Source organism: Haliotis cracherodii, unplaced genomic scaffold, assembly GCF_022045235.1.
Source record: "Haliotis cracherodii isolate W230 unplaced genomic scaffold, xgHalCrac1.p SCAF_18, whole genome shotgun sequence".
NCBI classification, from domain to species: Eukaryota; Metazoa; Mollusca; class Gastropoda; order Lepetellida; family Haliotidae; genus Haliotis; species Haliotis cracherodii.
In genome coordinates this window covers 12,792,608-12,912,578 of record NW_027266273.1, presented here as the reverse complement: position 1 = coordinate 12,912,578, position 119,971 = coordinate 12,792,608, and the positions used below count along the sequence as shown (strand labels likewise).

At 41.9% G+C, this 119,971-nt stretch overlaps 5 protein-coding genes across 7 annotated transcripts; 2 read left to right on the top strand and 3 right to left on the bottom strand.

Annotated features, from left to right (window-relative positions):
* Positions 1–6,387: 6,387 nt before the first annotated feature.
* On the top strand, positions 6,388–20,990 carry LOC139465279 (uncharacterized). Its single transcript, XM_071246957.1, has 4 exons — positions 6,388–6,455; positions 17,803–19,052; positions 19,981–20,011; positions 20,749–20,990. Exons 1-4 carry the CDS (start codon positions 6,404–6,406, stop codon positions 20,988–20,990), a joined length of 1,575 nt encoding a protein of 524 aa, XP_071103058.1. The 5' UTR covers positions 6,388–6,403.
* Positions 20,991–26,336: 5,346 nt separating this feature from the next.
* Positions 26,337–35,961, bottom strand: LOC139465278 (peroxisomal trans-2-enoyl-CoA reductase-like). 2 transcript variants are annotated; one of them, XM_071246955.1, is made up of 8 exons: positions 35,835–35,961; positions 34,387–34,526; positions 32,683–32,848; positions 31,285–31,366; positions 30,467–30,563; positions 29,716–29,823; positions 28,845–28,959; positions 26,337–27,532 (listed from the first exon to the last, which is right to left on the bottom strand). In XM_071246955.1, exons 1-8 carry the CDS (start codon positions 35,959–35,961, stop codon positions 27,447–27,449), a joined length of 921 nt encoding a protein of 306 aa, XP_071103056.1. In that variant the 3' UTR covers positions 26,337–27,446. The 2 variants fall into 2 exon arrangements, with proteins under 2 accessions (XP_071103056.1, XP_071103057.1); XM_071246956.1 differs by lacking the exon at positions 35,835–35,961 and adding an exon at positions 35,418–35,473.
* Positions 35,962–44,940: 8,979 nt separating this feature from the next.
* On the top strand, positions 44,941–63,101 carry LOC139465276 (glycerophosphocholine cholinephosphodiesterase ENPP6-like). 2 transcript variants are annotated; one of them, XM_071246953.1, is made up of 7 exons: positions 44,941–45,200; positions 57,806–57,954; positions 58,937–59,105; positions 59,740–60,035; positions 61,327–61,467; positions 61,829–61,943; positions 62,833–63,101. In XM_071246953.1, the coding sequence occupies exons 1-7, from the start codon at positions 44,966–44,968 to the stop codon at positions 63,039–63,041; spliced, it is 1,314 nt and encodes a 437-aa protein (XP_071103054.1). In that variant the 5' UTR covers positions 44,941–44,965; the 3' UTR covers positions 63,042–63,101. The 2 variants fall into 2 exon arrangements, with proteins under 2 accessions (XP_071103054.1, XP_071103055.1); XM_071246954.1 differs by lacking the exon at positions 44,941–45,200 and adding an exon at positions 54,330–54,370.
* A 494-nt stretch (positions 63,102–63,595) lies between these two features.
* On the bottom strand, positions 63,596–71,138 carry LOC139465275 (glycerophosphocholine cholinephosphodiesterase ENPP6-like). Its single transcript, XM_071246952.1, has 8 exons — positions 70,300–71,138; positions 69,912–70,060; positions 68,678–68,858; positions 67,939–68,004; positions 66,489–66,718; positions 65,643–65,783; positions 65,014–65,122; positions 63,596–64,517 (listed from the first exon to the last, which is right to left on the bottom strand). The coding sequence occupies exons 1-8, from the start codon at positions 70,526–70,528 to the stop codon at positions 64,255–64,257; spliced, it is 1,368 nt and encodes a 455-aa protein (XP_071103053.1). The 5' UTR covers positions 70,529–71,138; the 3' UTR covers positions 63,596–64,254.
* Positions 71,139–80,462: 9,324 nt separating this feature from the next.
* LOC139465274 (zinc transporter ZIP4-like) lies at positions 80,463–117,708 on the bottom strand. Its single transcript, XM_071246951.1, has 14 exons — positions 117,466–117,708; positions 104,750–105,097; positions 104,064–104,172; positions 102,747–102,851; positions 101,697–101,869; positions 101,143–101,323; positions 99,116–99,285; positions 98,868–98,967; positions 97,171–97,229; positions 95,848–95,901; positions 94,986–95,037; positions 92,935–93,087; positions 81,472–81,659; positions 80,463–80,591 (listed from the first exon to the last, which is right to left on the bottom strand). Exons 1-14 carry the CDS (start codon positions 117,706–117,708, stop codon positions 80,463–80,465), a joined length of 2,064 nt encoding a protein of 687 aa, XP_071103052.1.
* Positions 117,709–119,971: the final 2,263 nt, after the last annotated feature.

The window sequence follows — 119,971 nt, the reverse complement described above, 5'->3', positions numbered from 1 at the left end:
ATAAACTGGGTAGTAATTATCACACGGTTGCCCAGGACTTTAAGGATAATTAAGTTCGCCAAACAAGAACAGAGATAACCATCCCCGTGTGACGTGTATATATATATAATCCTACCCGCAGTGCTCCCGCTCAACAAGAGAAACCAGTCAATAAATTGATGGCCTATTTGAAAGAGAACCGGACAACCAGTGCATGTTCATTGTTTTCGGACAAGTGTCTTGGCAGAGACAAAAAACATTAAGTACTTAGGAACAATTAATAAAACACGCCCGTCACAGAACATGTCTTCTCATTAATGGTTTTATTTTAATGGTTTGAACGGTGTCCCTCTGCCACTTAACAGCAATGCCAGCAATTAACGACAAATGCTATATTCATATTAGGTTTTCAATCAGATTATAAACAGATGCCCCATTAGAATCAGTCCAGCCAAATTGGTTACAGCCTTGTAATTGTTACAGAGACAAAGAGACCTGGTGGTGGTGTTATGATATATGTAAATAAGCTGTTATCTTTTAAAAGAAGACACGAATTAGAAAACATGCAAGACGAATCGATATGGATTCAAATATGCTTACCTCAAAGCTCAATTTTATTGTGCTCTGTCTACAGACCTGAACATAATTCAGTGAACTTTTGGACTCGCTTAGATGATAGCATTGAAAATGCCCTGGATATTTCGTGCAAGATTACTGTTGTTGGTGACATAAATGAAAACATGTTATTGTCTAGGAGCTTAAACGTAAATGAATTAATAAATAGGAAAAATCTACAAAATATCATAACCGAGCCTACCAGAATTACGAACCATACCAGTAGTTTATTGGATCCTATTATTATCAGTGAAGATATAAAAGTCATCGACAGTGGTGTAATTGATTTTGATAGTAAAATTAGCGACCATAGGGGAACTTACATTGAAATAGACACTGGTTTGCGAACAAAATTAGCATATAAAAGAGAAATTTCATGTTTCAAAAACGGTGACTATGATAAGCTCAATTCGCTCATTGACAATACTTGCTGGAATGAATTATTTAGTCAAAATTCAAATGTTGATGAAGCATGTAATCTGTTCTATAAATACTTGAATAAATATGTTAAAATATGCATTCCAACCAAAGTAGTAACCATTCGTCCAAATGACAAACCTTGGTATGACTTCAGTTTAAGACGAGAATCCAGGAAAAGAGATAGATTAAAAAAGAAGGCTAGAAAAAGTAAAAAGGAAAAAGACATTCGGGCCTATAAAAATCAGAGGAACAAAGTAAATAACATGAAATGTCACGCTAAAGAACATTTTTACTCAAACCTCGATGAATTGCTATCAGAATTGCATGCAGAAAACAAACCCTCTTACTGGAAAGTTTTACGTTATGTTGTGAAGAACTCTGGCTCAGCTAACAACATAGCCGCTCTTAAAATGTATGATACGGACGAACACCCGACAATTTTTACTGATATTGAAAAGGCAGAGAAACTGAATAAATATTTTCAATCTATATCTGATGTCCACGATACAAGAACAACTATGCCCGACTTCACATTTCGTACAGAGACAGAGATAAACAACATAATCATATCTAAAAAGGAAATTGAAGACATAATACAATGTTTGCCTCTTAATAAAGCCTCCGGACCGGATAAAATTTGTCATAAATTATTAAAGAAAACTGTATATTCTATAAGCGAAGCATTGTGTTTACTGTTCAATATGTCACTACAATCAAGTATATTTCCATCAGTGTGGAAAAAAGCAAACGTTATGCCATTATTTAAGAAAGGTGATCACACTATCGTTTCTAATTATAGACCGATATCACTCATTAGTTGTTTAGGAAAATTGTTTGAGAGAGTAGTGTTCAAACATTTATATAATTATTTTCATGAGAACAAATTGTTGTATAAGTACCAATCTGGGTTTCAGGCTGGTCACTCAACTGTCCATCAACTAATAGAACTTTACCACCAAATTTGTACAGCGTTAGATAACAAAGAAAACTATTGTATTGTATTCTGTGATGTATCAAAAGCCTTTGATCGTGTATGGCACAGTGGGCTTGTGTATAAATTAGAGAGGTATGGTATAAAAGGCCAATTGTTAAAATGGATCACCAGTTACATAAGTAATCGTAGCCAAAGCGTATTTGTGAATGGGGAAATATCCAAACCAAGATACATGAAGGCTGGTGTGCCACAGGGGTCCGTGCTTGGTCCTTTACTCTTTATTGTTTATGTTAATGACATTGCTGATAAATTAGACTGTATGACAAGACTGTTTGCCGACGATACATCGATTGGCATGTCATCCAATGAAAACAGTGTACTGGAACGTTCCTTAAGCACAAATTTAGCAATCTTAAGTGAATGGGCGAAACTTTGGCTCATAACTTACAATCCCGATAAGACCAAATCGGTTCTATTCTCTCGCAAAGACAACAACGAAGGTCTAAAACTATATTTCAACGGAAAAGAAATCAGCTCTGCAAACAGTCATAAGCACTTGGGTGTTATACTTGAAGCCAGTGGCAAATGGTCTTGTCATATAGATACCATAATTAAAACAACTTCCAAGATGATTTACTCAATGAGAAAACTCAAACATCTACTTCACAGAAATACTATTAACAATATATATAAAATGTTCATAAGACCACACTTTGAATACGCATGTGAGGTTTGGGATGGTTGCACCGAAGGACAAAGTGAGAAATTGGAACAATTACAATTAGAAGCTGCACGCATTGTAACTGGTCTACCTAAATATGCCCCCAGGCATTCATTATATTACGAAACCGGTTGGGAACCCTTAGTTGAGCGTAGAAAGAAACGTAAACTTTGTCTTTTCTTCAAAATTAATCATAACATGGCCCCTTCCTATCTAACAGATATTCTACCCAAAACGGTTGCAGCAAAAAACTCATACAGTCTCAGAAACTCTGAAAACATCAGTGTTCCTGTCACAAGACTAAGACATTCGTGTGAATCCTTTTACCCATCGTCTATCCGATTGTGGAACTCTATTCCGTTATCAGATCGAAATTCTACGATTTCTTGTTTTAAAAATTCGCTACAAAAGCACCACCCCACGTCACCTGCGTACTTCGCTTATGGAAAAAGAAAATATAATATCTTACACACAAAACTGAGATACATGTGCAGTCAATTGAATTATGATTTATATAGAATTGGTATAAAAGATCACCCGAACTGTATATGTTCGAATACATGTGAAAATGCATATCATTATCTCATGGAATGTCCATTCTTTAGTCATCAGCGTGAAATTATGTTAAACAGCCTTAAACATATTGTTCATAACATACCTATTGATGTACACTTACTGTTACACGGCAATGCAGATCACGTTGTTACAGAAAATGAAGCTATATTTAAGGCAGTACAACATTATATATGTACAACTAAAAGATTTGTGTAAAGAACTGTTCATTCAACAATGTCTGTCTGTCTGTCTGTCTCTCTCTCTCTCTCTCTCTCTCTCATCTATAGTGTTTTATGTTTTATGCATATATATTGAATTTGAAATTGTGAATATTTTGTAAATACCAGGGAGAGGGCATTCTAAGTTGGAAGAACTTGTCCCCCAATCCCGTTCACTCCTTGTGAATAAATATGTTTAAATCAAAAAAAGAGACCTACATCCCCATCTAAGTCATTAACGACCAGTTAATTACACGCGAAAAATCCCTTTCCATGTTCTAAAGAAATCTCTGCATAAAGCAGAGTCGATTGTAGGATTCCGACCATATCATGGGCATGTGTTTCTGAATCACAATCAAATACTAGTAGTCATGATACCAGGTGTTCGCGGAAAGGTGAACGTATCCTATCCCACTGGTGGCATCCGTCACAAACACATGCAAAGGCAAGTAAATTGTTTACCTGGAAAAACACTGGAACATGTCTACGAGATAGTCAACTTTCCTTTCATGTCGAGCAATATTCCAGCACATACAGCTTTTGGGGTTTACATTTCATAACTTTTTACATACAATCGAACATGCTCTTTCTACCAAGATTTCAAAGAGCGTCATACGACTCTCGCTCAGAAGTTGTTTGATCAAGGTTACAACATTCAAGCCCTCAGTAAAGCTTTAAAAACGTTTTATCGTAGACATGTTGAGGACATTTCCAAATTTGACGCATCAGTGACATATTCATGATATAGTTGGAATCGTCAATCGACTCTGCTTTATGCAGATATTTCTATTGGATATGGAAAGGGTTGTGTCGCCTTATTTACATATATGTCTGACAGGATGACAGAATATAGTCTTAGCTCACCTGACTGAAATTCAAGAGCTTACGTCGTAAACATCTTTACGACCAATGACGACACTCTATTTTTATCCGATTTTCAAGATGTCCGTATTTGCAGCCATATTGAAAGAGATCATTATCGCCATATAATTAGGTGCGTGTGTAGTTTATATTTTGACCTTTGAACTTCGACCATACTGAAAGATGAAAAACATTGCTTTCAAAATGAAATGATATTTGTTCTGTGTGTTGCTAGCGTGGAGCTAACTGCATTTGTTTGCTCTTTCGTGATATGTTAATTTTTTAACTATATTTGATCATTACACTTTGACTGTGTTCCTAAATTCTCTAAAAAAGCATTTCCTCGCATTGTAAACATTATGTCCCCAGAAACCACTAGACAAATAAGGCAGAATTTCAAACTTGGTTTTCAATATGGCCAACACGCCAGCCACAATGAAATAGATATATACAATGTATGGCTTAATATACTCATACCCGTACAAAAAGTAATCAAATGTGGTATTTGTTTAGTTTAGTGTTGGATTCAACAGATATGTCTGAATATTTGGATGTCAATACCCACAGCAATTCTTGTTGAGTGGCTACATGTTTATATCTTTCTTACACCTTTAAATAATTCATTAATTAACCTCAATAGGTTCTGAAGGTGACATGCGTTTGGATTGACACAAACAAATTTACCAATAGCTTTCCAAATAGTCAAATCTGTATAAGGACATCTGAGAGAGGAGAGTTAAAAAAGTTCACATTCTTCTTTCCATTATTCCAACGGCCGGTTTCAACTGATACATTATGATTATATTTTCTGAATTTTAAGATTGGAATACAATATTTTTATCTATAAAAGGTTGTTGTTTTCAAAATGTGGCGTCTCTTTCAAACATTGATAATTATAACCTTCAGAAGTCTCATAACTCCTCCATTCTTGTACAAATTGATCCTTTAATGACAGTAGATTTCATGTCCCCATGGTAATACCGAGTTTAGGGATGTTTTTAGGACAATGTGACCAATGACATTATTTTCAATTCTACCAAGTGAAATATCAAAATATCGAATATCAGAATATTAGGTTTGATATAATCCTTCATAAATAAGTATCCTCTTCGGACGCATTTGAAATATACCATTTGTGGCCTTCTATGTACTATACTATAGTGGTACAATATATTATTTCGTGAAGATTAACATGCTACCATGCAGACACGAAAACTGAAAAAGTCTGATAATTATCCTCAATGATCTGGCATGTCCTATCATTGTCTGAACGCAGCCGTATACGTTTGTAACAAGAGTCCTACGGATCAGTAGAGGCCCAGAGAGCACTCACATGAGAGACAGTATGGTGCGACCCGTAACATTCGGGAAACTCAGCCGATTTTGTCTAGACGGATTACAATCGTGACTATGTTGTGACAGATTCTGCTGTATCGGATCAAAATCGTAACAATGTCCTATGTTGTCTGGACGGTGTCCTGTGGATCGGGACGCTGGCGTGATGAACGGGCATGAATTGCACATTGACGTTTCTTGTCGGCAAGTCAAGATTGCGTCCAGATCTTGCCGAGTCCGAGCCGTCTTTGTCGGTTCACGGTCCAGTCACTGTCTGATCTCTGTCGGATCGCATTCGTGAGAATCGGGACGTTGTCGGGACAGATTCGATCGTTTTTTACCATGCGGAAGAAACAAATCGGATCAGATTCGGAGTGAGAACGGAAGAATCGGGACGAATTCTGATTGTTTGTGAATTTCCCGACACGAATCACAGGATTTTGATCAGACTTTTGACAAATGTTAATCGGGAATGGTCCTGTCAAGGACGGCAGTAAAAATCCTGAATGTGTGACAGATACCTAAAGGGGATCAAACAAGGACATAATTTTGGACTTAATTTCATTTCACCAATAGAATGATGTCCCCACACAAGACCAGGGTACTGGTTAAGCCGTTATGGATTATATATATTCATGTATATTAACACACTGATATGAGACGAACAGTGTGTGGTGTTCAATGAAGAAATCAAGAAAAGATAAATCGATCAGCCCCAGAGCGGAGTATCACTGTGTAGCAGAGTCATCAGCTGAACAGGACATTATGGCGATTCTTCTCTGTCTGTTAATGGTTGGAGCTGTACATGGACTTCAAGGTAGGGCCTTAATAGATGATAAAATGTGTTTTCAGTAATGATGAAATGTTTGATTTCAGTAATGGTCAATCAATTTTGTGGAGGCCCACGCTATCTCTCAGAAACATCCAGCATATCCAGATAACCATTTCTGTACTTTTGTATTTCTGTACCTGATGAAATTAAAATGGTCGGCCTCTTATAGCTATCGTATGATGTATGATGTACAGATGTGTTGGATATATTTCGCTCTAAGTTAGTGTACTGTATGTATATTCTGCTTTCAAAGTAAACAATAAATGCGTATCGGATGAAAGATGTTTTTATCATTCAGTACCATGCTGGACCATGTCCAGTGGTTCCTTGGCTCGGTCTTGGCACCACCCGCATGTAGAACACGAGTAATGTACCTTCAAACTTCAATCTTCAACTTCAAAATTGTGACTTGAAATGTTTGCTTTTTGCAATATCAGAAAATAACCTAGTTCAATTCTGTCAAGACGCTTGATTTTTCAACTTTCTACATCACTATTCCACTGATCAATGGGCCTTGTTACAAACCATGGTGACAATAGAAACAGTTGAAATATCTATCCTCAGATGTTCAGGACAATTTGTCAAACATGAAAGTAAATGTCATCTTAAGTTTACTGTGAAAACATTATGTGAAACGCTGAACTTCCTAATTGATAACATCCATGTTAAAGACATTGAAGTAAGACATTTAGGCAAGATGAGCTGTGAGCACCAAATGTGCTTGCTGGTCTATCTTTTAATGCAAGTAAATTGAAGTTTCTGCTGCTGGCAAAACCAAAACAAGGTCATTTGGCCAAGACGTTTAACTTGAGGTTCAGGTATATCCATGATCTCATATCGTTCAATAACCATCAAATCATATTTGATGTATGTATAAAGATTGAGAGTGACAAAACATTCTCCACAAGACTGTATTACAAGAGAGATGACTTCACCTTTCCAATATGATCTTTCCTTTATGTCGAGCAATATTTCTTTAGCTCCAACCCTTGGTGTCTAAAGTTGACAACTTGTGAAGTACAATCGAGCAGGCTCATTCCATGAGATTTCAAAGAGCGTCATACGACTCTTGCTCAGAAGTTGTTTGATGAACGTTACCATATTCAAGACCTCAATAAAGGTTTCGAAAAGTTGTATGGTGGACACGTGGAGGGCATTTTCAAAATCTTCTTATTCTTATTCTTAAAGGATCAATTTGTACGCTAATGGAGTTCGAAAGGTTATATCTATCAATGTTTGAAAGAGACGCCACAATTTGGAAAATACCTTTTATTGATAAATAATATTATATCCCAATCTTAAAATTCAGAAAATGGCACCAAAATTTATCAGTTGAAACCGGCCGTGGGAATAATGTAAAGAAGATCGTGTATATGCGAATTTAAACTCTCCTCTCTCAGATGTCAACCGCTGTCACATTATATACCTGATACCAATTTACGAATAGCTTACCGGCCCTGACAAATAGTCTAATCTTTATACGGTTAAGCTGTTTTTGTCCATCCAAACACATGTCACCTTTAGAACCTATTGAGGTTCATTTATGAATTATTTAAAGCTGTAGCGGCGGTCGGGTGGCCTAGTGGTTAAAGCATTCGCTCGTCATGCCGAAGACCCGGGTTCGATTACCGACATGGGTACAATGTGTGAAGCAAATTTCTGGTGTCCACCTGCCGTGAAATTTCTGGAATATTGCTATTTAAAGGCGTAAGGAAGATATAAACAGAGTGTATAAGATAATGCCACTGCACTGTAGCTCACCTGGATATGAAGCCAACTGTCTAACATGCCAAAACAGGCAGAGACTTAACAAGTATAGCTGTCTGTTGAATCCCACCACAAACTCTTACTTTTTGCAAGATATGACAGAGTAAATTAGGTCATATATCTCTTTTCATTGTGGTTGACGTGTTGGCCATATTAAAAAAAAAACAGTTTGAAACTCTGCTTCATTTGTCCAGTGGTTTCTGAGGACCGAATGTTTACAATGCGAGGAAATGCATTTTTAGAGAATTTAGGAACACAGTCAAAGTGTAAATATAGTTCTATTTTAAAAATATCACGAAACAGCAAACATATGTGGTTAGCTTCACGCTAACAACACGTAGACCAAATATCATTACATTTGGAAAGAAACGAGCTGAGTAATGCCTGAAAGAAGTTCATCTTTCAGTATGGTCAAAGCGCAAAGTCAAAATATAAACGTACCAAATCATATGGCCATAAATAATCTTTTTCATTATGGCTGCAAAGGCAGACATCTTGAAAATCGGATCAAAATAGAGTGTCATCACTGGTCGTAAAGATACTTACATTATTCACGTTTGATTTGAATTCCATCATTCCAAGAATGCTTGTTTGAGATGCTGAGAGAAACATTGCTCGGGAATAATCGTTGTGATTGGAAAGTTAATGATTTATCGTCGAAATGCTGTGGGACAATCATTCAAACCCCCTCAAATAGCCAGTCCCCTTCCATCGATTTACCCACCTGAACAAGAAATAATAGGACCAGCTAGACCGCTTCTTCAATTTCATATTTAGATTTATGCATAGAGCTAAATGTGACAAAACTCCCTGACAAGAGGGATGACGTCAACTTTTCAGTAGTCACCTTTACCTTCATGTCGAGCAATATTCCAACACCTCCATGGTTTGGTGTCTACACTTCACAACTTTAGACGTAAAATCGAGCATGCTCTTTCTACCAAGATTTTTAATCGGATTTTTCTGGTCAGATTGGCAAAGCCAAAACAAGGTTATTTGGCCAACAGGTATAACTCAAGCTTCAGGTACGTCGACGATCTGATATTGTTTATTAACCATCCAATAGCCAATTTCCTTCAAGGAGCGTATTACGACCCTTGCTTAAAAGTTGTTCGATCAGGGTCACAACATCCATGGTCCCGGTAAGCTTTCAAAAGTTCTATCGTGACATGTGGTGGACTTGACCAAATTGGACTCATCAGTTAGACGATGTCCGATGCAGTTCCATATTTTGACTTGTACCATATGTTCCTTCAAGAGAAAAAAGGTTGAACTCAATAAAAGTGAAAACTTCAATGAAAAAGTGTACATCAATGTTGAACCACAGCGCTAGAAAATAATCAGTCTCGATTAACTGCTGAAGCTGATTCTTCTGGGTAAAAATGCAAAACACTAATGAAAAGTGGAGCGCTGAAAATCAGTGTTGACACCAGGTGTTCGTGAAAAGGGTAAGCATGACCCGCTCTACCAGAAGAACCTGCCACTCTATTAAACATAGCAAAAGAGCATAAAAGTACATGCTACCATTATACATATATAGCTAGCAAAACTGCTTTTGAGTACTGATCCAATCAACTCCAAACATTGCATCTAAAATGACATTGTCTGCAGTCTATGTATGACTGGTCTCAAGATTTAACTCTTGCAAAGATAAACTCCATCTCTATCTCCGATTTGTCTCCTTAGTCTTATGACTTGTTTGTTTGTTTGTTGTTCGGGGTGGTCGGTAGCCTAGCGGTTAAAGCGTTCGCTCGTCATGCCGAAGACCCGGGTTCGATTCCCGACAATACAATGTGTGAAGCCCATTCTGGTGTCCCCCTGCCGTGATATTGCTGGAACATTACTAAAAGCGGCGTAAAACCATACTCACTCACTCAATTGTTTGTTGTTGAACGCCATACTCAGACATAATCCAGCTATACATAAATGACGATGGTCTTAACATAATCTAGTCTGTACCAGACAATCCACCATATGACATCATGAGCATTGATCGACGCAATGGGGATGACATCAACCAAGTCAGCGAGTCTGACCACCCGATCCCGTTAGTCGCCTCTTACGACAAGCATAGTCGCGTTTTACGGCAAGCATGGGTTGTTGAGATCTTCACGGCTCTTCGTCTTAAGACAATATGTCTGCGGATTATGATTGGTGAATACTTCAATGAGCTCCGCAAAAAAACTCAAAATATTGCAATGACAACTTCTTGGCAAGGGTTACATTCTCATTCGTAGATAATTTTTTCTGTGTTTTGTTAAATGCTTTGAAAAGTAAAAAACAGGGTGATTCATGCCATTTGCATCTTCCTGTAACAATATACCAATTGCATCACTTGCAAGCTTAAAAGTTTTCACAAAAGCCAGTGCTTTCAAGATTGGAACATTGAAGAGTATAGTTTTTACTCTTTCAACAGCTGCCTGGCAGCGGTTACCCCAAAGAATTATTTCTTTTGTCCAAGAAAAAGGTTTGGAGTGACCAGCCACACCCAGAAATTTCATACCTTTTTATTTGTTGAAACTGAGAATTTGCAATACTTTTGCGTTGACCGATCACATGAACCACGGACACAACATTTACCATTTTGCAAGATATTCTGTTGATTATAGTCTCTCGAAGCAGGCACAGATCTTCCCCAAAATGACAGCCCCACTGGCTGATAAAGTCGTTAATGGAATTCTCTGTACCTTCTATGTCTGAAGCGACGTAATTCATGAGGCGTTGAAAGGTAGTTAGTGCATTTTCAAACCCAGATGGCATTACTTAGTACTGATAAATTCCATCTGGCGAAGATAAAAAAACAGATATCTTCTTTGCATGCTCAGTCAGTCGGACCTGATTATACACCTTTGAAAGGTATAACTTACTTACAAACTTTGTCAATACAGTCATCAATTTTTGGTATTGGGATCGTGTCAGTTTCAGATAACGAGTTCAACCGTGTCAGGTGTGTACAACATATTCCCCGTGGGTACCCGGGGACGATAAATAAGAATGTGTCCTCAGCACCCCATTGCTGGTCGTAAAAGGCGACCGAATTAGGCCATCCGTTTGCCGTGGGTTGCGCCCCTGTGTCGATTGAGGAGGGGAGTCTGGTAGTTGAGGGCACTGGTTCCTGGAACTGTGTTCCTTTGCCCAACACACTGTTTGGACCCTAACTTCAACTAGACGGATGGTAGAATGGGCCCGGTTCTATCAATTGGCTGGTCACGCCAAACCCTGTGTGTATTACTTCTTATTCTTATTTTTGCACATGTATGTACTATATTTATCACAAAAGTATTGCTTGGTCTTTTTTCACATTGATTGAAATAACTATACTGAGTCAAATTAAAAACTTCACATTTTTAAAAGTAATCCCATATATGATATACAACGGACAAATGTATCAGAGAAGGTAAATTTTAATCACCAATGTCCAAAGAAGGATTATAATTAACTGTGGTAACCACAATTTGTTCCAAGCACCTGCGGTATTCGGTAATAACATCAACAGTTTAAATCATAAGTCCCAAGCACGAGAATCTAATGGGACACAAGTTCAGTAGCGTGTATGGCCACCATGTGCCTTGTGATGCTTGTGAACTCATGATTGGGAAGACGACGCCATTGTTTCTGCAAAATGATGCCAAGATCTTGCAAATTCTGTGGTTGGTTCTGGAGAGTGCGCAGACTTCTGCCAAGAGCATTCCCGACGTGTTCGATGGGATTGAGGTCGGGAGACCTTGACGGCCAGTCCATGACGTTGACTCCCGCATTCTGAAGGAAATTCCTTGTCAAAAAGGCTGTGTGGGGTCTGGCATTGTCGTGTTGGAAGATCAAACCGGGTCCATGTGCTGCCATAAAAGGCAGAAGTTCTGGTGCCAGTACCTGGTCGCGGTAAGCAGCAGCGTTGAGGTTGCCACGGATGACAAGAAGCCTGGAACGTGCATTGCCACAGAAAGCACCCCACACCATGACACTTCCGCCTCGAAATCTGTCAACTTCCTGTACACAACACTGGGCGTAACGTTCATGACGGCGCCTCCATACCCTCGCCCTACCATCAGCAAATCGAAGATTAAATCGGGATTCATCACTGAAGACAACTTGATTCCAATTCCTCTGAGTCCATTGTAAGTGTCGCTGTGCCCACAATTGAAGTTGACGTCTGTGTAATTGAGTCAGAATCGGCCCACCGTATGGACGCCGTGCTTGAAGGTGAGCAGTTCTCAGACGGTTTCGAACAGTTTGCGCACTCAGCCTACCCCTAAACAGTTCATTTCTGGTTGATGTAGCCGTCAAAAATCGGTTACGGAGGTGACGTAAGACAATCTGACGATCCTCTGCATGTGACGTCACACGTGGTCGACCTGGCCGAGGGCGATCAGCGGTGGTACCCGTTTTTGTTAATGACTGCTAACAAGTATGGCTGAAAACACGTGTGGTATTATGGCCACGTGACCAGTTGCACGTGAAAAACAACTTTTGTCATTATAGTGCTGTGGACATGATTTTGATCGATTCACCTGCTCAAAAACGGGTGTTATCTGAAGACTATACGTGGCCATTACTGTTTAAATACACAATAAGAGCCCACAATGATAACTGGTCAAAACGTTAAAATTTTAGGATTGTGAAGTTTTTAATTTGGTTCAGTATATATTGCCTAGACTCCTATGCCAGAAGGCGGTGGCAGCGGTGACAGCTGAATTCTATATTCTGAATGTCTCTAAATTGTTGTTTTTGGCAGAACCAGCTTAGCAATAAATTTAGTAGACAAATTCATGTCATATTTGTCTACAGGAAACGTACTTAAAAAAAACCAAATCAGCTCAACATTAGCCAATACGATTCTTATCATTGCTTTTCACCTCAAGGGGCTAAGGCAACTGGAGGATTTTCAATCGTGGTGAGGCAGGGTGTTATTCATAGCCCTGTATCTCTCAATGCCCCCCTATAAAGCTATCGCAGTTGCTATCACCATGCACATTGTTTTCACTCTGTGCTCTCTTTACATTACTCCACCAACTGCATCCTCAAGCTCTCTATGACCAGCTTCCTAGGCCCTGTATCATAATGGGCGATATGAACGGACATAATCCACTTTGGGGTAGTGATCATACAAGCAGGAAAGGCAAGCTCCTAGAAGATTTTATCTCCAACAATACTCTATACCTTTTATTGATAATTCATAAACATACTTACATCCTGGTACAGACACATACTCTTCTCTTGATTTGACTGTTACAGATTTCCAACCTTAATGAATTTGAGTGGTCAGTCCACGATGACGTCTGTGGGAGTGACCACTTTCCCTCCATTCTTAACACTATTACCCCATCTGATGTTCCTCCATCATCTCGATGGAACTTTACCAAAGTTAACTGGCCTCTATATGACATTCTCTGTACAGCCAAACTAACACCTGATCATTTTACTGACGTTCCTGACCCAATACAATGCTTTTCTGATGAACTTATCAAAACAGCTGAAGAATGTGTTCCAAAGTCCTCTTTACGTAAACCATGGTTTACCGATGACTGCAAGCGAGCTAGGAAGGCGAAGAAAAAGGCGGAGCGTTATTTCCGCCGCCATCCTATGGTCCATAATTTAAATAAATTTTAAATTTTAAACGCAAAAGCATGGCGTACATTTAAACAAAGTAAAAGCCAATCTTGGCGAAATTATGTTTCAAAAATAGGTTCAAGAACGCCAATGTCCACGTTGTGGAACATGATCCAAAAAATCAAAGGGCACTAAATCTAGTTTCCATCATCTTAAAAATGGGGACCATTTAATAACTCATAAATCAGATATTACAAATAGTCTTGGTGAAACTTTGGCTAAACACTCTTCCTCATCTGACTATGTACCTCAATTCCAAAATTATCAAAAACAGCAAAAAAAGAAACCTTTATATTTTCATTCAGATAACAGGGAAGATCGTAATGAACTATTCTCAATTTATGAACTCAATACTGCCCTTGGACAAGCTCACTACTGCTACAGGAGCTGAATACATTCATTATCAACTCCTGAAGCAATTACCAGAATCATCTTTAGAAACATTATTGACTACCTTTGATAAAATTTGGACGACAGGGAAATTTCCTCTTTCATGGCGTGATGCTATATTTATACGAATACCTAAACCCGGTCGAGATCATACAGACCTTTCAAATTAACGACCAATATCATTGACCATGAATGATGGTCCATAAAACCATGGAACGCATGATAAATAATCGACTAGTTTGGTACATAGAAATCAATAATCTCGTAACTAACATACAATGTGGTTTCCAGAAAAATACAGAAGTAATAACAAATAAACAACATGCAGTGTCTATCTTTTCAGTCTATCTCGAAAAAGCATATGACACTGCATGGGGAACATGGTATTTTCATACGAACTAATTTTAGATAACACTCCTATTAAAGTTGTAAAAGTTCCTGGGAATAATTTTCGATCACCATTTGAGTTTTCTGCCTCAAATTAAATATTTGAAGAATAAAAGGCTGAAGGCCCTGGACTTACTGAAAGTTGTCTCAAACTCTAACTGGGGAGGAGATCAGAAAACCCTCCTTCAACTATACAGAGTACTTATCCGCTCCAAACTAGATAATGTCTGCATCATTTATGGTGGAGCTTGTAAAAGCAGTTTAAAAACTCTAGATCCTATTTACCATCAAGGTCTGAGGCATGTTTTGCGGGACTGTATTGATTTTGCCAATACAAGGGATAAGTATTTCTTATCATCATCTCTCAAGGATCTTTTTGTAAATGTTATATGTTTTTTAAAAGAAATTGAATTGTGTCAAAAGTTTTGATGACTAAGTCCTGTATAATTTTTTTTTTTAAATTACCTTTTGATATTGGCAGAATACATTTGATAACCAAGACTGTCAGAGGCTGTACACTCGAAGGGGGTTGAAGTAGTGTAAAACGATTGTCCCCCAGAGATGATACGTGTGACCACGTCATTTCAAGTATATTTATTACTGCTACAGTTTTAATTGTCGAATAAGTGTTCTTTAATTCGGCTACATTTGTCACTATTCGCCAGCACCTGAAGGGATAATGTAAATCCTGCTAGGGTCCATGCAGATAACAAAAGAACTGTAAGTCCCCATGGTCCTTTAATGAGGTGATCTACCTTCAGTTGCTGGCGATCTATAGCCTTTTTTATATTGTATCGTTACATATATTGAAATCTTTTTATGGTTGTATACTAGTTTTAAATAATAATCTGTGATATTCTAATCATTTTACAGTCCTTCGTTGACAGGTTTTTATTGTTTAAATGTATATATTTTGTAGTACTTTTGTTGGTCGCGATATGGCTGAAATACTGCCGATGTGACTATAAATCTTACCTCCCTCACTGTACAACATCTGCAGGTGTTGTCAGGCTTGGATACCAGGTTCCATGGTGAACTCCACTAAATGTCACTTGGTACGATGATGTCACTCTCCAACATGTAATTGTATCTTTCGGAGGACGCTCCAACTTAGGTGTGTTCATGCAGTATTCATGCGATACATGCAGTGTTCATGAGGTAGATGCGGTACATATAGTGTTCATATGGTACATACAGTGTTCATGAGGTACATGCGGTACATGCAGTGTTTATATGGTACATGCAGTGTTTATGCAGTACATAGAGTGTTCATGAAGTACATGCAGTACATGGAGTGTTTATGTAGTGTTCATGTGGTACATGTAGTGTCAACGCGGTACATGCAGTGTTCATGCGGTACATGCAGTGTTCATGTGGTACATGCAGTGTTCGTGCAGTACATGGAGTGTAAATGTAGTGTATATGCGGTACATGCAGTGTTCATGCGGTACATGCAGTGTTCATGTGGTACATGCAGTGTTCATGTGGTACATGCAGTGTTCATGCAGTACATGGAGTGTTCATGTGGTACATGGAGTGTTCATGTGGTACATGCAGTGTTCATGAAGTACATGGAGTGTTCAAGTGGTACATGCAGTGTTCATGAAGTACATGCAGTGTTCATGTGGTACATGCAGTGTTCATGAAGTACATGCAGTGTTCATGTGGTACATGCAGTGTTCATGAAGTACATGGAGTGTTCATGTGGTACATGCAGTGTTCATGAAGTACATGGAGTGTTCATGTGGTACATGGAGTGTTCATGTGGTACATGGAGTGTTCATGTGGTACATGCAGTGTTCATGTGGTACATGGAGTGTTCATGTTGTACATGCAGTGTTCATGAAGTACATGCAGTGTTCATGTGGTACATGCAGTGTTCATGAAGTACATGGAGTGTTCATGTGGTACATGCAGTGTTCATGCAGTACATTGAGTGTTCATGTGGTACATGCAGTGTTCATGAAGTACATGCAGTGTTCATGTGGTACATGCAGTGTTCATGTGGTACATGCAGTATTCATGCAGTACATGCAGTGTCCATGTGGTACATGCAGTGTTCATGCAGTACATGGAGCGTTTATGTAGTGTTCATGCGATAGATGCAGTATTCACTTATTACATGCAGTGTTCATGTCGTACATAAAGTGTTTATGTAGTGTTCATGCAGTACTAAGGAAACATGTGGGTAGATCCTCAGCGACATCTGGCGATGAAACGAACCGTTGGCCGCTTTCTCGATTTGACAAGGGTGAGGTCGTACTACGTGTCCAGAGTGGAGGAAGGAGACATTGGTGTATCAATGTGAAAAGAGGTATTTTGTGTCAACCTCCCACCCTCCCCTTGTGAGTGATGTCATTCGGGAATATCTGTCTCTAATCTGCATTCTTTATTACCCAGTACTCAATTTATTAGAGGGAAGTGCAACTGATGGACGTCACTGAGGGAAAAGGTACAGTATGGAAGTAGTCCGTCAGTGTTTATATCATTTCAAGAATACAGCTTCGTATGAACGAGGTCATGTGACCGGAATCTCGTCCAATGCAAAGGCTCTATACCGTGTAAACTTCACACTAAAAATAATTTGAAGTAATCCACTCAGTAGGTTCAACTTCTATATTGATCATTGTTTTTGCATACACTTTGACAGTATCTATAACGATCTTAAACTTGTAATTGCCCTTGGTAGAGGCTGTTCACGAAAGTTTGGTCGATATTTAGTTGGTTGGTTGGTTTGTTGTTTAACGCCGCACTCAGTAATATTCCAGCTATATGGCGGCGGTCGGTAAATAATCGAGTCTGGAGCAGACAATACAGTGATTAATATCATGAGCAAGCAGAGTCGCCTTTTTCGGCAAGCATGGGTTGCTGAAGACCTATTCTACCCCGGAATCTTCACGGGTCGGTCTATATTTAAATAACTGACGAATGTTGATGTTATCAACAATAGAGTAGATGATATGTCCAGTAGGTTGGAAGTAACATGATGAACCCTGGCAGTCACAAGGACTGGACTTTACACCACACTGAAAAAAAGGGAATTAGACCAAAAGTTTAACGTAAGCTTCAGGTATATTGATGAGCTGATGAATGTTCCAAGCTGCAGAACCAAGTACATTCATGTTCGGCATTGATTATTCGTCTGCTTTGAAACTGATCACTTTATCATTCTCAATTTCAGAAAGAACATACGTGACGGTTTTTACACAGAACGTGGATAGCCTGGCCCAAAATATGTACCTGTACATAACCTCATCGCGCCCTCAACCAGTTGCAGTTCAAGTGATTGTTCCGTATCTCAACAACACAGCTCCTTTCCAAAACCTCACGCTTGACCCAGGACAAAGAACCAAGGTCACATTGTCCCATGATGTACAGATGCCGACAGGAACTACGACGTCATACAGGATAATCCGCGTCGTGGCCTCCGACGATGTTACAGTGCTGGCACTGAACGCTGAAGGGTCGAACATTGATATGTATCAAGTGATGGAGACGAGCCAACTAGGAAAGGAGTATGTGGTCGTGGCGCCTGACTCCTACAGTTCATTCGGAGCAGCAACGGTGGGAGTAGTCTCCCCTTTCCCAAACACTCAGGTGAAGGTCACCCTTCCAGAGTCACATGCTAACATTTCTGCAGTAATAAATGGACTCCCGGAGATATTATCTAGGGAATTTTCAGTCACATTGCAGGAGAACCAAACGTTTCAGATGCAATCCGTCGATGAACTTTCTGGAACGTACATCACATCCAACAAACCTATTGCCGTTTTGACTGGAGTAAATAGGACCTCATCTTCCACGGACCTTTGTGCGGACGGGCAAATAACTCAACTTCTTAGTTTAGATAAAATAGGTACTAAATACATTGCTTTTGGATTACCTTTGTCTGATGTCCAGGACTACATAAACATCGTCTCCACACAAGCCGACACAGAGATCTCGTTTGATGGAACAACGTCAATACTCGCCAATGCAAGGGAGATAACTAGGCTACGTATTCAGCGAAATCAGTTCAAATTGATTGAAATGTCGAAACCAGTAGTCGTATCCATGACAACCGGATCAGGTCGTTCTAGCAGTATCCAGGGTGATGTGTCCACGTACATGCTTCATCCCCTTCCACTGAGGGGCCTGCTTTACACAATCACAGTGCCGGATGACACAGCGTTCTCTGACCCTCATAGATACCTTGTCATCATGGTCGAGAACGACGGCGTGGACGACATTCTGTTGGACGACGTTGCCATCTCAGGAGCAGCATGGATGCCAGTCACGAACACCAATATCTCAGCCTGCTTCTATCTGGTGACAGATAATATGGAGGCCAGAGTCCTGAGACACAGACGTGGGAAGCCGTTGGCTGTGTATATACTGGGCTTCGACTATTGTCAAGCATATGCAATTGCATTTGAAGCCAATGAAAGAGATGTAAGTAATATTTATTGAATTACACAGTGAAAAGCATAAATACAAAGGATATATTCAGTAATAAGATGGCAGGACTTGCACACTCTTTTCGCTTGTCACTGATTATGAGTGATTTATTCACACAATTTTCACTGCAGTTTTGCCTTTTATGCACAACGCAATCTGTTTCAGCAGATAATTGAGACTGATTATTATCTAGAATAAATGTATTTAAGAAATTATTGAGTATTTAATATTGAAAATCACTAGACATAAATTGATTTATTCTATTTGAGGTGTCTCGATCCGTTACAACTCAATTACTACGACTATCCCCTGCATATATATATATATGGGGCGCATCAAAATATACAGATGGTGTCGCGGTAAAACCTTGTATATATTTGAAACATCTGCATGAACGGCTGCTTTGTTGAATTATTGTGGACGTATCGGTTTATTCTATTGGTGTATTGTCTGGAGTGCTGAAAGCGTGCAGTGAACCTTAACCCAAACTCCACATCTCAGTATATCGTTTAAGATGGGCAGTATCGGGAGATTAATCCCCGTTCAAAAATGCATACACTGTTAAAGAGCTGGCAAGCTTAGTTTTATTCACTGCGGGGCTTTATCGTTGTATATTTACAAACCACATCGATGTTTCGTATGGCCTCGCTTTAAGTGTACAGCAGCTGAATTCCAATTATGTTTTGGTTGTTGTGTTAAAGTCTTTGAGGCTGACAGACTGGGTTGTATGAGTGTGCGCTTGAATAGTTTCTTCTGTTAAAATCAAAGTTGTCAACCGGAACTCAAAACATGATTTTCCTGTAACTTATCTTGTGAATAAAATATAATATCGCTTATCTCGAACTTCAGATGACCTCTTCAATGTAGCATTATTATCTGTGCAAGTGTAATGAATTGATGTCAATAATTTGTTTCATTTCAGGAAGTGATCCCTGAATGCAGCCAATCCCAAGGTTTGTATGAGACATGAGCTTATTTACGTCCACGAGCGAAAGACATCAACTGTGCTTCGTTATAAGTGCTGTAAATGTTATGTTACTAAATGTCAGTGATATCATCAGGTGTCCACGAAAAGGGTAGACATGTCCTGTCCTACAAGCACCTGCTACAGTTTGTTGTTGGCTGACGCCGCACTGCACTACTCCTGCCTCGCAGAAAAAACGTAGTTTTGGGTTAAGTAAGTGCGCTACCTTGGAGTTGGACTTTCTGGGCCATAACTCCATTATGTGGTTTGTTAACAGGCTGCCGTCGCGTGGCAGGAGTAGTGCAGTGCACGTGTATGTGTGTGTGTGGCTGCTTGTACTAGTCTGGACTGATGCCGATTTATAGTGCTAGCTCACTGAGATGCCATGCCGCAGTTTAACATGAATACCCCAACTCAGACACAGTATACTGACTCCGAGCCGACCGGTCCTTGTTTTAGCCCCTTAATGCCGAGCGCCAGACAGGGTAACAACAAGTACCATCTTTTAACGTCTTTTTGTATGACGCAGCCGGGGATCGAACCCCGGACCTTCCGCTCTCCGGGCGGACGCTCTACCACAAGACCACGGAGGCGGTCCCTTGTCACAAGAGAAACCTATTTGTATTATTTCTACTGCATAATGGTAGGAATGATAAACATAAAGGATCCACGAGAATTATTATAATTATTTTCAAACAACGTTCACAGTGCAGTTATCTGTTACAGTTCAGTCCCGAGATCAGCTCGCAAATGTAGGAAAAAGAATGACGTCACAGCGGATGACGTTACTCACTGTACCGTCCCTACAAGCTTGTTTCTCCTTCTGCTTCAACTACGCGGAATGTGAAGGTGTGAACTTCCTCCTGAACGCGTCGCCAATGGACATCAACTGTGAGCTGCTGTTCACCGAGACTGACGGAGAACAAGACGGCGCAGACTGGACGTACTATCAACTCGTACCCAACTAATTCTGGTGTTGCGTTCATTGATGGCAGAGTGTGTCCCGTTCTTTGGGTCGTTCTATCGTACCCAACTACAGTCCGTTTGACTCCAAATGAGAACGATGAATTATAAAATAACTCGAAATCCAGAAAAGTGTATGAAACATCAATACGGTACTTAACCATGAATACCCTGTACCCAACAAAATCTGAATTTTGTTTATTTCAAGACCCATGACGGATGAAGTTCTTTAAGACTGTAATTCTGGTATTGCGTTCATTGATTGCAGGGTGTGTCCCGTTCTATCAACTCGTACCCAACTATACTAAATATTGGTTGAATGTCCATGATATAATAACACTGATTACTGGTCATTACAGTCAATGAGTGAATATTGTCACCCGTCGCAATCAGCACCAGATCGAGGTCTACGCCATTTGAGGAAAAACTAGTTATATACAACAAAAAATAAGAAATTAGTTTCACTTTGTGTCAATTCATTGGAGTATGAACCTTCATAAAAGGAGGTCCAAACTGTATGAACATCGGAGCTTGCGACTCACTCTGTGAAGGTTCATATTCCAATGAATTCACACAGAGTAAAAGTCAATTCTTATTTAAAAAAATATATAACTAGTTTTACCTCAAAGGACGTAGACCTTGATCTATACACAATCATAGTTAGTACGTGTGACTTCCTGTTTACACTGACAGCCATACAACAACCAGCTGTATCGCGGAATAAAATAGCTCCTCAAAGCGAGAGGTGACGGGAGCTTATGTATGCTCGACATGCTCAACAGGGACAACTTTTGTAGTTTCTTTAGAAGAAATGTACTCAAATAATATCCTCATAATGACATTAGATGAGAAAGGTCTGTTAAGAACTACCTCAGTAAGTCAGTCACAATGACAGCGCGTCGTAATACATTTACATCAAGTACAAGACGTCAAAATGGCCGACACGATAAAGGTGACGGGAGAGATTTCCGAAGTTGTTAATGAACCTGTGGTGGTTACATGTGTTAGTCATCATTGATCAACTCGTCGATCATTGAAAGGTGATTAAAGACGTTTCAAACAGTGAGTGAGTATGGTTTAACGCCGCTTTTAGCAATATTCCAGCAATATCACGGCGGGGGACACCAGAAATGGGCTTCACACATTCGTTTCAAACAGACACTAAGGTAAATTCATAGATTGAAGTAGACTGTCACTGTCAGCCTAGACACGGATCGAGTAGATACTTCGATTGTTTTCGATGTGCATTTCTTCGTTTTGTTCATTAGTCTGGGCCAATAGGATGATATTCGTGAACAATCATGCAGTCAAACTCTCTGACGTTTCTCAATGTATACTGAAACTAGGGGCAGCCATTCGGTAAAAAAATACCAAGGGAATTCCCAGGGGTGGTCCGTCAGTGTTTACGTCATTTCAAGAACACGGCCTCGTAAAAAACGTATGAACGTCAAATTGTGTCGTTCATACAGTTGTGAACGTCAATTTCACGGTTGTGTGAAAATAAATTATCATAAAATGACTGCAAAATGTCTCTTTATAATGGAGGCAGATAATGTTATACATTGTTTCATCTCGACGGCGAGGGCTTGCTAAGAATTGTAACATATTCATATATATGTATATCCATTGCCTATAATCTATATCTACATGTGTATCCATTCCCTTTAATCTATCCGTTTTTCGTTTTTCAAACGTTTATCAGATTTATGCTGAATGTGATGTCCTCAATGACGTGAAGATGAAAGTATATTTGTTTTGGGTGTGAGTGAGTTACGTTTAACGCCGCTTTTAACAATATTCCAGTTATATCACTGCGTGTCAGCTGAATGTGGGAGGAAAGCCTGAAGTGATGCAGGTCTCAGACGTTTACCACTTCGGTGAAACCCACGAGCACGGGTATGGTGCTGACAAATCTAGAAACATAATCGGGGCGAACCGGGATTCGAACCCACAAACATAGGTTTCTGGCGTGCCCAAGGGACGCAACTCTGCACGGCGAATCGTGACGCCTTAGACGACTGGGCCATCCGTACCCCCGTTTATTTAAGAGGTTCTTGCAATTAGCGGTGATGTATTGATCTGAGTATAGCTGTGTTCAGGTTCATCTGTATCAATACAATTTATTATATTACAAATTACAGACATGTGTAGGTCGTCTTATTACACATGTTCATTGTTGGACCTCAAACGCACGAGCGCTGGTACGGGTAGCTCGGTACTCGAATGGGTCCTGAGTAGGACCCCGGTACCGACAGGACAACCTGGACCTATGGTTCATCACATCTCAGTTTGATAACAATAACGATGAGACTCCATGGTTACACTATAAGTCGCTAGTGTTCGAATTATTTTCTGACTATGCATATATACTTTTATAAGTTTGAGCCACGATAAAACTTCAGTGTGTCATTCTGCATGACCACGTCGTTTTATAAGTGAATGGAAACAGTTTTTACCATGACCAGTAAAACAATTCCCAATCGGATATTTTGCTTCTAACACTTGCAACCTGCAGTCTGTACCCAGGATTTGGTACCAGGTAGGTGTGGGCAATATGGGACAATATGGGTCTGGTACCGGGGTAGTAAACGCAGCACTAAAATGCCCCCCATAAGTGAGAATGAGTGTGTAACCCTAATCACATGGAAATGGCTTGACATAGCTAACCCTAATCACATGGAGATGACTTGACATAGCTAACCCTAATCACATGGAGATGACTTGACATAGCTAACCCTAATCACATGGAGATGACTTGATATGGCTCACCCTAATCACATGGAGATGATTTGACATAGCTAACCCTAATCACATGGATATGACTTGACATAGCTAACCCTAATCACATGGAGATGACTTGACATAGCAAACCCTAATCACATGGAGATGACTTGACATGGCTAACCCTAATCATGTGGAGATGACTTGACATGGCTAACCCTAATCATATGGAGATGATTTGACATAGCTAACCCTAATCACAGGGAGATTACTTGACATATAGCTAACCCTAATCAAATGGAGATGACTTGACATAGCTAACCCTAATCACAGGGAGATTACTTGACATATAGCTAACCCTAATCACATGGAGATGACTTGACAGAGCTAACTCTAATCACATGGAGATGATTTGACATAGCTAACCCTAATCACAGGGAGATTACTTGACATATAGCTAACCCTAATCACATGGAGATGACTTGACATAGCTAACCCTAATCATATGGAGATGATTTGACATGGCTAACCCTAATTACAGGGAGATTACTTGACATATAGCTAACCCTAATCACATGGAGATGACTTGACATAGCTAACCCTAATCAAATGGAGACGACTTGACATGGCTTCAAATTCTGTTCAAACTGTCACATAATCAAACACATTCACTTTGAGACAAAATCATTATTTATTCATTTTAACAACTTGAATAACAATGTCTGTACAGATCAATATGTAACAAAATGAACTCAGTTTATTGACCGAGTTGGGTACTACTCCCCTATGACCGAGTTGGGTACTACTCCCCTCTGACCGAGTTGGGCACTACTCCACTCCGATTGAGTTGGGTACTACTCCACTCCGACTGAGTTGGGTACTACTCCACTCCGATTGAGTTGGGTACTACTCCACTCTAACAGAGTTGGGTACTACTCCACTCTAACCGAGTTGGGTACTACTCCACTCTAACCGAGTTGGGTACTACTCCACTCTGACCGAGTTGGGTACTACTCCACTCTGATTGAGTTGGGTACTACTCCCCTCTGACCGAGTTGGGTACTACTCCACTCTGACCGAGTTGGGTACTACTCCACTCTGACCGAGTTGGGTACTACTCCGCTCTGACCGAGATGGGTACTACTCCGCTCTGACCGAGTTGGGTACTACTCCGCTCTGACCGAGTTGGGTACTTCTCCACTCTGACCGAGTTGGGTACTTCTCCACTCTGACCGAGTTGGGTACTACTCCCCTCTGACCGAGTTGGGTACTTCTCCACTCTGACCGAGTTGGGTACTACTCCCCTCTGACCGAGTTGGGTACTACTCCACTCTGACCGAGTTGGGTACTACTCCACTCTGATTGAGTTGGGTACTACTCCCCTCTGACCGAGTTGGGTACTACTCCACTCTGACCGAGTTGGGTACTACTCCACTCTGACCGAGTTGGGTACTACTCCACTCTGACCGAGTTGGGTACTACTCCACTCTGACCGAGTTGGGTACTACTCCCCTCTGACCGAGTTGGGTACTACTCCACTGTGACCGAGTTGGGAACTTCTCCACTCTGACCGAGTTGGGTACTTCTCCACTCTGACCGAGTTGGGTACTTCTCCACTCTGACCGAGTTGGGTACTACTCCACTCTGACCGAGTTGGGTACTACTCCACTCTGACCGAGTTGGGTACTACTCCACTCTGACCGAGTTGGGTACTACTCCACTCTGACCGAGTTGGGTACTACTCCACTCTGACCGAGTTGGGCACTACTCCCCTCTGACCGAGTTGGGTACTACTCCACTCTGACCGAGTTGGGTACTACTCTACTCTGACCGAGTTGGGTACTACTCCACTCTGACCGAGTTGGGTACTACTCCACTCTGACCGAGTTGGGTACTACTCCACTCTGACCGAGTTGGGTACTACTCCACTCTGACCGAGTTGGGTACTACTCCACTCTGACCGAGTTGGGTACTACTCTACTCTGACCGAGTTGGGTACTACTCCACTCTGACCGAGTTGGGTACTACTCCACTCTGACCGAGTTGGGTACTACTCCACTCTGACCGAGTTGGGCACTACTCCACTCTGACTAGTATACCAGTCAAATACCCCCCACAACATGGGCACACCTTCCTCCACCAGGATTGCACAGGCTGTGTCCCTCCTGGCCCTGGCTACAAACATTCAGTACACCTACAAGAGAGTGAGTTGGTTTAACGCTGCTTTGAACAGTGTTCCAGTTATATGTGTCTCAGCTTTATGTGGAAGGAAATCCCTAAGTGGTACAGGTCTTAGATGTTTACCACTTTCGTGAAACCAATGAGCATTGGTATGGTGCTGAAAAACCTAGAAACATAATCGTGGCAAACAGGGATTGGAACCCATGAGCATAGGATTATGCCATGCCCAGTGGACGGAGATCTGCTCAGTGAATTGTCGCACCTTGGACGACTGTGCCCCCCATGCCCCCCAGGACTTGACTTGACCCAGTAAATGAAGTTACTCCATTAGACCTAGGCTGTGATAGTCCAAAGCCTGATACAAGCTTAAGCAATACAAGTTTTTATATTATGAGAAAACAGAACACACAAAATAAGACTAAGTTTTTGGCACAAATGGACTTCTGAACTGTCAATTTTATTTTCATGTTACGCCTGCCCAATTTACTTGTTTTAAAGATGAGTCTTTTTTTTTTCCCAACAAAAATTACAATTACACTTTGTTTGATTACAAATATTCTTATCTTGTTCGTATTTTACTTCAGTCATAATTTCAAGAGTTCAAATCAAATCTGAAACTTGTGTTTTGTATTTTGCTCCCCCTGCATATTGAACTAGTAGATCCGTTAATCATGAAAAGATAAGTCTCACCTTCATAAAAACATACATCATTAGTAGGACTGCTCTGTATTATTGGTATACCGGTATACTGATCACGCTTTTCAAACGATACATATTGCAATATTTTGCTTGTTTTTGTATATTGGATGAAAAAAATAGAACAAGTTTTGACATTAATTATATACTTAAACCTAAAATCTACACATAAAACCTTTTAAAATGATGTTTCCCTTCGAAATTGATTGACAAAATGGCAGAAATGGGAACTGGATACTTCTCTCACATTGTTTTGTTATCTCCCCTGTATCCATGACTACAAAAAGGCAGCTAGAAATGCTAAGAAATATTTACTTCAGTTTGTAGTAAATAGCATCAGATGGACAATCCTTGTCAATGAGTGTCAAACACTTTAGCTCCTAATATATCCCAATATGTATTGCAATACAATTTTATTTGCACATATCCCTGTTATTGGTTTTCGGAGGGTAAGAAACATTCATAGTTTTCTTGCTAATAACAAGAACAACCGTAAAACATCTCACTCACTTTATCGTAGAATCAAGCCATCATCTCAGTACTTACAATGTCTGTGTGACCCCACAACCCTCATTTTAGCAGGAGTACTTGCGAAAAACATGGCCGTCTGAAAACGTTTGATGTCTGAAAACATATGATCCGACAATACACAAATCTATGATTCAATAGTGGCCATAACTGCATAAAATATATAATATAGCGTCCTGGTTATAATAAATTCTGCAGAAAGCTTCACCCTAAATCAGTTTAAACATGGAGGTGAAACAGTACCAAACAACCTCCTCTATGTCTTGAGTCATTCGGGCCAACACAGATCAGGTGGTCAGAAACTGGATATTAATTTTCAGAATATGGACGATATGTTATAACTTGGACTTCGGGGTGTTTTGTGATCCGCTTGTACCATCATCATCATCATCCCAGCGATAAGCAGGAAGTTTCTTGTGCTCTGAAATCGTGAAATTGTAAGCAGGATTTCTCAACATGTCATAGATTATCAAGTAATGTTGAAATGTTCATTGCTGTTTCATAAAAAAATAACATTCAGCAAAGTGAATTAAAAAAAGGTTTAAAGGTAATATTCCCAGGAACAATTATTAAAAATGCTTGTGTGAATGATTATAGCAATAAGGAGACTCAAGTTTGCTTAATGCATAAGAATCAGCATGCTACCATGAATTTGGAAATTACTCGATTCTGATTGGTTAATCAGAGGTTATCAAATCACAACAAAACCCTCTGATTTAAACAGACAACTAGACGGACACGTCTCCATGGAAGATAATATTCATAGAACAGTATTTCTTTTGAAGTTATCATTGGTAGGCTTTTTAAACCGTTATATGTACGATTATAGGTTACAAAATGCAAAGTTGCTGTCACTACAATATTCAAAGGATGTGTGGTGATACATTTTGTCCCGAAATATACGAAGAGAGTGTATTTCCAGTTTTGAGGACAACAGCGAGCTTAAATTTTGGCGCTTTTCTATAAATGACTGACACATCCTTTGTGTCATAATGAGCAATGTGCCTACTTCAAGTTTAATTAACGAAGTTGCTATGCTACATGCTTACAATGTCTGTCATATGTCTTAGCGTAATATTACAGTGTAAAAAATCTTCTTGAGCATATACACATATGCCTCAGAACAGCAAAGTAATGGCAAAAGACGATTATTTAAATAAGGTTGTCATGGTGACAATATTGAAATAAAGATTGGAGTCCCTTGAAAAATTAGGAGGTATTAGAGGTGTTCTCCAGTGTAAGAAAGGAAGAGACTCACCTGGTATAGAACCGACTCACCTGGTATAGAACCGACTCACCTGGTATAGAACAGACTCACCTGGTATAGAACACTCACCTGGTATAGAACAGACTCACCTGGTATAGAACAGACTCACCTGGTATAGAACAGACTCAACAGATAGAGAACAGACTCACCATGTATTCTCTTGGTCATAGAGGGGACCTCAAGGGTATTCTAGGGGTCATATATGGGACTCACTAAGTATTCTACAGGTCATAGAGCAGACTCACCAGGTGTTCTACAGGTGATAGAACAGACTCACCAGGTATTCTACAGGTCATAGAACAGACTCTTAGGTATTCTACAGGTCATAGAACAGACTCACCAGGTATTCAACAGGTCATAGAACAGACTCACCAGGTATTCTACAGGTACTATATATGGTACCCACCAGGTATTCTGATCAGAGAGGGACTTATTGGGTATACTTCAGGTCACAGACCAGACTCACCAGGTATGGTCCAGGTCATAGAGGGGTAGATGCTTGATCCGGCATCCACTTTGAGGGTCTCTCCTGAGATGAAGGATGCGGCCGGAGAAAGCAAGAAACACACAGCCGCAGATACCTGTGGACGGAGACATGGAGACTGGAGATCTGCAACCAGCCATTATCATACTATCCTAGCATCTAGGTCTTATACTGGTGCTCTCAACTCCAAGCACCTAAATCCTATACTGGTTCTCGCATCTCCTACAGCTTATAGGTCCTTTACCGGTGCTCACAGCTCCAAGCTTGTAGGTCCTATGCTTACCACCCTGATTGCAACAGAGGAAAATATCTTGGGTGAGTATTGTTTTACGCCGCTCTGAGCAATATTCCAGCAATGTCACGGCGGGGGACACCAGAAATGGGCTTCACATATTGTACCCATTTCGGGAATCGAACCCGGGTCTTCGGCGTGGCGAGCGAACACTTTAACCACTAGGCTACCCGACCGCCCAAAAATATCTTGATATGTTGCCACATAGATGTGTGTCGCATATCAATATTAAAACAATAATTAGAGTAATGTTCACACAGTGAGTGAGTGAGTGAGTGAGTATAGTATAACGACGAGGGACACCAGAAATGGGCTTCACACATTGTACCCATGTCGGGAATCAAACCCAGGTCTTCGCTTTAACCACCAGGCTACCCATGCTACCTGACCACCTGATGTTCACACAATATAATCTTTTCTACTTGATAAGCAGCCAGGTCTCATGACTAAGAAGCTGTGGCGTTGAGCCTTCATACTTCGATCAATTCAAAAACAGTGAAGAGCCTGCAGTTTGAAAAATAATACAACTTTACATGCGCCTCCACAGTCTATGTATGTTACCTCCTCTGTTGTCCCGAGCCGTTTAGCTGGCACCGATGGAATGTTGCGGGAAAAGATATTGAAGTCTCCATAGTTGGCGGCAGCAGTCTCCGAGTAGATGGAACTTCCCTGCAAGCATCAGACAATACTGTCCCAAGCTGGTACATGATACACACTGTCACAAGCTGGTACATGAGACACACTGTCCCAAGCTGGTACATGATACACACTGTCCCAAGCTGGTACATGATACACCCTGTCACAAGCTGGTACATGATATATACTGTCCCAAACTGGAACATGGTACAAACTGGTACATGATACAATCTGCCCCAAACTGGTACATGATACATACTGTCCAAAAGTGGTACACGATACACTGTCCCAAGCTAGTACATGATACATTTTGTCCCAAACTGGTACATGATACATTCTGTCCCAAACTGGCACAAGATACATACTGTCCCAAACTTGTACATGATACATTCTGTCCCAAACTTGAACTTGGTACAAACTGTCCCAAACAGGTACATGGTGCATTCCATCCCAAACTCGTACATGATACATACTGTCCCAAATTAGTATGTCATTTATGCATGCATGCAAACAAAAAGCAATGATAGTTATGAAATATGAATATGTTTAAGAATTTGTCTCTTCCATATTGTGCTGATTCTGTTTCCTATCACGGAAGTGATATAGTGAATACGGTAGCCCTATTTCATTGATGTTTTAATGGTACAATACCACTGAGTATGTCAGCTTTACTCACAGGTGCTACAGAGTTGACTCGCACACCGTCCGACGCCCACTCGATGGCCAGAGACTTGGTGAGATTATCTACAGCTGACCGGGCAGCACCAGTGTGGCTGCAGACAGACATGGACAGTCCTCAACACATTGTAACACCCTCAACACAGTGTAACATCCTCAACACACTGTAACATCCTCAACATAATGTAACATCCTAAACACACTGTAACATCCTAAACACTGTAACATCCTAAATACTGTAACATCCTCAACACACTGTAACATCCTAAACACTGTAACATCCTCAACACACTAAAATCCTCAACACACTGTAACATCCTCAACACACTGTAACATCCTCAAAACACTGTAACATCCTCAACATTGAAACAACCTCAACATTGTAACATCCTCAACACACTGTAACATCCTCAACACACTGTAACATCCTCAACACACTGTAACATCCTCAATACACTGTAACATCCTCAACATTGAAACAACCTCAACATTGTAACACCCTCAACACTGTAACATCCTCAACACATTGTAACATCCTCAACACTGTAACATCCTCAACACACTGTAACATCCTCAACACATTGTAACATCCTCAACACATTGTAACATCCTCAATACACTGTAACATCAAGAACACACTGTAACATTCTCAACACACTGTAACATCAACACACGGTGGTGTCATCATAATGGTTTACAAAATGGTAGTTAGGTAAAACCTATGACAGGACATCATACTAATAATGTCGCAAAGCATTGAAGTTTAAAACTTCTGATATTGCCAAACCAACCATGTACTGGTTGTAGCTTCCTCACCTCATTGAGGGGAAACCCTTCCACATGTCGGCAATGATGTTGACGATGATGCCTCCATGCTCCTGCATCCACTGGTTGTAGACTACAAACATGCACAAGAAACTGTCCTATATTTGTCACAGAAACTTTTGAAAAAAAGGTTTTTTGTTTCACAATACCCTGCATACATTCTAGCGACCTTGACCTTTGATGAAATAAATAAATGACTAAATGGGAAGTACAACAGGTACTGAAGCTACACAAACTCTGTATTTGAGGGATGGAGATATACTAATCATTAAATAGGCTGTTGTTAGGAGGACCTACAATATACCAGGCCACGGTAAGGGTGGAGAGAGGAATACAGTGTGATGAGGGGGAGAGGAAGAGGTAGTGAAGTTGGATTGGAAGGAGGGGGAGAGGAAGAGGTAGTCAAGTCGGATTGGAAGGAGGGGGAGAGGAAGAAGTAGTCAAGCTGGATTGGAAGGAGGGTAGAGATGGAGTCAAGGGAATTGGGAAGAGGGAAATGAGGGAGTCAAAGGAGTTGGGAGGAGGGGAGTGAGGGAGTCAAGGGAGTTTGGAGTGAGGGAGTCAAGGAAGTTGGGAGGTGGGGAATGAGGGAGTCAATGGGGGGCAGGGTGGAAGTGGAATGAGGGAGTCAAGGGAGTTTGGAGTGAGGGAGTCAAGGAAGTTGGGAGGTGGGGAGTCAAGGGGGGGGGGGGGGGGGGGCAGGGAGGAGGGGGAGTGAGGGAGCCAGGGAGGGCAGGGAGTAGGTATAGTGAGGGAGTCAAGGGGATTGGAAGGAGGGTGAGAGGAAGAGGTAGTCAAGGATTGGAAGGAGGGGAGAGATGGAGTCAAGGGAGTTGGGAGGAGGGGAGTAAGGGAGTCTAAGGAGTTGGGAGGAGAGTTGGGAGGAGGGGGAGTGAGGAGTCAAGGGAGTCGGGAGGAGGGGAATGAGAGAGTCAAGGGAGTTGGGAGGAGGGGTCAGGGAGGAGGGGGAGTGAGGGAGCGGGGGGGTTGAGGGAGGAGGGGGGGGGGGGGGGGAGGGAGTAGGGATAGTGAGGGAGTCAAGGGGGTTGGAAGGAGAGTTAGGGAGTCAAAGGGGGTTGGGAGGGTGAGTGAGGGAGTCAAGGGGGGCAGTTAGGAGGGGGAGTGAGGGAGTCCAGGGGATTGTCAAAGAAGATGTGTAACCTGCAAGACTCGGAGCAATACAAACGTAGAATAATGACTGGCCGAGTTATACATGACTTTACTGGTTATCAGATTTATCAGAAACTATGTTAAACTTCTTAAGCATTCATTCCTCTTCAACTGATTTCAGTGAAATACAAGCAAAGAATTTTACTGAAAATTGCTGCAGATCTGGGGCAAAATATCTGCCTCTGAGTACATAATGGATAGGTCCCTGATGACATGTACCTTCCCGGCAGCAGAGGAATGTCCCGGTGAGGTTGGTCTCCACCACAGCGTTCCAGCCCTTCAGAGAGATGTTAGCCGCAGCACTGGGGAACTGCCCTCCTCCATTGTTCACAAGAAAGTCGATCTTCCCATACGTGGACAGTGTTGCAGACATCAGGTTCTTCACCTGAAATCATGCTCACACAGATCAGATAATTTGTCTAAGGCCAGGCATTTTCATTTCTTCTATAACATAATATTTTGACGATAAAACAAAATACCTAAATAAAATTCCTTCTTAAAAACAAAGCAGAATAAACATGATAAAGAAAGTAGTTCTTTTTAGATCTTGTTTTTTATTTGTTAGTATATTCTTATCTAGATGCAAAACAAAAGAAATATCGTCAGGGTTGATATGAGATAAACTGGGAGAAAACATTCTTTTTCTTTCCTTAAATTCTTTTAATCACCTCTTCCTCACATACTTTTATGGAATAATTGTACCTCTAATACTGCTCTGGGGTTTTCATTTTTTGAAAACCTAGTAGCAAAACAAATTACCTTAAGTTTCTGTAACACTTTTAGCGGTAGAAACTAACAGTATTAGTCCACTAGTCCTTAGAATGATAACATATAGCAAAACTCTTAAAAATGGCAAATTTCTACTAGTCTACTAGTCCTTATGATACCTTAACTATTGGGCAGTTTGAAAAGGACTATAGGACTAGCGCCAATTTCTACCTCTGCACTTTATTAATTATCAGGTTTTCAGATTCAACAGACTGGAACCAAAGGCCACAATCAAACAAAATATATACCATGGTCCAGTTGTATTGTCATTTACCAGACTCACATCAGCAGATACATAGATACAAACACAAAACTAAAACAAAATGAAATTCAACTTTCAAAATAATAATTTATCAGTTGCATTGTTTGTTATCTCTGCCAGCTGCCGATCTCTTACAAAGAGAACAGAGCCTTCTTAGACAACTCCATGCCAAATGATATTTTAAGATATTGAGCTACACAACTTTATTCTAAATTATATTAAGACCTACCTATGCTACTGATGAGCCAAAACCAGTAAACAACACAAGAAATAATGTCACAGTGCCCCATCTTGCCTCCGGTTTATAACAATGTAACACTTGGGAGGAAATTCCACTAATTCTGACAACAGTGTAAACGGATATACCTTGGATTCCAAAATAAAAAATGTTATTTTTTTCAAAATTGCAAATTTTTTAATGTCCTTATTTTCTCAAATTCCAAGGAATTTAAAATTGCATTAAATACAATAAGGTAAAACTAAGCGCCAATGTAGCAGCCATAAAATTTCCGAGTCCTGTGATGGGATTCGAACCACGGACCTTCTGAACCGAGGTCGGACGCCTTGTCCACATGACCAAAGAGGTTAACCCCGTCAGCAAGCTGACAAGGTAAGGATGTCATCTGTGGGATGACTCCACGCCCTGCTACATAAGCATTAAGGCCTTTTCCTCTGAATGAGTTTGTTGTGAGTCATCCCTAAAAAGCATTAACATTAGTTATATAACTGTACTATCATGAATGTTGAAATTTGTTATTCCAGTTTTAGAAGTTTTACTGACATTTCCTGCAGACTTGTGGTATAATAACAACCTCTGAGCAGGCCAAGATAAACCCGAGTGCTTTCATTTCTCACAGAAAACAACAATGTGTCAACAAGCTCCTGCTCCTGACCTGCTCCTCTTTTCGAATGTTGCACTGTACGTGATGTAGTTGTGCAGGTCCACGGCCCTGTCTGTCGATCTGCTTACACATTTCCACGGAGGCCTTCTCCAGCTGCTCAGTCTTGCGAGATGCGATCATTACCTTGCATCCTTCATAACAAAGCAAAACGGGAATGCCTCATCTTACATGCATCAAATTTTCCTTCAGTATGCACTCACACATGCACTGTGATAAGGTTATTTTTATAGAATTCAAATTGAATTTGTGATAATTTGAAAAATTGGAACAGGAATTAACAGTTTCCTTCAGTATGCACTCACACATGCACTGTGATAAGGTTATTTTTATAGAATTCAAATTGAATTTGTGATAATTTGAAAAATTGGAACAGGAATTAACAGTTTCCTTCAGTATGCACTCACACATGCACTGTGATAAGGTTATTTTTATAGAATTCAAATTGAATTTGTGATAATTTGAAAAATTGGAACAGGAATTAACAGTTTCCTTCAGCATGCACTCACACATGCACTGTGATAAGTTTTTTTTATAGAATTCAAATTGAATTTGTGATAATTTGAAAAATTGGAACAGGAATTAAAAGATTCTTAACTTAAAATTTCATACAAAATAAGAGAAATAAAAAAAAAATCACTGTATGTTGCATTACAAAAAGGAGAAAACTGACAAAAGAAAGTTCAGATTCTATCCAAAACTGAGTTTCCCACAATGGCTACATGATGGTCTTGGTTTTGGATCTGATGTTTGTTTGTTTGTATGTTTGTTTGTAGTTTAATGCCAAACTACGCAATTTTCAAACTATAGGCCTATATGATGGTGTTCTGTAAATAAACAAGTCTGGACCAGACAACTTATGAGCATCAATCTACATAATTCGGATAGATCTACTGTGAAATGCATCAACCAAGTCAGCAAGCCCGGCCAACTGATCAGTCGCCTCTTATGACATGGGTTGCTGAAGATCAATTCTAACCCAGATCGTCAATAGGGTCAGAGTCCATTTAAAGCCTTGAGCCTACCACGCTAGCCTTAGGACACACTACTGGGGACTGGAAAGAAAAAAAACATGTTGTCCCTAGGACATGACACAGGCCCGACCACAGGTGAGATGCCGACAAATCACGACCATAATGACTGGGAGGTATCCCGGATTGGACCTGTGATATGCCTGCTGGCAAGTCTAAGGGACATAACTCTGCATAGTGATTTGCGTCAAGATGACTGGGCAATATTTGCATTAAAAGTGTGTACATGTGTTCTGTAAAGGGCCTGGTTCGATAACCCAGTTACACCATTTATTTAATTATACGTCATCCACCAAACTACATCTGATGCAGGTATGCTGTGGATTTCCAGTGGATGTCTCCGACCGGTTTTATCAGTGTTGGTGAGGTTTCCCTCAATGTCTTGCACTGACACGCTTTCCCTCTACAAACCTAGATACAGAAGTTCCAGGGCTATCGCCTTTCCTATTCCTGTCCCTCCTCCTGTTACTATAGCAACTCTGTCTTTGAACAGACCGGCTCTAAAAACACTAGCGACTTTTGAACTTGGCACCACCATTTTGACCAAAGATGTGTCATGTGATAGGGGAGAAACAATTTTTCATTGGATGTAAGGGACCGATCATTGAAAATATTTTACTGGTTACAATGAGTGGTTTTGGTGATTGACGTCCGCAACTTGGACGTTGTAAGCCGACTTTATTATATTTGAATGTAAACAAATTGATATCCGCTTAAAATTTACTTCTTCCACATGATTTTGATAAATATAATTATATGCATTATCATACACCTAGGTTAGGGTGCTGATCTCATCCGCTGAGAATACACAGCTAATGTTATTTCTATACAACTTCTATCCAGATAAACTTAGAAATTATACGTATTTTAAATGATCTTTACTGGAATGTATGCAAATTGTTCTCAATAGTCATACTCAAAAGCTCATATCAGTTATAAAAAATATGCTAGCCAGAATGATATGATATTACATAGATAAAATAATATTATAAATATGTTTTTTTCTCTGTCATTTGCACGTAATTAATTATTTTTCTACAGATGACTCTTTTATCTATCTTCTGAAAACAGAATTTTCGAGATAACTAGAAACTAGAAAGTCAACAATGCTAAAACAGCTATACGAATATTTTCACAATACGAGAGACATGTGGATGAGATCCTGGGTATAGAATCTGTCTTCAGCCATCCTTGCTTACCATAAAAGGCGACCATACTTGTGGTAAGAGACTAACTAATACTAGTTCGAGAAAATCTCCATCCTTGCCATATCCTTCTGATGTGATTCTGATGAACATATGAAACGTTTACTTCATATGTCTTTCACTATTTGCTTTTGAACTTATGTTATTATTTCATCCGACCCGTGAAGATCCGGGTTAAAATATGTCTTCAGCAATCAATGCTTGTCCAAAGAGGCGCGATGCTTGTAAGAGACGACTAACGGGTTCGGGTGGTCAGGCTCGCTGACTTGGTTGATGCATGTCATCGTATCCCAATTGCGTTGATCGATGCCCCTTTCTCTTACGATACATATTTATCATAATAGAACAGGATGAGATTATTAGTACATGGAGCTGATTTGAGGTGAATCGAGGTTCATGTGGCGTTCAGTTTAGATTATTGCAATAATAGCACGTACGTGTATGTGTGTGTGTGTGTGTGCGTGCGTGCGTGTGTGCGCGTGCGTAGAGAGAGATATTGTCCGGACTACTGCTGGTTGTATAGTGTTAGCCCACTGAGATACCATGCGGCAATTTAACAAGGATACCCCACTCCGACACAGTATACTGACTCCGAGTCACCTTCTATGCCTCTCCTGTGGACCAATCAGATTCAACCTCTCGTAGCTTTAAACACTTCGGCATTAATGTTCTCTTCGCTGCTGCATCGTTATCTTGCAGGATTTACAGCACTGATTGGGATAAGTTAATCTAAATTTCTTTAGGATTAAAATTGATCATAAGGAGGTTAGGATCTGATATTTTTAGTCTTAGTAAATTCACCAATATTCTTTTTATCATTTCAGTTGCATACTAGTATCTGCTACAGAGTATACTTTGCAGTATCATCCACATGATATGCAGTGTTGTACAATGTCATGATACGTTATTATGTATTGTGATTAGAAATGATTTGAGTAACCAATTAGACTATAATGTAATTAGTGTGTTACGTTACCGTATTGTGTTGGGATCTCCATAGACCCGATGGACAGACATGCTTAAAAAATCCCATGAACCCCCCAAAAGTATTCGTCGTTATTCAAATGTACACGTGATACCGTTGTTACAGTCTTTTACAGATCGCGCACTCACTCACTCACTCACTCACGCACACACGCACGCACACCTTCTGCTTTATCCTTTCTTTATCCACGAGACCACGGAGGGGAAGCGTGAAGTTGAAACAATGAGTAGAGTCAGTAAGATAAGTCTGCAAAGTACATCTTGTTAACAAGATGATATACCGAAAACATTCACTTTTCAGTCGTAGTATTAAGTCCATATAACACCACAAAACAGCAACCCTTTTTGTGAAGAGAGAACGTGCGCTATTGACCGAGAACGTCTGCGAGAGGCACTCAGCAGCCCGCGTGTTTTCTCAGCAGTCCGTCATCCCGCTCGTATAACAAAATCCCGTCGCCAATCCCGGTCCGAATCCCACTACAGAGATCCTGATCGCCTAGCGAGTGTTGCGCGAACCGGCGCGCACCACGCCATCGTAATTTCGGATCCGCGAAGCCTGAAACTTCAGACTGCTTTTATTCGGATCTGTGGCGGCGCCGGCGTACTGTGCTCACATTGTGAGGACCCGCGAAGCTATTTCCTTATTATTTTCCGTGTACTACTTTTCTGCGGAGCTTCGCCTGCATTTGAGGTACATATTTTACGGATTTGATGAAAGTAGTTGTGAAAATGTGTAAGATCGGGACATAGTACCTTCTTGCACGCGCTAAGCAGCTGGGAAGAGGCAATCATGCTTTGAGGGACCATTATTCGGATTTTATGCTCGCTTGATGCAAATTCTTGCCGTGTAAAGCGTCGTACGTCTAATTTCGGATCCATCTGAGTGATGTGTATATTCCTTGGAGCTTCGGATCCTAAAGAGGCATGTCCCCGTAGGACCAACTCAATCTGTCCGTATGTGAATTAGCGGTTATCTTTGCACGCGCCGTGTTGTGGAGGGCGCAGCGCAGCCCTGTACGCGTCAGTTGTGAATTCGGATCTCTCAAAATATTGCTAAATGGGTATAGGGTACCTTTTCTACAGGTGATTTTTTTACGTATGCACTAAAAAAACAAAAACAACATTTGTTTGATATATTAAAATGAATGAAGTAAGTTTACGTATACTTTTATTTCACATTTAGAAACCAGTACCACTACCAACAATATCAACAGCACCCCCCCACACACACCCTCCCCCTACACACACCCCTACCCCTACACACACACACGCCCAAACACACACACCTCAAAACACACACACGCTGAGCCTGACCCATACAGAATAATGTGTGCATAAACACTGATTTTTAGTGTGGTATGAAAAAAACAACATGCCGGGCACAAATCTATTGTACGCATTCAAAATAAAAACAATTAAATGTGTACTGGGTTGCATGGGTTAGAGATCGCTCACACTGCCTACAATCTGAATATACTCAGATGCTCGCTCACACTGAGCGCTTGCGTCTCACCTCGCCATCGAGGGCGATGATGTTTACGCGTACATACTATGTACATACAAAAGCGTATAATCTCGCTCGATCTTTCTCTCTCTCTCTCACGTACCAGCAGTTTTCGGAACACCACCATATTTGACGCGGTGATCCGATCCGAGTTTTTGACGTAGACCATTTGGACATTATTTGCTGTGCCCGGTTTCGAAATATGTGTATTTCGCGGATCCTTTCGGATCTGCAAGCATAACCGCGTCTTCACGTTCGAGCGACGTCCACGCCGCGCACTCGATAATGTTACTTCGGATTCGCAAGCGTGTGCCGCGGCAATGTTTCAGATAGTTACTGTGTATTTGTGAAGCATGTCAAAACCGTCAGCCGCTCGCACCCTCATCACACGAAACAGGATTGGCCGGATTACGACGAAATATTCGGATCCTTCCCACGTTCCTCGGAAACATTGCAATTTCGGATTCCTAGGAGCGACCGTTGACTGCTGCCTGCTTGCTTATTGGATGGACGTTTACAAAATCCAAACTTAAGCGGTCTCGTAAAGGGACTGCACGATACACCTGATTATTGATTGTTACACTAGTTCCTTGGCAAGACCTTTTTTTTAAAAATCATTTTAAAATAACAGGAAGACGTATGACGACGTCAGCGTGGTATATCACGTCGTAGCTAGTTCCGGATCAGCTTGGCGCGGGTTCGAAGCCCGGAATGGCCAGACCGATGATGATCATTTGGTGGTAGAGCATATGGAGTTGCCTCACCTTACATCACTGGACCCTTGATTAATTAGATATTACTTGCCATGAATCCTGTAGATTGATTAAAAATAATATAATGTTTGTAGCAGTTTAGTGCGTGTCTTTTACGAGTCAACAAACACATTACGGGGTTGAGGTCTTTATTGCAGATGCCAAAGATCAAGGATCTAAGATATCAGACACCCTGAAACACATAATTACATAATAAATAATAAGGAAACATTATGATTAATGCTAGATACATAGCATAGGCTTATTACAAGTATGTATTACATATATCAGTCATTCATTAGACCACTAGATAGACTGTACGCTAAACGATTATGATAGAATATATGCAGTAATATATATGCACCACAATACCGACATACAAGGGAGATAACTCCTTGACTTTCATTTGACTATAATATATACACAATAACGCTTACACATTCTGTATAAACATATACAATACCTTAAGACAGAAATGAATGATATTATATTGTATTAATTATATTAAATGTGGTCATCACAATTAGATTACATATTAAGTCTTAGACAAATATAAAAAATACAATGCATACCCTGTGGATGATACAAGGGTGTGTATCCCAACTGCCACACGTATGGCAACACCATAGATGATCTGAATAAATAATACACTATTTAACATTATAGTAATAATGTAATACACACATTTTATTTACAATGATTTACAATATTTACATGTATCACCTCTGAATCTGTACATTATAAAGCTTTCTTGAAAACATTCTTGAAGTAAAACACTTTCACGCATATCTAATTGAAGTGATAGAATATATTTTAGTGATGAAGTATGGTTGTTTAGCTTATCTTATGCCGATTTAAATAATTACACATAATCAACATTTTTATTAGATTACATAGATTTAGTTTACTTAATATAACACTTTAAACATACTGTATCACTTCAATACAACACAAGACAAAGATTATAACCATTTAACTCACCTAATTTAAGATAATGTCTTTATGCTTTGCTAGTCTGAGCATCGGCAAAACGCACCGTGTGGTGATTTATTGAAATTCAAACCGGTTATTTGTCGAAATTGTCACGAAATAACTGGAGTGAGTGAGTATGGTTTTACGCCGCTTTTAGCAATATTCCATCAATATCACGGCGGGGGACACCAGAAATGGGCTTCACACATTGTACCCATGTCGGGAATCGAACCCGGGTCTTCGGCGTGACGAGCTAGGCTACCCGACCGCCCCGAAATAACTGTAAATAAAACTTCGGGGAAATAGAGGGTTGGGCTGTAGGTGTAAAAGGTGACCTTTTTTCGATAAACTGTCTACTGTTGTCGATATGCCACCGTCAGACACTGCAACTCGAAATAACGCAATCGGGTGTTTGGAGGCTGGAGAGTTTCAGTTGTCATTTTAACAGCCACCACACATTCCGGTTCGTAAACAACATGGACTTCATCGTGCAGATTTCGGTCGACTGCACGATTTGCAAAACAGGTGTACCATCAACTGGGCGTCGACATATATTTTGCAAATTCTTTCGTGCTTTTAATCAAAGTTCTCGCGTGATTTGATGCACTTCACTCGTTTTATCACAATGTAGAGCTTGATTATCGATCAGATTATCTTGACTTGGCGCCGCCTCTTTGTTTGAAGCAAATGCAAGTGATACGAGAGGTTGAATCTGATTGGTCCATAGGTGAGGCATAGAAGGGGCATAACTCATATTAGCCACTAGTGGCGCTACGATCGAGCCACGGAATTCCCACCTTGTTCGGCAAGGGTGGAAATTGGACTTTTATAGTCAGTTAACTAACTTGCCTTGGGAAGATGATGTTATTTATGAGGGTGCCAACACCGTCCTCCCCTGAATACCGAATATCATCTGATTGCTCACCCCGAATACCATCTGATTGCTCACCCCGAATACCATCTAATTGCTCACCCCGAATACCATCTGATTGCTCACACCGAATTTTATTTATCACTATTGAGAAATGTATGCTATTCGAAGTTTAATTGCTGAAAAAATATCGAAAAATGAAATATTATAACGGAAAGTTTAAGTACACCATTACTTTGTTTTACATGATGAATCTGCATACCAAATACGATATTATCTGCGTTCCTCGAACCACTACCGTGCCCAGAATACCGTCTCAACAGAACCCCGAATCCCACTTGTTAAAAGGGGGTTGGCAGCTTCATCTATGGCACTGAATCAGAATCTTCACGAGAAAGTTAAAAGACAAAACTAAAAAGCATATTATTAACTCTATGCATACGTATATAAAATTATATAATACCCCGTAAGTATGTTGATGCTGGCCAATGGGTGGAGGGGTTGAGTAAAATTCTCCTCATGAAACTCTGTTGATAAAAACACAATATGAACCCACCCCTAACTCCTGCGTGCCTGGTGTTTGGAACAACAAGAGGTGTGATACGTTGTTGGTGAAAAGTGGCGAGTAAAGCGTCCCTAAAATCCACTAAATAGCCCGGGGATGCAAGAGTCGCCATTGAGGTATGTTACAGTCATCGATCACATGTGTGGTTTCAATCCCAAGCAGGAATAATTGTATTGTCAAAATGATTAAAGAAATTGGCTATAATAGCTGACAATGATTTCAGACTTATTGCCAATATTACAAAGGTTCAGACAGCACTGTGCAAACATCACAAGGACAGGCTGGGCATGTTGTACCGATGAAGAGATTTGAACCTGATTCTCGGTTATGTCGAGCGAACGCATTAACCACACTGAAATTAAGTGTAACCATGTGATGAAATATTAACCTTATGTTTTACATTTTCCAGAGACGCACACAACGGTGTGTACACTAATCCAGAGACGCACACAACTGTGTGTACACTAATCCAGAGACGCACACAAGTATGTATATACTAATCCAGAGACGCACACAACTGTGTGTACACTAATCCAGAGACGTGCACAACTGTGTATACACTAGTCCAGAGACGTACACAACTGCATGTACACTAATCCAGAGACGCACACAACTATGTGTACACTAATCCAGAGACGTGCACAACTGTGTATACACTAATCCAGAGACGTACACAACTGCATGTACACTAATCCAGAGACGCACACAACTATGTGTACACTAATCCAGAGACGTGCACAACTGTGTGTACACTAATCCAGAGACGTGCACAACTGTGTATACACTAGTCCAGAGACGTACACAATTGCATGTACACTAATCCAGAGACGCACACAACTATGTGTACACTAATCCAGAGACGTGCACAACTGTGTATACACTAATCCAGAGACGTACACAACTGCATGTACACTAATCCAGAGACGCACACAACTATGTGTACACTAATCCAGAGACGTGCACAACTGTGTGTACACTAATCCAGAGACGTGCACAACTGTGTATACACTAGTCCAGAGACGTACACAACTGCATGTACACTAATCCAGAGACGCACACAACTATGTGTACACTAATCCAGAGACGTGCACAACTGTGTATACACTAGTCCAGAGACGTACACAACTGCATGTACACTAATCCAGAGACGTACACAACTGCATGTACACTAATCCAGAGACGTGCACAACTGTGTATACGCTAGTCCAGAGACGCACACAAGTGTGTGTATACTAATCCAGAGACGCACACAACTGCGTGTACACTAATCCAGAGATGCACACAAGTATGTGTATACTAATCCAGAGAGGTGCACAACTGTGTGTACACTAATCCAGAGACGCACACAGCTGTGTGTACACTAATCCAGAGACGCACACAACTGTGTGTACACTAATCCAGAGACGCACACAACTGTGTGTACATTAGTCAAGAGACGTACACAACGGTGTGTAGACTAGTCCAGAGACGCACACAGCTGTGGTACCAGTTAATAACATGAATGTATTGATTACACAAACACCAATTCTATCATGTCTTGTGGGTTGCTTGGCGGAATTAAATCTCCCTATCGACCAAATCTCATTCACGAAATATAATCAGTTACTTTTGTACGTTTAGGTTCCTAGACGTTCTATAAAGAAGGCGGTTTTGTAATACTGCTAAGCTACAAAATCTGTCATATTTGAGTATATCTAGCTACTGATCAACTCTTGACAGTTCATCTATCTAAATCTACGATTGGTTGTTCATCCAGACAAATCTATCATGAGTTGTTCATCCAGTCAAATCTATCATTAGTTGCTCATACAGCAAAATCTATAATTGGTTGTTCATCCAGTCAAATCTATAATTGGTTGTTCATCCAGTCAAATCTATCATTAGTTGTTCATCCAGTCATATCTATGATTGGTTGTTCATCTAGCCAATTCTATAATTGGGTGTTCATCAAGTCAAATCTATGATTGGTTGTTCATCTAGCCAAATGTATAATTGGTCGTCCATCCAGTTGAATTTATCATGATTTGTTCATCCAGACAAATCTATATTATAATTGGCTGTTCATCTAGACAAATCTATCATTTTGGTTCATCAAAAAACAAATAATATTGTTCACCTGACCACGTGTACCAATGATTGTTCGTTTAACCAGATCTAAATTTACCATTGATATTCTGTCTTTAGAAATTGAAAACTAATATATATATTTGAATCATGCACGTCATTGTTTAGAAAAATAAATAAATCAATAAGCAAAATTTTAAATGTTTATGTTCTATATGAAAGCAGCAGGGGAGGAAAGGTTCTTTTTAAAAATATAGATTACACTTATTTCAAGGAAATGTTTCCATAGTCTAAGTGTTTGTCTAAAAAGAATACAACCTCCCACATGTATATTTTAGTTTCATAGTTCAGTGATTATATTTCATTTCCAGACCTGGAACCTCACGAGGCAGTGACTATATTCAGAGACAAGATCCTGTTTAAAAAAGCACACATCCTCTGTAATCATATTTCAATGTTACCTATAACATATAGAGCCTGCTCGCTACGCAAACAGACGGTTTTTAAACGACAGGATGAGTTTATATTTCGATCACTCAGCGGAAAGTTTTTAAAGCGAGCACAAGACTACTGTAGCCTCACTCCTCCCAGCGCCTCCACAGCAACCGGCCAGTCTCGGCCCAGCATGGCGCGAGGCCTCGCACTCGTGCTCTTCTTCGCAACGCTCCCCACTCTCCTGCAATGCGAGTCCCAGAAGCTCATAGTGCTGTTGGTGGACGGCATGAGATGGGACTACCTGGACTATGACGGGTTTGGTGAGGGTGGATTCCGTCGAATCATGCGTGCTGGGGTGCGAGCAGAGTACCTACAGCCCGACTTCCCCACAACATCCTACCCCAACTACTACAGCATCATGACAGGTGAGACATCTTCCTACCTACTATTACTGTATCATGACAGGTGAGACATCTTCCCACCTACTATTACTGTATCATGACAGGTGAGACATCTTCCCACCTACTTTTTCTGTATCACGACAGGTGAGACATCTTCCTACCAACTATTACTGTATCACGACAGGTGAGACATCTTCCTACCTACTATTACTATATCACGACAGGTGAGATATCTTCCTACCTACTTTTTCTGTATCACGACAGGTGATATATCTTCCTACCTACTATTACTGTATCACGGCAGTTGAGACATCTTCCCACCTACTATTACTGTATCACGACAGGTGAGACATCTTCCTACCAACTATTACAGTATCACGACAGGTGAGACATCTTCCCACCTACTATTACTGTATCACGACAGGTGAGACATCTTCCTACCTACTTTTTCTGTATCACGACAGGTGAGACATCTTCCCACCTACTATTACTGTATCACGACAGGTGAGACATCTTCCCACCTACTATTACTGTATCAGGACATGTGAGACATCTTCCTACCTACTATTACTGTATCACGACTGGTGAGACATCTTCCTACCTACTATAACTGTATCATGACAGGTGAGACATCTTCCCACCTACTATTACTGTATTACGACAAGTGAGACATCTTCCTACCTACTATAACTGTATCACGACAGGTGAGACATCTTCCTACCTACTATTACTGTATCATGACAGGTGAGACATCTTCCCACCTACTATTACTGTATCACGACAGGTGAGACATCTTCCTACCTACTATAACTGTATCACGACAGGTGAGACATCTTCCTACCTACTATTACAGTATCACGACAGGTGAGACATCTTCCTACCTACTATTACTGTGTATCAATGATCACCAAATGATTGCTCGTTACCCTACGCTAAAATCACCAGACATCATTATCACGGTTCATGGACCAGGGTGCATTCCAATTACATTCTCAGCTCCCTGGGAAATATACAATCCATGCTACCTGTTAGGCCGTAGAGAGCTTTAAATCCCCGCCTGCGTGCATGTAAGTGTGACAAGATGACTGTGAAAAATTGACACGGGGCCTCAGCAACCGAAGAACGTTTTTCCTCTTGGCTCTTCCACCCTTCTTCTGAACAGGTGAGGACAGATGATATATTCCAACTTATCCTCACGGGATTTAACCAACCCTGACCTTGGTCATATCAAAGAGGAAGAACTCTTGTGATCCTTGGCCTGTCAGATAAGAACACCTAATCGTGCCACTTTAGTAGCAAAATTGTATTATTATTTTCAAATCGTTATCGTTATTTAAATAATTTGTTTCGAAATTTCGAGTTTTTCTCCTTACTTCCATTTTGTCTCGTAATTTCGATTATTTTCTCGTTATTTCAAGAAAATTATAGAAATTACGAAAAAATGATTTAGATAAGGAGAAAAAGAGCGTAATTTCGAGTTTTTCAATAAACTTAAAATGTGCAGAAAAAAATCGAAATTTCGAAAAAGATACACATAATTGAAATAAAAAGAAATTACTATTTAAACAAAGTAAATTGTGCTACCAACGTGGCACCATCAGGCTTTCGTATTTGACCAAACTGGTAAACGCTCACGACATGTGACACTTCAGTCGAAACTGACAGGAATTATCGTTGGCGAATACTCGAGGAATTATCGTTGGCAAATACTCGAGTATATTTTATCTTACACACGTCATTGACCTACATGCACCCCCCCCCCCCCCCCCCCCCCCCTAGGTGTCCTGATGTTCGAGCCAGTTCTGAGCAGCCTGGTAGTCGTAGTCGCCGCAATACACGATAAATTATTTTTACAAACACACGCATGCTCGAGGAGAACAGCGTAATGTAACGTGTTCCAATTACACCGTGAGCTATGTTGCCAATTACCACAACGTCACATTACTTGTATATTTTCAACGACATAGAATTCTCCTTTGTTTTCACAAAACTAAACTTCTGTTATTTTGTATATTAAGAACGTGCGTTTCGGGGGGGATTTATTTGGCGATGCTTCAGTCAGTGAAGACAATCTCACGTGGTGTAATGTACGGTGTCTGTCCCTTTGTATGGAGCAGGCCGCGTCCATGTGTACGTCAACTGAAGTACGTCACAGGAAGTGCGTCAAGTGTAGGCTCCGGAAATTATACTCGCCTAAAACTCTACGACTCAGCACATGCAATTCTAAGGGCAGATAAGAATTTTCTAATAGAACCTGTATGCAACTCTTGATCCATCTTCGCGAGGCAACAGAGTAAACTGACTATAAAAGTCCAGTTTCTACCCTTGCCGAACTAGGCTGGTATTATGGAGTTACATTTTGACTGGACTAACAAGTCTTTGCATAGTCCAATCAAAATCGCGCAACGAAATCGAAATCCGGTTCGTAAAGTGTCATGCAGATTTCGGTCCATTGCAGGTTTTGCAAAGCATGTGCACCGCCAACTCGTTGTCAACAGATATTTTCCACACCTTTTCATGTTTTTAATCTAGGTGTTCGCGTTATTTGATGCACTTCGCGATGTAAGACCCGTTTTGTCACAATATAGATCTTGATTATCGATCAGATCGTCTTGACTGGGCGCCGCCATTTTGTTTGAAACAAATGCAAATGATGGAATGTGATTGGTCCATAGGGGGGGCTCAGAAGGGACATAACTCATAATATCCATAACTCATAATGTCGCAAACGGAGATGGAGTTCATCCAATAGATGTTCAATTTTGGTTAAATCGGGCAATCTTCATGGCCATGGAAGCACAGTAATGTTCAGATTGTGTAGAAAATCCATGTTGACATCGCACTGTCCTGCTGAGAAATCTCTCGTTGAGGGTCAGTAACCTGATGGTGTCAAATTGCACCAGGTTGGTAATTAGGGTGTAGGATATGGATGCACACGATCGAATGTTCACACACCATCGAACACGTTAACGTCGGTGATAACGTCGTAGAATAGTCCAATCTCCCAAAGACGATTTCGTATTGTTTGCGGCATCTTCCCGAGACAAGGGCGTTAACTGACTGTAAAAGTCCAGTTTCCATCCTTGCCGAACTAGCCTGGAATTTCCAGGCTCGATCGTAGCGCCATCAGTGGGTATTACGAGTCATGTCCCTTCTATGTTCCCCTAATTGACCAATCAGATTCCGTCAATCACATATCCCTTTCATTTGCTTCAAACAAAATGGCGACGCCAAGTCAAGACGATCTGCTCGATGATCAAGATAAACATTGTAATCAAATGGATCTTACCCCGCTCAGTGCATTAAATCACGTGAGAACTTTGATTAAAAGCACCAAAGAATTTGCTGAATATATGTCGACGCCCAGTTGGCGGTACACCTGTTTTGCAAATCGTTCAGTCGACCGAAATCTGCACGATGAAATCCGTGTTGTTTACGAACGGGAATGTGTGGTGGCTGTTAAAATGACGACTGAAACTCTCCAGCCTCCAAACACCCGATTGTGTTATTTCAAGTTGCTGTGTCTGACGGTGGCATATCGACAACAGTAGACAGTTTATCGAAAGAAGGCCACCCTTTTATACCTACAGCCCAACCCTCTAATTCCCCGAAGTTTTATTTCCAGTTATTTCGTGACAATTTCAAAAAAAATCCGGTTTGAATGTCAATAAATCACCACACGTCGCGTTTGGCCGATGTTATCCAATCAGAAAACACTGTTTGGTAACATTTAGGAAATAAGTAACTTTATCAACATTTTTGGCGAAATATGCTGATTTTTTATAAAGAAAATCGACTGTGCGTTTCATTTTTGGGATAGTATATACCCTTTTACATACATATGTACCTGTCCACCCACAGATGTACCTGTCAACCCGATCATGTACATTCAAACCCAACATATGTGTCTTTTTTAAAGAAATAAACGACGAGTGGGAGTTGTTTATTGTACAATAAAACATGTACGTACGTGTACGTGTACGCGTACGTGTGTGTGTGTGTGTGTGTGTGTGTGTATGTGTGTGTGTGTGTGTGTGTGTGTGTGCACCTGCTAACACAGCCATACCCTGTTTCTGTCTACCGGAGCTGACAATGTACACGTAGCTGCTGTTGTATTGATGAAGAAAAAAGATATAATTGGCACACTGCCTATCTATATTTTCCCAGGTACATTAATAACAAATTATACGATCATATCATTTGGTGTACACTAGAATACATTTTATCGGCACTATGTACCCTTTCGTTCAACACGCGATACTCGTGCGGTCTGTCAGTTCACATCCAGATAGGTTACCTGGGCCAGACACCAGCTGACGTCTGGATGGAGTCACGTGACTCGGATATGGGATACAGCCATGGGATATCTGAATCATTGAAAGAGATCACTTCCTTACCTCGGCAACTCTCTCTACCATCTCCCGTGTCATTCCCGACAACCAGCGCCAGCTGCCCCGTAACGCACCCCCACCCCCTCACATTAGTCCTGGAGAATTCTTGGAACATTCCTGGTTTTGATTTCCACCTAAATGTTATGGCAATATATCCACTTTCTACATGTGCTCATATACATTTTTTCATGGATACGAACAAAAGCGTGTTACAGATATCGAATGATATCAAGGTAGACATGTCTATGGTATCGTAATATGAAGGTAAGGTGGTATTGTCATACCAATAGCCCACGAAATGAGTGAATGAGTTGGGTTTAACTCCTCTTTTAACAGTATTCCAGTTTTTATCACGGCGTGTCAGTTTAAAGTGGGAGTTAAGCCGGAAGTGGTGCCTGTCTCAGACGCTTACCACTTTGGTGAAACAAGAGCAGGATTGTGGTGCTGACAAACCTAGAAACATACTTGGGTCGAACCGGGATTCGAACCCACAATCATAAGTTTCTCATGGTGTACCCACGGGCAAATCTGCACAGCTACTCTTTAGAGGACTTGGCCACCCGTGCCCCCATCCCGAAAGGAATTAAAGTTGGTACTTTCACCAAAATAATGATGGTAAAGTTAGATATTTACCATATTGATTGTATACGGGGTTAATACAGCCAGGCTATAATATTATAAGTATCACATGGCTATTTCATGATAATATAAAGGGGGTGGGGCGGTAATTATTGTGTAACACGTGCATACACAGTGTCAGGCCGCTGTGCCACAAGGACAATATACATGTTACCGTATAATAGTTTCACAAATAAGGAATATGTGTTACCATACCATACCATTGTATCATAAGGACAACGTGTTACCACACGGAGATACCGTAAGGGCAATGTATATGATCACAGTGCAAAAAGTTTGTTGTTGGATGGTTGGTTTGTTGTTTAACGCCGCACTTAGCAATATTCCAGCTATATGACGGCGGTCTGTAAGTAATCGAGTCTGGACCAGACAATCCAGTGATTGATATCATGAGCATCGATCCACGCAATTGGAATAGATGACATGCATCAACCACGTCAGCGAGCCTGACCACCCGACCCCGTTAGTCGCCTTTTACGAGAAGCATAGTCACCTTTTACGGCAAGCATGGGTTGCTGAAGACCTATTCTACCCCGGAATCTTCATGGTGCTGTTGTACAAAGCGATCTTAGCGCTAAGGTGATCATAAGTCCCATGCTTTAACATAGACTGACGACAGTCGTAGTGCTGAGGTTGTTTTGAACAACGGCACCCAGGACTACATCAAGTCAAGGATTCGGATCATTGCAGTCAGGAGTTCGACTAAAATATATCCATGATAACATTCTTCAGCTTAACGCGTGCGTGATACGTAACTGCAATGGGCTGTCCAAACAATGTTTTCATAGAGAGTTGATGCCTGTTTACTGAGTCAACACTGGATATTTGAGAACATGCAGATCACGTAACATGTGACAACGCATGCGCACAGCAGGTGGGGCTGCTATACAGGTCAAGTCAGTCGTGACTTCAGTTGTCTGCAGAAATTTAATCGCCTGTGTCACAGTCAAAACAGGCATTGTATGTCCTTAGATTCAGTGCGCTGCCCACTTAACATGCCTGGCGTGTTCGGTTCTCAGTAAATTGCCTGAGGAATAATATATTTATATGTGGAATAAGGTGCCAAAATATGAAATTCATTCAACGCCTGTGAGGCTTTAAACACAATTTAGGATTAGCTGTTTAGTAGCGGGTCGACGGATAAATAAAGTTTCATAGAAAGAGTGAGTGAGTGAGTGGGTTTTACGCCGCTTTTAACAGAAGGTCACGGAGTGTCAGCTTATTGCCCAAATTGTTGCTGGGTACTTGAAATTATTTTTGTGAAACCAACAAGTTCAGTTTTAACGCTGACCCTGATTATCGCAGTTATATCACAATAGAAAAGATAGCAATACAAATAAATATAGTAAAATATATTTCAAAGAGACTTCAAGCAGAATTCTGTCTTGCTTGTTTGTTGATTAACGCCGCACTTAGCAATGTTCCAGTTATATGACGGCGGTCTCTAAATAATCAGTCCTTTTAGACGTTTGAGTGAACCCGATAGTCGACCTCTTCGCCTCTTACGACAAGCAAAGTCGCCTCTTACAGCAAGTGTGGGTTGCCGAAGACCTATTCTAACCCGGATCTTCACGGGTTGATTCTGTCTTGAAAACCTGGCATTATATTCCGTATCTTCGATCATTCCCTCATTCACTATGATGGCACATGCTCTACGTCCATCTATTGCCATACGGCAATGGACAATGTGGTCAACGTTTGACCCTATCAGTAACACTGAGCCTAAGGATATTGTTTTCCCGACCTTTCAAAACATTGGGCATTCTACCTCCGATAATCTTGAATAGTTAGAGTTTATTTGTCTACCCATCATCTTACCCCGTGTAATTGTCGGAGTAGCCCCAGGGGAGTGTAGCTGCACCCCCGGGATAGCGAGCACCTGTCGCGGGATCGGATCCAGACCCCGGTGCCCTGTTAGATGCCTCAGGATGGGAAAGGTGGAGGGTGGTCGGAATTCCTACTAGAGGAGGGTGAGACTATAATCCCACTGGCTCCATGCCTCTGCGTGAAGGTGTCCAGATCTGATAGGAATTCCAGCTCAGTGGTCCTTCGTTTGTCTGGACTAATGAAACTGTTGTCATAACCGCGAGTAAAGGAAACGCCATTCTGAGCCAACCGTGAAATATCGACATGCATCACAGAATAACAATTACGTTGTTGTTTTAATCGGTTTAAGAAGACTTCCCTTGAATATGAAGTTCCAGGTTTCAAAATAATTAAACCTTGTAATGAATGCTATCGGTAAAGGAATAACAACTAACAATGATCCAGTGAACTGTGCTAGTTCTTAAGTCGACATGATAAAATCATGACGTACATGGAAAGGGCAAAAGGTGCTTCTAAAGGACACTTTTAGAGGTTTGAGTGAAGCTTTCTTTCTGATTCTTTATCATGATGATATTCGTGGAACATGTTTTGGTTTGGTTTGTTTGTTGTTTAACGCCGCACTCAACAATATTCCAGCTATATGACGGCGGTCTGTAAATAGTCGAGTCTGGACCAGACAGTCCAGTGATTGACATCATGATCATCGATCCACGCAATTGGGATACGATGACATGCATCAACAAAGTCAGCGAGCCTAACCACCCGATCCCGTAAGTCACCTCTTTAGACAAGCATAGTCACCTTTTAAGGCAAGCATGGGTTGCTGAAGTCTTATTCTACCCCTGATCTTCACGGGTCGGAACATGTAGTTAGCCACATTGTATATATGTTGTGAAAATGTCAACTTGGGTAACTAATCTGTCGTTCAAGTAAATATATCTTAAGCATTTCTGTTTGCCCATCCTTTACACTGTTTTCTAGACGTAGTGCTGTTACAGACGAACCGAACAGGCCATACATTTAACTGAAGTGCTTAGCAGGGTTAAAAATACTGACAGCGTTGTTTTTTCCATTTTTTAATCAGTGGAGAAGGCGGTTCCGTAGGATAAAAAAGTGCTACTGATATTTTTTTTAAGTTGACATTCCCGACATTTGCTCGCCTCCCTTAACGCTGTTCGCACTGATGCAGACAGCGCCCAGTTAGTTTGTATGATATACGACTTGTGTGATCACCTCGTTGCGGGTTCTCCCGAGTCAGCTGCCCCGATGTGTCCAACTGCCACCCCTCCTGTTGCCCCCCGTGATGGAGGAGGACGGGGAGGCGCTGACTCTACGTACAGGTGATGTCAGGTGGCCGGAACCACCTCCCCGTAAACATGTTCCCAAAGTGGTACTGTGTCATTGTACATTAGGTACGCCTAAATAAATAATGGATAAATGGCAGTCAGCTGGCTCTAGATGTCTCAACCATTCCAACCAAATTTCTCTATCAGTTTCCCATTTCCTATCATTTAAGCTATCTATTTGCCATGAGGCATTACGCCAGACGCTGACCTGTTAAACATTCACGTTAATATGTTGGCGCTTGGTAAAGGAAATCTCTTTATTTGTAGCTTATGGAATCACATTCCAAGGGATTCTTACCTGTTATGACACATGATACGATTTATGTAGAACCCTGAAAGAAGAAATGAGAAAGGCATGCTATATACCTGGGCATGTTGGTGAACACGACCAATCCGTCTGATTGTGTATACGCTGTCATCTATTTGACACTACATGTATAAACGTGCATGCTGCATCTGGTGTGGTATTTTGTCAAATATATAGCTACATGTTCGACATTTAAAATCGGGACGCGTCATTCAAGATTCCATTTCGTATTGTTTCAAGGTGATGTTCTTCCATGACAAGGGCGGTAGCCTAGTGGTTAAAGCGTTCGCTCGTCGCGCCGCAGTATGTGTTCAGTAACTAAAATGGTTACATTGTATGAAGCCTATTTCTGGTGTGCCCGGTCGTGAATTAAGGAATTTCTGGAATATTGTTAAAACATCGTAAAACCTCACTCTTCATCAAAGATACCACATTATCATTGACATATCAGCAGCTATACCACATCATTGCGTGCAACACATTGTAAGTTAACGCTGGTTACTGTAAGGAGTGTGTGAGTGAGAACTAGGACGAAATAACAGACATCTTGGAAACCCAAAAAATGTTATCAAACCAAAGTCATGATACGAAGACACGAGATAATGACCTATGGCTAAAACCATCCCAAGACTATCAGTCACTGTGTGGAGCCCTGATCAGCTGGGACGGAAATAACGCTGTGAGGTATTTATGGTAATTCACTTTATCACTTTTAACACACGGACAGAGAGGCAATTCACGGACAGCTACAGATCACAGGGCAAGAAACTGAGGTTCTTGTTTCTGTTACATTCTTTTCAAAAAGGGGGCGGTCGGGTAGCCTAGTGGTTAAAGCGTTCGCTCGCCACGTCGAAGACCCGGGTTAGATTCCCGACATGGGTACAATGTGTGAAGCCCATTTCTGGTGTCCCCCGCCGTGATATTGCTGGAATATTGCTAAAAGCGGCGTAAAACCAAACTCACTCACACATTTTTCAAAAAGCAATACGTTATTCTAATGACCATAGGATCAGTGGCAAAAATCTTTATCAAGATCTTATCGTGCCAAAGATTTATGGTCAGGGTGTGTATAATTATTTCTGCGTAGGGATGAAGGACAAAAAGCCTGGATTTCATCGTGTGCAGCTGAAAACTGGAACCCAGCCTAACATCTTTTCCCCATAACCGTAGTTATATAACTTTCCATCTTCTGGGAATAAACGTTATCAAGATGCCCTTTACCCGGAACTGTCAAAAGACTCCACTTTCTCACACAGACAAAATAAAAATAAACATGGCCCTCGGTGCTTTTTCTACCTTCAGAAATACACTAACCAACTTATCGTTTTGGCAGTCGCGCCAGGCGGTCGAGATCCAAGCATTTTCAAACAGGTAATCTTTGATCACTGAGGGTTTATTGGGTCTTAGTGGGATCTCAGACTGTAACTTTTTTTTCATAGTTTGAATGCTTCACAGAAAGGCAGCTATTGAAGGAAATACGTCTTGCTTAACCAGACTCACCGACGGGATTCTATATCGCGAGCAAGAACCATCATCGTAGTGTTATTCTATCTTGCAGCGAGATGGCACCCCACCCAGCTCAACTTTTTCGCCCAGATGTAAAACCCAAGCATATTCCCATTCACACTGCCATATCCGCGTTCTTTCTGCCGAAAAACAGCTGTTTTACTGATGATTTTAAGTCTCGTGTTGATGCAGGGGGTGAAAGTAGCGTTAATGTCTCACGTCTTATCTGGTTCACATTGTAGGAGATAGTCCGCTGTCTAACAGGCAGTTTATTCATATCTATCACGTATCATAGCATTTGCAGCCGCGTGAAATAATAATCAAGACGTATATCTGTAAACATGGTGAAACTGTTTTGGGGTGCAGAGGCAGAACTTTAACATCACAGCATTCTACTGCATGTTAATATTTATTACTAAAAATAAATTTTCTTAACTACCTTATTTTTTATCCAAGCTTTAGTGCAGTGTTAGACTGACCGACTGAGTGAGTGCTAGTTTGATTGATGGTTAATTGTTTACGACGCAATATTCCAGCAACATGACGTCTGTCTGTGACTATTCGAGTCTGGACCCGACAATCCAGTGATTGATATCCTGAGCATATATCCGCTCAATTTGGATATGATGACATCATGACGTCAGTACACTATCGTGACGTACTATGTCGTTAGAAATGAATCACACAGAAGCATGATAGCATATTGCGTCTGTTTGTTTGTTTGTTTGTTTGTTTGTTTTTGTTTAACGCCGCACACAACAATACTCCAGCTATATGACGGCGGTCGGTAAATATGCGAGTTTGGATCAGACAATCCAGTGATTGACATCATAAGCATTTATCCACGCAATTGGGATGCGATGACATGCATCAACCAAGTAGGCGAGCCTGGCCACCCAATCCTGTCAGTCGCCCCTTACGACAAGCAAGGGTTGCTGAAGACCTATTCTACCCCGGATCTTCACGGGTCCATATTGTGGACATATCGATGTAATATCTGTCTGTGATTGTACGTAGGCAGGACTAGTCCCTGTTGTATGGCTTGATTAGATTACACCCACAGAGAAATGAATCCAGTTGATGTGTAATGTTTTAATACACTGACGGAACACCAGGTGTTTTTGTTGCATTTGGTGTCACCGTTACCAGCAAGTATCATGGCGACAATGTTTACATACATAGTTTATTGACGCTATCCACACATTATCTGATATCAATATTGTAAGGCCAAACCTTTTTTTGTTTTCCGGAATTTCGGCCCAGAAATTCAGATCGGTATGTCAAATTTAAAAAACAAATTTCCAATTTCCAATATATATTTTTTATTTTCGTAAAATGTTAAGTAGGTAGGAGTGAGTGAGTGAGTATGGTTTTACGCCGCTTGTAGCAATATTCCAGCAATATCACGGCGGGGGACACCAGAAATGGGCTTCACACATTGTACCCATATCGGGAATCGAACCCGGATCTTCGGCGTGACGATCGAGCGAACGCTTTAACCACTAGGCTACCCGACCGCCCCTAAGTAGGTAGGAAAACGTGAAGTTGTTAGGAACAGGGGCTTGTAACAAAGTGTTGTGTTTTGAAGTTTTAAGCATAAATGTTCAACAGGTTTTAATTGTAGTATTTTAAAGACTATATTTATATTGATAGCGACAGTAAATGAAGTCTATTTTTGCATTTTACTTATTTTCAACAAATATGTCGCATTTCAATTTTGGGAGTCGGTAAATTCGTAAACCAAGTTTTGATTAAAATGTCTTAAGGGTTAACTGGCACGTACACTGTAAAGTTAAAAAAACAACCTACCTTGTAGGTTAACAACAACTCGAGATAAAGACATGCGACTTGATGTGTTCAGTGGTATTATGTTACAAGACATGAATATTACATTGTAACACCACGCGTGGCTTGGCGGTGGGGTAGCCTCAACCAAGCGTTGTGGCGTCACGGGTTCGATTCCCATGTCTACAACGCGTGAAGCCCATTTCTGGTGTCCTCCACCGTGATATTGCTAATGCGGCGTAAAACCATACTCACTGTAGGAGGTTCAGTGAACATATCCATACAACCATGCTGCATCTACGTGGATATATGTCTACGCTGTGTGACAAATACAATAATGACTATATCCTATACCACTATTTAACATAGCTGTAGCAATAGTAGACTAACGCTTAGATTAAGGCTTAAAATATATAACTTAGATAGAACAAACAACTACATTTGAATTGAAAGGGAGCGCCGTTGAGATAGGGGATTCAGAATCTGTTGAAAATCTAGACTTGCTTCATTTACAGCTATAACATTACAGAAAGAGCTGGGCAGAAAGGAAAATACTATTCATGCACTGTAAGATAGAACAATAGCCTCTGTCACTATTCCACATAGAACAATAGCCTGTCACTATTTAACATACTAAATCAGGAGCATCTACCACTGTTAAACATAGATTGAACAAACGTCTCCACCACAATTAATCAATGTTTAATATATCGCTCTACGTTATTTTACTATCTAGAAAATATCATATCGCCCTAACACCTGTTTACAAACATGTTTTGTGCAAATTATAAAACATTAATACTTTATACTTGAATTGATTCCCAACAGGTCTCCACTGTGAGAGTCACGGCATGGTCGGTAACTACATGTACGACATCGTCAGGAACCAGTCCTTCCTTATCGGTACAAACCCAGACCAATACAACGCACACTGGTGGGACGGAGGAGACCCCTTCTGGATCACTGCAACCAGAGAGGTTTGTTTGTTTGTTTATTTGTTTGTTTGTTGTTTAACGCCGCACTTAGCAATATTCCCGCTATACGACGGCGGTCTGCAAATAGTCGAGTCTGGGCCAGACAATCCAATGATTGACATCATGATCATCGCTTCACGCAATTGGTATACGATGACATGCATCAAACAAGTCAGCGAGCCTGACCACCCGATCCCGTTAGTCGCCTCTTCCGACAAGCATAGTCGCCTTTTACGGCAAGCATGGGTTTCTGGAGACTTGTTCCATCCCGGATCTTCACAGGTTGATTCTGTCTTGAAAACCTAGCATGTTATACCGTTTCTTCCATCATTTCCCCATTCACTATGATGGCACATGCTCTACGTCCATCGGGGGCACGGGTGGCCCAGTAGTCTAAGGCGCCGCGATTCGCTGTACAGAGTTGCGTCCCTTGGGCACATCAGAAAACTATGATTGTGGGTTCTAATCCCGGTTCGCCCCGATTATGTTTCTAGGTTTGTCAGCACCATACCCGTGCTCGTGAGTTTCACCGAAGTGGTAAACGTCTGAGACCTGCATCACTTCGGGCTTTCTTCCCACATTAAGCTGACTCGCCGTGATATAACTGTAATACTGTTAAAAGCGGCGTTTAACCCAACTTAAACCCAAATCACTCACGCCACGTCCATCTATTGCCATATATACGGCAATGATCAATGTGGTCACCATTTGACCCTACGGGTAGGTACACGGCGAGGTAGAAGAACGCAATGGTAGGTATATATAAACTGTATGACTAACTGTTTTCAGATCGAAAGCCCATTAATTCAATAAAAGTGAACAAAGGAGACTGGTTGTTCATGATATGTGTTGAGTATAGAATGTAACTCTTTTAACTGACCTGACTGAGATTGCAGCTCATCATGCCCTCATAATGTTCCCATGAATCACCGTTCTTGTGACACAGTACTTCATACTAGATAGCCTTGTTTGTGTGTTCCTACAGGGAAAGAGGACATACATGTACTACTGGTGCGGGTGTGAGGTGGAGATCCGGGGCCTGCGTCCAACCCAATGCCAGAAGTACCCCAACAGGCCCCCCACCATCAATGACACCCGTGTCGCTCTCACAGACGCACTGAACAAGCTCGAGGCAGACACGGCGGACTTCGCAGGTTTGGTGGTTTGGTTGTATGGTTGTTGTTTAACGTCGCACTCAGCTGTGAATACTATGTGAATATAGCTGTGAGACAATCCGGCGAATGGCATCATGATCAACCATCCACGCCGTTAGGGGAACGATGACACGTTATCAACCGCAATTCGTCGTCCAGAAACCCCCGGGGCGGTGGGGTAGCCTAGTGGTTAAAGCGTTCGCTCGTCACGCCGAAGACCCGGGTTCGATTCCCGACTTGTGTACAATGTGTGAAGCCAATTTCTGGTGTCCCCCGCCGTGATATTGCTGGAATAATGCTCAAAGCGGCGTAAAACCATACTCACTCACTCACTCACTCAGAAACCCCTGTCGTGTCAGAAACCCCTCATCGTTGGCTCGAATAATACATTGACAATGGTTGTGTTTCTATGTTTATCGGCAAAATACGGTGAACGTCTAAGACCTGCATCACTTTTCTCTCCTCATACATCAAGATGGCATCATTTGATTTCATTGAAATGCTGTTTAATACGAAGTTAAAACCAAATAACTCACTATACAAGTTAGCTATCTGGGGTAAAATACAAGTTTTCTTAAAATGGATTATACCATCAAACTTACATATTATCAATAAATAAATGTTGTATTTACAGGAATTTATTATGAGCTAGCAGACAAGTACGGGCATCGCAGTGGGCCCTTTAGCTCCTTAGTGATGGGCTTTTTACGTGACGTTGATGCTCAACTTGCCTTCCTGATGGATGACCTTGACCGACGCGGTCTCACGGACAAGGTCAACATTATGATTGCGTCTGACCACGGTATGACCACTATTTCCCCGACAAGGACGATAGATCTGACCAGGGTTATGAGTCCAGATGATGTCTTCGTGACTATGGACAGCGGGACGCCTGTCTTGATATGGCCGCGACCAGGGAGACTGGAGCAGGTTCGTAACGTCTGGTGTGACTGGTTAGTTGCATGGAAGCGTTTTAGACACGAAGGACTACCTATGGGGATGGGGATATCGGGTTATAATAGTTGGTTGGCTGGTTTGTAGTTTAACGCCGCACTCAGCGATTTTCAAGCTATATGACGGCGGTCTGTAAATATTTAAACCTGGACCAGACATCCAGTGATTGATATCATGAGCATCGATCCACGCAATTTGGATCGATGACATGCATCATCAACCAAGGCAACGAGCCTGACCGCCCGATCTCCTTAGTCGCCTCTTACGACTAGCACAGTCGTCTTTTATGGCAAGCATGGGTTGCTGAAGACCTATTAAAAAAACAACAGACGCAATATGCTATCTAACGCCATAGTACGTCACGATAGTGTACTGACGTCATGTTGTCATCGTATCCAAATTGAGCGGACAAACCGACGTCATTTTGCTGGAATATTGCGGCGTTAAACAATAACCCACCAATCAAACTAGCACTCACTCAGTCGGTCAGTCTAACACTGCACTAAAGCTTGGATTAAAAATGAGGTAGTTAAGAAAATATATTTTTAGCAATAAATATTAACATGCAGTAGCATGCTGTGATGTTAAAGTTTGCGGCTGCAAATGGCATGATATGTGATAGATATGAATATACTGTCTGTAAGACAGCGGACCATCTCCTATAATATGAACTTAAAATGTAGATAGGACGTGAGATATTAACGCTTCTTTCACCCCCTGCTTAAAATCATCAGTAAAACAGCTGTTTTTCGACAGAAAGAAGTCGGATATGGTACTGTGAATGGGAATATGCTTGCGTTTTAAATCTCGGTGAAAAAGTTGAGCTGGGTGGGATGACTCCCTTATTTACAGACTATCGTCATATAGCTGAAATATTACGGCATCAGAAAACCAACCAAACATCCAGACCAAACATTTGTCTATATAGTTCATGATCCTAGGCGTGTGACGTCAGATTCCCAACAGTACATTTCCGGGATTCTCCCTTGTCTCCCCTTCCAATAATACGGGGGCGGTGTATTAACGTAATGGCTTTAGCGTTCGCCCGTCACTCCAAAAGCCCGGGTTCGATTCCTCATATGGGTTCAAATTGTGAAGCCCATTTCTGTGGTTCCCACCGCTATATGCCTGAATATTGATAAAAGGGTAAAAGCGCAGCAACGCTCACTCACTCACACGGTCATAGGATAAATTACCAATTTACCAATTTAGCTTGTGCCCCCCATTTAATTTCCGCTGTAATGTGTACTTTCTTACTGATATCCAGTTGTATGGAAAGCTCGCTGGGATCTCCGACCACTTGAAAGTGTACAAGAAAGAAGATATTCCAGGAAGATGGTATTTAAAAAATGGCCGACTCACTCCACCTCTGCTGGCAGTGGCGGATATCGGCTGGACCATTCTCATTGTGAGTTATCTCCCCTACCTTTACTTCGTGTATGTGTTTTCTGATGCAAAAAAAGGTAACGAGCAGTAAGACTTGATTTTCATGAGACATATTTCCAACGCATTATGTGCAACTCTACAAAGAGATATTTCATGAAAGAAAAAAAGGTTCACCTTTCGCGAATTCTACAAAGAGACTTTGAAAGATATAGGATAGAAATCGGAGAAATCAACCAATATGTCGCACTGGCGCGCGCGCGCGCGTGTGTGTGTATATGTGTGTGTGTGTGTGTGTGCGAGAGAGAGAGAGAGAGAGAGTCTCTCTCTCTCTCTTTCTGTGGGATGTTGCAGTTGTTGCAGATTTGCACGTTTGTGTTTTTCAGCCTAAATACCCTCATTTCCCTGCTTCCTCCGCTACTATGGGTCCCATGCAGGGCACACATGGATACGACAACACTGAACCAGACATGAGAGGGATATTTATAGCCACTGGACCAGGTGCGTGGATATACTTACTTGGTCACATGCCCAGATTCTACCAACGCATGTGTTCCCAATCTTACTGGATGCAATCATTATGAGAGGTCACCCCCTGAATTTGATAACGATTTTTTTTATCCGAACCGATGTTAACATAGAACCGAATACTAGTAATTGTGTAGTGCTGAGATTTAGGTTATACTGTTGGGTATATAAGGGCAGAGACCATATAATAGATTATCTATTATATGGTCTCTGATAAGGGTTTATAGCAAAAAAAAGAGAAGAATTTTCATCAATAAATGTTCTTATTTTACGTGGGGCGGTGGGTAACCCAGTGGTTAAGGCGTTCGCTCGTCACGCCGAAGACCTTGGATCGATTTCCGATGTTGGTACAATTTGTGATATTGCTGGTATATTGCTAAAAGCGGCGTAGAACCATACTCACTCACTCTTTTTTTACGTGTCAGTCAGAACTGTTCAAGTAATATATTTTATGACGACCTGTACATAGCCAATTCGGGGACAAACACTTCACAATGGTTGACTGCATGAGCCACGCTCCGTCGGGGCATGAAGAGCATACACAATCATCCACTTCACACAGTGACCACCCGATCCCCATTTTCGTCCACTCTTACAACAGAGTTTGCATAGTGGGAACTCTTTCTGTTCCGGGAATCCCAGGGGCATTAGGACTACTTACGATGCATGTCACTCCCTCTAATTATTATTATTATTATTATTCTCGACATGGGTATAATGTGTGAAGCCCATTTCTGGTGTCCCCCGCCGTGATATTGCTGGAATATTGCTAGAAGAGGCGTAAAACCATACTCACTCACTCACTCACTATTATTATTATTATTGTTATTATTATTCACAACGTTCCTGTCTTCCATTTCAGCGTTCCGCAAGAACGAGGTAACTGTCCCACTAAAGGTCACAGATTTGTACCAGGTGATGTGCAAGATCGTCGACATCCCTCCTTCCCCCCACAACGGCACATGGGACAACGTCAGCGGCATGCTGGCTGAGACATCATCATCTGGAACGTTTTTCCAACCCCTTACTGTCGTTCAGGTGGTTCTGCTCAACTTTGTTGTATTTTCTTAAATTTCAGATTGTCAAATATATATATTTCCCGTCGTATATTTTGAAATGTATACATGAGAAAAAATGTCTTTTATATAAGTATCTATCTCTATTTTCAATAGAAATAAATATTGTTTATGTTTAAAATATTGTGTCTCGTGATAAAAGCTACATTTATAGTGAACGGACAGAATAAGAAATTAGAGAATAAGGCATGTGTATTTTACGAAAGCACTGATCACTTCAAATGTCTGAAAGTTAGAAACAATAAAACCGAAGTTCAATGTAAAGTCAACATGGCGTCTATGACAAGTCCTAGGTTAAAGAAGCGTTGTAAAATCTTTAGCACTCCACAGGAATGTGAGTTACCTCCCTTGGAATAGTGACCTTCATCCGAATTCACCTGCTCCTGTACCCTATGGTGGGGGTCAGACATCGTCGTCAGGGACGCACACTTTTTATAAGCAACGTAATATCTGTTGTTCTATTTCCAATGGATCGACGAGTCTACATATCTACCAGCTGACTGAGGATGTTGAATACATATGACATACCATTCGATACTTCATGTGGTATTTCCATTTATTCAAACATTCAAAACTTAAACATACAAACACTTGACGTGTGATCTGGTAACACACTAAAAACCATGTTTATACAAGATCAGATCGTGGCTGATATGAGAGTTTTAAACGACTTGAAGCATCCACGTTGAACACAGCAGATGGAGAGGGTATATAAATTGAAAACTACAAGTGGCTATTTCGTGTCAGGCAAGCCAAATGAAAGTCATAAATCACCCCTGTGTGCTGAAGATGGTTCAACACCTGTATCCAGGCACTGCTTTGGAACACATTCGTATGACATAACTAACAAGACCCGCCCGAGTGAGTGAGTGAGTGAGAGTTAATTGTGTTACGTTGTTGTAAGCAACATTCCAGCAATATCCCAGCAATATCCCAGCAATATCCCAGCGAGATCAGACACTGATATCAAACATCGGTCACTACCCATAGAGGCGTTTTATAAATCTTTGCAGACTGTTATACAACTTTTCTATGATGATAAACATAGCGTTAGCCTGGTCACTCTGTTTGGTAAATCAGTTTTAACAGGTTTGCTACATCAGAAAGCAGGATCCGCTGAAAGGGTTCATGATAATACGGTCCTATGTACATCGACTTATCGACTAGTACAGCCTGTTTCTTATCGCCTACTATATCCCTATGCGTCCTCAAACTTCCTTATGTTTGTCGCTGTGTTTCCTGAACTTGACGTAGTAGATAATGGCGGCCACCAACACGGCAGCCAGGATTGGTCCGTATGTGAATGTTCTCTTCCACGTGATGAGAGGTCGGTAGGGGACCTTGATGAACGCGTCCTCAATGTTGCTCCAGGTTCCGTTGTTAGGTGCGGCAGTAATCCGTAAAATACGACACATCAGTTGATAAAGGTTTACGTTTTCTATCGCCGGCAAGGTGTAGCCTCGCTTCAGATCTGAAGATAAGGAGGGATATTTTGAACAAAACATTGGTATAATTTCACACAGAAATAGAACAGGGTGAGTGGATTTGGTACATTGTACCAATGTTTGGGATTGAACCCTGAACGTATTCAATAGCAAGCTGTAGCAAGTCAACGTTTCCCTCCATGTATAAAATTGCATTGGTGACAGGCAGACACATAAATACTGGTATCGTAAACAACATTATTTTTAGTTGACAGTAATGAAAATAATCGAAATAAATTTAGAAAATGTCTTGATATGTTTTATTCTTGTAGGGCATAACACATGTTTATATTAAAAACGCTTGACCAAGTGAAATATTTTTCTGGTAAATATGTATGTCCACAAGAGCTAAAATAACGATATTTAAACAAATATTGAAATTCATCTGCAAAAAACGAAGAGCCGCACAGATGTCTGTCCTCACATCAGCACAACTGAGTCAGCTCTTGCGACACACATAGGTTGCCAAGTGGCTATACTCACTGGGCCCGAATCCGAAAAAAGTAGCCCTCATCCTGACCTCCTTGTTGTCATAGCCCTCGTAGCTCCGGAACCGCCGGCCTCGGTCACTCTTAGGCAGTCCCTGCTCCGGCTAGCAAAACAGCACATACAGCGTTAGACACAGGTACCCCGGGGGTATGTATTTTACTTAATCATTGCTACAATATGTCCTCGAATCATTTCCAGGTCAAATGTACAGAAATTGAGAGACGCCATTACAGTTTGACATGCATACGATACATCAGTACGATATATTTGGAATCTTTGTACTACAGTGAGTGAGTATGGTTTTACGCCGCTTTTAGCAATATTCCAGAGCAATATCGCGGGGGGGGGGGACAGAAATGGGCTTCACACATTGTACCCATGTCGGGAATCGAACCCGGGGAAATAGAGGGTTGGGCTGTAGGTGTAAAAGGTGACCATATGTCTTGGTTTTCTTTAAAAAACAACCCCTAGCCATTGCAAAAGAAACCCGACTACAATCGATAATAGTCTAAACGCTGTTTCATACTGTTTAGAAACATCTCCGCAGTCGTTGACGACATGAGCATCGTAGTCATGACAATAAATACAACACATCCTATACAATCATTGAGAGCGACACTTACTGTAGCGATCATCCATCCGAGACTTGCTACAAGGGTGACTGGAGCGACCCGGATGTTGTCTCTGTAGTGCCATGAGTCGGGGATGTCGTCCTTCAGGTATACCGCAACGTTGTCGTTATAATCCTTCAGCTTATCGTACACCTGTAGACAGGATATACACATCAGCCTGTTACATACAAGACAGTGCATCCTCACAGACACCTCATATTAAATGAGTTTCTGACAGATGTATTTTCGGGATGTTGCAGGTGTCTATGTTTCTAAGACCAGCAAAGAGGACTAGTATTTTACTTTCCCTCCGAGGTTCCCTCCGACTTTGTAGATAGCCCTGCTTGAAGAAGACAGATCTGCGTACTGTGTTTTCATTGTTTGTCAGTTCGCTTTAGTTACAGCTTGGGGGAAATACAATCAGAGAACTGGTTCAGGAGTATGGCCTCAAATGTACTAGTCGATAAAGCATATCATCATTGGTTTATGTCCTCAGCACAATTTGATAGTCTCGGGCTAACAGTCTAGCGTGAATTTCGGAGTATGCTGTAGCCCCTAGTTACATATAAATATTCTGTAGCAGCACTGCTTCTAACATGACATTTTTTTAGGATAACATAAAATGCATGTCTCTAACATGACAATTGTTTAGGATAACATATAATGCATGCTTCTAACATGACAATTTTAGAGGATAACATATAATGCATGCTTCTAACATGACAATTTTAGAGGATAACATTAAATGCATGTCTCTAACATGACAATTGTTTAGGATAACATATAATGCATGCCTCTAACATGACAATTTTTTGAGGAAAACATATAATACAGAGCCTCCAGTATGGGTCAGAGTACCTGCTGGACTTTGTCCGTCTTCGGCCAGACACTGACAATGGCCCCATGACCTACAATGTGGTCCACGTCTTCAGGGACAAGAACGGCCGTTATGTTGACCACCTTCTTCTTGGAGATGTCTGCGACGCCGTGGTCAGAAGCAACCAGGACGTTGACGTCGTAATCCAACTCGTCGTTGTCGATGTCGTGAATAAGCTTGTCGAATTCATTGTCAAGCCATCTACTCAGTCCTGTGTTGAAGCGAACGAACACGTTTATGAATAGGCACTATGTTTTTTAATGGTGCTTCATTATGGTTCTTCCGTGTCTACAGTATTAGCATCAACAATATATTGCATGACATATCTCCTGCATGGGTGTTTCCAGGAACTTAGATATTATGCATGTATAAGGGTTAAACATATCTATCCACTTTTGTCAAAATAATGTTAATCATCAAGGAGTGAGTGAGTTGGGTTTAACGCCGCTTTTATCAGTATTTCAGTTCAATCACATCATGTCAGCTTAATGTGGGAGGAAAGCCCGAAGTGATGCAGGTCTCGAAGTTTACTACTACGGTGAAACCCACGAGCACGGATATAGTTCTGACAAACCTAGAAACATAATGGGGGCGAACCGGGATTCGAACCCACGATCATAGGTTTCTGGCGTACCCAAGGGACGCACCTGTGCACAGCGAATCGCGGCGCCTCAGACGACTGGGCCACCCGTGCCCCCAAATCATCCAGGAATCATTCCCTACTGCGTATATCTCTCAAAAGATGTCTATATAGCGACTTGGCATATAACGTGTGCGTTGTACAAACTCAAGGTGAATTCAAAATTATTACAACTTTTTCGTACATATTATATATGTTATTAAGTGATCTAATAATTGTCTCTAATAGATATTAGGCTGGAAGTTGTACATTGTATTTAAGTACAAGCTGTGGATTTACTTACATGTATAGACGTACAATATTCAAAACAATAAAATATCTCTCTGATCTGATATTTCCTTTAAAGAGGGCTGAATGAACAGAGTTTCCACTTAAATCGATTTAAACTTGCGTGTTGTTTAGTGTTATTTATGTGTCACGCGCGAGCTCGAGAGGTGTGGGCTGGGAAGTTTTGGAAACAAAAATGATAAAAAATAATCATTTATTCTGAAGTTTTATCCCAAAAAGTAAATCTGAACATACTTTATGTGCTAGAAAAGGTGATGTGTGTGCAAAATCTAGTTTGGTTCCCCCTTTCAAACAAAAAAATTGTTTTGAAGCAATGATTAAATAAATATTATGTTTCTTACAAAAATCCCAGCCACCCTCCCCCTGCCTCCAATGCGTTATGTTACATATTGGTATTTATCATTTACCAACGAGCCCCCCTCGCCCCCTCATCCAATCTCCAACCCCAACCCTTCCAGAATATCAAACGGCCGGCCACGAGGTAGCTGTGGTCTAAGACTCACCTTTAGATTCCTGGCTACCTGGGGAGTACAGGTGGGTGACGTAATCAGACACCTCGTAATAAAGACCTGCAATTAAACACACCTTGACCTTAGGGCACTGTTCATAAATCTGTCAGGTTAACCACACCTCGGCCTTAGGGGCTATTCATATCTCTGTCAGATTAAACAAGATAAACAGAATAATTATTGAGTATTATTATTAAGTGCCCATTTTGTAGCTGGACACCAGCAGTTTATATCATGAGTAATCATTTTGTACATTTTGAATAAATGATGTTGAGCAAGTGTGTCTCTAAACTATGCCTGAAGTGAGTGAGTGAGTAGGGTTTAACGCCGCTTTTAACAGTATTCCAGTTATATCACGGCGTGTCAGCTTTATGTGGGAGGAAAGCCCGGAGTGATGCAGGTCTCAGACGTTTACCACTTCGGTGAAACCCACGAGCACGGGTATGGTGCTGACAAACCTAGAAACATTATCGGGGTGAACCGGGATTCGAACCCACAATCATAGTTTTCTGGCTTGCCCAAGGGACGCAACTCTGCACAGCGAATCGCGGCCCCTTAGACGACTGGGCCACCCGAGCCCCCTATGCCTCAAGATTGTACAGAATACACACTACGGTAACCAGAAGTAATGATGAGATTACCATTATGCTATCGACCTTTCAGTAACGTTTATTCAAGGTATTCGTCCTTGCATAACACAACTAAAAGTAAGTGAAATGTTTAATCTTCTCACCAACAAAATCCGCTGAACCATTCTTGAGCAGCTCCAAACCTTCGCGCTTGGAATTCATAAATTTCTCAAGGTCAGGTGTAAGGTCAGGTCTGACGTCAGAATGTGGGACACAGAACGTGGGCTGAAGAGACCGGATGGTTGCATCACAGCCAGGCCAGTTGAACATGTAGGACGTCTTCCCCTGTGGAGGAGTGAGTGAGAGAGAGTAGGTGACTGAGTTTAACCGGTTTTGAACAGAATTCGAGTTATATGACGTCGTGTCAGTTTGATATAGGGTGAAACCCCGCAGTGAAACTGGTCTTTGACGTTACCACGTTGGTAAAACCCACGAGCATGGGAATGGTGCCGTCCAACTTAGAAACATGATCAGGACATATCTTAGAATTGGAATCACGCCTCTCTTTACAGCTAATTTCGGCGCATTAGAGGTCTGACCACCCGTGCCAGATGGGAATAGGAGCCGTCCTATCAGGAACAGAATAACCCTTACTGTCAGGTCTGTTTAGTGTTTAATCGTATGTTTGTTTGTAGATAACCATGCCACATCAGATATATAAGACACATCGAAAGAACTATTTCACTACAATTACAAAAGATGTAGAAGATGTTTTCGATGGCGAAACCGTATTATAATTGAATGTCCTTTACACACTTACACAAACACACTGTATTTCCTAAGAATCTATTTATTTATATATGTAGTCGACCCTCGTTAAGTGACATATCAAGAAACTGCAGAGTTCTCCCGCTTGCCACTTATCCTACAGCCTAGTTGCCATCTTTAAGTTATCACTTACTGTTGGTTTTCCATATTAACAGAGAATATCACATTGTTGAGTTTATTAATTATTTCATTGTAAATATATAGCGTCAACGCCGGAGCCCCCCGTGCCCCCGAAAACTAAATGAACTGATCACTGAAATTTGATGATACCAGGTGTTCGCGAAAAAGGTAAGCATACCCTGTCGTGATGAGACTGGGGACGCATACCATAAGCTTACTTTTTTTTCATGCATTTCACTCTTGTCTTCATTTACATTTATTCGCGTAGTTATTAAAATTAACAAACCCTTCGTATATATGCTTGATTGAAACAATAAATGTTTTTCACATTCAAGCTAGCATTCACATTTCACAGTGACTACTACATCCATAAGTAGTTACAAGAATATATTTGGGATGTGGTTAACAATAGTGTTTGTATGGGTTAAATAGTTTTGGTATGCATCGCACCTGTTTTGCCGCGGTAACCCAGACTGGCTCGCCCATGTCCCACCAGTAGGGTTTAAGATACTCGGGGTTATCTCCCTTGGAAAATTTTCTCTTCATTTCCGGGTCCCACATCTCGTCGCCGACCACACCATGATTCTCGGGGTAGAGGCCTGAAGAAGTCGGAAAATATTTAATGTATAATATCACTTATATAAAAACATAAAACATATCATTTCCTTGATGAAATCAATCATGTCCCTCACCAAACAGCCGCGGACGGCCAGGTGACTATTGTATACAATGTACGTGATGGTAAAATGTTTATATTAATTGAAATAGTGAATGTATTACCACATATACATGAGTATGTAATAATTAATATACAGCTGGATGGGAGGGTATACGTTACCTGTGACGAGGGAGTAGATGTTGGGGTAGGTGAGGGTCGGGAAGGAGGGGATGAGGTGATCAGCTTTCACCCCCTTCTCAAACACCTTGGAGAAACCGTCGACGTCGTACGTGTGGATGTTGAAGTAGTCCCAGCGGAATCCCCCGAGTACAATCAGCATCACTTTCTCCCCTGTGCACTGCCCGAGACAGACCAGGAGGAGGAGGGACAGGAAGCACCCCCCAGACATGGTGGACGGGGACGGTGGTGGTGCTGGTGTCAAACACTGGACAAGGAGACACTCGGCTGTGTTTGAAGAGGGTGTGGGTGATAGATAGTCAGACCTGTACCACTGGTCGCGTTACCCTCGTACGACCATGTAATCTACACGCAGAAATGTCACAAACTTCAGATATCAGTTCTCCCTCTATTTGCACTGACCTGTCACGGACCTGTTCAGTTCTTGTATTAGTATATGCCTGTATGACGTGTTGACATACACGTGGGCACTGCTGACAAGTCAGACTGGTTTAGTCGAAAATGTACTATTAACACGTTACCCTGTGGTACGTATGCAATACAGTCTCGTCCTGTATCAATCCTTCAGTAAGATTCCATAGTCTTCACCCTTCACGTGTTTATCCACCTGTGTCACTGAAGTAATGCGATATTTACACATAGAAGCAACACACCCGCTTTCAACACTCCTACCTGTACTCAATTTAACACAGATCTGTTCCAACTTGATAAATGAATCACTATACCTGCATTCACACAACCAGGGTATAGTCCGACTGTCTTGGGTAGACCGCAGGTGAAAACACTGGACCCACCCCCTCGTACACACACAATACCGGTATGTACACTTCCTTTCGCCGAGCGGCAGACTCTAAAACCTGTTTGCAATATTGAAAGAGTGAGTAGACCTCCTTGCATGCCCCCGCGTCGCTCCGGGTGGGATATCCCGACACGCTTCGCTGCAGCTTGACATAACTTGTCGTAAGAATGAGAAACAGGTCGTGCCGGTACTGTTCTATTTTAAGATAGTACCTTTTCCATTTGTACTGTTGAGGACTGACTACGTAAATAATAGTAGATTAAAGCGAAATAGCTTGAAGACCCGTGGAACCGGCTTACGGGCCAACATGCCGTAACGAATCACTTATATAATTAAAGGCGTCGAGAGAATTGGGCAGTCAAAGACTGTGTGACTGTGTGTGATTGTGCCAACTAAACAAGTACATTAGCATAAGTATTAGTATTAATATTAGCATTTAGTTTTTAGTATATATTATAATGTATATAGTGTAGTTAGTATTTGTATTAGCGTTAAGATTAGTCTTTATTAGTTTGCAGGCTGGGTATGAAGGATTTCAAAGAAGAAGAAGAAGATTAATATTCAAGTGTCTCCCATTGTACAGCATAAGAATTGCTACATAGTTCGGGTAGATATGTACAATGCCCGACCAGTGTGACATATGAGAAAAGAAAGTAATTGAAATGCGTTAAACATTTATAGATTAAAAGGAAACACTATAGGTGAACAGGTGAATAAAACACACACACACACACACACACACACACACACATCGTATTCATCTTTCCGTACCATATCCTTACAACCCTCTCACTATTTCTACGTCAGCCCTCATGGATCCATGAGCATGCTTACATACTCCCTCCTCCCACCACACCCGCCGTTCTCCGCCATACCCAGCATCGGTCGCACTATAACTACATCCGCTCTCATATACTCGTAATTAAAATAGAAATCATATCAATGCAAAAACAGAAATTATGTGAACACCGAACTCACAATAGATATGTTAACCCTTCTCACACACAGGAGTCCCAAAGAGGGACAGGTCAGCCGAAATTGCCTAGGCAGAAGGCGACCTCTTAAACACCTAATGCAACAACAACAAAAACAACGTATTCGTGCTTATACACATACATACCACTCTCACCATAACACCACTTCCATCTCACTCCATCTGCATCAGCCCTCATGTATCCGTGTTCATGCTTAAATACACCCTCCTCCCACCATTCCACAACATTGTCGAACTATAACTATAACCGCCCTCATGTATCCGTACTTACGTACATACATCCCCCGACCATTCCCCAACATGTATCGAACTTTAACTATATCCGCCCTCATGTATTCGTACTTACGTACATACATCCCCCGACCATTCCCCAACATGTATCGAACTATAACTATAACCACCTTCATGTATACTCGCGTAGCATTGCATGCATCCAATTACACGTTTAAAATATTGACAGTCAATATTTAACAATATGCACATTTTAAATATCAGTAAACAGAGATTTTTACAATAGATTCCCTCCATCTAAACAGAGACATCCAGGAATTTTACAATGCCATCAGAACGCATTAAGAAGTTCAAATGGTCAGCAAGTGATAGTTGCGGATAATTACGGTAACTTCAGTTGCAGATTTCGATAACGAATATCTGATGTTTAGCAATTTGCATAACACCATTCACCCAAGATTTATAATATCTTAAAGACCAAGTTTTAATAGAACTAATGATACGGTACCAGTAATACACTGGTATCAGATCAGAAGGTCAACACAGGATTTGGCAACTTTCTTTACGATTGCCTTCAAAGTTTTATGTTCTGTCTAATATGGTCAAAATAGGATGCTCTAAGATAGAATCGTGAGAGAGTCATTGCGGAACTGGTGCCCATAACATAGTCAAACACATCTTTATGTCATGTACTATTAATATGCAAGAAAGAAATGAAATGTTCGATAATATCTTTGATATCACAGATGCGAATTCCTTCGTTGACCCATTGTCGAATGATGATGATGTTTTCATGTCTTTCCTCTAAGGCGGACTGCCTGATTGCATGGAAGACCTTGAGCTTGAGATATGGGGCGAAACTACGTTACGACTCTCTGATGATGTTAACAAGTGGCAGCATTTGTTCATAGCCCCTTCACTATAACATGTAACCACTTTGTTGAGTTTTAATCCATATTCATGTCTCTGCAATGGATCTTAAATAAAGTAGCTTCAATACTGGAGGAAATATACACAATCCATACCAGCCCCTTTGTTTCAGCCCGGGCAAATGTTCTGGTTGAGTGGCTGACCCTATTGTTCTCCTTAGGGTCAGCTTTGCATGCATTTATTAACCCTCAGTCACTACACAGGCAAGTCACTGACAGGCGACAGCAAGGGGACACGTTTAAAGACTTTTAACTGTGAAGGTATGTTTCCAATTAAATGCGTAAACATGTTTATGTAAATGTATCTGTATGTGTTATATTAAAATAAGAATATATATACAAGTGTGCGTTAAATAAAATATTTCTATGATGTGTGAGATTTAGTGAATGGCTTATTCTCCAGGACAGGCAGTTATTTAAATATGTTTATAAAGCTTTTATCATGTATGTGTTAAATGTATTGTATTGTATATATATGTATCCTATTATGATGGTATTGGGATGTTTGGTATTTTTTGTGTTTAATGATAGTGCTATGTTCAGATTTGTAAATATGTATTTAAAGTAGCACTGATTTGATAATAATGTCCACACGCGCAAGAGCATTGTGTAGGAAAGTTAGTTTTATTGTACATTTAAAATTATTTCCGTATTTGTAGGTAGTTTGATGTCACTGTAGCCCTGACCATGTTTGTTTGTTTGTTGTTTAACGCCGCACTCAGCAATATTCCAGCTATATGACGGCGGTCTGCAAATAATCGAATCTGGACCAGACAATCCAGTGATTGACATCATGAGCATCGATCCACGTAATTGGGATACGATGACATGGATCAACCAAGTCGGCGAGCCTGACCACCCGCTCCCGTTAGTCACCTCTTACGACAAGCATAGTCACCTTTTATGGCAAGCATTGGTTACTGAAGACCTATTCTACCCCGGATCTTCATGGGCCCCTGACCATGTAGTCGTGGGATACTGAAATGAGACCTACACCCTTCTGGTACGTTTGCTTATCATCATGAGTAAATATATATAATTAGGTTTATATATTGATTACGTTTTACAAGCCGGAAGATGTGTGCAGATTTGGCATTTCGTGCATATCTTCAATATCTGTGCAACTGTAATTCAAGTTCTATCTTAATTGTCATCATATAAAGCTTATGTGTAGTAATGGCAGCGTCATATGTACATGCAGCAATGCTTAATTTTCTTCCCATACACTTACTTAAAGCTAAAGTATATTTCATTGATGTCTGTGTTATGCATACTTTGATTTGCATGTCAGAAGAATTACCATGCTCTCGTTTTATGTTGTATCTTATTGTATGTTATTGTATGTTATTGTGTATTTCATGGTGTAAACATATACACAGTTTACCAAGTCATTCAAATAAATTGAACTCATACCCGTCGCCGTGTTGTCAAGTTATTCAGCCACGTACACACCTTCTGCCATAGAAACACGCCAGTTACCCATTTCAATGAAAGACAGACAGTTTAGTTTTGTAAATTTCCGTAAAATTAATTGTCGGAAGCAGCAGGAATTCACAAAATGTGCATTTACACCACTATATCCGCGAAATAAATTGTTATGCAAATAGTGGTACAATCATCCTACATTGTGTTTAGTCAGTACCTACTCGCTTTCATGATGCCTGTAGAATATGCTATGTGTATTTTATTTTGTATGACCCTCCCATCAGGACTCTCATAGTTTCCGGCGACCCTCCTCACCGATCATGTTTCTTTTTCCATATTCTTATTTCCATTTTTTCCCCTTTCGAAAGTGTCAGTAATCCGAACAAAATAGTGATCGCGCACGTCGCCGGTTGTAAAGACGCTATTGATTGGCCGGGTTCGCCGCTGTTACGCTCACCATACGTCAGCGAGCGAGCGATGAGAGAGAACAATTGACTTCGCGAGAACGGAGTGTGTGATAAATCGGATTTTAGGATAGTTTCGGATCTCTGAAATAGCGCGAAGTAGAAAATGTTAATTTCGGATCCGTGGCCAAGCGCGGACCTCAAGCGGTAGGAGTGTGTGTATACACACTCCGTGCCTCGCTTAGTTGTCACACGGTAGGTTTCCGTCACTCTTCCTCCCGGAGGAGCACGGCTACACCGCTGAACGCTTTGTGCTGACGCTATGCTATTAGTCGCAAGAAATCCGAGAAGTTTAGTCCGCGTGTTGCAACATGCCACTCAACACCCCTAGAGTATCTAAATGATGACCGTTATTGAATCACTTGATAACAACGTGGTTCCCAGCGGCAGACGATCCGAATCTAGCATCGCCTCCCGCTTGAGCTACGTACTGCAATTGTCGGATCGCAGGCCTGTCGTATATGGCGTTCTCGCTGGTTGTGAGTGGAACTCGTGTTGTGGGTGAGGCATTCCCAACGGTAAACACGCGAATGACTGCGTCAGCCCAGTGATCCGAGTTTTTCGCCCCATAGCGAATAGAAGACCGTAACATGAGAAGGAAAGCGGGATCAGTGCAATTTATTTTTATTATACCCGTTGTTATATATATAATATACACAAGGGTAGTTTGCTACTTGTATTTCGCTGCTTTGTTCATGTATATCGACTTAAAAAAAACGTCAGTTATTCGGTAAGTCTACCAAAAAGAGTGACGAGGCTTGACTAAACATAGTGCTCAAAAGACGTTAAAGCACTATATATTATAAAAACGTGAAAGAATCGGTGTTGTTGAACTTCTTTTGAATAGTATATTATTTTCGACTTGTATATTACAACTTGACTCCAGACCCTTCTCGCCACGCGTACACTATTACGCTTGCAATGTGTCTAGCAAATAATGTTCATTCATTCATTCATTCATTCACACAGACGGTTTCTCTACAGAGCACAAAAAACCCAAAGGTTTTGTGGTTTAATAATTTTATTATAAATGTCATAAATAAACTCTCCTCACAAAGAAACAATACATCATGTTACATATACACGTCGCAGTTAATAAACACATCACGTGCGTTAACAACCAATCTAGTAAAACCAGATCTCTTACTTCCATGCAATGCTTGCGTATGAAGTAACAAACATTATCTATCATAGCTGATACAGGGAAGTATCTTTTTCAGTGAGGTTGGTTTTCAATAACGCTATCAGGTTCAAATGGACAGATGATACGCACAATTCAAGGTGTAATATTTGTCTTGGTTCCTTTTTGCGTTTTCTGATAACAGGACCATTACTATTGATCAGTTCGCAACCTCTCCTTATTCATGATCATTATATATGAACGCCTGACTATTCATAAACGCAGCATGCGTGCCTACCCTCGCGATCGTCTGACGACTCCTCGCAGCGAATAGCTGTAAAAGTACTGCTTCAGTGTGAGGCGTCGTCATTGCCTCTCTCCCTGTTAATGTTAATTCTGAGGCGTAGGAAAAGTATCTTTAGAGAGTTGAAAAACCATGCGTTTATCAGCATTGATTAATGTAAGTATATTGAAAAAAATCATTTCGACACATCTGTTAGAATCCTCACATCTACGTTAATATCACACGGCACAATATCAAATGAGAGGATATTATTTGAGAAAATGAACTATCAAGAACTATGCAATTCGATAAGCGATCATCAATCTACGCAACTGGGACACGATGACATGCATCAACCAAGTCAGCGAGCCTGACCACCCGATCTCGTTAGTCGCCTTTCACGGTAAGCATGGGTTGCTGAAGTGTAGGTAGTATATGATGTAATATTTGATATTGAAAACCACTGAAATGTTCATGACAGATATCATTTCTAAGCAAGAATTCCAATGTTTAATAGAGGTGATTCTTGGTAATTTGTTTGTCCATAAGTTTTTTATTGAGAACCTTTATTGGTTTTTAACCAATAAAATATATTAAATGGTAAAATTGGTTAAGTAAGTTTCTTCAGCATCTAAATGCCCTGTTGCCGACAGTATTGCTCAATAGACTGGATCACACTTGGATAGTTAAGATAATTAATTTTAATGTATTTCTTCCTGCATTGTACAAATGAGAGAATAAAATGATTAATAAATCTGATGTATTTTGTAGGCCATAGTTTCCTTCCCCACGTGTATGTTATTGTGTAAACAGACATCGTGTGAACGAATGTCAACTGCAGGAATATTATTATTTTCTAGAACCTCCATAAAATCCCACCAAGACTTTATTAGTAAATCTTAGAACTAGAACTTATTGTTTATTCTAGACAATATACATGGCTTATGCTTGTGGCAATTGATCTCGTACCCAATTTGACCGCTTATTATAGAGGTATTTAAAAAGTATAAAAAAACACACATTGACTTTACCATTAGAGGCGAAATAGGTTTATATATATCGAGTAAAAATACCATATCTGTCTCATCACATATAGGTTTTGATATATTATGTTCATGGTGTCTTTCACTGACCTTGCTGGTCCAGACTCGATTATTTACAGATCGCCGCCCTATAGCTTGGATATTGCTGAGTGCGGCGTTAAAAAAGTGTTGATAACCAGTATGTGACATTATACCCTCGCACTTGCACTGTCTGCAACATATTACGTAAAACTACGCAACGCCGAATTAATTGATAATCCCATTATCACAGTTCAAGACCAGAGCTAAAGATTTTCTACGTGTAACCAAGTATTATACCACTTACACAGTGAGGAATATTCAACCGTGTCAGTTTAAAAAGAGGTACTATGGTTAGAACATAACGTTTGAAACAATAACATCTTCACTATCACTCGCAGAACCACTTGAGGTATTATTGCTTCTGGCAAAGTCTCCACGTCTTGTGTCCAGGTCTCGCACACCCTAACCCTGCAATGTGAAAGGACTGCGTCGTTAATCTTGACATGCTAAGGGAGAACCTACATCTCGCCCTTGCAGAGTCTTAACTGTGAGATTACAAAAGTACGTATTGACATTCATATAATTATAGGTTTGGGAAAATAATCAAATACAAAATTCAAGTAACTGTAAATTTAACATAGGGCTTATGCAAGCATTTCTTCACACGAACCTTCTATACACACGCGCAGGACAAGTCTGTCAGTGCACATGTTCGAACACGTATATACATCATAAGACAAATGTTATATTTGGGATAACGTAATCTAGCCTATCTGTTGTCGGACTTCATTTTTGTAGAAGCCTCGGTGGCTGAGTGTTTTAGAACGCTGACTTTGTGTGCTGGCGATTAGGTTTCTTCACGCTGGCAGTGTGGGTTCGATTCCCGGATGGGACTCAACCCAAAAAAGTACTAGAATCTGATCTGTACTTTGTGGTACTTTGTTGTACGAGAATCTGTAGTTTACTTAGAAAGTGTTATCCCAAATATAACATTTGTTACATTTGACCACTTTGTAAAATGACATTGTGTGTTCACGTTCATGGATACAGCCACATTCACACCGTTCATCCTCAATAAAATATGCATGTATGGAACTTGTGGAGACAGTGAAATTGGAAGTGACTCCCTCCTGAACATTTGGTTACCGTCACTGTCGTTAATACTGTCAGAATACGGGAACGGGTTCACGCGACAACCGAGTGGCCAAATTGTCATCACGCGCCATGAATAACCTCCCCTTAAGAAGCATACGTAAAATATAAACACACAATGCCATTTAGAGGTTCTACTACACCAAATCAGAACCAGTTGGGACAATGCGGCTTTAGTAGGGTTCAGTGAGATCGAGAGATATCTGCAGGCTGTGATTGGAGGATATTCTGTAAGATTTTTATGTCTTTCATCCATCCAGTTATTAAAACTGACCATGTTTTTCTATATTTAGTTCTGTCTTTTTTAACATAATGACTTATGCTGAATGTGACCACAGCTATTTTAAAGTAGGTGACATTTGGTGCGAAAATGGGGGTGGTGTGTTTAGCTTCCTGTACTCGGAAAAGGAGCTGGCTAAGCTAGTCATTATTTATGTTTTTATTTCTGCTCTAAGGCCAAACTGTGCACACACGTACAGGTAATAGCTGTTGAATGCTTAGTTATTTTTAAAAAGAATATAACGTTACTATAGAAGTCTATGGGAAAACATTTGGTTCTGTGTAATCTGTAAAGTGGTCAATTGTAACAAATGTTATATTTGGGATAACACTTTCTTAGTAAACTACAGATTATTGTACCACAAAGTACCTGATGTAGACTACCAGTTGGCAGACTTTCATTTTTGTGGAAGCCTTGGTGGCTGAGTGGGTTAGATCGCTGACTTTGTAAGATTAGGTGCCTCACTCTGGCGGGACTCCAGTACGAGAATCTGTACTTAACTAAGAAAGTGTTATCCCAAATATAACATTTGTTATGTATAATATAGTATACTAGTAAATCCTTGGTCCTACTATAATTGAGGTGGGATAAACCTACCCTTGAACACTCAACAGTGGTGTGCAGACAGGCTTCATCGCGACTCTTTATTCGAAAATCAACCGAGTCTCTGTTAATCTATTTGCGTATGAATGTAATAAGTACGAAAGTATAAACATTTTCTGGCGCAGATAAATCTCATAAACCCTTCTCAAAGTTATAGCAGACACTGCATACGTTCCAGCTTAAATATTGTCAGCAGAAGTAAATTACAGTAAACTACGGTTATAACGAAAAGGGACCACTAAGTTAAGTTCGTTATAACCGTTGTTTGTTATAAGCGTGTTCGTAATAAACGTAGTTTACTGTACATGACTGACCTTTTTTGGTTTCCACTTGGGATAGTACGACGATTTCTACTCTGTAGACCGTCAACAATCATTTTGGAACTAGTTTTTCGCAATCATTTTCCATTAAACACACTAATGAGCAACGAAAGTTGGTTATCATCAAATAATAATCACTGACTTAACTATATAAAAAATGTCCGAATAAAAATATTTTCTTCGTTGTCATCATGCAATTTTGTGACCGTCGACATGCCCCTGTAGTGGGGTTGGGGATGGAGGGTGGGGAAAAACAGGCGATTTAACGTCTCACAACAATGACATAATGCGTGTGAAACATGATTTAAATATAAAATGTACAAGTCCTATTAGCAAGCACACCATATAAAATGTAAATAATCTCTCTCTCTCTCTCTCTCTCTCTCTCTCTCTCTCTCTCTCTCTCTCTCTCTCTCTCTCTCTCTCTCTCTCTCTCTCTCTCTCTGTGCAAAGAATGTAAGAGACTATGGTCCGCCTCACCTCAGATGCTGATCTTATCCTCATACAAGGCGATGAGCAGCATGAAGAGGAAACCAGTCAACATCCCAACGTTGTGCATCACAAACACCAACTTCCGGTTTCTCGACACATTGTTAATAAAAGACGGTAACTGAAAGAATATGGAAGTCCTGTTCACCAGTGCCACAGTATAGGGTTGGATGGTATAGTAACGTTTATGTCGTGAAGAAGAACAGTGTTTTTGAGGAACTACCGCGTCCAGCGTGCGTTTTACACACACCCCTCCCCTCCTAATAATAAGATAAAATTAAATTAAAATAAAAAAAAATAAATCTCGTGGAAAGACAGGATGTATTTGATTACAACTCCTAACAGTATATGCCTGGCGAATCCTGTTGCGTTACGGTTTACATACCAGTGATGCTAAGAGCTTGTGGGCCGAGTTATCTGGGTTTTTTCTCCCTACTCTCTCTGACAGCGATGACGATCTTGGGGTACAAACAGCATCAGACTCTTTGCTGAGTTTAGTTACAGTATAAGACACTGAGAAATCCGTTAAGTTGACTTTGTCGGATGGAAATTCGCAGGGAATTTGCATAAGATTGTTTTCCGAAGTCAAACTTTTGAATTTGTCCCTCAGACAATGGGGATGTGATGGTATAACAAATATCTGAGTTAGTTTATGTTTTTTTGGAAGACATGTTTCAAAATGAAACACTGCTTTATTCTTTTATTATCTGTGGGGCGATGGGACGTTTAACGGGTATAAGATTGGCTCAGGCGATTCCTCTCGCTTTGCAGAGTTGCGTCCCTTGGCCATGATCCGCTGGTCAGTTTGAATCCCCAAACACCACGTTTATAATGCTTTGTCAGCCTCATACTCCTGATTGTTGGTTTCGCTAAAGGGGTAAATGCCTGAGACCTACATCACTACGAGCGTCCCCCCACACGCCGTGAAACATTGTGCAAACCCAAAACAATCTGTCATTTGCTGACCACAATAACACGGAATAATATCGGTTGTAACTGACCAGGTCGACCAGGGAGATGTAGACGAACATCCCGGCAGTGACGGCGAATATCCACCGTCGGACCAGCGGGTCTGTGGAGACAGACAGACCGATATACAGTCCAACGAAAGCCGTCAAGGCAGACACGAAATTCCAGCACAGCGCCCGCTTGTATGACATCCCGGTCGCCAACAGCACTGCGAAGTCACCTACGACAATAGAAATAAACGTAATATACGTAAAGAAGTTAAAGAACACCCAATTTTTTTATATGACTATAGTTAATCTGTCATGGCCGGTTGGTCTTGCAACACACAGCCTTCCAATTGTGGCTGTTTCTTAACTTGTTTTGAGTAGTATATATATATATATATATTGTAATGTTTCCGCACTCTCAGTTCTAATATGCATCGTCTGAAGGGCTGGTTGTGTTGGGTTGCGTGCAGTAGGCTGGTCAGAAATATATGATTGTTGGTTCGAATCTAAGATTAATGCTCTTTATTTTTCCTTGGTTTGTAACACTATACACGTCACTTCAGACTTGTAACACCATACACGTCACTTCAGGCTTGTAACACCATACACGTCACTTCAGGCTGGTAACATCATAGACGTCACTTCAGGCTTGTAACACCATAAACGTCACTTCAGACTTGTAACACCATACACGTCACTTCAGGCATGTAACACCATACACGTCACTTCAGGCATGTAACACCATACACGTCACTTCAGCCTTGTAACACTATACACGTCACTTCAGGCTTGTAACACTATACACATCACTTCAGCCTTGTAACACTATACACATCACTTCAGGCTTGTAACACTATACACATCACTTCAGCCTTGTAACACTATACACATCACTTCAGCCTTGTAACACTATACACGTCACTTCAGGAACACCATACACGTCACTTCAGCCTTGTAACACCATACACGTCACTTCAGCCTTGTAACACTTTACACATCACTTCAGCCTTGTAACACTATACACGTCACTTCAGGCTTGTAACATCATACATGTCACTTCAGGCTTGTAACACCATACACGTCACCTCAGGCATGTAACACCATACACGTCACTTCAGTCTTGTAACACCATACACGTCACTTCAGGCTTGTAACATCACAGACGTCACTTCAGTATTGTAACACCATACACGTCACTTCAGGCTTGTAACACTATACACGTCACTTCAGCCTTGTAACACTATACACATCACTTCAGCCTTGTAACACTATACACATCACTTCAGGCTTGTAACACTATACACGTCACTTCAGGAACACCATACACGTCACTTCAGCCTTGTAACACCATACACGTCACTTCAGCCTTGTAACACTATACACATCACTTCAGCCTTGTAACACTATACACGTCACTTCAGCCTTGTAACAATATACACGTCACTTCAGGAACACCATACACGTCACTTCAGCCTTGTAACACCATACACATCACTTCAGCCTTGTAACACTATACACGTAACTTCAGGAACACCATACACGTCACTTCAGCCTTGTAACACCATATACGTCACTTCAGCCTTGTAACACTATACACATCACTTCAGCCTTGTAACACTATACACATCACTTCAGCCATGTAACACCATACACGTCACTTCAGACTTGTAACATCATACACGTCACTTCAGCCTTGTAACACTATACACGTCACTTCAGCCTTGTAACACTATACACGTCACTTCAGCCTTGTAACATCATACACGTCACTTCAGCCTTGTAACACCATACACATCACTTCAGCCTTGTAACGCTATACACATCACTTCAGCCTTGTAACACTATACACGTCACTTCAGGAACACCATACACGTCACTTCAGCCTTGTAACACCATACACATCACTTCAGCCTTGTAACACTATACACGTAACTTCAGGAACACCATACACGTCACTTCAGCCTTGTAACACCATATACGTCACTTCAGCCTTGTAACACTATACACATCACTTCAGCCTTGTAACACTATACACATCACTTCAGCCTTGTAACACCATACACGTCACTTCAGACTTGTAACATCATACACGTCACTTCAGCCTTGTAACACTATACACGTCACTTCAGCCTTGTAACACTATACACGTCACTTCAGGAACACCATACACGTCACTTCAGCCTTGTAACACCATACACGTCACTTCAGCCTTGTAACGCTATACACATCACTTCAGCCTTGTAACACTATACACGTCACTTCAGGAACACCATACACGTCACTTCAAGCATGTAACACTATACACGTCACTTCAGCCTTGTAACACCATACACGTCAGTTCAGACTTGTAACACCATACACGTCACTTCAGACATGTAACACTATACACGTCACTTCAGGCTTGTAACACTATACACGTCACTTCAGGCTTGTAACACCATACACGTCACTTCAGGCTTGTAACACTATACACGTCACTTCAGGCTTGTAACATCATACACGTCACTTCAGGCTTGTAACACCATACACGTCACCTCAGGCATGTAACACCATACACGTCACTTCAGTCTTGTAACACCATACACGTCACTTCAGGCTTGTAACATCACAGACGTCACTTCAGGCTTGTAACACCATACACGTCACTTCAGGCTTGTAACACTATACACGTCACTTCAGGCTTGTAACACCATACACGTCACTTCAGGCTTGTAACATCACAGACGTCACTTCAGGCTTGTAACACCATACACGTCACTTCAGGCTTGTAACACTATACACGTCACTTCAGGCTTGTAACACTATACACGTCACTTCAGGCTTGTAACACCATACACGTCACTTCAGGCTTGTAACACCATACACGTCACTACAGGCTTGTAACATTATACACGTCACTTCAGGCTTGTAACATCATACACGTCACTTCAGGCTTGTAACACTATACACATCACTTCAGCCTTGTAACACTATACACATCACTTCAGCCTTGTAACACCATACACGTCACTTCAGGCTTGTAACACTATACACGTCACTTCAGACTTGTAACATCATACACGTCACTTCAGCCTTGTAACACTATACACGTCACTTCAGCCTTGTAACACTATACACGTCACTTCAGACTTGTAACATCATACACGTCACTTCAGCCTTGTAACACCATACACGTCACTTCAGCCTTGTAACGCTATACACATCACTTCAGCCTTGTAACACTATACACGTCACTTCAGGAACACCATACACGTCACTTCAAGCATGTAACACTATACACGTCACTTCAGCCTTGTAACACCATACACGTCAGTTCAGACTTGTAACACCATACACGTCACTTCAGGCTTGTAACACTATACACGTCACTTCAGGCTTGTAACACTATACACGTCACTTCAGGCTTGTAACACCATACACGTCACTTCAGGCTTGTAACACTATACACGTCACTTCAGGCTTGTAACATCATACACGTCACTTCAGGCTTGTAACACCATACACGTCACCTCAGGCATGTAACACCATACACGTCACTTCAGTCTTGTAACACCATACACGTCAGTTCAGGCTTGTAACACCATACACGTCACTTCAGGCTTGTAACATCACAGACGTCACTTCAGGCTTGTAACACCATACACGTCACTTCAGTCTTGTAACACCATACACGTCACTTCAGGCTTGTAACATCAGAGACGTCACTTCAGGCTTGTAACACCATACACGTCACTTCAGGCTTGTAACACTATACACGTCACTTCAGGCATGTAACACTATACACGTCACTTCAGGCTTGTAACACTATACACGTCACTTCAGGCTTGTAACATCATACACGTCACTTCAGGCTTGTAACACTATACACGTCACTTCAGGCTTGTAACACCATACACGTCACCTCAGGCATGTAACACCATACACGTCACTTCAGTCTTGTAACACCATACACGTCACTTCAGGCTTGTAACATCACAGACGTCACTTCAGGCTTGTAACACGATACACGTCACTTCAGGCTTGTAACACTATACACGTCACTTCAGGCTTGTAACACCATACACGTCACTTCAGGCTTTTAACATCATACACGTCACTTCAGGCTTGTAACACCATACACGTCACCTCAGGCTTGTAACACTATACACGTCACTTCAGGCTTGTAACACTATACACGTCACTTCAGGCTTGTAACACTATACACGTCACTTCAGGCTTGTAACACCATACACGTCACTTCAGGCATGTAACACCATACACGTCACTTCAGGCTTGTAACATCATAGACGTCACTTCAGGCTTGTAACACCATACACGTCACTTCAGTCTTGTAACACCATACACGTCACTTCAGGCTTGTAACACTATACACGTCACTTCGGGCTTGTAACACTATACACGTCACTTCAGGCTTGTAACACTATACACGTCACTTCAGGCTTGTAACACCATACACGTCACTTCAGGCTTGTAACACCATACACGTCACCTCAGGCTTGTAACACCATACACGTCACTTCAGGCTTGTAACACCATACACGTCACTTCAAGCATGTAACACTATACACGTCACTTCAGGCTTGTAACATCATACACGTCACTTCAGCCTTGTAACACCATAGACGTCACTTCAGCCTTGCAACACTATACACATCACTTCAGCCTTGTAACACTATACACGTCACTTCAGCCTTGTAACATCATACACGTCACTTCAGGCTTGTAACACCATACACGTCACTTCAGCCTTGTAACATTATACACGTCACTTCAGGCTTGTAACACCATACACATCACTTCAGCCTTGTAACACCATACACGTCACTTCAGGCTTGTAACATCATAGACGTCACTTCAGGCTTGTAACACCATACACGTCACTTCAGGCTTGTAACACCATACACGTCACTTCAGCCTTGTAACACTATACACGTCACTTCAGGAACACCATACACGTCACTTCAAGCATGTAACACTATACACGTCACTTCAGCCTTGTAACACCATACACGTCAGTTCAGACTTGTAACACCATACACGTCACTTCAGGCATGTAACACTATACACGTCACTTCAGGCTTGTAACACTATACACGTCACTTCAGGCTTGTAACACCATACACGTCACTTCAGGCTTGTAACACTATACACGTCACTTCAGGCTTGTAACATCATACACGTCACTTCAGGCTTGTAACACCATACACGTCACCTCAGGCATGTAACACCATACACGTCACTTCAGTCTTGTAACACCATACACGTCACTTCAGGCTTGTAACATCACAGACGTCACTTCAGGCTTGTAACACCATACACGTCACTTCAGGCTTGTAACACTATACACGTCACTTCAGGCTTGTAACACCATACACGTCACTTCAGGCTTGTAACATCACAGACGTCACTTCAGGCTTGTAACACCACACACGTCACTTCAGGCTTGTAACACTATACACGTCACTTCAGGCTTGTAACACTATACACGTCACTTCAGGCTTGTAACACCATACACGTCACTTCAGGCTTGTAACACCATACACGTCACTTCAGGCTTGTAACATTATACACGTCACTTCAGGCTTGTAACATCATACACGTCACTTCAGGCTTGTAACACTATACACATCACTTCAGCCTTGTAACACTATACACATCACTTCAGCCTTGTAACACCATACACGTCACTTCAGGCTTGTAACACTATACACGTCACTTCAGACTTGTAACATCATACACGTCACTTCAGCCTTGTAACACTATACACGTCACTTCAGCCTTGTAACACTATACACGTCACTTCAGACTTGTAACATCATACACGTCACTTCAGCCTTGTAACACCATACACGTCACTTCAGCCTTGTAACGCTATACACATCACTTCAGCCTTGTAACACTATACACGTCACTTCAGGAACACCATACACGTCACTTCAAGCATGTAACACTATACACGTCACTTCAGCCTTGTAACACCATACACGTCAGTTCAGACTTGTAACACCATACACGTCACTTCAGGCATGTAACACTATACACGTCACTTCAGGCTTGTAACACTATACACGTCACTTCAGGCTTGTAACACCATACACGTCACTTCAGGCTTGTAACACTATACACGTCACTTCAGGCTTGTAACATCATACACGTCACTTCAGGCTTGTAACACCATACACGTCACCTCAGGCATGTAACACCATACACGTCACTTCAGTCTTGTAACACCATACACGTCACTTCAGGCTTGTAACACCATACACGTCACTTCAGTCTTGTAACACCATACACGTCACTTCAGGCTTGTAACATCACAGACGTCACTTCAGGCTTGTAACACCATACACGTCACTTCAGGCTTGTAACACCATACACGTCACTTCAGGCTTGTAACATCACAGACGTCACTTCAGGCTTGTAACACCATACACGTCACTTCAGGCTTGTAACACTATACACGTCACTTCAGGCTTGTAACACTATACACGTCACTTCAGGCTTGTAACACTATACACGTCACTTCAGGCTTGTAACATCATACACGTCACTTCAGGCTTGTAACACCATACACGTCACCTCAGGCATGTAACACCATACACGTCACTTCAGTCTTGTAACACCATACACGTCACTTCAGGCTTGTAACATCACAGACGTCACTTCAGGCTTGTAACACGATACACGTCACTTCAGGCTTGTAACACTATACACGTCACTTCAGGCTTGTAACACCATACACGTCACTTCAGGCTTTTAACATCATACACGTCACTTCAGGCTTGTAACACCATACACGTCACCTCAGGCTTGTAACACTATACACGTCACTTCAGGCTTGTAACACTATACACGTCACTTCAGGCTTGTAACACTATACACGTCACTTCGGGCTTGTAACACCATACACGTCACTTCAGGCTTGTAACACCATACACGTCACTTCAGGCTTGTAACATCATAGACGTCACTTCAGGCTTGTAACACCATACACGTCACTTCAGGCTTGTAACACCATACACGTCACTTCAGGCTTGCAACACTATACACGTCACTTCGGGCTTGTAACACTATACACGTCACTTCAGGCTTGTAACACTATACACGTCACTTCAGGCTTGTAACACCATACACGTCACTTCAGGCTTGTAACACCATACACGTCACCTCAGGCTTGTAACACCATACACGTCACTTCAGGCTTGTAACACCATACACGTCACTTCAAGCATGTAACACTATACACGTCACTTCAGGCTTGTAACATCATACACGTCACTTCAGCCTTCAAGTTGTAACACCATACACGTCACTTCAGCCTTGCAACACTATACACATCACTTCAGCCTTGTAACACTATACACGTCACTTCAGCCTTGTAACATCATACACGTCACTTCAGGCTTGTAACACCATACACGTCACTTCAGCCTTATAACATTATACACGTCACTTCAGGCTTGTAACACCATACACATCACTTCAGCCTTGTAACACCATACACGTCACTTCAGGCTTGTAACACTATACACGTCACTTCAGGAACACCATACACGTCACTTCAGACTTGTAACATTATACACGTCACTTCAGGCTTGTAACACCATACACATCACTTCAGCCTTGTAACATCATACACGTCAGTTCAGGCTTGTAACACCATACACGTCACTTCAGTCTTGTAACACCATACACGTCACTTCAGGCTTGTAACATCACAGACGTCACTTCAGGCTTGTAACACCATACACGTCACTTCAGTCTTGTAACAGCATACACGTCACTTCAGGCTTGTAACATCACAGACGTCACTTCAGGCTTGTAACACCATACACGTCACTTCAGGCTTGTAACACTGTACACGTCACTTCAGGCTTGTAACACTATACACGTCACTTCAGGCTTGTAACACTATACACGTCACTTCAGGCTTGTAACATCATACACGTCACTTCAGGCTTGTAACACTATACACGTCACTTCAGGCTTGTAACACCATACACGTCACCTCAGGCATGTAACACCATACACGTCACTTCAGTCTTGTAACACCATACACCTCACTTCAGGCTTGTAACATCACAGACGTCACTTCAGGCTTGTAACACGATACACGTCACTTCAGGCTTGTAACACTATACACGTCACTTCAGGCTTGTAACACCATACACGTCACTTCAGGCTTTTAACATCATACACGTCACTTCAGGCTTGTAACACCATACACGTCACCTCAGGCTTGTAACACTATACACGTCACTTCAGGCTTGTAACACTATACACGTCACTTCAGGCTTGTAACACTATACACGTCACTTCAGGCTTGTAACACCATACGAGTCACTTCAGGCTTGTAACACCATACACGTCACTTCAGGCTTGTAACATCATAGACGTCACTTCAGGCTTGTAACACCATACACGTCACTTCAGGCTTGTAACACCATACACGTCACTTCAGGCTTGTAACACTATACACGTCACTTCGGGCTTGTAACACTATACACGTCACTTCAGGCTTGTAACACTATACACGTCACTTCAGGCTTGTAACACCATACACGTCACTTCAGGCTTGTAACACCATACACGTCACCTCAGGCTTGTAACACCATACACGTCACTTCAGGCTTGTAACACCATACACGTCACTTCAAGCATGTAACACTATACACGTCACTTCAGGCTTGTAACATCATACACGTCACTTCAGCCTTGTAACACCATACACGTCACTTCAGCCTTGCAACACTATACACATCACTTCAGCCTTGTAACACTATACACGTCACTTCAGCCTTGTATCATCATACACGTCACTTCAGGCTTGTAACACCATACACGTCACTTCAGCCTTGTAACACCATACACGTCACTTCAGGCTTGTAACACTATACACGTCACTTCAGGAACACCATACACGTCACTTCAGCCTTGTAACATTATACACGTCACTTCAGGCTTGTAACACCATACACGTCACTTCAGGCTTGTAACATCATACACGTCACTTCAGGCTTGTAACACTATACACGTCACTTCAGCCTTGTAACACCATACACGTCACTTCAGGCTTGTAACACTATACACGTCACTTCAGGAACACCATACACGTCACTTCAGCCTTGTAACATTATACACGTCACTTCAGGCTTGTAACACCATACACATCACTTCAGCCTTGTAACATCATACACGTCACTTCAAGCATGTAACACTATACACGTCACTTCAGCCTTGTAACACTATACACGTCACTTCAGGCTTGTAACACCATACACGTCAGTTCAGACTTGTAACACCATACACGTCACTTCAGCCTTGTAACACTATACACGTCACTTCAGGCTTGTAACATCATACATGTCACTTCAGCCTTGTAACATTATACACGTCACTTCAGGCTTGTAACACCATACACGTCACTTCAGTCTTGTAACACCATACACGTCACTTCAGGCTTGTAACACTATACACGTCACTTCAGGCTTGTAACACCATACACGTCACTTCAGCCTTGTAACATCATACACGTCACTTCAGGCTTGTAACACTATACACGTCACTTCAGCCTTGTAACACTATACACGTCAGTTCAGACTTGTAACACCATACACGTCACTTCAGGCATGTAACACTATACACGTCACTTCAGGCTTGCAACACTATACACGTCACTTCAGGCTTGTAACATCATACACGTCACGTCAGGCATGTAACACCATACACGTCACTTCAGTCTTGTAACACCATACACGTCACTTCAGGCTTGTAACATCATAGACGTCACTTCAGGCTTGTAACACCATACACGTCACTTCAGGCTTGTAACACCATACACGTCACTTCAGGCTTGTAACACTATACACGTCACTTCAGGCTTGTAACACTATACACGTCACTTCAGGCTTGTAACACCATACACGTCACTTCAGGCTTGTAACACCATACACGTCACCTCAGGCATGTAACACCATACACGTCACTTCAGTCTTGTAACACCATACACGTCACTTCAGGCTTGTAACATCATAGACGTCACTTCAGGCTTGTAACACCATACACGTCACTTCAGGCTTGTAACACCATACACGTCACTTCAGGCTTGTAAGACTATACACGTCACTTCAGGCTTGTAACACGATACACGTCACTTCAGCCTTGTAACACTATACACGTCACTTCAGGCTTGTAACATCATACACGTCACTTCAGCCTTGTAACACCATACACGTCACTTCAGCCTTGTAACACTATACACATCACTTCAGCCTTTTAACACTATACACGTCACTTCAGGAACACCATACAAGTCACTTCAGGCTTTCCTCCCACGTCAAGCTGACATGCCGTTATATAAGTCAAAGCGGTGTTAAATGCAACTAATGATCACTAACTCACTCAACCAATCACTCTTATTTTACTTCTGTCGAACCCCGTTGTTTCGAATTCCTTGGGACTAGGGAAAAAATACGACTTATCCAGGGTTCGACACATCCGAATCATCTTTATTATTATCAAATACAATCTCGATTCATCTCACTGATTTGTCATCACATTGCAATCGCGTTGTGATACGTCATGCACATGAAAGTAGATCACGCGTGATCGCTAATCGTCGGGTATTGACTGTCTCAGACGTTCACACTGTCATCACTACTTCCACGATTGAAAGTGTTGCTATTAACAGGAGTTCGACTTATCAGGACAATATATGTTTTAACGTATTTTTAAATTTTGAGACTATAAATTGAGTTCGACACATCCGGGTTAAAATAGTGGTAAATATAATTTTCAAGGAGCGCATTGAGTTCGACACAACCGGTATTCGACACAACCGAGTTCGTGAAAGCGGGATATATACACATCGTTCTTCAAAAAATGCATCGAAAAGTCCATCTTATTATATATTAACAGTTTTTTTAATGTAAGACCTATTGATGTTTGTTTCTTGTTTTACGCCACAGTCAGCGATATTTCAGTTATATGAGAGAGGTCTATAAATAATCGAGTCTGGACAAGAAAATCCAGTGATTAATATCATGAGCTTTTATCTACGCAAATGGGAAACGATGACATGCATCAACTATATCAGCGAGCCTGACCACCCAATCCCATTAGCCGCCTCTTATGACAAGCATGGGTTGCTGAAGATCTATTCTAACCGGATCTTCTCGGGTCACTTAATGAGTCGATATTATCACGTACTGATGACAGCTTTACTTCTAAATTAACAGTGGTAAACGTCCGATACCTGCATTACATCGGGCTTTCCTCCCACACCAAGCTAACACGCCGTGATATAACTGGAATAATGTTAAAAGCTGCGTTAAAACCAACTAACTCACTCACTCATTCACCCTAAATTGACCAAATGGAAATTCTCTCTTTGTAAATTCCGAAATATGAGAGAAACTTTCGAACGATTATGAAAGTATGGGTCATTTTGAGAAATGCATCCTTAAACATTATACAAAACTTGGAGACCAAGAAGCAATGCTGACTGACCCAGTTCGTGCGGCAGTTCGTGGCAGAAGACGGCGATGCTGGTGGTGAGGCCGCTAGTGACGCTGAGACTGAAGGCGGCACCAACCACCAGACCATCGGCGAAGTTGTGGATGCCGTCCCCGATTATCACCATAAAGGCAAGCGTTGAAAAAGCTGAAACAACACCAAAATGTTTAAAACGCCAGAACATAAGCTGATCAAGCATCTGTGCCTTTACATTTATCAGGATGGTCGTCTGGTAAAACCAAACTGTACGAAACGCCATGCAGTAAATGATTTAATTACATTACGTCGTAAGTTGCTCTCTCACTCCAGGGACTGTTATGACTAGTAATAGATCGTGGGAGTTCAAGGTTGATGCGCCTACTTGATATTCAAGGATTTTACCTAAGGATATATTGATCAACTGTTGCACATGCTCAGAAGGCTCACGACTATTACTAGTGAGTAAGTGAGTTGGGTTTAACGCAGCTTTTAACAGTATTCCATAATCGGGGCGAACCGGGATTCGAACCCACAATCATAGGTTTTTGGTGTGCCCAAGGGACGCGACTCTCCACAGCGAATCGCGGCGCCTTAGATGACTACCATGACTGCCATGACTTATGGACTGTCAGTACAATCTGCTTGCTCGCTGGTTTCACACGGTAAACCCCTATATACACGACCTGCAGGAAGCCTCCTCTCACATCAAACTGACAAAAAATCGAACATTTTTAAATACTTGGACAAAGAATCACCAACATGATAAGGTCGTTTGGAGAAATATAAACATTTCAATACATGTCTTAAAGGGTCTTTAACAAGGTTGGTCGGTCGGGTGAAATAAAACCAAATTAAAAAAACGACAATTTTGAGCGAAAATTTCAAAGGGTTATTTCAGTCCCTATACTAACCCATGACATTTAATTACTATTACCTAAGTTAGTTAACAAAATTGTCGGGAAGAAAAATAACCCCTGTCCTCATATCTTCCCATCCCCATAAATAAAAAAAAATTAAAAAAGTTTAATAACACTATTTAAAAGAGGTATCCAACCCACTTCCCTCACCCACTCGCCACTACCCACCACTACCCACCACTACCCACTGACCCCCTTACTCACCTACACACTCACCCATTCTCCGACTCATCCACTCAATCACATCCTACAACCCATTCCTTCCCTCGCTCACCCACCCACTGATCTCCCTACTCACCTACACACTCACTCACTCACTCATTCTCCAACTCATCCACTCAATCACATCCTACCACCCATTCCTTCCCTCGCTCACCCACCCACCGATCTCCCTACTCACCTACACACTCACTCACTCACTCATTCTCCGACTCATCCACTCAATCACATCCTACCACCCATTCCCTCCCTCCCTCCCTCGCTCACCCACCCACCGATCTCCCTACTCACCTACACACTCACTCACTCACTCATTCTCCGACTCATCCACTCAATCACATCCTACCACCCATTCCCTCCCTCGCTCACCCACCCACCGATCTCCCTACACACTCACTCACTCACTCATTCTCCGACCATCCACTCAATCACATCCTACCACCCATTCCCTCCCTCGCTCACCCACCCACCGATCTCCCTACACACTCACTCACTCACTCATTCTCCGACTCACCCACTCAATCACATCCTACCACCCATTCCCTCAATCCCTCCCTCGCTCACCCACCCACAGATCTCCCTACTCACCTACACACTCACTCACTCACTCATTCTCCGACTCATCCACTCAATCACATCCTACCACCCATTCCCTCCCTCCCTCGCTCACCCACCCACCGATCTCCCTACTCACCTACACACTCACTCACTCACTCGTTCTCCGACTCATCCACTCAATCACATCCTACCACCCATTCCCTCCCTCCCTCCCTCACCCACCCACCGATCTCCCTACTCACCTACACACTCACTCACTCACTCATTCTCCGACTCATCCACTCACTCACATCCTACCACCCATTCCCTCCCGCGCTGGCTCCTTCACTCATTCACTCACTCACCCACCCTCTACATTGTGTGTTTACGTACATGACTTCTCTCGTGGACTCTTTTCTCCGATTACCCCATTAGGCTCTTTCTTCTGAAATGAAAATAGACAATTGCATGAAAGTGTCAACCTTCGACACTCATCAATTTGGGCCCCGTGGGATATCGGTTTAGAAAAGGCCCCCATCACCAAGTAGTAGGAACCGACTACTGAGAATCGGGTTTTTTAAAACATGCGACCTGGCGGACTGTGTGTCATCTTACCCGGGACTATGTGGATCGGTCAACACTATTTCGACCGCGGTAGGAAGTAGGAAATACTTTTCACCGTGGTGGAAATATTATCATCGCGGAGGAAATACTTTTCTGTATTTTCATTTTAGTTTTTGACATTTTCGTTTTGATTTTTGACATTTTCATTTTAGTTTTTGACATTTTCGTTTTGGTTTTGGACATTTCCATTTTAGTTTTTGACATTATCGCTTCACATTTCAGCGATTCAATAGCTACTTGAAAGTACATTTTTCATGTTTTCGGTTGTTTTTATACATGATTTATCACATATATGTATGACAAAGTGTGTTAATTTGCAAAAGGTTACGATAAAAGTGAGTGAAAATATAAAAATATTGAAAAACACTCCATGTCCCTTATGGGCCACCGTACATAGTGGTTAAGGTGTTTCTGCTCGTCAAGCCGAATGCCTAGTAGGTTCCATTCCTGACATTGCTACAATGTGTGAAGCCCAGATATTGCCGAAGTATTGATAAAGACGGCATAAAGCCATACCCAGTCACTCAGTCCGACACTCACTCAATCACTGATACTACAGCTTCTACATGCCACTTAAAGATAGCAAACAAAGAGATCTAAAGATTGTGTTTGTGAGATTGTGAACACTTACCACACGATCTACATCGATTTGGTTCAGTTCCACAGACGAGTGATTGTGGGAATGCTGCAATCAAAGCATACAACAGCTGTATACAAAAAGGAAGTTGACAAACTCTTCTGCACTCATAGCACTATTTCTACGATTTGTCGTTTCTTTATATACCTATTTAGTAATCATCCAACTATTATTTACGATATTAGGCCGAACGTTACGAAATACAGTTGTTTTTAATTTTTTAAGCAGCCAATAGAAATCCATTCAGCTTTGCCCCTAAGAAATCTGGCAAGCATCTTTCTAAGAGAAATACGAACTTTACAGTTCCCACAGAAACATGAACGATACCGTTCCCAAAAAACTCCTAACGGCATTGTTCGAGAGGAATATGGATTGTACTTTGTTCAGAGAATCCTGATTGTATTGTTCTCAAAGAAATCTGGAAGGTACTGATACCAGATAAATCAGGACGGTACCGATCCTACAACAATTGGGACGGTGGTGTTCCCACAGAAATCGTTCGAATTAACCAAACGTGAGTGCATTAAAATCAGATCTATATTCCCATCAAATGCTTCTCTGCGTAAAGACCTGGCAACCCCTCACAGAAGGTCGTGTCTGATGAACCCTAAGCAAACTTTGACCGCCCAATGTAAATGAAGAATGCGTTGGTTCTTGAGCCAATCAGATTTCAGCTTTCTTAGACGATTCGGCTTCATTTCTTGATCCGAAACGTTCGAATGTAACAAATGAACACCAGCAGAAAGTTTGGGTGAAGAGGCAATGGCGCTTCGCCTTGCCATAAAAGCCTCGTCCGCTGATTGGCTGATTAGGAAGTCCATATGACGCGACCTCCCATGAACGTGTTGTCAGATCTTCACGTCGAGGGTTATCTCATCTTCCCGAGGCAAGGGAGTTAACTGACTATAGAAGTCCAGTTTCCACCCTTGCCGAACTAGGCTGTAATTATGGAGTTACATTTTGGCTGGAATAACGTGTCTATGCATAGTCCAATCAAAATCACGTAACGAACCAGACATCCGGTTCGTAAACAACATGGATTTCACCGTGCAGATTTTTTGTCGACTGCAGGATCTGCAAATCATGTGTACCGTCAACTGGGCGATGACACATATTTTGCAAATTCTTTCATGCTTTTAATCAAGGTGCTCTCTTGATTTTATAGACAGTTAACTCCCTTGCCTCGGGAAGATGGGATTATTGTAGCGAAGTAATGAATCTGATTGAAATAAGATTGATATTGAGACGATACCATTCTGAAGGCGGGGTTTGCAGACTAGGGGGGTTCACTGTACAACAAACAAGAAGAGTAATTACCGTGTGCCCGGATCCAAGAACCGCCATGACAGACTCGATCAGGTAGAAGACATAGGTACCTGTCAGTTAGGGAACATGTCATACACATACTTGTATATAAGATAGCTACGCGATAAACCGCAAAGAACAGTGAAGAACGAAGAGTGGTTTATTTCACGATAAAACATTGTTTTATCATGACGTCATTTCTCGCAACTTTATGACGCTCGCAATTTTATGACGTCGTGTATTGGACGACGTTACTTTTGAGATGGGAGTGTCTAGTGAGTTGTTCCCCATTGATGTAGCTGGTCAACGTAGATAAACGCGATGGCTGAACGATCGCATCAAAAAGCGGGAGAAATACGACAATCGGTATTGGGAGAAAAGGTACAGGCAATCGACATGATGATTGTGAGAATATGCGCGAAATAATCATATGTGCATAAAATGGACATGTCCGACATTGCTGAGGTCGGATTCTACTGAGGGCGTCATCATTATTATAATACGGATAAATATGTTACAATCTTGTACATTTCATCTTCATCCTTAAATAGGATGTACATAATGTTGATATCTCATATAAGAAATGAAAGACGAGTGGGAGTTGTTTATTATACAAGAGACAAACAGCAAAAACGTCTCAAACAAACGGTACTATGTGCCTTAGCCTTGTGACAATCTGCTTGACACATATCAAGGCTTCAACATCAGACAATTCATGCATGGAGTAGGACCCAGGTGATTTTCTTTAACCGTGAACGGGAGGTATGATTTAGCCCAGTTGTTCACCCCTCACCCCGCCACACAAATAACAGTGGAGGATTGCCTGGCATCCTCTATGTCTCCAGGGTTCGCATTTCGGTAAACCTCCACTAACCCTGTATGGTACCCATCCACAAGGTTTTCGCAATCTTAGATTATCTGCGCTCTATTTTCATTAACATTTCAAGATAAGTAAAAGTTTTGAATTTAAAGCCATTGCCAGTTTTTTGTGGACATGAAGACAGCATTTTCATCAGAAAGATTTTTAAGGGCTTTCTATAGCGTGTCAGTCAGTTTTTCAACGTTGAATTCCTCGCAAACTCCATCGTAATCAAGGGGAATGGCCGCAATGGTGTTGATATCGCCAACCCAAGATTGGGGCTGATTGTCACTCGCATAGACCAAGTAGCGTAGCCAAACAAATTGACTGAAGGAAATCAAGGGCAGGCAATATAATACAATGTTGTGGATGGGTCCAGGGGTAAGTGATGGTTTACCGAAATGCGAACCCTGCAGATATAGAGGATGTCGATATGGGTACAATGTGTGAAACATTTCCTTTGTGTCCCCATGGGAACTTATAAACCTCTCGTGACGCCATCTTAATATTGTTTTTATGGGGCTTTCTTCTATTGAAATCCCCGGGTCTTCCAAAGGGGGACCAAAGTTTGCGAGTGTGACATTGTTTGAATTCCCCTTATTGAGTATTTATTTTATTATATTTATTTTGAAAACGATGTACATGACATATATTACAATGCTGACTTAAGAAAATAAAGTTGAATGATGTAGTATCCAACAACAACTGGTCCTAATAAGTGGGATCGAATTGCTACCCTCGGCCCCCTCCCTATCGTGTTTACATTCTCAACCAAGGCCAGGGAGTCGTGTTTTATCCTTAATATCTGCTAAAAATGTATATTGATATCAACAGATAAAATGTGCCTCACCAGCGATAAGCGCAACAGCATACCAAGTGTATTCTTCTGTCACTGGACCGGAAGGTTGATTGTGCGCATGCTCGTCTTCGTGGTCGTGTAGGCCGAAAGCCTGACAAACAGGTTTGGTGTTAACTAGTACGAAAATATTATTCAAAACGAAGGTTCAAAGAATGAATCACATACTGAATCATAGTGAAATGAGTACTATGGCTCTGTACAGACTATGTTTCTACCGGGTACCCATGTCCACAACTGACCTGAGGTATTAGATGCAAAATGGCGTCAGAGAACAGCGTGCCGACAGCAAGGCCCAGGAAGACGGACATGAACGCTTCGTGGCAGATGCCCTTTGGGAGGGGGAAGAGGAGGACGCCCGGTATAGCACAGAAGCAGATGATCAGAGTAGCCAAGGAACCGTACCCGTAGCCTGCAGCAAATACAGTTGTACGACTCATAGCACGGAAGATATAATTAGTGTCCATTGTCAATTTGAACATCAACCAAGCACAGGCTCACGTTACAGACATGGGGGGCATGTCTGGTTTTGTGTTGTACGATAGGAGAGACGCAGCCCTGCCACCTGCATGTACTCTAGGGTGGGGACTTATGCTCTACCATGGTGGGCGTGGCTGTTAGTGTGGCGTTGTACACCAGGGTAGAGACACAGACTTACGTTCGGCTATGTTGGGCGTGGCTGTTACTGTGGTGTTGTACACCAGGGTAGAGACTCAGACTTACGTTCGGCTATGTTGGGCGTGGCTGTTAGTGTGGTGTTGTACACCAGGGTAGAGACACAGACTTACGTTCTGCTATGTTGGGCGTGGCTGTTAGTGTGGTGTTGTACTCCAGGGTAGAGACTCAGACTTACGTTCGGCTATGGTGGGCGTGGCTGTTACTGTGGTGTTGTACACCAGGGTAGAGACTCAGACTTACGTTCGGCTATGGTGGGCGTGGCTGTTACTGTGGCGTTGTACTCCAGGGTAGAGACTCAGACTTACGTTCGGCTATGGTGGGCGTGGCTGCTAGTGTGGTGTTGTACTCCAGGGTAGAGACTCAGACTTACGTTCGGCTATGGTGGGCGTGGCTGTTAGTGTGGCGTTGTACTCCAGGGTAGAGACACAGACTTACGTTTGGCTATGGTGGGCGTGGCTGTTAGTGTGGTGTTGTACTCCAGGGTAGAGACTCAGACTTACGTTTGGCTATGGTGGGCGTGGCTGTTAGTGTGGTGTTGTACACCAGGGTAGAGACTCAGACTTACGTTCGGCTATGTTGGGCGTGGCTGTTAGTGTGGTGTTGTACTCCAGGGTAGAGACTCAGACTTACGTTCGGCTATGGTGGGCGTGGCTGTTAGTGTGGCGTTGTACTCCAGGGTAGAGACTCAGACTTACGTTCGGCCATGGTGGGCGTGGCTGGTTGTGTGGTGTTGTACACCAGGGTAGGGACACAGACTTACGTTCGGCCATGGTGGGCGTGGTTAGTTGTGTTGTGTTGCACACCAGGGTAGAGACTCAGATTTACGTTCTGCTATGGTGGGCGTGGCTGTTAATGTGGTGTTGTACTCCAGGGTAGAGACTTAGACTTACGTTCGGCTATGGTGGGAGTGGCTGTTAATGTGGTGTTGTACGCCAGTGTAAAAAACAGACTTACGCTCGGCTATGGTGGGCGTGGCTGTTAGTGTGGCGTTGTACTCCAGGGTAGAGACTCAGACTTACGTTCGGCTATGGTGGGAGTGGCTGTTAATGTGGTGTTGTACTCCAGGGTAGAGACTTAGACTTACGTTCGGCTATGGTGGGAGTGGCTGTTAATGTGGTGTTGTACGCCAGTGTAAAAAACAGACTTACGCTCGGCTATGGTGGGCGTGGCTGTTAGTGTGGCGTTGTACACCAGGGTAGAGACACAGACTTACGTTCGGCCATGGTTGGCGTGGCTGGTTGTGTGGTGTTGTACACCAGGGTAGGGACACAGACTTACGTTCGGCCATGGTGGGCGTGGTAAGTTGTATTGTGTTGTACACCAGGGTAGAGACTCAGACCTACGGTGTGCCATGGTGGGCGTGGTTAGTTATGTTGTACACCAGGGTAGAGACTCAGACTTACGTTCGGCTATGGTGGGCGTGGCTGTTAGTGTGGTGTTGTACTCCAGGGTAGAGACTTAGACTTACGTTTGCCATGGTGGGCGTGGCTGTTAGCGTTAACACCAGGGTAGAGACTCAGACTTACGTTCTGCCATGGTGGGCGTGGTTAGTTGTATTGTGTTGTACACCATGGTAGAGACTCAGACTTACGTTCTGCCATGGTGGGCGTGGCTGGTTGTGTGGTGTTGGGGGTGGAGACGCACGACCCTGCCACTTGCATGTACACCAGGGTGGGACACAGCTCCATAAACTTGTTCTTAGTGATGACGTCATCATACCCAAAACCGTTGATTGCCTTGATCTCACCAACGGAGAAACACCTTTTGGTGACCTTTGAATATGAGTAACTGTGTAATTATTTTGTTTGAACGTTTTCTTAATTTCGACAATAACATATATTGAAGTATCAACACCTTCCGTGCACTTACATCATTGTATGGTATTATTTATATTGTGTAATGTTTAACGACAAACAATATTCTATCGGTCTGTTAATAACCGAGTCATGGCCGGAAATCAAGGGATATTACGAGCAACGATCGACGGCGTCGGGACACAATTACACGGAATCAACCAAGTCACCCGACCACCTCATCTTTTACGCCGCCTCTTACGATTAGCTTTGGATGCCGAGGACCAATCCTTACCCAGAATCCCCACAGTTGGAATAGCATTTTTACAGTAGTGAAAAGGCTTCAACCTACTAGAACTGTTGTAGGATCGTGAATAGCATCAACCTGTCTCCGCACACGGATAGCACTGTCTGCAGCAGCATCAACGTCGGCGCTCCGCCTCTTCCTCCTCCTGTGATCGTTGTCTGAGTGGTCCTCCTCTTGTTCACCCTCCAAGTTCAGCTTGTCCATCAATGCACTCAACTCTATACACGGGAAGTTGTAGCTGTCATTTAGCGACTACCTCTACCGAAATATCAGACTCGTGGTATTTATGTTTGGTCAATGTACTTTCTGTTTGTTATGTTATTTCTAGAACAACTGAATTAAAATTAATACGAAATGCGTAATTAATGAAGCTGTTTATATACAATTGTTGTCATAATGACCTAATGTTAAACAGTCAACGATATTGCACAAGGAAATGTTTGTTTTATTAAAAATTCATATAACCAGAACGTTTATATATATTTTTGTATTACTAAATATACAAAATGCCCCTTAACCGATTCCGTATTATGCCAAATGGACATTTCTGTCCATCATTGAAGCATGACCCGTGTTTTACTTTATCAAAGAATTATTGAGTATTGTAACCTTCTGTCTCGGAGGATTTAGGACAAATCAAATGTACTATATGTTAGCAGGGACCGACCATAGGCCATTGTGGGTATGGTGGGGTAGAGGGGTAGAGAATGGTGTATATGTTTGGCGTGTGTGGCGTGTGTGTGTGTGTGTGTGGCGTGTGTGTGTGTGTGTGTGTGGGTGGTGGTGGTGGTGGTGGTGGGGGGGGGGGGGGGGGGGGTTCTGTTCCAGTAAATAATACCATGTACACAGGACACAGCGGAGGGTCTGGAAGTCAGAGCTCTCCCCGTCGCCAGGATGTCAAATGGTCGGTCCTGAATTTCGCAACATGTAATCTACAAAAAATATAATATAGAAAGGAAGGACAGTACTTATTCGTATGTCTGCAAGTAGAAACATTAACTTGGTTAAAGTTAATCATCGAGTCATGCTTATAGACTGGACTACCTAAACTAACACGTGACCAAAATACTTCATTATGACATTTCATCGTGGTACCAGTGTTTGTGATGGTGTTGTTGGGGGCGTTGATAAGGACAAAGAGGTCGTCGATGATGTCCTCTCTAGAAGGGAGTACACGACACTTCTCTTTTATTGTCGACCCTGCAATATGCACCAGGGTGAACATAACTGTAAGAAATCATACAGTAAAAGCCCTCCTGGGCGACAACAAAAATACATTACTCTAAGTAAAGTTCATGATGATACTGTGTCGTGTTGGTTTGGTGAGTGAGTTGGGTTTAACGCCGCTGTTAACGGTATTACAGTTATGTCGCGGCGTGTCAGCTTAATGCGGGAATTAAGCTCGAAGTGAAACCCACAAGCACGGGTATGGTGCTGACAAACCTAGAAACACTGTTGGGGCGAACCGGGATTCGAACCCACAATCATAGGTTTCTGGCGTAGCCAAGCGGCGCAACTCTGCACAGCGAATCACGGCGCCTTAGACGACTTGGAATCCCTGACCCCCGTCTAGATTTGAGTTCCAGGAATGTCTGAAACATGCCCCTCTAAGACCTGCCTCACTTTCGGTTTTATCAAGCTGACTCACTGTGATGTAACTGAACTACTATTCACAGAGGTTTCAAACCAACCAAAATCACTATTTCTATGAAACGTTGTTTATCCGACTGTCACTATGTTCTATGTGTACAACGCCGCACAGACTAGATAATTTTAGTTTTGGAAAATCAAATCCCAAATCAAAGTGACAGAACAACAACAGAAAACCGAAAACACCAATGTTATAAAAGGTGGAGACTGGTGCACACGACACTTATTCCAAGCACACGCATTGCCTGTTTTTGCGGTTGCGTATAAATGTCAGTGGACAACTGAAATCACGTCTGACCTAATCCGCGTGGCAGTGACACCTGCTGTGCGCATGCGCTGTCACGCGTTACGTGAAGCACACGTGGGTGAGGTGAGGTGAAATGGGGTTTAACGTCGGGTCCAAGATTTTTGCACTTATATAGCGACCTGCGTGTTCGTGTGTGTGTTTCGGTGGCTGCTTGCACTAGTCCGGACTGATGTCGATTTATAGTGCTAGCTCACTGAGACACCATGCTGCAGCTTAACATGAATATCCCACTCAGACACAGTATACTGACTCCGAGCCGACCAGTCCTTGTTTTAGCTCCTTAATGCCTAGGGCAAGACAGGGTAACGTTTTTAACGTCTTTTGGAATGACGCGGGCGGGGATCGAACCCCGTACCTTCCGCTCTCCGGGCGGACGCTCTGCCACTAGACCACGGAGGCGGTGCTTAAGCACACGTTCTCTGACATCATATGATAAAAGGGTTGTGAAACGTTACCCTTAAGAAGATGGTACACAATGAAGGCGGTCATCTCTGCAAGGTTCTCTCCCTTGATATGCCCACTCTCCTCACCCAGCTGGTAAAACACTGCGTCTGGGCTGACACACTGAAGAAACAAGACAAGAGTGTATTTTGTTTGTTTGTCTGTTGATTTACGCCGCATATTCCAGTTATACGACGGCGGTCTGTAAATAAATCGGTATAGATCCGTATACCGTTATCAAGCCTTAAACCGAAATGTCGCTTTTTACAGTATTAAAGAAGTTGTTTCCCATAAAATTGTGTCTATCTGGTCTGTAAATAATGAGCGTGGACCAGACAATCCAGTGACAAACACCATAAGCATCTATCTACGCAATTGGGATACGATGGCATGTATCAGCGAGCCTGACCACCCGATCCCGTTAGCCGCCTCTTATGACAAGCGTGGGTTGACCTAATCTCAGGTGTGTAAGAAAGGGATACGATACCTGTAACGCAAGAAGCTTATTCACGTGCCACTCACAACACGTTAAATGAGTATTGAAGGTAGGAGTAATGCCATCGGTAATGTCTGATTGCCAGTAAAAGGCCTCAGCTGCGCCCCTGACCCCAACGATACCGTTTTCAACCATTGGCTTTATCCAGCCGAGAAACATACCCATTATACCCATGGTAAAGATTAACTGTCAGTTTCATGTTACCTTCTCCTCCAGTACTGACACCTCCTCTACGTGGCTATCGTCGTCGTGGTGTTGATGCCGGTGCTGTTGAGCTTCCCCTGGCTTGATGGACTCGGCAATGTGCTCCAGCGCATGCTTAACAGGCGCCGCCTCCACATCACCGTGACCCTCCTCGAATAAAATGCTCTGAACCTTCTGGAGATAAGACTCAAACGTATTGATTTCCGGGTTGACATTCTGTCGACAGTAGTTGGTGAAGTTGTAGATGTAGTAGAAGATGACAACGGTGGCGTTGTGAAACTGCTCCTTGGTCAGACCCTGGTTGATGTCGGCACCCACGACGGTGAACAAACCCGAGACGTTCAGACACTGGCGATTTAAACGATTTTATATGTAAGTTAAGTGCCGTTCTTGACTACACTACCTTGCTTCTAAGATTTACCTGCATGTAATGATATAGAGAGTTGTGTTTAAAGCGGCATTGACGGCCATAATGGTTTATAGTATGCTGGTTAACTATAACATAAATCCAGTACTTCAAGACGTTACAGGTTTGATAGTAAGTTACGTCCCGAAAGCTTGCATTCAGTTCAGCATCATAGTAGGTGAATATGCAGGATTACTCCCCTTAGTTGTGGAGGGATGCGCTGATCCAGATTCTCTCTTTTTGTGATCACTGGTCTGTCAGACCAGGGTGTAGACAGTTAATATTACGATGTATCCCTGGTCAAATTCAGTGCCATTTTTGTGAGCTTTATAAAGTCCCACAGCAACTCACTCACACATTGGGGCACGGATGGCCAAGTAGGCGCCGCGATTCGCTGTGCAGAGTTGCGTCCCTTGGCTACGCCAGAAACCTATGGTTGTGGGTTCGAATCCCTGTTCGCCTCGAATATGTTTCTAGGTTTGTCAGCACCATACCCGTGCTCGTGGGTTTCACCGAGGGGTAAACGTCAGAGACCTGCATCACTTCGGGCTTTCCTCCAACTTAAAGCTGGCACGCCGTGATATAACTGGAATACTGTTAAAAGCGGCGTTAAACCCAACTCACTCACTCACACAGTCCATTGTTCAGCCGAATCTGACGAATGAGTAAACTTTAGATAGTACGTACTAGTATCTATGTTCAGACATCTTCAGGCGAATAACGTTAGCAGCCACCAGGCCGAACAAAGCTATGTCTTGACCATCACTTCGTCCATACACTGGATGCGTTCAATACAAGCCATGTACAGTAAAACTGAACCAAGCGAAGTAAGTAAGTAACAAACCTAGCAAGTCAAGACCGTCAAGCTCTTTCAAGAAAAAGTCATATTCTAGCGTGTTCAATAACGCGTTTCCATTATTAAATATCAACTACAAAGCATATATGTACACCCATACATACTTTTATCGAAAATGTCTCAAGTACTAACAAGCATTAAAGTCTCAGAAGAAGCACCAGTATTTCCATGTTAGCCCTCGTTCACTGTATCACTTATTCCATAACAGATGGTAAACAGTCGTATAAATGAAAAGTCAAAATAGTCAGGTAAGACTATTAAATTACACCAATAACACGTCCGTCCACAAGAGGACATGGGGTATGACGTCATTTGGCAATGTTAGTTTTGCTCTGCCCGTGGTCTTGGGCAGGCTAACCAATACTACATGAGTGCGTCCATATTTTCTGCCCGTGACAGATGAGAACATGTACATGCATATATTTGCCATGTTTTTGTTTGGGAGCATGCGTTGAGTCTTGCATATATCACATTAACAGGTTTACAGCTGACGTTTATCTTAACAGAAGCGTTAACATCACTGCCACATTATCTGCGTCTGCAACAATATACAATGTTTTATGTAGTGCTTGATTACTCATAAATGGGCATGATAATATGATGATTTGTCTACAGATTAAAGTGAACAACTGGATGAATCAGCCCATTTGTCTCGGCTGGGGGTCAGTCAGTGCATGTCACGGCGACCTGGAAATAATCGAGTCTCGACCAGACAAACCAGTGACTGACAGAATGAGCATCGATCCGGGGTATGGTGGCACACAATCATCCAGGTAGACATTTTATCCACCAGATACTCATAATGGTTTTACGACACGCACAGTGTTGTCTTGTTAATGGTAGCTTCATAATTGATGCGTAACGTTTTGTTTGTTTGTTGTTTAACGCCACACTCAGTAATATTTCAGCCACGGCGGGCTGTAAATAATCGAGTCTGGACCAGACAATCCAGTCATTGACATCATGAGCATCGATCAACGCAATTGGGATACGATGACATGCATGAACAAAGTCAGCGAGCCTGACCACCCGATCCCGTTAGTCGCCTTTTACGACAAGTATTGTAGCCTTTTACGGCAAGCATGGGTTGCTGAAGACCTATTCTACCCCGGATCTTCACGAGTGTTGATGCGCATGAGAACCTATATAACTAGACACTGTACATTGTACCCACGAGCCCGGTCAACCAACCTGTCGCTTTCTGTGTTAAATTCGCAAGCGGTCAAATATCACATGTAACATGTAATATGGAAAGTATTAAGTTTTTCTTACTTTTAAGTAACTTTCAAACACTTCTGATACTTTTCCATCAATGTTAAACCGATATCGATAGTTCAGTGTTAATTAGAGCCTTGTGTCATACGCCATAAAACGCCTTTGAGATATCAATCACAAATTGACCCATCTAATGCTGTGCACATCAGTGTTTATTTATTTTACACAGAAAGTGTAAAACTCTCTCACGACCTCAGACGGATATGTACATAAAACATTATTGGCATCACGAAAAGTGTGTTATTTTATCAAATACAAGACTGCAGAATTGTTTAATCTCTCTCGCAATTCATTTTTGGTGGGGGTTTATGACGGAGTATGTGACATCACGAATTTGCGGGATGATTTTAAGATAGACGGAATATTATTGCAGTGAGCACATGAAATTTGTTTCTCTGACAGGAGAAGCCAACACATATGTTTTTTGACCCAGTTGCGTGGTAGATAGTATGTTTGAAAACATTCCCAGTACCCTACATAACATATCTGTGAGCTGATAAAATAGCAACACGTCTAAAGGAACAGCCGCTCGTGTAAACATGGGCTGATGCAGCAACACGTCTAAAGGAACAGCCGCTCGTGTAAACTTATGCTGATGCGGCAACGCGTCTAAAGGAACATCCGCTCGTGTAAACCTGGTCTGATACAGCAACAATTCTAAAGGAACAGCCGCTCGTGTAAACTATTGGCTGATGCAGCAACACGTCTAAAGGAACAGCCGCTCGTGTAAACCTGGTCTGATACAGCAACAATTCTAAAGGAACAGCCGCTCGTGTAAACCAGGGCTGATGCAGCAACGCGTCTAAATGAACATCCGCTCGTGTAAACCTGGGCTGATGCAGCAACACGTCTAAAGGAACATCCGCTCGTGTAAACCTGGTCTGATACAGCAACAATTCTAAAGGAACAGCCGCTCGTGTAAACCTGGTCTGAAACAGCAATTAGTCTAAAGGAACATCCGCTCGTGTAAACCTGGTCTGATACAGCAACAATTCTAAGGAACAGCCGTGCGTGTAAACCTGGGCTGATGCAGCAACACGTCTAAAGGAACATCCGCTCGTGTAAACCTGGTCTGATACAGCAACACGTCTAAATGAACATCCGCTCGTGTAAACCAGGGCTGATACAGCAACACGTCTAAAGGAACAGCCGCTCGTGTAAACCTGGGCTGATACAGCAACACGTCTAAAGGAACAGCCGCTCGTGTAAACCTGGGCTGATGCAGCAACACGTCTAAAGGAACATCCGCTCGTCTAAACCAGGGCTGATGCAACAACACGTCTAAAGGAACAGCCGCTCGTGTAAACCAGGGCTGATGTGACAACACGTCTAAAGGAACAGCCGCTCGTGTAAACCAGGGCTGATGCAGCAACACGTCTAAAGGAACAGCCGTGCGTGTAAACCTGGTCTGATACAGCAACAATTCTAAAGGAACAGCCGCTCGTGTAAACCATTGGCTGATGCAGCAACACGTCTAAAGGAACAGCCGTGCGTGTAAACCTGGTCTGATACAGCAACAATTCTAAAGGAACAGCCGCTCGTGTAAACCATTGGCTGATGCAGCAACACGTCTAAAGGAACAGCCGCCCGTGTAAACCTGGTCTGATACAGACTTACCTTCCGGCTTCTGAGGCACCTAGGTTATACATATCACACGAATACGTCAAATATCACCAAAGGTTATGAAAGTTAATGCAATTATAAAGACGTTTATATTTGCGGCTTCCGCGGATTTTACATTTTTGAATATTTGCGCTCTAAGATGCTTAGTTGTGACGTAATATGTCTTAATAACTCTCGTCACGTCTTAAGCTTTTTTTAAATCTTAACTTTTGTTGATACATTTTGATGTTGTTGTTTTTTATGGTATGTTATACTTTAGAATTACATTTGTCTAATATAACTTCCATTAATTTTGCTTGTTGACATAGTCAACGTCAGATGGGTGAGTATGGTTTTACGCCGTCTTTAGCAACATTCCAGCAATATCTTAGCGGGGTACACAAGAAATGGGCTTTACACATTGTACCCATGTCGGGAATCGAACCCGGGTCTTCGGCGTGCTCATTATCACTTGTTATTGCATCTGACGTTTCATTGGAAAGCTTAATTAAGATTACTTTCACAAATTATTTATCATCTTATACAAAATCATTTGTAACGTCAACTAAAATCCGTAACGAGCATTTGCTGAAGTCTAATACGCTAGGTACTTACACACAAGACAAACGTTCACGTACACATGTTGTGTGACCGTTTAAGGACGGATGAGGACCTGAACTTGGATATGAACATCAATATTACTCTGGGTGTCTTGTTTCGTTATACAAAGACACTACTAAGAGAGGAGTGAGTTTGATTTAACGCCACTTTGTGCAGTATTTCAGGTATATCACAGTGTGTCAGTTCCTTACTACTGGTGTCCAGATTAGAGGGGTTTCTTACTACTGTTGTCCGGAATAGAGGGTTGCTTACTACTGGAGTATGGATAAGAGGGGTTTCTGACTATTTTTGTGTCGGATTGAAGGGTTTCTGAATATTGGTGTCCTGATTTGAGGGGTTTCTTACTACTGGGGTTCTTTACTGCTGGTGTATGGATTAGATCGGTTTCCTACTAGCGGTGTACAGTACAGGTGAGGAGAGGTGAAATTGGGTTTAACGTCGCGTCCAAGATTATTGCACTTATAAAGCGACGTGCATGTACGTGTGTGTGTTTGTGTGGCTGCTTGTACTAGTCCGGACTGATGCCGATTTATAGTGCTAGCTCACTGAGATACCATGCCGCAGTTTAACATGAATACCCCACTCAGACACAGTATACTGACTCCGAGCCGACCAGTCCTTGTTTTAGCCCCTAAATGCCGAGCGCCAGACAGGGTAACAACAAGTACCATCTTTTAACGTCTTTAGGTATGACGCGGCCGGGGATCGAACCCCGGACCTTCCGCTCTCCGGGCGGACGCTCTACCACAAGACCACGGAGGCGGTCGTGTACAGTACATATTGGAGGAGTTTCTTAATATTGGTGTCCGGATTAGAGAGGTATGTTACTATTGGTCTACAGTTTGGGGGAGTTTCTTACAAGTGGTGTACGGATTAGAGTGGTTTCTTGCTATTTGTGTACCAATTGGAGGAGTTACTTACAACTGGTGTCCAGATTAGAGGGGTTACTATGTAACATAAGAATCAAAACACCAGCAGAAACGTGACCAGTGTCCTGCTTAAATATCAAGAAACGGAAACATAGAGTGAGTGAATATTGCTTAACGCCCCTTTAAACAGTACTCCAGTTACATCTCAGCGTGTCAGCTTAATATATGAGAACCACATGGAAGCTAAAGCATGTTAAACGAACCAATGACCGAGTTCTTAGGTACATTTTTGTATACGATTACACCAGATTTCCGTGGAGCCAAAGGTCAATTCACACGTTGATGTAAAGATGCCGGGAGTTATGTAGCGACATAATAACACTACTCCAAGTTGTAAACCCAGGGTATCTCTCCCCTCACCTTGCGGTCACGATCGCCGTCACACAACAAGGAAGGAAATCACTGACTTCCTACGACCTTTGACACGTGACCTTCAAGGACGTGACATTTGGCGGAAATCAGGTATTGGAAAGGTGATTGGTATGGCGAATCATGTGGAAACTGTTAACCCATGAGTGATAAAACATCTCTAATTTGTTGGCTGAGAGGCTACCACAGTAGGTCAAACACCTACTTGAAGACAGATTCAACTTGTTGACGTAAGATATTAACGTCTACGTACAAACAAATATGGCGCTCCTGCAATAAAGCTCTTTTGTGTGGTTTACAAACAATGTTCTTAAAATCTAAACATGAATGAATGACATTGTGAAACTTTTGCGTGACTAAATAGTGTGAAATGATCTTCGACTGTGCTGTTCTACATCCCTGTAGAAACTGAAGTTAATAAAAGACAGGTTACGTAGAAGGTAAAACATTGTAAATTTCGCTGAACAGATGACGTACGTATGCTTGAAATACAGTCTGATTACATATGCCTGAGTACCTTTATCTTTAACATCAACTTCCATCGGTGATAACGGGCGAAATCATCTGGTATGTTTCAAATCATAACGATAAACTCACTAAACTGGAATATCAGAATGTGGGACTAAATATCAACTCATGACATCATATTTCTGGTTCCACTATATGCTGATATTAATGGATTACAATCATTTCGTCTGCCATGATTCGTTCATGCTTGGATACTTTGGACAATAGATCTTCTTCCGTTTCAGTAGGTTCAGCTTCCTCCTGTTTTTGCGAGCTATGTTTTGCGTGAGTGAGTATGGTTTTACACCGCTTTAGCAATATTCCAGCAATATCATGGCCAGGGACACCAGAAATGGGCCTCACACATTGTACCCATGTGGGGAATCGAACCTTGGTCTTCACCGTGACGAGCAAACGCTTTAACTACAAGGATACTCCGACGCCAAATTGAACGTGTACACAAACAGGAACTTTGTTTGACTTGGATGTTATATAATTGTTAATGTCACCTGTTTCTCTGAGATGGTCACAAACAACAAACCCTTACGTCATGTTCATCTCTATTACACTTGGGAGCAGGATACGCAGCGAGTGTCAGCATCATGGGGGATGAAGCCCCGGAGTGGTGCTGGTTGCAGACGGTCCAACTATGGTGAGCCCCAGACACTGTTGCATGGCGCTGGCACATGATGGATCATTATCAGAGAAAATCAGAGATTCGAAACCACGACCAGTGGACCAAGGAAGCTGGGAAATGTAGAGTGTTACATTCGCTTGTTTCTGAGTCGGTGAGTTAATAAATAAAAGCGACCCTTTCCATAGCCATGAGAAATCTCTTTAAAAAACACAATCGATTATATGATTCCGACTATATCATGATCATGTGTTTATGAATCATTATCAAATAGTGATGATACCAGGTGTTCGCGAAAAAGTCCAAGTTAGTTCATACACCTGGGATCACCAGCGGGAGGGCAATGTCCTCACACCTAGTCGCATAAAACGTTCGTCACGTGGACAAATATCACGCGTATATGTCAAACGATTTTGTTTTGTCTTCTCTTCCGCCTACACAAGGACGTCATACACTAGCGATATCAACGTGTGCAATATTAAATACAACAACTGTAACATCGGTTGCCTGCTGCTGTCAAACGTCTTTGATTTCATGTCAGGGTTTGTGTTTGGAAATATAGCTGAAAATAGTTTACTGCGTTGTCAGAGAGGCATATTCCATATCTCCCATAAGACACAAACTTGGGCTCATAAAAAAACAGTCAAACCCGAACGTGTAGAGTCCATACATACTACATCGGTCCGAACACTAAATACTGTAGGAGGCGCCGCGATTCGCTGTGCAGAGTTGTGTCCCTTGGGCACGCCAGAAACCTATGATTGTGGGTTCGAATCCCGGTTTGCAACTATTATATTTCTAGGTTTGTCACCACCATAACCGTGCTCGTGGTTTCACCGAAGTGGTAAACGTCTGACACCTGCATCACTTCGGGCTTTCCTCCCACCCTAAGCTGACACGATGCCATATAACTGGAATGCCGTTAAACCAAACTCACTCACTCACTCACTATAGTCTTCACAATGAAACAGTTAGGTTTGGAGAGGAGTGGTACCTCCTCGTGCATTTACGGCATCGCGATTAAAGTGTCGAAGCGTGAAAAAATAGGTTTGTCAAGCTATTCTCGTTTATTTTATTCTTTTCAGTGTTCTTAATCCCCACACAAAAGCAAGACCAGGGAGAAATAGTTTGATGTTGAATAATTTGCCAAGAAGAAACTGTCGTGGAAGCTCCACCCAAGCAACGTTCATACAGTTCCAAGTTTTCTTTGTTTTTGTAACGCCGCACTCAGAAATATTCCAGCTTGGCAGGACAATAGGTCTTCAGCAACCCATGCTTGCCATAAAATGCGACTATGCTTGTCGTAAGAGGCGACTAACGGGATCGGGTGGTCAGGCTCGCTGACTTGGTTGATGCATGTCACCGTATTCCAATTGCGTGGATCAATGCTCATGACGTAATCACTGGATTGTCTGGTCCAGAGTCGATCATTTACAGACCGCCGTCATATAGCTGGAATATTGCTGAGAGCGGCGTTAAACAACTAACAAAAAATCAAACAACATTTGATAGGCACGCTACTAACAAAGGAAAAACTATCTTCATCTAAAACTCAAACACAGGTCTTTTCTGAATCTTTGTCAGTTAAGCAGCTAATATCGCTACACGTATACTAATGCCGTAGTATTTGTTGAGGGACGTGTCACAGACAAAGGATTCTTTAACAGGTAGATATTCCATGCGTGAAAAGTCTAATTCCCCCTCAATGCCCACACGTCGGTAACATTTGTCCTTGTAACGGTAATCGGCCGTGCGGCGACCGTAACGGCCGTTGATGTCCGATTATTTACACAAGAAGATGGTGCATGTCCGAACCACGGCGCGAGAGATCGCACGTTCACTGTAACCTTTGCATGCTCGGTGTCTAAATTCCCACCTCTATCCAGGCCCTCGTGTATCGGCAGAACACAATGAACACTTGGACTGTGGGAATGTGTTATTTTAGATAAAAAAAAGTGTGAAATTATTTGATTTGCTAGTTGCATCTGGAACAGGATGAAACGAATTTGTGGCATTTGTCGTGCTCGTGGTAACCCACAGTGCAAAACGAACCTATTTCTTACACAACCTTTTTTGTCTTTACTTATAAGCAACAGAATATATGCACTTGTACACGGCTAATTTCCATATTTCTTTTAGTTTCAACAAAGTTATTAGATGCGCTAGCGTGTGACTGGATTTCTGGTCCATCACTTGATTGTCTGGTTTGTTTACATGCCGGAGGGGGAGTGCTTCTATGCGGCGTCAACAAACAAACACATACGTTTACATTTTATGGAAATTGTGTGAATGGCGGGTGCTACCGATAGGACAGGATATAATTACCTTGTCCGTGAACACCTGGTGTCATCAAAGAACTTCGGTGATACATTCATATAATGTGCACCGCCAATTTGCCAAATACACGCAATGTAATCCGTTTCGTCCCATGGTCGAGACTAGTTCTTCTCTGGTATTGACGTTTTACATTTACATAAATTGATCAGTGCAATCGATGATATTTCTATAAACTTTGCAAATTGACACATTTACCAACATCTTATACACACAGTATCGTGAAGATGGTAATACTGAGTATGGGTGAATAAAACAAACAAGTAAACACGCGTCATTACAAAGAACCCGAAATGCAGCTAGGTTAAGTGGCCAAAAGTCACACCGTCGAAAACATGTTTATTCATATGATACTTAACTGTCCAAACTTAACACGTTATATGGCCTTAATGCTATCGTGAGTATTTATATTTATGACAATATGATATATTATGACAACGGTAAATTTTGTGGAATGAATGAATACATTTGTTTAACACCGTAGTCTGACATAATCAGATGGAGTATGTTAGCCAGTGGTTGATGGCATGAACACTGGTTAATACCGCCGGGTTACGATGACACACTCGACTAGATACATGTATTATATCTGTTGCGGACTCGACGTGATACAGATGTGATGTTGCTGACTCGACGTGATACAGATGTGATGTTGCTGACTCGATGTGATACAGATGTGATGTTGCTGACTAGGCGTGATACAGATGTGATGTTGTTGACTCGACGTGATACAGATGTGATGTTGCTGACTCGACGTGATACACATGTGATGTTACTGACTCGATGTGATACAGATGTGATGTTGCTGACTCGATGTGATACAGATGTGATGTTGCTGACGCGACGTGATACAGATGTAATGTTGCTGACTCGACGTGATACTGATGTGATGTTGCTGACTCGATGTGATACAGATGTGATGTTGCTGACTCGATGTGATACAGATGTGATGTTGCTGACTCGATGTGATACAGATGTGATGTTGCTGACTCGACGTGATACAGATGTGTTGATGCTGACTCGATGTGATACAGATGTGATGTTGCTGACTCGATGTGATACAGATGTGATATTGCTGACTCGATGTGATACAGATGTGATGTTGCTGACTCGACGTGATACAGATGTGATGATGCGGACTCGATGTGATACAGATGTGATGATGCTGACTCGACGTGATACAGATGTGATGTTGCTCACTCGATGTGATTCAGATGTGACGTTGCTGACTCGATGTGATACAGATATGATGATGCTGACAGGATGTGATACAGATGTGATGATGCTGACTCGATGTGATTCAGATGTGATGTTGCTGTCACGGCGTGATACGGATGTGTTGTTGCTGACTAGGCGTGATACCGATGTGATGTTGCTGACTCGACGTGATACAGATGTGCTGATGCTGACTCGATGTGATACAGATGTGATGTTGCTGACTAGGCGTGATACCGATGTGATGTTGTTGACTCGACGTGATACAGATGTGATGTTGCTGACTCGATGTGATACCGATATGATGTTGCTGACTCAGCGTGATACAGATGTGATGTTGTTGACTCGGCGTGATACAGATGTGATGTTGCTGACTCGATGTGATACAGATGTGATGTTGCTGACTCGACGTGATACAGATGTGATGTTGCTGACTCGGCGTGATACAGATGTGATGTTGCTGTCACGGCTTGATACAGATGTGATGTTGCTGACTCGGTGTGATGCAGATGTGATGTTGCTGACTCGGCGTGATATAGATGTGATGTTTCTGTCACGGCTTGATACGGATGTGATGTTGCTGATGTTACTGTCACGGCATGATATAGATGCGATGTTGATGATGTTTCTGCCACGGCTTGATACGGATGTGATGTTGCTGATGTTACTGTCACGGCATGATATAGATGTGATGTTGCTGATGTTACTGTCACGGCTTGATACGGATGTGATGTTGCTGATGTTACTGTCACGGCGTGATATAGATGTGATGTTGCTGATGTTACTGTCACGGCTTGATACGGATGTGATGTTGCTGATGTTACTGTCACGGCTTGATACGGATGGGATGTTGCTGATTATACTGTCACGGCATGATATAGATGTGATGTTGCTGATGTTACTGTCACGGCGTGATACGGATGTGATGTTGCCATGGAAACATGACTATATGATACCCTTCTGGTTGAATCACCGATATGTCACACAACGAACAGAAACACGATAAGAATGGAACTTTGCATTGCATAATATATATACAATAAACAGTATCAAAATTGAAACAAACCAACAAACCTTGTCGTTAAATGTTGAACCCAGGTTCTAGTTCCCAGCCCCTCGTAAGTTTAATGTGAGAAGCCCATTCTTGGAGTCTAGTCAGTACAAGTTACAACCCGAGCTCTTGTATGCTTGCAAGATAAGTTGCATGCAACAGGTTTTCACAAGACACAGCATATTACTGACGGATATTACACATACTAAGAATCAACTAAAATATGTTGAACTATCAAGTATTTACGTTTCGTTCTGATTCCTGGTGTCATTGCTGATTATTCATAAACAGTAAACAACGGGTATAACGAACTCAACGGGACCACTACGTTTAGTTCGAAATAACCGCAGTTCGTTGTAGTGAGTGAGTGAGTGAGTATGGTTTTACGCCGCTTTTAGCAATATTCCAGCAATATCACGGCGGGGGACACCAGAAATGGGCTTCACACATTGTACCCATGTCGGGAATCGAACCCGGGTCTTCGGCGTGACGAGCGAACGCTTTAACCACTAGGCTACCCGACCGCCCCGCAGTTCGTTGTAAGAATATATACGGGATATATATAGTAAATGGCCGGGACCTAAACCATATCCGTTATAATCGTGCTTGTTATAAATGTAGTTTACTGTAGTGGTCAGAGATCCATTCATATAGTTTTTACCTCTATTTTCCCTTTTTCGCACAGTCGGGTGAACGAGACTGGTTGTTCTCTGGCGTTGACATTTTATTTTGAGAATTATGGAAAGAGTTTTGTAGGTTTTATTCAATAAACCTTGATTTAACCGGGTTCTTGTTCTCAAGATACCATTTATACAAATTCAAAATGTTGCTGTACATTTCCAGTCGTTGTAATTCGGTTCAGAGGTTCATGTTTTGGGTTTTTAAAAAAAACAAAAAAACAATATATGACAACTTACCAAAGAGACACATGGGCCCGGGTTGGTAGACTGGCACTTAAAGCTGCGAAATAATACTTGCAGGAACTCCCTGGTCTTGTTCGGACTGAGGGTATCGCTGTCTGTGACGTTTAAAGTGGTGAGCACTTGGTGATACACATCAACTCGGCCACGGCTGTGGTGTTCCTGACTTGAGACCCCCAGATGGATCGTTGATGAAAAAATAGCAATAATAAGAACAATATCCACAAAGAAGGTTGCCATGTCAAAGCTGTGTTTTCACCTGTGTGTCTTTTAGCATCTAGGGACTTAAGAGGCTCTCGTGGGGATGATAGGTGGGAGCCGTGTGCAAAGGTTTCACGACACAATATGGCAGTCACGTGACAACAACGTGCTGACTCATTGAGTTGTGAAGCAATCACCAGAAGACGTTTACGTATCTGTAAATATGACACGGTTGTAATTTTCGTGTCTCAGTGACAGACCATTTATTAAAAAGAACATCTTTCTGAATGGAAGAACTAAATAACCATTTGGACTGCAACGCATTATTTCCCCAGAACATTTACCATGTCCAGTGTTCAACCTTTATTTAGTATTCTCAGGACAATCCTTTCCCAGCAGTTTCGGGAAAGAATTATAAAAAAAACCTTATAAACTCCCCAACCCGACTAAGATTCTCAAGTGGTCTTCTCAGGATAAACATGCACTGCCGCAATTACACAACAGCGATGAACGATATCATTTGAAAATGTAACTCTACATGGTTAATGTATCGGGCCATATGCAAAGTCACAAGAATAAGGTTACTAGGTCTTCATATACAGACCTTCTCCTTAGGTCTAGGTACACTATGAAGTTTCAATAGAATAATAATCTATGTACGTACGTAGTCCGTTTCATGTTTTCGTGGTCTTCATACATTTTGAATTTGGCTTTCCCTGTTATGTTTTCGTGGACTGCATCAATGATGCATCTGGCATTTCCTATCATGTTTTAGTGGGATGCGTCAATAGTGCGTCGGACTTTCCCTATCATGTGTTAGTGGGATGCGTCAATAGTGCGTCGGACTTTCCCTATCATGTTTTAGTAGGCTGCGTCAATAGCGCGTCGGGCTTTCCCTATCCTGTTTTAGTGGGATGCGTCAATAGTGCGTCGGGCTTTCCCTATCCTGTTTTAGTTGGATGCGTCAATAGTGCGTCGGGCTTTCCCTATCATGTTTCAGTGGGATGCGTCAAAAGTGCGTCGGACTTTCCCTATCATGTTTTAGTGGGATGCGTCAATAGTGCGTCGGGCTTTCCCTATCATGTTTTAGTTGGATGCGTCAATTGTGCGTCGGGCTTTCCCAATTATGTATTTTTGTGGACTGCAGCAATGATGCATCTGGCATTCCCTATCATGTTTTAGTGGGATGCATCAATAGTGCGTCGGGCTTTCCCTATCATGTTTCAGTGGGATGCGTCAATAGTGCGTCGGACTTTCCCTATCATGTTTTAGTGCGATGCGTCAATAGTGCGTCGGACTTTCCCTATCATGTTTTAGTGGGCTGCGTCAATAGTGCGTCGGGCTTTCCCTATCAAGTTTCAGTGGGATGCGTCAATAGTGCGTCGGGCTTTCCCTATCATGTTTTAGTTGGATGCGTCAATAGTGCGTCGGGCTTTCCCTATCATGTTTCAGTGGGATGCGTCAATAGTGCGTCGGACTTTCCCTATCATGTTTCAGTGGGATGCGTCAATAGTGCGTCGGACTTTCCCTATCCTGTTTTAGTGGGATGCGTCAATAGTGCGTCGGACTTTCCCTATCCTGTTTTAGTGGGATGCGTCAATAGTGCGTCGGGCTTTCCCTATCATGTTTCAGTGGGATGCGTCAATAGTGCGTCGGACTTTCCCTATCATGTTTTAGTGGGATGCGTCAATAGTGCGTCGGGCTTTCCCTATCATGTTTCAGTGGGCTGCGTTTATATTGCGTCAGGCTTTCCCTATCATGTTTTAGTGGGCTGCGTCAATAGTGCTTCGGGCTTTCCCTATCATGTTTTAGTGGGATGCGTCAATTGTGCGTCGGGCTTTCCCAATTATGTATTTTTGTGGACTGCAGCAATGATGCATCTGGCATTCCCTATCATGTTTTAGTGGGATGCGTCAATAGTGCGTTGGGCTTTCCCGATCATGTTTCAGTGGGATGCGTCAATAGTGCGTCGGACTTTCCCTATCATGTTTTAGTGGGCTGCGTCAATTGTGTGTAGGGCTTTCCCTATTATCGGGAATAAAGACATTCAATTGGGAACATAGACAATCAATTTGGAATATATTCCACCAGGAATATTAACATTCCACCGGGAATACATAAAATTCAATCGAGAAGAAACTTTAAGACTTTCAATTGGAAATAAGGCATTCACCCAGGAATAAAGACATTCAATCGAGAATAAAGACTTTCAATCGGGAATAAGGCATTCACCCGTGAATAAAGACATTCCATCGTGAATAAAGACCTTCAATAGGGAATAAGGCATTCACCCGGGAATAAA

Excerpts from the sequence above, each read along its gene's own strand:
- LOC139465274 (XM_071246951.1), bottom strand. The coding sequence starts at position 117,708 with ATGGCAACCTTCTTTGTGGATATTGTTCTTATTATTGCTATTTTTTCA. Across the intron at positions 95,902-97,170 it reads TTCTTGGATCCGGGCACACG|CATTCCCACAATCACTCGTC; the intron begins GTAATTACTCTT and ends CTTTGATTGCAG. Across the intron at positions 95,038-95,847 it reads AAATCGATGTAGATCGTGTG|AAGAAAGAGCCTAATGGGGT; the intron begins GTAAGTGTTCAC and ends TTTTCATTTCAG.
- LOC139465279 (XM_071246957.1), top strand. The coding sequence starts at position 6,404 with ATGGCGATTCTTCTCTGTCTGTTAATGGTTGGAGCTGTACATGGACTT. Across the intron at positions 6,456-17,802 it reads AGCTGTACATGGACTTCAAG|AAAGAACATACGTGACGGTT; the intron begins GTAGGGCCTTAA and ends TCTCAATTTCAG. Across the intron at positions 19,053-19,980 it reads TTGAAGCCAATGAAAGAGAT|GAAGTGATCCCTGAATGCAG; the intron begins GTAAGTAATATT and ends GTTTCATTTCAG.
- LOC139465278 (XM_071246955.1), bottom strand. The coding sequence starts at position 35,961 with ATGGTGGTGCCAAGTTCAAAAGTCGCTAGTGTTTTTAGAGCCGGTCTG. Across the intron at positions 30,564-31,284 it reads AAGGGTTTCCCCTCAATGAG|CCACACTGGTGCTGCCCGGT; the intron begins GTGAGGAAGCTA and ends GTCTGTCTGCAG. Across the intron at positions 29,824-30,466 it reads GAGTCAACTCTGTAGCACCT|GGAAGTTCCATCTACTCGGA; the intron begins GTGAGTAAAGCT and ends TGATGCTTGCAG.
- LOC139465276 (XM_071246953.1), top strand. The coding sequence starts at position 44,966 with ATGGCGCGAGGCCTCGCACTCGTGCTCTTCTTCGCAACGCTCCCCACT. Across the intron at positions 45,201-57,805 it reads CTACTACAGCATCATGACAG|GTCTCCACTGTGAGAGTCAC; the intron begins GTGAGACATCTT and ends GATTCCCAACAG. Across the intron at positions 61,944-62,832 it reads ATTTATAGCCACTGGACCAG|CGTTCCGCAAGAACGAGGTA; the intron begins GTGCGTGGATAT and ends CTTCCATTTCAG.
- LOC139465275 (XM_071246952.1), bottom strand. The coding sequence starts at position 70,528 with ATGTCTGGGGGGTGCTTCCTGTCCCTCCTCCTCCTGGTCTGTCTCGGG. Across the intron at positions 68,859-69,911 it reads GGGTTACCGCGGCAAAACAG|GGGAAGACGTCCTACATGTT; the intron begins GTGCGATGCATA and ends ACTCCTCCACAG. Across the intron at positions 66,719-67,938 it reads AGGTAGCCAGGAATCTAAAG|GACTGAGTAGATGGCTTGAC; the intron begins GTGAGTCTTAGA and ends GCTTCAACACAG.